Below are 134,651 nucleotides of genomic sequence, written 5' to 3' on the forward strand. Positions count from 1 at the left end.
GAATTAAATATGCCGCTGCTTGTTTATGGGATTTTTTTGTTAATAACAATTTCTAATATAAACTACACCAAAAAGAGTATCTTATTACCTACTTTCTAAGCTACTTCAAGTCTAATTATTTATTTACGGTGCTAGTGCCTTTAAATACAGAATAACATTTTTTACTGAAAAAGCATTACAAAACATATACAGTCTAAACACACTAATATTATTTAAATTTACTAATATTTTACAATCAGGTTATTGTAAAGAAAATGTAAGCTACTAACAGTTTTGAAAATAATGTGTAAAATGCTATTGTGTAAGTTTTTTTGGTGCTATTGAAAATATCTGCTACTTTTGCATATTGAATATGGAGTATGGAGTATGGACATAGGAGTTTATAAACGACTTGGTATCGAGTCAATACTATCCACATAATTGTTGCAGTTGAAAATATTTTTAATTCTTCTTACTCTAACTACACTATAGTACTAAACTCTGCAACAAAATCCCACTCTCATTCAAAATTAACAACAATATTTTAAAATTTAAATCTCAAATAAAAAGCTAGATACAAAATTTAGGCAGATCAGAAATAGATAATGTACTGACACCAAATACAGACTGAAACTGAAACCAGTCATCTGACCAAAAATCCAGATACAAAACATAAGCAGATCAGAAATAGATAATATACTGACATCAAATACAGATTGAAACTGAAACCAGTCAACTGACCAAAAATCCGGATACAAAACATAAGCAGATCAGAAATAGATAATATGCTGACATCAAATACAGACTGAAACTTAAACCAGTCAACTGACCAAAAATCCGGATACAACACATAAGCAGATCAGAAATAGATAATATGCTGACATCAAATACAGATTGAAACTGAAACCAGTCAACTGACCGAAAATCCGGATACAACACATAAGCAGATCAGAAATAGATAATATACTGACATCAAATACAGACTGAAACTTAAACCAGTCAACTGACCAAAAATCCGGATACAAAACATAAGCGGATCAGAAATAGATAATATACTGACATCAAATACAGACTGAAACTGAAACTAGTCAACTGACCAAAAATCCGGATACAAAGCATAAGCAGATCATAAATAGATAATATACTGACAACAAATACAGACTGAAACTGAAACCAGTCAACTGACCAAAAAAACACACGATGTAATATATTTATAATTATTTCAGAAAAACACTGTTTAATATTTTTATGATTACTTTATAAAATACATACTAATAATTTCTTATAATACAGTCATATTTAATACTTGGTTATAACGATTACAGCAATAGAGAGTTCACGTCTATAATGAGCAATTACAAAACAATATTTTAGTTCGGGCTTATATTCATATAATTGTTGACTGTTATAACGAGATCGATTCACTGATATACCGCGTAAATAATTTCTGAAAACATGAATGAGTCGTTGGGTCTGAAAAAATAGTAATATTATTTTTTTATGGCTCTACCTGTGTAAGATTGTCGGCTATGTGAACCATTTGCTATCCATTGGGCACAATTTAAAAATTGTCATTTGGTTTACAGTCCATTCCGTGTACGGTACGTGAACACGGTACATGTTTTGAAAATTACCCACCGAATTTGCAAACAATATTGCAAATACGTGACAATAGTATAGCTCGCCACTGTTATTCATCGTAAGCTATATAACTTACAAATATGGGGTACGGAAGAGCTCGCTAGTACTATTCATCGTAAGCGATAAAACCTACAAATATGAGATACGGAGGAGCTAGCTAGTGCTATTGATCATTCGCACCTATTTTGTAATTTCTTCCACTATAGCGATGTGGCCTACACTTATTTTAAACGAGAGATTGCAGTTTCCTACAGAATGCAAGAAATATGTTAAAACAGATTTGTTTACGTAATGTACAAACGTTGGGCCGCAACGTAGGGTTTGCATATCCAGCTTCTTTTTCAAATCCCGCTGGGTTGAGGGATAGAATTTAGAAATCCCATGGGAATAATGCCCAACATTTTTATTTTGTATCAATCATCTTTGATGCCACAAAAACCTAGTCTTCAATGACACACTATTCCCAGTAATTTTAGATTAATCATCTTTGATGCCATAAAATTATAAAAAATATATATTTAAATTTTTACGTAAAAGTATGTTAAGAATGATTTGCAAAAAATATAAAAACTACGGAAAGTCCAGTCACATTCACTGTTTCTATACTAGTTGGAGGGACTGTCAACAATAACGTGTGTGCTACTGAAGGTATCTCCCTCCGTTCTCAAAAGGGGGCATCTTGGTCATCAAAACCGATTCCAGGTCTCACTGTTGCTGAACTAAATATGATATCTCTTTTATCTTTTTCTAACATCAAGTTCAGTTTTTCTTTCATTCTCAAAGATTGACCACCGCTTATTTGCATAAAAAAAGCATTTTGTTGGGGTAAATTTAGTACTTTTTCAATCTCGCAAATTTCGATGCGAGATTGCGGGATGCGAAAATTTCGGGAAGTGGGATTGCGAGATACAGGATTGCAAACTCTAGTTGGGCGTATAAACGGACAATGAGGAAGATAAGCACTGTGGTTAGTATGATGATGGATTAACAAATAAGGAGCCTCAGCGACCAGCATAATATATGTTATAATAGTGGTACAACGAGTGAGGAAATTTCACCAACAGGAAATTCGGTGTTCTAATTTCTTTCTCACGTAAAATTTGTTTAGAAATTTAAAATCTTGACACCATTACGCAATGGTCCACTGGGTAGAGCGGCGATTGGTTAGAAAGTCGTGACGTAGCTTGAAGTCCGCGGGGAGATTTGAAGTCAATGCAAAACAAGTGGGGTCCAGTGATTTATTTATGCTATGTTGGTAATTATTATGAATTAGTACTCGTGTTCGGAGCGAAAGGGGAAAATTCCGCGAATATTTACAGTAGAATCAAATTTATTAGCGCCTAGTACATTCAAGAATATTAGGATATTATGTGTCAGGCAAAAAAATGACATTTATTCAAAATTCAAGTCTCATTTAGAAAACCATCATGGCCATGATATGATAGGAACAGTGTTGAGAATAATTTCATTCATACAAATGATCACATAGTGGTAGATACTACCATTCAGAAATTACTTTAGCCGAGTTTAGTAACACATCTAAAAATTCAGGTACTTTCCCACCTTCCTTTTTCCATCTTCGTTCCCTCCCTTGTGATGAAAGGCTTTAAATCACAGTGAAAGAAAAAACAGATAAACCATAGCTGCAAGAAAATATGCAAATTATTTATGAAAACGGACATGCTAACGACATCTGGCGGAGAAAGAATTGATCCAGCTTGCTTGCAGTAGACACCTGTAATAGTTGAAATTAAATCAAGGTTCCGGGACTTAAGCAGAGAGGTCGTAAAATCGTTTAGGACGACTGGTACTTCCCCTTTCCTAGGCCAAAAAAATAAATATTGAAGGTTGTCAACCAATAGATCTGAACAAAGAGCTATAAAATTTTGAGTAACCAATCAGTGAACGGAGAGGCGTACACCAAATACAGACAAAGGAATGAACTGTGGATCGGGCAATAAAAAAGATAATTAATGGCTTCTTCTTTCCCACAGAAATTAGAGGTGAACGCACTTTAGGGTCAACATCGACTTTCAAGGTGACAAACTCCTGGGAATGTTTACAATGACTGGGACATTTATGGGGTATCGAACCGTTGAAATCGAGTGCTTCGAAGATTTTACAAATTGTAAAGCGCACACACAAAAATGCAATGAAAAAAATTATAAACGCGATAGTATAAAAAAAGGACGGAAAAGCGAAGGAAAGTTACTGGCGGAATTTCAACTGTAGTGCAATTATTTATGATAGAAGGAGGGTGTCATGTTCGATAAAAATCGTACTAAAGAGAGGAGTGAGTGTTGGAAACAATGGAAATTAATCGTTATCAATTTAAGATGAAACGGACATATTGGTAAATCAATCTTGAATGAAAATCTCGCAAAAAAAATACACATTTTAGAAAAGTGCGGCGATCGAATGGAAGGTTAATACAGATATTTTGGACTGCTACGAAGGTCCTAGGGACGTGAAAATCGAGTATCAGAAGAAGACAGTAAAACTAAACATATAGCGATAGATTAAATTCAGGAAACGTAGGCATTTTTCATGATTATTAGGTTAGATATATATTAGAGTTACCCAATATTACGGAGGGATCGAAACAAGATAAAAGGTTGGCGGTCTCATGTATATTTTGAAGGATAAACAATCGGAATTTGAACATGATTTTTATTTACGTTAAGGTAATAAACGATTAGAAAAGCGATTAACTTTAACGTTGGTCTTATGAAGTATTTAGATTAGTCAAAAGAGATTAAAATTAATAGGTTTGAAATTAAACTAAATTTACGAGTCTAGTACCAAAATTTTAAACATAAACAGATGTCAATGCATATGTTTTATGTGAATCCTGGTATGAGAAAGATAGAAAATTGGGCGGAGATTGGGTCAGGCAATAAAAATGACAGATATCCCAGAGTCTAATTAGATATATCTCCCATAGAAGTGTGGAAAACTATATATTAATTAATAATAAATTAAGTATGAAATTTCCCAGCAGACCACACACATCGGGAAAAGTGAAGAAAAGATAAAAGGAAGGGTAAAGAACGGAGATAGGAAATGATCCATGTGGAGAAAAGCGATACAATTCGAATTTATCCGTGAAATTAATAAATACGACTTGGAAAATGAGTAATTATAAGAGTTATGAGAAATGACATAAGAATCAAGAAGAATTTGTGCAAGAAAACGTCGCGGATAAAAATAAAATTCAAAGATAAAGGAAAAACTCAAATCTGCGTCATGGAGATAGAAAGTACGGGTGGAAATGGAAAAGCTCATATAAGTAACAATAAAATTAAGTAGAATTTAAACAAATCGAAATTCAAAAATGCGTAGTAAAGATTTCGACATGGATTTAAACAATTTTCGCACGAGATGCATAAAATTGAGATCTGTATATATGTTATTGAGGACGGACCTATCGCGAATTGAGAAAAAAAAGGAACGCAAAATCATGAGATTTTAACTACATTTTTGTATGAACAGAGGACAAAGGGAGCTTGGGCGATTAACACAGACTTACCCGATTCGGACCCTATCGATTTAGAGTCGTGAGATAAAAACTAACTACCGCCCAGAGCCGGAAAGCAGAACATCTTATGGAAGCACAATCGATATTGATGGGAGGGATGTTTGGATTTACGAGTTGATAGGAGATAGAATTAAGCATCAAGAGAAATTCAGATACGTCTTTTGGAACCTGAGAGGGGTATAAAAGATGGAACACATCAGTCAGGAGACGGTCGCGCCGAGGATTTGAAAAGTTGTTACGTGGCAGTACTACGTCTATTGGTAAAATTCTAGTGAAATAATCTAAGTGTTAAATTCTGAACAAGTACCTGGACTTAGAAAGTTTTGTAAAAAGTCTTAAATTCAGTTTCTAAATTCTGAAAACCCCACCAGTGAAGTTTTGTTAAATCAGTTTAATTTGGTTAAACAGTGAAAATAAATATAATTTAAACTCAGTGCTTAAAAGTGTTAAGTGAAGTGCAGAAAGTGATTACGGAATTAAGAATTTAATTAAAATTTAAAAATAATTATTTCAGTCAAAGTGAAAACATTCAAATTAAATTTAAGAGTTTGTTATCGTTAAATTAAAGTGGATGTGCTCGTAAATTGATATTTAAAAATAGATTATAATTTTGTTTAAAATTATTAATAGTAAATACTCCATCTTAGGTTAAAAGAAACACAAAAACAAAAAAAAAGGATTCGATAATAATAAACGTTAAACCTTTGTTCTAAAATTAATAGTAAGAGGAAAAAAATTTAATTTATTAAGAAGTTAATTAAAAGTCTGCGCAATTCGAAAAAAATTTCTTATAAAAATATATAAAAAGAAATTTAGAATTAATAAATTGTTCAATTAAAATCCATCGTGCGTATAGCGACAGTGTTAAAAGTGTTTGTCGTTTTAACCGGAATTTTAATCATCAGTCTATCATTTCGAAAAAGAATTTGGAACAGCTATCATTCAAAAGCCTAAACTAGAAAGGTGTTATTAAATCAACGGGTTTTCTGGATTAGGATTTCGTTCGGAAGAAAAATTAAATATCAGCTAATTTATACGATTCAAGCGAGAATAAAATATTAAATAGGAATAAATAGTCGAAAGGATTTATTTTGAAATTAGTTGAAAAATACAATTAATTAGGTAGGATTTCTTCATCAAGGTTGTTGTGTACTACCCGACCGGAAATACCTTGACGTGGGTGAGTTTTCCTTTTATAAATAATTTTCAGGTCCCAGGAGACACAGAAGGGCTGTGAAGTGGAAGTATATCAATTGAATATTAAATTAAAACAACAAAACAAAGAATTACACATTAATATATGTATATTGTATATTTGTATATATATTTATAAAAATAAAATAATATATTGTATATAAAGAATATATATATGAGTAATGTAATTATATATATGTATTTTATTTATTAATCGAAACATCGAAATGGTAGCGATTTTTAATACCTACCCGAGGACATATCTATATTATTGAAAAAGAAAATATGTATTTATTAATATTCAAGACCATGTAGAATCATATACCTTATATTTATTTATTAATATATGTAATCTTATTTAACGTATTTTGACAATCGAGATATGTGTACATATATATATATTTATATTATTTTCACCTAACTTCTAGTAAATTTACTAAATTCGGGAAATGAAATAAATAGTTTAACTTCAATAAAGGATTTAAAAATATTTTAATTAATAGTGCACAATAAAAGTAAAGAGGCACAAATGACTTCTAAGGAATTTAAAATAAACAAATCTCACATTTAGGTTAGTGTGTCAGGAGATGTTTATATTATTTGTTTACAAAACAAAGGATCACTGGAGAATTGGGTCAACCGCATAGTTTGAAAACGACCTTGGCCATAATTAGTTAGTCACAAAGGATTTTATTAATTACCCGAAACAGCTGGAAGATGCGTGTTCTCAAATACTTATCAATCACAAACGACAATTGAGAAATCACGGGTTAGCCAGATTTATATCGAAAAATTACATGAAACATTTAAATATCATTGATTAGATAGTCGCATAGATTTTTATTAGTTACCTGAAACAGCTGGAAGCTGCGTGCTTACAAATACCTATCATTCACAATCGACAATTGAAAAATCACGGGTTAGCCAGATTTATATCGAAAATTATACGAAACATTTGAATATTATTGATTGGGTGCTCATACAGAACCCCATCAGTTGCCCGAGACATTTGAGAGTCGATTACTCTCTAATGTGGCAATCAACTACTTGAAACAATTGGAAAATCACGGGATAGGATGAACAAAAATTAATGTTGAACCCTGGAGGAAAAATTTAAAACAAATACAGTTCATCAATAGGAGGCAGTGGTCGCTCCTACAACAAGACCATTAACCAAACCAAATAGAGATGACGATTCTCTTAAATAAAAACGTCAAAACCAAACAAAAAGCCTGGAGTTCGATAGCTCTCCAAAACAAACTATCAAATAATATCTTATTTTACTAGTATTTATTAGTATCACCTTATTAGTACGTATATATTCGGTTACCAGACCTAGAGCTTCGCAGAGTTCTTGGCGCGAGATCCGAGCTCGGAATGCGAGGTAGATAGCCTCGTATTGCGAGTTATAAACCTTTCCCAAACTGTATGTATACATATATTTATTCGTATGTACTGTTTACTGGAGAATGCGGACCTGCATACAGCTTGCATTTTAGGTCTTATAGACCACTCCCGCATTTTCTTTTAAACGTGGAATGAGGATTCACGACCCGTAAGTCCACACCAACCGTGAGTATATGATTGTATATGGGACGAAACCGGTTCGCCCTAAGTAAAATTGTAGTCCAAGGAGGAGTCGGAATTTGGGGGTATCGGGACTCGAGGGGAAACTTGAAGGCAGTACATGATGACGTGGAAGGCTTTTTGGGACGCGATAACTTAGGTATCAATTAAAGAGCCGTGTCAAAGGATTGTGCGAATTTCTTGTTGACTCAAGATCATCTCGTTTACTTGCAGGAGGATTTGGAGCCAAATTATGCCAGCAAATGGGCTATTCCGAGTTCGTCAAATATGCAATTAACTAATTACATTAACCTACTAAATCAATCTTTACATGTACCTTATAGCAGCAGAATCATAAAGGAGTGGCGCCAAACTGACACAAGAGTTTACCAAAATCAAATTTACTAACAATTAACCATTTGAGTTATATTTAATTACCTGTCCAAATAAACATGTATAATATCTTTTATCAGCGTTTAACTACGATTTTGTTAGGCTGCAGGGAATCAGAATAATTACAATAGGAAAGTTAGCTCATCCAGAAAATTCATTTAAGTCTAGGTTTGCAATGGAAAGACCAATTAAATTGTGAAACTCAACACCTCGATCAGAACCAAGGGGGTTACCACAAAAATGAAGGTAATTAAAATCCTATATCATAAATCAAAAAAATTACACAACGTTTGATGGAATTTAATTACAATATAAATACGGAAATATTTGCGTTCAAGTTCGTAAATAACGTATTAATTAGTTGAGTACATATGTCTATGAAGATATATAGTACAAGAGAGCTTTAAGTAGCTTTCTGTAGATATCAAAGAAAAGGGTCCAATTTTCATGGAGGCTTATGTGTTGTAGGGGAGGAATTTTCCATCCCTGCGAACACATATGCAAAGCCTTAGAGAAAAAATTAAATATCGGTCATAGCCAAGAGAGAAGAAAATTTTATATTGTTTTAAACAAATAAAAATAAAAGAAAATGGTGAAAAGGCGAAAATATTACACCCTTGAGACTTACAACACAACCCAATTGGTAATGCCATAGCCTCACTAATATAATACGTAAGTACGAGTTAAGTTTGCTATTACTATTATTAAATTATTATCCAATGAGATGATTGCCATGGGATGTCAACATGGGTCAATAGCGACCAGAGTATTTATTATCAAGCTTGACAAATAATGAACTACATTAAATTTGTGCTAATTGTTATCCTTTTTTATTATTTACTATTCAATCATTAATTATCTAGAAAGTCACCTCCGCTGAAATATCAGGTGAGAATATTACTTACGGGTACATAGCCAAACAATATGTTTAATGGACTTAGTCAAATAGCACGTTTTAGTATGTATAATAGAATCGTTGCCCGCTCGTATACAGTTTAAAAGTACAAAAATAATAATAATATGATTCGTAAAACTAAAATCTCATTTAGGGAAGATAGGTGTGAAATACAAAATGGTCCTCTTTTCATCAACAAGATCGAACCTATAAGGCTTATCGCAACAATATTCTGTTTGAGGAGTTACAAAGTGACCACCGATATGAAATATTTCACCAAAGTGGATGGATGGACAAAGCTACATATTTTTTCTTTGTGTGTTGTTTCGAGCATTACGATCGCTCGATATTTTGAAGAGTATATTGAAACTCTAAACGTAGATCTTTTCTTCCTTGCAACATTTTCCGCGTGCCTTTCAGAGTTGGTGAATATTCTAGCTTATTGGATTTCAAATTCGAACTCCACTTGCGTCATTAAATTATTTAAAAACTTTGACTACGTAGAACTTTTAATCCCAGGAACTAATGGATATCTCCATAACGGAAACCATTTGACTATCTTTATTTACTTCGGCAATTTATTCATAATGATAATTGACTTTATTAATGAATTTAATATTAATTCACCGAAGAGACAATCGTGTTTCGAACTCGGGTATTTATTTGCTATAGGAGAATTCATTTATCCTCTAGTACTAGGTTACACGTTTATTCAAGTATGCAGTTTTTTTAAAATCATTAGTTCTTATATCAATATCCTCAACTTTTTGATTTGCGGAGCATATGGCAGGTTGGATTATTATTACGAAAACAATGATGCTTTTATGTTTTTCTTGAAGAATAAAATATTTCTATATGCAGAAATAAATACTCCTAGCATTCCCAAGCACTTGCAAATCGCAAATGTGATTCAAATGTACAACAAATTGCTGACAAATATTGAGATAACAAATCACAAATACAACATTGTTGTAAGTAACATTCATAAGCAAATTACATAATATTTTGTACGTTTTATTTAGTAAAGGTTGCAGGTATAATGTAAGGTTCCCAATTAAGAAGATTTCACGATTTTTTAGTCTCTCCAATCCTAACTAAACAAACATCACGCCGTTTCCCCTCAGGGGTAGGCAGAGAGGACGGACCGCCAAACAACTCGGTCTAGGCACACAATCCTTGCCTTATTCACATTCATTCATCGTCTCATACATACTCGTCTATTATTCTGACTCTTGGCATGGCCCGACTCGAGTATCGGATTCACTTGATCGTGCCATGTCTTCCTCGGGCGTCCCCGACTTCTGCTACCATTCGCATTTGCATCATATATCCTCCTTACACTCCTTTCTTTGCTCATTCGCTCTATATGCCCAAACCTTCTAAGCGTCCCTTTCTTAATCTTACTCATTACGCTTACATCAGCCTTGCACTCTTTGCGGATCTCCACATTCCTCACATGATCATACATGGTTTTAACACACATACGCCTCAGGGATCTCATTTCAAAAGCATTCAATCTACTTTCATCCTTTATTTGCGAGTGTCATGCCTCACTTCCATACATCAGGGTAGGTACCAGCACTCCATTGTGGACTGCTAACTAGACATTTTTTTGCTAGCGCCAACTGCGTTCAGTCCTCCATTAACAGAGTTACCTGCATTTACCTTTCTTTCAATATCTCTGTCAGCCTTCCCATCTCTCGTAAACATACTTCCTAAATACACAAACTCATCCACCTGCTCCAAGTATTCCTCATTCACAACTATATTGCACACTGTTTTCGCACTCTTTCAAACACCATTACTTTAGACTTACTTAAATTCATCATCAACTCATTCTTCATGCATACTTCGTTCATCCTAGACACGAGAGACTGCAGATCATCAATATTATTAGCAATCAGCACCGCATCATCAGCATACAACAGGCAACATACTTTCATATTACTCAAATTCGCCCCCAATCCCACCTCTTTTAATTCTTGCATACAATCATCCACGTATAGATTGAATAACCACGGTGACATTACGCAGCCTTGTTTAACACCTTTTGTGATATCAAACCACCCCGTAAAACCACCGTTCACCCTAACACATGCAACGCTTCCATCATACAGAGACGCAATTGCCTGAATCAGATTCGTATTCACTTCATACTTGGACAACACCTTCCGTAGCTTTTTCCTGTCGAATCTGTCGTATGCTTTCTGTAGATCTACAAAGGCATAGCAAAGTTTCTGGTTTTTTGACAGAAATTTCTCAGTGCGCATACGCAATGAGAAGATCTGGTCCATACACCCCCTTCCACTCATAAAAGCATCTTGCACATCCCATATTTTATCCTTTGTTTCCTTTCTTACCCTTTCAATCAAAATTCTACCATACAGCTTGCCAACTGAACTTAGCAGGCTAATAGCCCTATGATTCCCACATTCGATACGTGACCCTTTACCTTTGTATAATGGCATGATCACAGCCTTTCTCCTATCTATCTATCTATCTATATATATATCTATCTAAAGGCGTGTAACCCTCCTTTGAACATTGGTTAAAAAGATTGCAGAACATGGGAGAATTATACGGCTACCTCCTTTAAAATATTCAGCTGCAATATTGTCGAAACACCTAATCCGTATCCTTAATCATCAATCCTTAAATTAAAAATTTCCTTCTAATAGCTTGGTGAAGCTTAATGTTGAATCACTATTTTATGAATATGAAAAAATTTGCTTTCCTATCGTTTCGCTAGAATAGAATAAAAATTAAATTGTTGATTACTGTATAAAAAAATAAAAACTACTAAAAAAATATTTTTTATTAGCAGTGTATGAACGCATATAAGAAACAACTTTAAAAATATAAATTTTATGTCAAAGATTACTTGTGACAGTTTACCTTGGTTAACTTTTTATCTTCCTTGTAAAATTTTTCACAAAATAAATAAATACCACTTTTGCGCTAAAGTCGACCGTTTCTATGTTCTAAATATCTGTTTAAAAATATCACACTATTTTTTATTTTTTACAGTAGAATCTCTCAACACGGCATGTATTAAACTTAATAACGTCGGATTTCCGGAATACAAACGTGTGAATAACTAGAAAATAAAGAAACGTATAGCAGATATGTCGATCATTCAATTCATTAGTCAGACATCTGCAAATACTAAGATAACGAGGAAAACTATATTCTAATTTGGTCACCATAAATCAAATATTATTAATTTATTATCATGCCTTTATTTACAATGGTATTGGTACCATAAATTATATAGGAACGAGTAAATTTTTTACAAGTTTATCGGCATTATAATAGGGCCGACAGATTACGCTATACGCGTCATCGCTTGGCCTATTTCGGTATATCGCTAGCCATATAATTTTAATAGGAATGTATGGAATATATAGCGCGCTTATAGCATGGTCTGTCACATGTTTGTGAGGTATGAAGAGTTATTTCCAACTCCCCATAAACTAAAATTTGCCTGAAAAGGTAGGGGTTCTGTTGCAGATACAAAATGCTCTGTACTCACTTGCTTGTTTATTGATTACAAAACTATTGACTAAGTAAACAACACAAATGATAATGCAGTGTTAACTGGACTGAGGTTTGTCTCGGAGCATCGTCTCATTTTGGTCTCCTAGATGGTGGCAGTGTCAACACTCCACAGAGACATTTAGGAGTAGTACCTATTTAACAAGATAGATGCTACACTTTTAGGAACAACTACACAATATTCAATTCATATTTGGTATTTTTGGATTTATCAGACTGTGAACTAGACAATCAATGTATGACTAATTATAGAGTCTTATTTGTGGTAGTATTATCTAGCCAGATTTTATTGTATTCACTCGATATCGCCATTATAACTCATTGTTTGTGTATTCAATCTAGTAAATTATTTACAGAATAACCAAATTATTGACTTTAAACCATTTTCAGCTGCTTGCTGGAACAACACCCTGCATATTATTTCTGATTACAAATATATCCACAACGGCAGAAATGGTAAGAATTTAGAACCTGGGATATGTAATACCCTAAATATCCCTGGTTACGAATAAACTAAATGAAAACTGCAACGTAGAGAACATTAATGCACTACCATAATTGTAGGGTGAAATTGATTCCATGACGCCGACTGAGTGGGAACCCAAAGCATTTATCAACTGAGCTACCAACCAGTCATAACTTTCCTTAAAAATTTTCTCTCCCTCTCTTTTCTAAATACTGTGAACATAATTGGTTAGGTAACTTTTAGGACGGATGGTTTCAAAGAATTTGAAAAAATGATTAAATTTCAACGTTCTGTGAACGTTCTATTCAAGTTATATTATTATTTCATCATGGGCTGGTTGTTTCAAAGTACTTGGATAATAACAGATCTTGAAAAGGACATTCATATAACTTGACAATTAACTTTGAAACATAATGAATTTTTAAAGTTCTGTGAAACAACCCGTTCTTAAAGTATTTAAAAAACATTATAATAATAAATAGTTTTAACCACTTTTATTGTTTAAATGCAACCCACTTGTTTCGTAAGAAATGCTCACTTCTTCGGGGTTTATTTAAAACTGGGTCAATTATGGCGACAAGTCGGTGGCTGAGTTGACATTGCGTTTGGGTCCCAGCCAGGCGTAGGCGTTCAATTCCTCGGCTGGCTAAGTCCTCCATCACAAGACAAACAATTTTTCCGCTTATTTTGGTGGTAATAGGAGATTTTCAAATATTGTCAGGTTATTCGTAACTCGGGAATGTCTGTCTTTCTTTTTAAAAAAGATTTTTTTAAATAATTTTTAATAAATTCGTGCTATTGGAAGTGTACAATATATTGCATACAAAAATGCATAAATTTTCAATATAATACTAATGCGACAAAATGTTATGTTGCATTATTTATATTCGTATGAACTGATCATTTACTTATGTACCACTGAAATCAATAAGAGTGATTATAATAATATTACACTTTAAACATGTTTTAGGCTCTATCTAATTGTATTATTTACAAACAAGATAAGATACAGAAAAAAAACATACTGTAATAATCCTACCCTCTTACATACGTAAAAAAATGGATTCTAACTGATTTGTAACGCAGAATAGCCTCCTGGCCACGGCCGCCATTGTAGTGAATCCCACCCTCTATATACTCGTATATAAGGGGAATATTCTCTCTCTGCTGTAGTTGTTGCGATCTACGCTTTACAGTTTCTTTAAAAGCCGATCTTCGCGTTTAAGTTTCTAACTTGACGCTTCTCGCGGTACGTCAACCCTTCAATCTTATCGAATTAACATGTCACGTTGTGTTATTTTTTTTTGTTTCGACAGTGATTAATTCATTGAAGGATCTATCTTGTAGTTGTGGTAACTTTGGTTCTTTTAGATGAAGGCGTGTTACATTATGTATGGTTTTAAAATAAGACAATGACCGATTACCTTAAATTTAGTTAACTTTTCCCTACCTTGTTTGCCCGCCAAAACGTTTCTGTTTACTGCAGTCTATGAAGTGCTAGTGGGATAATTACATACAAGTACATAGAATTCTCTCTAGATAAATTCAATTCAAGATGCACAAGATTCTTGGTTAATGATTTGACTGTGGATTGTTAATTTTGTCATTTTGTGTTTTTACATTGGCTATTTTACCTTATATATTACTATTGATTTAACATTTATTAGAAGATTAGAGGCAAAAGTAGAGATGATATTTATTTAAAAATACTAGAGAATTTAGGATTCTTCAGGACTCGAGAATTTTTATGAAATGACCTAAAGCTTACAAATTCTTGGTTGTTAACATTTTTGTTACATTTTACATTGTTCACAATATCGCGGACTGTGTAGGTTTTAAATATCTGACTACTTTGTGGATACGACTGTCTAAAAATGTATGTAGTATACCAATAATAAAAATCTTATTATGGTTATCCTCTTGGGACACTATCTCAAATAATGCAAGATAATATATCAAAATAAAAATAATTTATATTAAATAAAAAATCGCTCACAGCAAAGTCATATAAACAATATTTTATGAAGTGATATAAAGTCTTGAAAAGTGTTGTAAAACACTACGTTAAACAAAATACTTTAGGTTGGGTATCCTTTTTCTTCAGCAAGTACATTAAAGATGTCCAAATATTATTATTATGTTGAATTGCCACTGTCCTGAGTTACCATGGAACCCTTGATGAAGTTTTTATATTTTTTCTAGGATGTCTACTTTTGATATCATATTATTATATTCAATCAAGAACGAATATTGTGTAAAAGATGATTAAAAGTACCTACACTCATATCAGATACAAAACTAATGGTTTTTACTTTTTACACTAATTGATTATTATGTAAACAATTTTTGCATGGGTTTTGATTAATGGATATTTATTCAAATGTCTAATAAACTAAGTACCTGTTTAAATAAATAACTTTAATGACAAAACTTATTTCATAGAAGTTTTTAACTCGTAGGAAGGATTTCCATTGGCAGTTGCAATTATCTGGTGGATATTCAGTTTCATGAACGTTTTGTTGACCGCAGCAATTTGCGAATCATTGATGGACGATATCAAAAGGGCGACGATTATAGTCTGGAAACTGCAGGTGTTTTCCGAATCACTTGGCAAGTAATTTCTTTGTTTATTTGTTTCTCTTTCTGTCTGTCTAACTATGTATCTGTCCGTTTGTTTATTTATTTGTTTTGTTTGTTTGTTTGTTTATTTATTTATTTATCTGTTTTCCTATTATTTTTTTATTTATTTACGTATTATTATGTATTTATTTAATTATACATCTGTTCATTTATTTATTTTTTCAATGTTATTAATGTGGGCTTTTGCATGATTTTTATATTTTACATGATTTAGCGCACGATACGGAAGACAAAACATTATACATAGTATACGGTTCACAAACTGTGAAACTGTGAAATCCTCAGGGATCCGTTTTGGGTCCACTTCTCTTCATCCTTTTTACAAATTTACGATGTCGCCGCTGACGATCAACAAGTTTATTTTTATTCCAAACGAAATCAACAGTCTCAAAATCCATATAGCTGAATATCTGGAAGCAATATCTCGTTGAATGTCTTCAAACAAGCAGAAACTGAATCCATCTAAGAGTAAGTTTCTCTGAGCGGCCACAATCAAACGTCTGTTTCTGTTTTAACTCGACCATTTGTTTGGAAGTTCGGTTTCCTGTTTAGGAAAACTGCTGCATCCACTTTAATATTAAGCAAGCCTTACTTTGACTAAATGACTAACTTAACTGAGTTATTATGATACCCCCCTGCCTGAAAAAAGTTTTTAAAAAGAATGGTCATTGTGATAGTGACGTCCCTTTGGAAAAATTGGGTAATTCCTTTTTTGAACAAAAAAAATATATATAAAATATATGGTTTATACCTAATTGAGCAAGTATATATTTAAGTACCTACTTACGAATCTCATGATTTCAGAGAATGTTTTGGTTTTGATTTTTAAATAAGAGTAAATTAGAACCATACTTTTTAGACGCCGGGTCTACACTGTTCACAGAACTACTAGTATAAATGTTACTATGCATAATTAAAGTTGCACAGTTTATATACCCCTCCGTCATCGGCCGGCACTACCCTGCCCCAAAGGGTATATAACGCCGTGCAGGCCTATATGGAGTCAGAGCATCCAGTCTCCTGGTTAAACTAAGCAACATAATCCTAGTGGTCATTGCCCAGTTAAACCCTCCCCAGTACCAAGTCGAGAGAACCCCCCGGGTCCTCCTTGGGAATTCAAGTAACAACTCCCTCGTGGACATTACTTGTCGGGAAAACCTCAACCCAACTAAGAGACCACGGGTCCTCTGTTGAGGTTATTACGTTAAGTGTTTAGTGAGAACGTTAGTGATCATTGTTTAAACTCTAAATGACTTTACTTTGTGACACAACTTTCCTGTTTTAAAGACTATTTTCTTACAAACACCCTGACACAGTACCCTAATTTTTTGCCTTTTCTTGCAGAATTCGAGGAACGAAAGCAACTGAGAAAGTTAATGAAGATGCTGGTTCGTCGAAAGCCCAACATAACCGCCTTCAAAATGTATTCCGTCAACTTGAATTTTGTATTCACTGTGGTGGGGGTTATAACTAATTACGTCGTGATTTTATTATTCATTAAATAAAATACAATAAAAATTCACATTATACTTTTGGATGTTCATAAGTTGGCAAACAGGGCTGTCTTTAGGAACTGTGAATTCGGAATTAGTTCGTATGAGGTAGATACTCAAATACTGATTTAAGGTGTCGAAGGCTCCTTGGCGGTATGGACCCGTGGGCTGCAACCTTGGTAGCCTGCCTTGGTATCAACAACGCTGGCCGCTAGAGGCGTTGGTTAGCCTATTTTCCTTGACATTCCTTTCTTTGGCGGCAAAATGAAATTAATTTAGTACTTGGTGGCGATGTTTTGCGCTAGGTTCTGTGTATGCAGTTTACAAATGTAATAATTACAAATAACAAAAACACTCCAAGTCCTTTTGCAGGATGCCAAAAAACGTAGACAGGTTAGTTATGATTATTGTGGGAATTTAAAATGCATAGAAAATAATAATAAATTACAATAAATAATAAATACCCTATAATATTAATTAATTATCATCTAAGCATACGTAAACGTACTGTACAGGGTTTTTCAATAAGAGGTGTTATTTTGATATTCAATCGTAAAAGATCAATGGTTTCGTTGCTTGTGTGGCACGTAGCGCCGTCTTGTTGAAGTTAAACGTTGTCCAGATCAATACTATTCAATTCCGGTCATAAAAAATCATTAATCATTTCTCGATATCGCAATCCATTCACCGTAACTGTTGCTCCAGCCTCATTTTCGAAAAAGTAAGGTCCAATGACTCCGCTGGACCATAAACCGCACCAAACATTCACACGTTGAGGATAGAGAGGCTTTTCAACAATAACTCTTATTGTTGCGGTTTTCCGAGCCCCAGATGCGACAATTTTGCTTTTTGACGAAGCCACCGAGGTGGAAATGGGCCTCATCACTCAAGATGATTTGCATTTGATTCACTCAAGTGAATTTTAAAAATTTCAATGCGTTGTTGAAGAGTTCAATCGTTCAATTTTTATTAATGACGTAGTTTTTACTTGTCAAATGTCAAAAAATGACAGCTTCAAAAGTAAAATCTACCGAAATAACGGGCTATTCAAAATAACAGCTCTTATTGGAAAACCCTATATTATCTTTCTTAACTGTTAAATACAGAGTTAATAGCTGCTTTAATATTTTTCAAAAAAAGCAATAGGGTCATATGAAGGCTAACCACTTTTTTTGATTTCTATAATTTTTTTAACTTAAGATATTTCTTCGGAAGGGTAAAAATTCGGAATGTGGGTGCTTTATACGTCAAAAGTTTAACGTGTAATGTTTAAACAATAATGAAAACCAACTGTTTTTATGATGCTTATCAAAAGAAATAAAAAAAAATTAACAAATTTTCATAACGTGGAGTTTTTAATAAAATAGCTTGATCCTATTATATGTTCAGCGTAGCAAATTTATCAGAACGTTTCCGGCAATTGCTCAGTGCTCAGTGTATAAGAATTAGCAATCAAACTCAAGTATTATCTGCGTTTCCCATGGAAGAGGTTCACCGGGTAGTCGATAGCTACCCACTTTCACGAAGGGATGGGATCTTATTGTAATTGATAGTAGTTTAATTCTGTGTCATTGATTTCGGATTCAACCCTTTCATGGCCTGAGAGCAATATCTCCCGTGAAAAGGGACAAAAATTACACCATTGTCATCCCGGAGTTTTGCATTTTGCGCGGATCAAAGGGTTTAATAACTTATAAATCAACGTTGAAATAATACAAGGGTGTTTTAAATAAATTCTTTAACATGAAATATTGCGTCGATTTTTTATCGAATATTGAAGTATATTCACAACGCATAGAATTAAAGTGCCTTAATATATTTCACATAAAATACAGAAAAATGTATGGAAGAAAATTAAGGCGTACAACTCACGCCGCTAGGAGACGCTAGTGTAGCATGATGACATCAGAATCTATGGGAAATGTCAGAAGTTCGAGGTATTATTAATATTATAGGGTATTTCTTTACGCACATGTAGGTCAGGTACCAACCTGATAATATTAATTTAACCAAATTTCACATTTTCTCAATCTGTCGATAATATGGCAATGAAATATTTTTACTGTACTGTCTGTAATATTAGTAATACGTCCAACTCCACTGATATTAAGGCGATATCAACAAATCTAGCCACTAGAGGCGGTAGTGTAACATATTGAATTTTACATTCCTTTCGATGGCGGCAAATTGAATTTATTTACTACTCGGTGGCGGTGTTTTGCGCATTATAATTTTTATTTTAATCATTTTTGATAAAATATATATTTAAAAATCCCCTAATAATTGGGTTCTGTGTGTGCAGTTGTGCAATGTGATAATTACAAACAATAAAAACACGCCGGTGAAATATAATACGACCTGGATTGAAAAAATGAATCGAATGTGGGTTTAGTAATTTTTTTGATGTATCTATATTGTTAACGTAAAATAAATAATTTATTACATACATATAAAATGGCAATTGAATATTTTTTCTGTACATTTCTGTCATGTCACCTTCCTCAGAACAACAGGTCACACCTAGTGAGGTAAATGAATGTAAAGCATCCATTCCCGTCACCTTCCTCAAAACAGTTTACACCAAGTGAACTAGGTAATGTAAAGCATACACTCCCGTCACCTTTTTAAGAACAGGTCACTCCTAGTGAGGTATGTAATGTACAGCATACAATTAAATTATTAAGAAAATTAATTGTGGTATGTTACAACTGCAAAATATTGTTATTTTCTTTTTTTTCATGGATATGTAAAGAACATGTTCCAATAGACGCCGATTTATCGGCACTTAACTGAAAAAGTTCTTCTCTTGGGATATCTACTGAATATATAATATTGTTAAAACCGGAACAGAAAGGAGTTAATGAATAATAAAATGCTCAATTTAGGCATAATAAGAATGTCAGTTGTTTGAATAAATGAAATTTTACGTATTTGTGTTGAATTTTTTCAAATGAAACACTATTATTGACTACATGTCTACAACTGATATTAACTGTTATCGTATCTTATATAATTTACTCATAGAAGACTTAAATATGTATTACAACCGTCAATGTCTACAAGTTGAATCAATATCGTATAGTTTGTTACAACAATTAAAGATAGTAATAACAAATATGACTCAAATAATACATTATTACATATTGATTAATTTTACCCGTGTTTATGAATAAAAGGGGGGTAATTGTGCGATGATATTAGCAGTCGGTTTAATTAAAATGTGTTAATTTTACTCCAACTGATGGTAATTCTTTACCTACAACTGTTACTGTATCTAATAAAGTGTAAAGTTAGATTATTTATACACCTTCATCAGAAAAGTAAAAATCTAAGCTACACTACTCGCGAAGTTGATCGAAGTTGACCGAATAAGATAGTGTGGGCACGAACTTCACTTCGCTTCGGGCAACTTCGCTTCGCTTCGCCCGACTTCCGATTGTTGTCGGTAAATGCGCCCGAGTCAAAGGACTCGAAGCGTTACTCGCGAAGTTGCACGAGTGTGTGGGCACGCACTTCGAACTTCGGCTAACTTCGTCGAGGACTTCGTCGAAGCGTCGAAGCGAGTAGTGTAGCTGACACTTTAGACAGGAAAGACCAGTTGAGTGGGAAAATATTTAAAATAGGGTTTATAATTTTTTTTTTGCTTATTAATTATATTTGATTTTATATTGACATGTTTTCTAATTTCTAAAATTTCATAATTATTTATTTACGATGCTTTATATACGGAGTGAAGTATTACTCGGCCAGGATAGGAAAGGGAAAGAATAAGGAACTCATGTAAGAAATATTATTACTGTATGCATAATATGGATTAACAAACGCTGATTTGAATTTTTATTAAAATTTATCATGCGTAAGACTAATAAATCTTCATTTAAAAACTAATAAAACCGTAAAATCTTGAACGTCCTGTAATTTCTTCTGACAGATCTTACACTGCTACCTCACCTTTACTGTAGATAATTCATTAAGATCACGCGAAGCACTCAACAATTTTTATTCATTTTAACACATTGTCACGGATAATCACGTGACGTAGAAAAGTCACTCACTTTTTTAAGTGTGATTAACTCAGGATTCGTGGTTTCAAGTCGATACTGTTTTTAGTCAGAGAGGCGAGGATTTCATCTCCTTGATTAATGAAAGTATAAAAATAAGAACAAATGCTTCTAACAACTATCAATTTATTTGGCATATAAAACCAGAGAGAGTAAAGGAAAGGAATTTACAAACGCGTGTTCTTTTGGTTGAAGGTAGCATTATCTTCTGTTCGTGTTCTTTTCTAATGAAGGTAACGAGGTTGATCAGGCTCACCTTGTCATTGCACAAAAACAAAGTCCTTCCACATTTATTGAAGTGACTACGTTACAACATAATTATTTTGAAATAACATTCAAGGGTAACTAAACGATTCTTACTTTCTATCATCACCAATCATGGCACAAATTCAAACAACAAAAGAGCCCCAACTTTTTTTGCCATGTTCAATATGTGTCGATATTAATTTATTTATGTTGTATAAAAAATAAATAAGCCAAATTTCAGTTTGGATAAAACAATGTTTAAATAAAATACTATATTATAAGGAATAAAGATACAATTATATACTTATCTGTATTATTATATATCTACTCGGTTTTTGCGATCGCTTGCCATAATGTACCAAATTTATGGAACCTAAAAATATGGGATAAACAGTGAAATCTAAGTGCATTCATTGGATTTACACCGCAGTAAGCATTTTCGTATGTTTTCTTACTAATATTTTGAGGAATAGTATTAATTAAATAATATGATAAATGTATGTATTTGACACCAATCGCTCGAAGTGCGAGAAAATTAAAGATTTAAACTGTACCGAAACATGATAAAAATAAAGTTGTTAGAAATTTACAACTATTCTTAATTATTTTAAGGTGAGATGATTGCTAAAAGTGTCAATATGGGTCATTAGCGATCAGAGTATTTGTTATCAAGCGTGATAGATAATAAACCTACTTCCAATTTGTGCAAATTGTTTATTTGTGTTTTTTATTTATTTATTTATCATTCAATAATTATCTAGAAAGGGATTCACATATTTTACATGCGGATACCTAGCCAATCAGTACGTTTTCTGGACTCAAACTGGAGTCAAATAGCACGTTTTAGTATGTACAATAGTATCATTACTCCCTCACATGCAATTGAAACCACAAAAATAATAATATGTTTCGTAAAACTATAATCTCACACCGGGGATATCGGTGTGAAATACAAAATGGTCCTCTTTTTATCAACAAGATCGAACCTATAAGGCTTATCGCAACAATATTCTGTTTGAGGAGTTACAAAGTGACCACCAATATGAAATATTTCACCAAAGTGGATGGATGGACAAAGCTACATATTTTTTGTTTGTGTGTTGTTTCGAGCATTACGATCGCTCGATATTTTGAAGAGTATATTGAAACTCTAAACATAGATCTTTTCTTCCTTGCAACACTTTCTACGTGCCTTTCAGAGTTGATAAATATTCTAGCTTATTGGATCTCAAATTCGAACTCTACTTGCGTCATTAAGTTATTTAAAAACTTTGACTACGTAGAACTTTTAATCCCAGGAACTAATGGATATCTCCATAACGGAAACCATTTGACTATCTTTATTTACTTCAGTAATTTATTCATAATGATAATTGACTGTATTAATGAATTTAATATTAATTCACCGATGAGACAATCACGTTTCGAACTCGGGTATTTATTTGCTGTAGGAGAATTCATTTATCCTCTAGTACTAGGTTACACATTTATTCAAGTATGCAGTTTTTTTAATATCATTAGTTCTTATATCAATATTCTCAACTTTTTGATTTGCGGAGCATATGGCAGGTTGGATTATTATTACGAAAACAATGATGCTTTTATGTTTTTCTTGAAGAATAAAATATTTCGATATGCAGAAATAAATACTTACTGCGTTCCCACGCACATGCAAATTGCAAATTTGATGAAAATGTACCACAAATTGCTGAAAAATATTGAGATAACAAATCACAAATACAACATTGTTGTAAGTAACATTCGTTAGCAAATAACGTTATTATTATTAAAATGTGTTTGCATTATTCAGTGAAGATTATAGGTATAATGTAAGGTTCCAATACAAGGAGGACAACCCTAATATAATTCAGTGAAGATTATAGGTATAATGTAAGGTTCCAATACAAGGAGGACAACCCTAATATTATTCAGTGAAGATTATAGGTATAATGTAAGGTTCCAATACAAGGAGGACAACCCTAATATTATTCAGTGAAGATTATAGGTATAATGTAAGGTTCCAATACAAGGAGGACAACCCTAATATTATTCAGTGAAGATTATAGGTATAATGTAAGGTTCCAATACAAGGAGGACAACCCTAATATAATTCAGTGAAGATTATAGGTATAATGTAAGGTTCCAATACAAGGAGGACAACCCTAATATTATTCAGTGAAGATTATAGGTATAATGTAAGGTTCCAATACAACGAGGACAACCCTAATATTATTCAGTGAAGATTATAGGTATAATGTAAGGTTCCAATACAAGGAGGACAACCCTAATATTATTCAGTGAAGATTATAGGTATAATGTAAGGTTCCAATACAAGGAGGACAACCCTAATATAATTCACTTTAAACCATTTTCAGCTGCTTGTTGGGACAACACCGTGCATATTGTTTCTGATTACAAATATATCCACTACGGCAGAAATGGTAAGAATTTATAAGAAGTTAACATTTCGAGCGTTAAAAGTTAACATCCCCATTAACGAACTCCTACTACAGTTATTATTAAAAAAAACACATCAAATTAAAAATGAGAGAACACATTTTTTTAAGATACCTACATCAATTTCAAATTATCCATTACCATTTAACAAATTAATAAAGATAATTTAGTGAAATTACTTGATTTTAACCGATTTATCTTACTGAAGAACCATGAGCGATTCGGTAACACCTCTGTTCTTTGTTTATTCGTAGAAAACAAACTACTTCATATATTCTCCAGTCCAAAAGCTTCAAAGGCTTGGAAATAAATTCAATTCCGTTGGTATTTTCATTTATTCCATTCCCGCCAGTCTACCTACTTACGGCCTGAAAGGTTCTAGATTTTACCAGACGCGTATGACCATTATATAAATACCACATCATGGCACCTAAGCAATCAGTCTTACAAGTGAGAACCATAAGAGCGCCCGCCGCTAACTGAACTGTCCACGCGCACCGCGCTTCGCGAATCGCTCCCTCGTCAAGCCGCAAGTACCTACGAGTATATCCGGCTTCGCCCGCGGTTCGAGTCTACCATCATCAGGCAACCAGGTCCATCGTACCTCCAGGTCTTATACTTTACACTGGAGTACCGGGAAGATCCATGGCCTTCCCCAGTATTGAACATCACCTACAAGTCCGATCTCCGCTAACACGATGTAAAGCCACCGACTCCAATGCCACGACCACTCTACCACCGTTCATCTCCGCTTCAGGTGGTGTTGCGCGTTTGGTGTGTTTCCCGACCATGTAACGGTGCCGAAGGGGTTGCATTGCAGGCATTGTAATACTGATAACAAGGATAGCATACCTACCTGACGCCTGTGCCTTAAAGATTGCAATGAGTTTGTTAAATAAGTAAGTCTAAATCGGGGAATTTATCAAACGGACCGCCCTTTTCTGCACAGAATCAAGGCTTTTTTCAGGTATTTTGGGGGCCCAAGCCAGACCAGGGGGAGTTTGAACCTCCTAAACCCCCTTCCTTATATACGCCTTTGGTATTTGGTATTAATGTGACAAAATATACTACGGAGAATATCTTATGGAGGTTTGATATTTTTTCGAAGATTGCCACTTTTGTTATCATATTATTACATTATTCTATTCAAGCAGGGAAGAATATTGTATACAAGATTTTTAAATGTCCTTACCCTTATATTAGGTACGAAACTTCTACTTTTTAAATTTAATAATTAATTATAAAATATTGGAATGGGCTTTGACATACTAATACTAAGTACCTGTGTAGATAATTAATATATATAATAAACAACATTTGCCTCATAGTATTTTTTTTACTCGTAGAGTGGATTTCCATTGGCAGTTGCGATTAGCTGGTGGGTAGTGAGTTTCATGAGCGTCTTATTGACGGCAGCTATTTGTGAATCATTGATGGACGACATCAAAAGCACCAGGATTATAGTCTGCAAACTGTTGGTGTTATCCAAATCATATGGCAAGACATTTATTTATTTATCTGTCTTTATGTTTGTTAATTTATTTATTTTTCGATTGTTTATATGTTTGTTTGATTGTTTTAATTTCTGTCTTTCGGACAGTGTGTTCATTTATTAATTTTTTCGTTTGTTTGTTTTTTTGATTTGTTTGTTTGTCTGTTCTCTTATGTGTTTGTTTTTCTGCTTATTTTTTTATGTATTAATTTATCTACTTTTTTATGCACTTATATTTTTTTATAATTTATGTATTTATGATAAGACAAATAAATATTTATTTGTTAGTTTTTTGGTTTGTTTATTTGTTTACTTGTTTGTCAGCTTTTTTATTTTATATTTATTTACTCACTTCATTATTCACCTACTTTTTATTAACTTAAGTTTTTTTATTATTTTTATTGTGTGATAGTTTATTAAGACTTATATTCTTTCTTAAATCACAAATTCAATAACTAAAATACATTATTACACAGATATGCTATAGTATTTTTGTAGATGTAGTTTAACAAATTTGCGAAATAACTTCCTTATGGAGCACCGAGTATATCAGCCTAAGATAAATGAGTATGAGCATGAGTACATAATATCTATATTGTGCCAGCAATACATTTCATACATCTGTTTTGTGCATGAAGCTAAGTTTTGTGTCAAAGGTTACACCTTTATCATAAATTTCGGAAACAGATTCGTGATTGTCATTAATTGTGTAATTGAACAAAATTTTTTTTTTACTCAAACTTGGGCTTTGAAATATTTTAAAAAGCTTTATATCATCTGCGAGCATAAGTACGTCGACTCTTTTAAAATATTACAAATATCGTTCTAAATTTTTTTATAAAACAGGTCATATGTGGGAACCTTTCGGTACACCACTGGATGCAAAAAAAAACATATGATGATACCCCATAGTTTAACACTAAGTTGCATGTTTGAAAGATAATGTCTCTTATGCGGTTTCATATAAAATAATTAAAATTAATAAATGCCACACACAATATCGTTCTAGTATCTGTCAATAGGTTTAAGCTTTCCTTTTTTGTTTTTGTTCAAATACATATTTTTTACATGATAAAAATTATTCATTGAAGACAATAAGACTTAAGACTCTAGCAAGGATTGTCATTCCCTATTTATAAAACAGTAGACCAAACGGATATAACTAACCATAGACTAATCACATTGTTAAACTTATTATCAAAGATCTTTGAAAGAGTATTAAAAAAAAAACAAATTGGAAAATACGTGGAAGAAAACAAAGTTATCTCGGATAAACAATTCAAAGAAAAGCAGGCACTAGGTAGATCGGTGCTCCGGCAAGGCGAGTGTCCTGGGTTCAAGTCCTACTCGTAGATGCGACCGTATATTGTGCTGATAAAATTTTCGTTTAAGAACCGCTAATATTGTCTTCAATAATAAAATATTACATTTTGATGTTTAAATCATTAATTTATTCAAAAAAATAATAATAAAAATGATGAGAAATATAAGGTAAACGGGTATTTCGTAATGTTTTTCTTATTCTTTCTCACCAGGGATTCCTGTTCAGAGGCGAACTAGGATATAAATCTGTTTTCGGTAGGGTCATGTTTCGAAATCATATTTTTCATTTTTATTTATAAAATACATGATAATACATTAAAACATTTATTTATATTAGATGCATTAAATCACCATACTAGGCGACTACCTGTTTCATGGTGACCAATGGAATATAGTTATGTGAGGTCTAGTGTGAACATATCAACTACATATACAAGGTGTCCGGAAACTCGTAGTACAAGCGGGAAACTGGAGAATCTACACCACATGGGGAACCCAAAAAAACATAAAGTTTTTTGATTTGAGCATTTTCAAAAAAAAAAAAAAAAAACCAAAAAAAAATATTTTTCGGCTATTTTAGGGTTAAAGTTTTTTCTGGTGTTTAGGGTTGAATAACAGATGTTTTAACCCTGCAGAGCAGAAATATTTTATGATTACACCGGGTTAAATGAAGGGTGATTTCAAAATAATGCTTCAAATCCGAGTTTCTTCATTTGTTTTACTTTCAAATAGTTTTAATTAGTTGGGTACTTTGATCTTCAGTAATAATTTATAAGAATTTGATTAAAAAAAAAAAAAAATCAACTTCAAACTCGATTTACTCGATAACGAAAGCTCAAATAAAAAAAAATATACTACAAAATCGACTCCAAATGTGATGTAGATTCACCAGTTTCGCGCTTGTACTACGAGTTTCCGGACACCCTGTATAAACGTTTTGAAAATAGGAAGGATTACAGTAGGAATTTATAACGGAAATAGAAAAAATAAAATAGAAAACAGAAAAACGAAAATAAAAAAGAAAAAAAGAAGTATAAGACATGCTATTATAAAATAGAAAATAGAAAAACGAAAAAAAATCAAATTAATAATGAAGAATAAGAATGCTATTATGCAGGATTAGATCATATACATAACTCTTTTTTCTAGTTGTGTATGTGTGCATGCATGCGCATAAGTTCGTAAATACACGTATACACACATACATACACACACACATATTCATATACATAGCCGCATACATATTCATACGCATGTAAATAGACATTTCATGTTTCGGAATCATAAAAATACACATTTTTATTTATTGTTATTAAGTTTAATTTGTAGAACTCCATTTTATTTTTTTATTTTTTATATATTCAATAATATTGTTATTGGGTTTATAAAAACAGTTTATTTTTAAACAAGTTCTGCTGTGTAATTATTATTACGCGTGACAGCTGTTTCGCCCTCTGAAGGCATTATCAAACTGTTTAAAAACTACATATTTACTTGTTTAAAAATAAACTGTTTTTATAAACCCAATAACAATATTATTGAATATATAAAAAATAAAAAAATAAAAATACACATTTCATTCCATTTCCATGGAGTTTCCCTTTGTTTTACTTCCGTTCCATTTATTCTATATCTATTTCTCATGTACCAATTTCATCTTGTTTCCCTATTTTCAAAATGATATTGTTTGTTAGCCCGAAGGCATTTCCAATATCTTGGCTAGTCAAATAAATTTGAGTATACTATGAAGCGACATAAAACCAACTGAACCACAGAACCCATTTCTTTATCAAAATTGATCAAAATACAAATTGGAAAGCGCAATACACTGCCATCAAATACTAAATAAATTCAATTTGCCGCCATTGAAAGGAATGTTATAGTCAACATGCTACACTAGCTCACTCTAGCGCAATGATACTCAACCTTTTTCTTCTGCGGGCCACATTCATAATATATGTTTGTAAAGCTACGCGGGCCGCAACACTATACTGTTCAGTGTTGCCAACGGATCTTGGCCTAATGTCGCCGTTTTTCAAACATTAAGTAGCCTAATGTAGCTGAATTTCAGTTGCAGTAATTCTAATGAACTCGCAAAAATTCTGCCCACATATTCCCCACAAATATTCCAAGTGAGCTTGATTCCCCCTTTTATTATTCGAAATCCATAGGGAGGGGGGGGGGTTTGTTAGAGAATTTCTGTAAAACATAATTCCCCACAAAAAAAATTCAAAATGAGTGCTCCCCACAAAATATTTGAAATCCATGGGGGGGGGGGTTGTTACAGAACTTCGCTGAAAAAAAAATCGGCACAGCCAAAAACATCATATGTGTTTCCCCATTTTTTCGAAATCCATGGAGGGGGGGTAGCTACGGAATTCCATTTGGATTTTAGATTTTTTCGACTTTTAGATTTTTTCGTTGGCAACACTGATACTGGTATGACAAAAAATATCATGAAACCCACCACCCCCGTTTTTTGGCAACACTGTGAATGTGACGTATATAACTTTGGAGCTGTCAAAAATGTATGTGTTGCCACGAGCAAAATTATTGGCGCGCATATTTGTCTGTCATATCTTTGTTTTTTTGGAGATAGATCTAGCGTGTGCAGTAGTAACACTCTTATACCAGATCTGCTGTTGACACGACAACGACTATCCTCTTCGGTTTCAATGTCTGTACGTCAAAGTCGTAATTAATCTCAAATTAACGTGATATAGAATGCCAGATTTTGTAAACCATGTTCCTGATATTAAATGTATTGAGGGCCGCACAAAATAGCTTGGCGGGCCGCAGGTTGAGTATGACTGACTCTAGCGGCTAGATTTGTTAAAAATACCAATATTTTATTGGAGTTGGATGTATTATTAATATTATAGGGTATTTGCTTTGACTTATGTTGGTACCTACCTGACTGAAGAAAGTTTTAAAATAGAATTGTTATTGCGATAGTAGACAAATTGTATTATTCCTTCTATTCTTATTTGAAAATTTTAAAATGTTCCATTACTACATGGTTTATAATAACACGTAGATATTTAAGTACCTACTTTCAGAGGACACTTGAATTTAAAATAAGAGAAAATTAGAAACCTACTTTTTGGACGCGAGGTCTACACTGTTCACATAACTACTAGTAAAGTTATATTATTATTATTATGAATAATTGAAGTTACACAGTACGTACCAATGCTAGTAACTAATAGGTAAACAATTAAATGTTTTGATATTTCTTGCAGAATTTGAGGAACGACTTCAACTGAAAAGGTTTTTAAAGATGGTGATTCGTCAAAAGCCCGACATAACCGCCTGCAAAATGTATTCCGTCAACTTGAATTTTGTATTCACCGTGGTGGGGATTATAACTAATTATGTCACGATTTTATTACTCACGAAATAAAATTTAAAAAATGCCACATTATGCTTTTGGATTATGAAATGGCAAAGGTGGCTGTATTTAGGATCGGTGAATTCAGAGAATAAGTTCGTCTGAGGCAGATACTCAAAATGAATTCAGTTTTCAAAAATCCACAAGACAATCCATAATCCACAACATTTAAAATTCAACAGTGTTGAACCCTCATTGTTCTATATAAAAACAATGGATAGAGTTCAGAAAAAGTTTTTGAAATATGTTTCTTATTGAATGGTGAAAACTATGTCTCCATGAACTTAAAAAAACTTGATCAACGCTCAGATGTTAAAGACAATGAGATAATTCACAATTTTATTGATAGCCCGTACCTATTACAAAATATTAATTTCAGATTTCCGTTAAGAGTTACTCGATCTCCAGACACATTTTATATTCCCAAGAGCAATGCGAATTATCTTGAAAATATATTTATAAGAAAATGCTGTAACACGTTTTATTCTTTAAAAAAATAATATTAGATCGAAAATCTCAACTTTTTCTTCTTTTTTCCTGTTTTGCTTTCAGTTTTAAAACAAAAAAATAATTCTAAACAACAAAATAACAGCAGTTTTAATAACATAACAATTGAATTACAGAATAATAGCACAATTGAGTAACAGCAGTTTGAATAACAGAATAACAGTCTAATTGAATGACCGTAGTTCGAATAACAGAAAAACATCACAATTGAATAACCGCAGTTTGAATTACAGAAAAACAGCACAATTGAATGACAGCACTTTAAATAACAGAAAATTAGCACAATTGAATAACAGCTCTGTTTGAATAATAGAAAAACAGCACAATTGAATAACAGCAGTTTGAATTGGAAAACGCAAACGCAAAAACAAAATCACTATCTCTCTTTGTTATTATTACTACCCACTGCATGTTTAAATGTAGACCTAGAAAATATTTCAAAAAAAACTTGTACATTTAACTAGTTACACTTCATGAAAAATGCTTATAGGTACATATATATTTTTTTTATTTGGTCTTATATTTTGTAATGTTGTTATTTAATTGGTCAATGAAATAAACAATTTCTAACACCTAAAATATCAATTTATAAAGACTGTTTATAACGTAAACAAATAAAATAAAATTCTATGCAGGGCCCCTCTGTGGTGTGGGCCTATGGGCTACATATGGGTAGCCTATACGGCCCTGATGGCAAATATAATAAAACATAATCTTTTGTTTAAACTTATATCAAAAACCTATAATATTGATAATACGTCCAACTCCAGTGAAAAAATAGCATTAAACAATATAGAAGTGTAGCATATGGAAATTTCTTTCAATCTTTCAAAGTAGGTACTTCAATATCTACGTGCTTATTGTAAACCATATTTAAATGTAACTTTAAAAACTTTTTAAATGAGGAATTATACAATTTGTCCACTATCTCAATAACAATTCTGTTTTAGAACTTTCTGCAGTCAGGTAGGTACAAAATAAGTCAAAGCAAATACCCTACAATATTAATAATACATCCAACTCCAATGAAATAGTGGCAATTACAACAACTCCAGCCGCTAGAGCGAGCTAGTGTAGCATGTTGACTTTAACATTCCTTTAAATGGCGGCAAATTAAATTTATTTAGTACTTGCACTGTGTTTTGCACTTTCGAAATAAATGTCCCACAAATTTGGTTCTGTATATATGCAGTTTACGGGTGTAATAATTATAAACAACAAAAACAGTGAAGTCTTTTTTCAGGATGCCAAAAAACGTTTACAGGTTCGTTATAATTATTGTGGAAATTTAATTGAATTAATAACCATATTTAATTACAATAAATAATAAATACCCTCATCAAAGCATACACAACAATATTTTATTATCTTTCTAAACCGTCAAATACCTACAGAGTTAATAGTTGCTTTAATATATTATGAGTATGTATGTATGAGCAAAAAAACAGTATGGTCGTGTGTAGGTTACCGAAAAAAAATAGATTTCTATAATTCATTAACGAAAATAAAGAATATATTTCGCACAAAATCCATTAAAATATATGGAAGAAAATCAAGTTTTACAACTATGTAACACCGCTAGGAGGCGCTAGTGTAGCATGATGCCATCAGAATCAATCAGAATGTGAGGGAAATGTCAGAAGTTGGAGGTATTATTAATATTTAATGTATTTGCTTACATAGATGTCAATAATAGGTACCCACCTGTTAATATTAAACTAACTTTAGCATTTGTTAATAACATGGCAATGAAATATTTATTCTGTATATTCCTGTCACTTATCTAGGAATCGGGGGCTAAATACAGTCTGTATTTTTCAAAACCGCGCCGGTTCGGGTACGTCACAAACCCGTATTAAACTTTTCCTTACAGTGTTAAATCGTCGTGCTCCGGTGCTATACACTCGGTAAATATTATAGATTGTAATTATTTCATTCAATACATCAATGTATTTCGGAAGAATGTCTAAAATATGTATTCTGTGTTTAGTATATTTACAGAGATATTTTAGTAATAAGAGACAGTGTCCACTCAGTTGACAGCACCGGCAAGGAAAGGTTAAACCACGAACTTACTGGTTTGTTAACTAGAAAGATACAGACTAGGCCCCCAGAATACACCTTGAAATGCAAACGATACAATTTTTTTTCCGACTTTGTGTCCTGGTTAAATCTTCCCCACAAGAAAAACTAAACCCTTCCACACACTTTTCCCAAAATGATCATCTAGTCAATCCACGTTGTGCAAGTGCATTATATAGGCATAATAAATACAAAACAATACAACAACATGTCGAATCACAAGAGATCAAATAGGAAAATAGCGAGATAGAAAATAAAGAGATCAAATAGGAGGGCTCGGCTCGGTAGAACTCCTAACAGGGCCTATAAATCCTACTGATCCCTCAGCATAAATATTTAAAAAATCTTTCGTTATCCTACATGTATTTAAAATGACTGATTTTTGCATTTTTATATAATATATACATTTTTTGATAGATCTAATACGCCTAAATTTTTAATGAGAGAGCTAGGTATATTATTCTAGGTCACCTTATTATTGCAACAATACTGGAACTAACGCAGAACAAAATTCAATAATCCATCGCTTGCACAGATTAGGCAATGAATATTCCAACATCGATCACGCTGATTGTCTATTATCATATAAAAGATGCATAAAACAAAAATTGTCGAATAATACCATACCATCATAATGTTTATGTACTTCAGATTAAAAACTACTAGTACTCGATAGGTAGAAGCTGATATCAGTGCATTATATATTATCATAGTCATCATAGGTACTATGTAAAACTTTATCGGACTGTCAAGCAGTGTCGCACATTATTATTATACACGCGATTCTCCCATTTATTACTTTTGTTTCCTTTTCATATTATAATAGTATATATTTTATTCTTTTCATTTTCTAATAGTATATACCTTTGTAAAAAATGTTATTTTATTTTTTACAAACTCTTATTGCCTTTCAGAGATTTTATAAGCACTTCATTCTTGCTTATACTACTTTATTGTATATTATTACATATAATTTCTTACTTTGACTTAATACTATACTACAGATTGCTACTTATATTTTATTTATATCTCTTTTTTCATACTTTTAACCTTACTACTTGGCACATGCCACTTACGAATGGCACATGTTGTGCCGTATATGTGAAAATAAATAAATAATGCCAGAAGCCGAAATAACAAATGGTAATATTTTTATAGTCTGAGAATGCCAAATTCTTTTTATCTCATTTCCTAAATCTGTGTATAATATCAATTAAATTTTATAGAAAATTTATTATGGTAACTACTGAAATTGTTGTTTTCTTTTGCTTTGTATGGAAATTTAAAAATTATATATTTCAATATACATCGATTTATGAACTTAACTGAAAGAAAGTTAACCTCTCCAGAGTTTTAGGGTCAAACATTACATAACCGGGCGTCCATATTTTATAAAAGTATTGATACCTCTTTTATATCATGCGAAAATACGTATTTTTTGACGTTATTTTTTTGTTATACTGGAAGCCATTCATAAAATCCTAAGAATAACCAAAATGATTAATTCACATTTCGCGCCGCTGTCGTAACAATCGGTTTAACTTTAAAAATTGTTTCTCATTTTTTATTATATGAACGAGAAAGGGTGAAGTTACATTTTCCCTAGATAAATCGAATGTGTTTTAGAACTTTAGATGATCAAATCATCCAAATATTATTATTATTATCGAGTTCTCTTAATTTTTCTACGATTTCATTAAAAAATTATATAAAAATGTGATAACATTTTTCACGTTTTATGTTAAATTTATTCCGCTAAAATCATTTTATTATTAAGAAATATTAATGTTTATTTTAAATGTGTACACAGAAAAAAATATTTTATCTTGTTTCTAAAAGATTAGATGTATAGAGCGCATTTAAAATACACATTGCAAATTAAAAATGATTTAAGATTTTCACGGCCAAAAGTTTTTTTGTTATTTGTTTTTTGGGTGCTATGCCATTTTGCTCTAACTCCTTCTTTAGCCAACGTTTCGGACAACGTTACAGTGTCCATAATCAGGGCAGATGTGTGACACATGTTTGAGGAGTTAGCGCAACACGGCATAACATCCCAAAAACAAATAACAAAAAAAACATTGCAAATTGAACAAAAGTGTTGAAAGTACTGAAGGGTTAAATTCTTCTCTTGGGGTACCTACCGAAACTTTTAGGAAAAATATAAATTGTTACTAGTCCAGTCAGTAAAGAAAAAGCATTTACCTAGCAAAAAGTCTAAGGCCACGTCCGCACAGGCAGGCGGCTTGCTTAGCGCCTAGAGCCTAGTGGCTTGCATTCTGGCTACTTGCTAGGATACACGGTGTCCGCACTGAAGGTGGTTTGCGTGGTGGGTCGCTAGGTGTCTTGGTCATTTGCTTGTCGTCTAGTTGACGAGATGTCACTTTTAAAAATAGCTCTAAAACTGCTACTTACAGAAATTCATCTTTAAAATATACCATTTCACGGCCTTATCCATCATGTTGGGTTCATGACATAAATAAGTCACGGTCAAGTCATGGGCAGTTTAATGTTCTGTATAAACAATTGCGTAATTTTGACGAAAAATTTTACCAGTCCAGCCCAGAGAATCATTTGATATACTTCTTAGTATATATAATCCAACGCCATAACCATAATTAACGTCTCATTGTAAAAAAAAATTATGACATAATTATTTTTTTTTTTTTAAGACAACTACATTTTTTATGTAGTTCATTAGCTGGATTCCACAGAGGTTCTCTTTTAAAAACAGATGCAATTAATATTTCGTCCATTTTTCTCTTCAAAAATGCCTCGCGCCTAGTGACAAAAAACCAACACGTTCGTTCACTTCGATACCCGCAAAGCGACTAGCCTAGCATAGCGACTAGCTAGACGCCAAGCGCGCAGTGCGGCCAGTCGCGAGTGTTCTAGAACGTTTGTTTTACTAAGCTACTCCCTAGGTGACTCGCTAGACTCTAGGCGCTAAGCAAGCCGCCTGCCTGTGCGGACGTGGCCTTAAGGATATTTTGATTTTATATTGTAAAGGTTGGTACCCTGAAAAAAAAATTTTTCGACTTTGGATGACCTCCGCTAAGGTCGCCATTTTATAAAAGGTGCCAAAAATTGTAATAATCACGACACAGATAAAATTTCTAACATTTTAGACTTTGTTTTTGTTCTAGTTATAGTGGCAGAAAGATAAATTTTTGTTGAAAAATCGTGAAAATCCCTAATTTGTAATTTATTTATTTTTATTTCTGGCTATTCATAACATAATGATGATAATGTTGTGAACTTATTGCCATACCAACATGAGGTAGAATAAAAATGATGCGTTATATTTTAAACTGTGGAATCCATAATAGGTCTAATCCACATAATTCCAGCTTCGCAAACAAAGATCGAAATGGCGCTTGAGCCGCTCGGAGTGTATTAGGCCGTGTGCCGTAATATGTGTACAAATTTATTTATTCATTTCAACATTATTATGTAAAATATTGTAAAGAAGAGTGAACACTTGAAGGTAAGACTTCTCAATCCATTAATGTAGCTGATGCAGTGATGCGAACCAAGCAGGGCGTTTTGAAGAGATAAGTATTTTATTAATTTTGAAATACTGGCCGTTTTCTGAGTAGGTAGTTCTAAAATTTCCGCTAGGTGGGAGGCGGTTCTCGTGTCATCGATCTATGTGGTTTATCTATGGACCAGGGTTGCCAACACATGGTGAATTCCCCAAACACGGGGAATTTCCAAGAATTTAAACCGATTTCATATTTTGTCGCGAGGACTTTAATCTTTAATGTGCTTTATGTGATTTTATTCCTGAACGAAAGAGAAAACCCGAAAAAGATTAAATGGTTTATTTTAATAGAATTTTGTCTCATTTTGGAGGTAAACAAACTTGTGGGGAATTTGAACATGTGTTTTGGGTATTTTAGAACATATGCATTGGCAATTCCGCAATGAAAATTTTACCGAAGCCGGAAGTTTTCAACTTATCAACATAGTTTTAAATATTCTAGCACTAACGAAAGAAGAACTAAGATTTTAAGTAAATAACTTCGTAAATTTTTGTCGGTTTATTACTTGAAAAACATCTGCTTTTGTCCAGGGAAGAAACTAGCTACACCTTTCCATAGCTTTTTTATCAATTATATTATCAATGGTAGGTAGTAGGTATGGTTCCATCTAAAAATAAAGTATTTTCGCTAACACTTCCAGACTCGCATGATATAAAAAATACAGAGCCAGCTGAAATATATTTTTTTGACAAATATTTGTTGCGGCGAAAAAAGGCGAAACAAAATATTGACAAGGTAATGAATGAAATCCCAACATTGACATAAGTGCAGAGACGCGTTATGTTTATACTAATAAAAGAAAAAATATGACGTTTCTGGTTCTAGATTTAAATCGAATAACGATACGCATACGAAAAAAAAAGCCACAACAAATATGTGTGAATGAATGAAATGGCTACAAATAACATCATTCATAGTTAAATGGAACGGAACGCATTAGAAAGACACAGCCACTCAACGAATATGTGTACGCGTGAAACAGATACAGTATTGTGGCAGCGTTTGTGTCAGACGGTGACATCTTGTCTAACCGACGTACTTATGTGCGATACTAAACGTAATAAATCATAAGTTTGTCCGCAGGTGGGTAGTTTATTTCTGGTCCTCGAGGACGATCGATGGTTCGATGAAACCACGCGCATTGTCTCAGCAACCTATTTTCCCTTTTGATTAATCTAAGCATCCCAAGGACTTTTTATTTATACATTATACGTAAAATGTTTCTTTGCATTATTATTAATAATATATTGATATTTGGATAGATTATTCCTTTTTTCCGACAACCGTAAAGCATTTTCCAAAAGGCAGTCCAATCAATAAATTTCCCAAACTATCAAAAGGAAACTTGAACTAGGATGTCGTCAAGCAAAAGCAAATCATCGCCGAGAGACAAATTTTGTTTATAAGTAATCGTCTACCCTAGTTTGCTGTGAGATATATTTACAGGCCCAAAAATGTATAATTTTAAAATAAAATAATGTAAAGCTTTACGCTTAATTGTGATTAATGCAACAGTAATTTTAATTATATTCTATGAATACGGAACGGAAAAAAAAAGATTAGAGTGCAATATTAAAAGCAATATACCTTATTTTTTAATACAGATTCTGAATACATGTGGGTATAACTCCTTTTCTTCCTTCGTGGTAGTCATAAATAAACCACCCACGTGGTAGGTAATATATTTTTTAAAATATTTTTATCGGTCATCCTTATGCTGGAAGTACACGTTCGCCCAATTCAACGTTCCAACGTGCTGACCCAATGGTATGGATGACTTGGCGGTTGCATGCGTTGGCCGCCAACGCTGGTCGGTCAACTCGATTATAGTCGGTTTTTGCGCACACATCAAAGAATCTTGGGGTCAAACTGCAAAGAGCGTTCACACGTTGGCTCGGCCTTCAGTTCGCAATACGTGTTCAGCGGAGACAGTGAATGATTATTTAAGTTTACGAATGACGATGATTAATAATTTAACGTGCTGTACAAATAAATTGCTGCAGCTACGACGATTTCCATACCCATCTAAATTTAACGGCCTCCATGGTCGAAGGGTAAAGCTTTCGTGCCGGCGTGCGCAAGTAAATTTTATTTGATGTATTAGTGTCATTTCAGAATTCACTTATTTAAAAATAATACAAATATAGTGCGGGTGTTTGCTGCACGTCAAGAGGGGAAGATACTTTCAGTATCACCCTGGTGTAAGACCACCGTTCAGAATCAAAACATTGCTTGGAATGGCTTTAGCCGTGTTCGGTGACTAGATCTAGTCAGGTAATCCCCCACCTTCCTCTACCACATATCCCATCGAGGATGCTGTAGTCTCATTGGCTCCAGACGGTTCGGAGCAGTTAAGACTCTCGTACGGTATTCACACAAAAAAGAAGGTAAAATGGCCAACGCAGAATCCCTATTCTTATGATACCCTCATTTTCATTTTTTATTTGTTTTATATTTCCGAAAATAGTGAGGAAAAAATTACGATAAGTAAGGCATATTTAATTTATTTTTTAATGAATCATTTTTGGTTTGCCGCCTTAACGACATGACCGTTTTTAACCTGCCAACGTTGGCCCCAACGTTAGCTAAATCGTTCACACATTTTCAAAATATTCGCACATTTCAGAACACCTTCGTAACCTTCACTGGCTCAAGTGCCCTGAAAGAATCCAGTACGAACTGTGCTGGATGGTGTTTAAATCCATCAATGAAAAGGCCCCACCCTACATCTCTGAACTATGCTTCCCGGAAAACACTGGTCTGAGGCAGTCAACGCTTAGATCAGCAACATCAGCAGCTGTAGGCAGACTGATAGAACCTATGCGCAAGCCAAATACTAAGTTTGGTGATCGCGCTTTCGGAGTATCTGGGCCGAAGGCTTGGAATAAACTCCCTCCGGAACTAAGATCCATAACAAGTCCAAGAGAATTCAGGTCAAAACTAAAAACTTACCTTTTTAAGCTGTCGTACCCTTAAATTAAATATACCAATCCTAAGAGAAAGCCCAGTTATATTCAATTTTTCAATTGAGTCCTAAATCCTGTATATAAATTTCGCCAATAAACAATTAGATAATGTTAATTAAGTGTTAATCTCAAGTGACTTACCAGGTAAGTATTGTACTGTATATTTTCTCCATAAATAGTTAAGTAATAACATAGATCACTGTAGAAATGTATTATAAGTTTGTGCAGCGCCCTTGAGGTGTTTTTGCACAAAAACGGCGCTATACAAGTCATCCAAGTATTATTATTATTATTATTATTATTGGCGAGTTGGCTTCAACGTTGGCCCAATGCATTGGGCCAACGTGGACTTGACCCATTAGATTGTCTATGTCTATGGATTTTTCAGCTCTCTTTCTGTCACTTTCTTTATTGTTTTGGTCGCGGTCGCTCTTTTCTATGCTCTTTTCTCTTTGCTTTTCCTGTTTACGAAACGTCGGAACGTCGCTATCTGCCGGTCGAATAGAAATTGGAATTGAGAAGTATGAAACATCATATTCGGATACTTCTTGACATATCTGAATATTTTAACTGAAAGCTTATCATAAACGTCTTGATTTTCAGACGCTGAAACAGAAAACAGCAACTGCCGGCATGGAGGCGATAAAAGTAGCGCCATGTTGCAATTGTTGTCAACCGTTTGGAGTAAATGGTAAATGTTTTCCCGCTAATCAAATTATTGCACTTATCTGAAATAATGTTTTACGTATTTGTAACAGTTGTCTGGAATCATTTAATTTAACGCATTGTACTGCGAATTATAGCTGACTTTTGTCAAATTGTTGCAATAACAATGGCCTAATCAAAATTTCCTCTACTGATAGTAGAATACTCTACCGGAGGCCGAATAAGAACCGATGACATCATATAATTAACAAAACATACTTCAGTAACATTCAATCCTGAATTAAGCATTATTGGTTCATTTCGGTATGAAGTTTTGCCTGTTTCGGTTAGAAGATGTGGATGAAAAGTTGTCAGCAAAAATACCTCCTTTTATCCTTTCAGATTTGTGCCGAAAGAGTGTTTGTATGATAGGCTTTCATTTCCCCCTTTAGTTTTTCAGTTAGCTTTGGCATTCCTTTTCGGTTTCTTACTGTACCACAAACATTTGTTTTCGGTTATGTAGCTTTTGAAGTAATAAAGGGCTAGTGTACCAATTATCAATTTACAATGTATGTCCCCGATCTAAATATGGGTCATGAGTGTCAAGACTAAACTTCCTGACATGCCCACATGTGAATATAGTACATATTCTGTTGTGTTTCCAGTATAAACAATGATATTAAGCACATATCCCGTAGCACAGATACACATTACAATTTTTTTATTCCCAAAACGACTGGCTTTCGATGGAATATGTTGCCTAAATGACAGTCTATCTTTGAACAGCAGCAAACTTTCGTCAAAGCATATATTCCTGTAAGGGTAAATGAATTCTCCAAAAATTTTTTGAAAATAATCAACGACGTAAGTAATTTTGAACATCTTGTCCCCCACCTGCTTGCTGAGTATTATCACAAAAGTGAAGCATACAAATAATTATTTGGAATCTATTTCGAGACATTGTACCTATCTGAATGTATTGGTGAATATAGTAAGATATCTGAAGACCATTGATCTTGTATCTTATTCCTTGAATAGCAGGCCATCAAATGGCGCGATGCCAAAAAAAAGTAGAGTTCTTCATTTGTCATATTTGGTCCATTGTTACCTAGGATACCCCTGATGGAAGAAGTTACCAGAAGAAAAATATGCATATTTTGTTAATCTCACTGTAATTTCGACACTTCAAATCATAATGTACACCATTAGATACATAACAAATTAAATTTTCGTCTTTATGTCCATGTTTAAGAGAACGGTTGCGCGGCTTTTTTTCACACAACACTTAAATTTAGATTTAATGGCAAAATACTTAAGGGCTCACATCCCTGCATGCTGATAACTGAGTAAATTTGAAAAATTATTATAAGTTATGTCGGGAAAACAATTATTTATTGTTAATTTCACATTTTTTATTAATTTTCATCAAAAAAAAAACATTATTTTTTACAGGTATATCTAATTATTTAAAAAAAAAAAATCCCTCCGTTAGATTATAACTACTACATTATTTTACAAAATTCTTTTTTATTCTTGCAGTTCGATAATTTTTGGTGAAGTTATGATGCCGACAATGGTTTTCATTAGTAGTCCATTTATACCTGTAAAAAATAAGGTCAAAATTTAAAAATAATTATTCTGAAATCAATAATTTATTTATTTTTTCACAATACAACCTTCATAATAATTATTCAAATTTACTCGGTTTTCAGCGCAGGGGTATGTGACCCCGTAACCAAACTAAATAACTATTTTTAAACAATAATCTAGTACTGAAATGTGCTACTTTATTTATCTGTGTTTAAAATTATAAAATACGGGCCATTAACTCTTAGGATCCGACCAACTACAATAACAGTTCAGTGAAATGACAACTACATTCAGGTGTAATGCAATGTGCAGTGTGTAAAGCTAGGTTTTAGGATATTTATTACAGGGAACTCTATTAACCCTAAGGGCCCGTTTCCACTCCCGTTTTCAAATCGGAGGCGGGTCCCGTTTTAAAATCGAATACCCTATAGCCCTGTTCACACCTCCGTTTTTAAAAACGGATCCGTTTTAAAATCGGATCCTACTCTACGAAAAAAAATAATTATCGAATCAACCAAAACATTTTATTTACTTAATCTTCAGTTTAGGAGTAAATATAAAAAAAAAAATAAAAAAAAAGACGATCGTGCGCCATGGACGACGATGAAGCTCTTCCTGTCGTGTGGTACTTATGCAACCCCAGTGGAGCATCCGATGCGTGCACAAACACACATTACTCGTGGTGGTCCTACTGCAAATAATATACGATCAGAATTCGCCGACTATTTCGTTTCTCCAATAGGATCTGTATCTTGGCAAGAAGCAGCTACACACACAAAATAAAAATAAACAATTTTTAATAAAAGTCGGTACTTAACCAAATCTTTTCTTTGTTTTTCTTCCAATTTCTCAAAATCCGGCATGAACAAACAGCAAACTTCTCGCCAAGCCGATAATTTCAATAAATTATTTTTATACCTTCTGTCGTTTTATCCCACAGCACAACTCTTTCTTCGACCAGTGGGATTACATTTTCGGGATTTATTTCCATATCAATTTTTTATAGTTTTAATTTATTTACTTAACAAAATAACCCAATACAAGAATAATACTTGTGACTGGGAGCAGGCGGGGTGTGGCGGGGACTCTGCCGGAACGACTAGGCGACAAGAGTGAACAGCTCCATACAAAACTACGAGCGAGCTAGTTCCGACGCGCTGCGCTGGCGATCCATCTGACAAAAAATGCCGGATCGGTTTTCAAATCGTGTCGGACAAGTGTGAACAGCTCCATACATCCACTACAGCCGCTAGGGCATCCGATTTTAAAACGGGACCCGCCCCCGATTTTAAAACGGAAGTGGGAACGGGCCCTTAGGATCCGACCAACTACAATAACAGTTCAGTTAAATGACGACTACCTTCAGGTGCACTGCAATGTCCAGTGTATAGAGCTAGGTGTTAGAAGTTTTGAACGCATTTCAATACTGTCCATGAAAATTCCTATGTAAACCGTTTACATTATAGATATATTATATTTGGCTTTGAGATAATTACAAAATATTACCCGGCTTCTAGAGGCTTCAAATCGATTTTTCACGATTTTTTAGACAACTTTGGCAATTATGTGCGAGTTAATGATATTAAAAAAAAAATAATAATAACTTTGCTCTTGTTACTATGTAAATATAAATTATTTAAGAAACCATTTTGATGGGCTTAAATTTAAATTACAAATGACCTGTTTATTTTGGAACACAAATTTGTTGCACCTAAATATAAAATTTCAACCCAAAAAAACACTTTTTTTAAAATGTTTATTTTTTAAATTTTGTATTTCATTAAGTTGCCTCTAAAATCATGAAAAATTGAACCCTATATTTTATAATTTAAAACACAAATAAAGTAACTTATATCCATACTGGATTTTGCTACAAACCCCTAAGAAAATAATTATTCAGTTCGTTCAAGTTTTTTCACTTCAAATACAAATTTAAGTTTTGTAATAAAAAGGCTAGATGGCAGGTAATATGGCATACATTTAATAAAATCCTTTGATTCGAAGCTTTGAGATGAAGCTTTTGAGGGAAAATTTATTAATGTGCTGTTTTTTTTTTTTCCCACTTAGGTTACCCGATGAAAGGCAGACTGCCATATCTATTACAGTGTGGACATTCTGTCTGTGAGAAGTGTATCTTCACGACAATCAAAAGCTCCCACGGTGTCAAATGTCATCAGTGTCAAAGCAAGACAAACCTCTCCAAAGAGGAAATGATCTCGGTCAACTCATTCCCAGAAAACTTCAAGATGTTTATCCCGCTCAATTTCTACATTCTTGGAACTCTGATTTACAACAACTCAAGGGCGGAACCCATCAAGGTATTGTCATCTTAATAATCAAAGCATAATGTTACCAGATTACTACAACTAGTTTCAGCTCCCAAGATAATATCATGAGCTAAGGGAGCTTTGGAACCTTATATCAATGATGCAACTAGTTTATGGGGCTGACAGATTACGCTATATACATCATTTGTTGGATATGCTATTTCAGCATATCGCTTGCCATACAATCGCAATGGGAATGTATGGCGAGCGATGTTTGTCCGGTCGGTGGCTGGGTTGACATCGCGTTTGGGTCCCACTCAGGCGTATTGTTTTCAATTCTTCGGCTAGCTAAGTCCTCCATCACAACACAATCAACATTTTCCGCTTACTGTGGCGGTAGTAGGAGATTTTCAAATATCGTCAGGATATTCGTAACCCGAGAATGATTGTCTTTCTGGCGCTAGTAAAAACCTACAAATGATTTGTAATAAATTTCTAATATGCTATTTGTTTCCTTTACAGCAAACTGGTTTTATTTTACCTGCGGGTCACAGCATGCAACAATTGCAAAGATATAAAGGCCACCAACACCAGCCTGTGCAATCTACTCCCTACAATTCTCCCTTCACACAGGGAGATTGTCAAAGGAAATTTCCACCAAAAAAGGGTCAGTACCATTTTATTAGGTAGTACAGGGCACCTTGAATGTACCTCTATGGAAAAGAAAAATGTTATCGCCAATACTTTTGTTTTACGATTTTTTTTTAAATAAGGAAATTGCCGCGCCGCACCCTGTACTATTCATTTATTTAGGAAAAGAGTGCTCATTAATATAAGAAAACTTTACTTAAAGTGATAACAAAATGTTAAAAAAAGTATTATAAATTAAATGTTTAAACGATGGAAGAATTAAATATACAGAGACATAAATAAGAACTTTAAAAATTACGTAAATATTAAAATTAAGTGTGTTATATTAATATGCATTATGTATATAAAAAAAAAGTTCCGAAATACAAGTAATTCAAAATAGAGCCGTACGTAATATATATAATCTGCCATGGGATACACATGTCAAAGATATATACTCACAGACACAAATACTTCCTTTTACAGTCCTGCCAAAGTATAACATCACAACTGCCATTCTACAAATAATTCAACACTCCTCACACACCAACACTAAACCAGTCTTTAATTCTGACATACACCAGCACAAAACACCATCACAAAATCAAATACATTTATCATCATCTACTTACACGACCAAATTTGGAATTAACTCCTTACAATACATTGCACATAAACAATATAACGCATTACCTAGTAATTTAAAACTTCCGGCAACTAACAAAAAATCATTGACAAAAGCTCTTAAAAGATATTTCCTTAGCAGTGTCATTAATGACTAACACAATCTTTCTCTGGTACTCCATAATAACATCTGAGTTAATTTATTTTAATGTATCTATTTTAATGTATTTTATTTATTTGCCTTGTCCTTTCTAATGTTGTGTTTCCCGAAATGAGTTTTATAAACTCATTGGGAATACATAATACATTATTACTTTGTTATCATTTTGTAATGTATTATCTTGTAATAAAAAAATTTAAAAAATGTATAGTAACATAGTAATCTTATATTTCACAATATATATATATACAGGGTGTATCGGCAAGTACCCGATAAACTTTAACCAGCTATTCCTCAGCACATTTGGAGTAAAAAATGTTATGGGCGCTTTACTGTCCGGTAACATTTTTTTTCCATTAAAAACAAAAAATAAATTAAAAATCCACACTCCGTCACTGTCATTTGCATTGTTTCTCGTGTTCAACAGCTGTTATTAGCAAGTGTGTCAAAAAGTGTCCTCGCTCTTTCGTACACACTAAATAATAATAGTTAAAAATGAGACGAATGGTGCCGTGCCATTTTGTTGTGATTGTAAAAGCGCGCCAACGTAGGTACGTACATACATTATTCAACGAAACTCGAACAAAATATTGTCAGATGGGTTTTCAAACTTTGACAAAGGATAAAACATTGGTGACATGTAGTGAAAATATGAATGGTAAATTTTTTATTAAAAAAAATGTTACCGGACAGCAAAGTGCCCATAACATTTTTCACTCCAAATGTGCTAAGGAATAGCGGAATAGCTGGTTAAAGTCTGTCGGGTACGTGCCGATACACCCTGTATAGTAAATCGTAGTTTATTAAATAAATGTAAGATACACAATTATTATAAATTAATAATTGTGTATCTTACATTTCAACAAAGTATGAGTTACATAAGAATTTTAGAAAATATAATTGGCCACTATGCAATGAATTCGGCTGGGTGTTTTAAAAATGTTTAGTTTTTTCTTGAAAATTTCTTAATATATTTCTGTTAGGTCCGTAGGAAGATCATTGAATAATTTTATACCTTTATATATAAAATGATGTTTGGCTGCTGTTAAACGTAACCATGGTTACTGTTAGTCCTCCTGTGGTGTGATTTTTAACACTAGTATTTATTTCTGAGCATATTATATTGTTACTGAGTTCTTTATGGTCTGGAGTAAAGCTATATTGAAATATTACTTTGACTATCTACTCTATACATTTTTATTCCTTACTAGCTGTACCCCGCCACGCATTGCTGTGGCTCAGTCTGTCTGTGCAGGTAGAGAAACAATAGCGCGTGTTGCTTTTATGGCCGAATTACACCTGAGTTTTATAACGAAAAAACGTCAAGTCAAAAACTCCTAGAATTCTATATTTTGATTTTTTTTCCTTTCACCGATTGACTCAGCCGAGCACTCGGTAGGTGTTTGTTTGTTTGTTTGTTTTTTTTTTTTTACTTTTTTTACCTTAAGAAATTTCAAAGATTTAAGATTTTGAACAAACGAAAATTAACATTTTTATTTATAATAGAGAAATAGATAAGGGGTCGCTGGCTGTAGGTACAAGGTACACCACAATCTATACATCTGCCCTGATGATGGACACTGTAACGCTGTCCGAAACATTTGCTAAAGAAGGAGGAAGCGCAATATCACATAATAACCCAAAAAATTTAAATTATTACAATAATGTATTTATTTTTAGATTATCACAAATTTCTGAAGTCTCTTTCGTTTTGCCCTGAACACCCGGACAAGAATTGTGAACTGTATTGCTCCGATTGTTGCAAGGCCATTTGCACCCAGTGTCTGGTCAAAACATGTGGGAAACATGCATTCTCTCTAGTCACTGAGTTGGTATGTCTTAATTGTTTTATGTAAATAATGTTTTAAAGTATTTTCTCATAATCACCAATAGTTGAACTTTCACTCCGGTGTGATGAAAGCATCAAGTACATAAATCGAAACCAAAGCAGTAACTGTGTTTGTTATTATATTTATATTTTTTAATTTTTCAGAACGAACAGTTTATAAATGATATCAAGGTTCACAAGAAGACCACCAATGATGTCATGCTCCGTATGAAAAAAACCGCAGGGGTTAGTTTAATTTTCTACTTCTGTATTTATTAACTTCTTCACTTGCTACATAATATGAATAAAAGGTGCCCTCAGCGCTATGCGCACATAGTATGTGCATTAATTTCCTTAGAAAATGTATGAACGTCATAAAAAGTGCCACTTACAACTGTTATCCTGTAAACACCAGGAACTCAGTGAAAAGGAATTTAAAGACCCGTATAAGAAGCTTTTTTCTAGTATCTCGGAAACCTTATTAGAGATTTTCACTGCATGTTTTGTTTTCAGGAATTGGAAAAGAAGCGATCACTGACATCTCTCGGATCTGTGGACACCAAGTCTACGGAAACCATGCTCGCCGAACACTTTGATCGCTTCCACGGCGTCCTGCAGAGAATGGAGAACTCCCTGGTGGCAGAAATCAAGTCCAACAAAAACTACCTGAGCGATCTGATTAAAGGACTACACGATTCCGCCAAGGACCTATCCGATTTTATCAGCGCTGTGGATTATTTCACTGAGCCGGAAAAACAAAAGGAGGTAATGTTGTTTATCATAGTCAAATTTGACCAATTTGGCTTAGTTGGCATTGCGTTTGGTCCCACCCAGGCATTATGAGTTCATTCCTCGGCTGGCTAAGTCCTCCATCACAACACAAGGAAAATTTTCTGCTTACTGTGATGGTAGTAGGAGTTTTTCAAATATCGGCTGGTTATTTGTTACCTGAGAATGTTTTTTTTTCTTTAAAAAAATAAGTTATTGTGGTTTTATTCCTGGTTACATGGAAGGGTTCTGCAGTGCAATGTAATCTAGAATATGAGAGTGTGCTGTATATTGTACAAAACTCTCTCAGTAATCAGATTATCCGGCAACTACTATAATCCGCCTTTGTATTCAGTAGTACATTGTCCTGTGCCTATACTCGAATGCCATGCTTGTACACCGACGCATACACACTCAGACACCAAGACCGCCGTATCATATCTTTCAGTTAGTCGAAGGTGTATTCTAGCAACTGTCGCATGTATTTCTGTTTGTTTCGTTCTGCCCCATTTTTTGTTTGATGAAGGACAGAGAATTTGAACAATTCTTCAAATTAAAAGTTAATTTTCAAGTTCTGTGAATGTGCTTTTCAGGTTCTGTTATTATTTCAGTTCTGTCAAGTAACTGGCCTATAATAATAATAAATAATAACAGAACTTGAATAGGACTTTCATGGAACCCGAAAATGAACGTTGAAATTTTATGAATTGTTCAAATTCTATGAAACAACCCATCCTAAGTTTATGAAGTGAGTCTTATGGCGAGCGTAAAAACATGACGCCTCAAGTTGTAACAATTGATTTTAACCTAGCAAAAAAAATGTTAAGAACAAGGATGCAATCTTAAATGAAAGATTCATTTTTATATAAAAAATAATTTATTAATATAAAATACAGCATGAGAACCCTTAATGATCTTTTAATTAAAAATAATAATGGACTCAAGTCGTGCCTAACCTCGAAGATATCGAGCCATAATCGGCAGAACAGCGTAAGCGACGTTTTTTGTCAAATTACGATTTTTAACGAAAGCCGTTCAATTTTACCTAATACGTATGCTACAAAAATATAACAGTTCTATCTTACGCCTGACGCTTTTTTGGTACCTGTGCCTTTTAGCGTATGAACTTCCTTACAAATCTTGTAGACGAGCAAAACAGCGCAACCGACGTCATTTGATAGCGTAAGCGACAATATGGTCGGTTACGTTCTTACGCCGAACGGTAGAGAATGTTCCAGTTTTGTCAGTTAGCGTCCATCGGATGACCGGTAAATCTGTTTAATTTAACGTTACGTATTTAAATATTAGCATAATTAGTTATATAATATTAATATAATTACTGTTACCTACTACGCACTGTGCGTTTAAGGGGTAAAATGTCATTGTGTTATGAAGTAAACTAATACAAAATACTTTTCTTGTGCAGATGGCTCCACAAACTCCAACGCGTAAGATGGTAGAAATAGCATTACAGTCTATAGCCAATACCTCTTCAGGTTCACCGATTATTCTGCCAAAGATAGATAGTGATTCAAGAAAGTCACCTACATTACCGAAACCTTTGACTACTGTTCGTCTAGTAGATTACACTGATAGCGAAAGTGATTCGATGGACATTCTGGAACCCCCCGATAATAATTTAAGAACAATTTTATGTATTGACGAGGAGCCCCATAATCAGAAAATGGATGTTTGTGATGGGAACACTTCAGCAACAGCACATTTAAGTCCAATTGTTCATTTCTCCGATACTGAATTATGTTTAGATTTCGAACCATCTGAAGAGTCTTGGAAGCCTGATTCAGATGATGCAGAAATGAGCGATGAAAGCTTACTTATTGGGAGTGTTAGTGATCCACATTTATCTGTTGGATATGCTGGGTTAAGGAAATCAAAATTAGTCCCAAAGAGAGTGCGAAGGAGAGGAGAAAAATGTAATGGACAGCACAAAAGTGTTAAATAAAATCCGTGTCTAAATAAAAAATGTGGCAACAATTGTGCCATTCAATTCAGTGAAGAAGATCGCCTTAACATACATGCATTTTATTGGGGCATGGCCAGCAACCAGCGGCAGAGGGACTGGCTTCTTTTGTGTATAAACAAACAGCCAATCAAAAGAAAAAGGGCTAAAAATGATAGCAGAAGAAACACATCATATAAAAATTTCATAAATTGGAACAAGAAAAGAGTTCAAGTCTGTCAGCAATTTATTTTGACAACTCTTGACATCGGGAAAATGACTATCAGGCATGCATGCAATAATATTTTAGAAAATAATTTTTCTAAAACCGATATGAGAGGAAAGCACGAACCATCCAATAAAACGGACCAAGAAAAAAAGGACATGGTAATAAAGTTTACTACACAATTGCCCGCTGTTCCATCTCACTACTGTCGAAATAAATCTTCGAAAAGATATCTTCCTGCCGATTTGCGTAATGTGAAAACTGTGTATAAAATATACATTGAAAATGTTAATTCATTAGATGAATCTGGGCATAGTAACATTGTGAGTCTGAATATTTTAAGAAAAATATTTAATACGAATTTCAACTTGGGTTTTCATTTACCTAAAAAGGACAAGTGTTCTTTATGTGAGAAAGTGAAAAATTTGTCCGGTGACGAGAAGCTTCAGCAAACTGAAATGGATATTTACAAAAGTCACCTCAGCGAAAAGGAAAAATGCAAAGAGATCTTCATTAATGATCAGGCTAAAAGCAAAAATGATAATGATATTTTGTGCGCAAGTTTTGACCTCGAGAAGGTGCTAACCACTCCCCATGGAGAAAGCGTAAATTTGTATTATAGTCGAAAATACGGAGATCAAGTATAGGGATCTTAAAGGTCTCTGCGAGAAAGGTATTATTCCTGAGAGGATGAGGCATGAATTTTTGGAACTGCCACATGGATCCACAGTGGAAGATACCTTACCCTAATCCGACCAGGAAGACATGTGAATAGTTTTGAAAAATGTGGCTCAAACCAACAAACTTTTTCAAAAATTGCCGATATAAGTGCTATTATTAAAAAAATATATACCTACGATGTATCTATTATGTTTATTATTTGTTAAAATATTTTTGTTTTATTTTTATAGTTTTTAGAAAATAATATTTTTTCTTAATTTTCCCTGTAAAGTACAAGCAAGATAATTAAAAAAATATTACTTAAAAAATATATATGTTTTTTATTAGTAGTTACTTATGGCCTATTGCATGATAAAATTTTTTTAAAAATCTACTCCAAATAGCGTAAGCGACATTTCAGAGGGAAAAAAATCTGTTAGGGTTACAGGCAAAACAGCGTTACCGCCACTATCTCGACAACTGGAGGCATTTAAATAAAAAGTATTTTCATTTCATACAGGCAGTAACCAAAGATTATTAATCTTGATTAACCTAAATCCTTTTTGGAATCAATTAAGAGAGTTAATTAAAAAAAACCTTCTCCTGTATAATTTGCAAATTGTCGCTTACGCTGTTCTGCCGATTATGGCTCGATATGTTAGAAGGACGGTCATATTTTACTTGAAAAATAAACATGGTGGTTTGATGCTCAGTTAAGAAAAGAATGTAGGTAGAAAGACAATTAAATCTTGAAATTGCGATTCATTACTTAATGAATAAATAGGGCGCCAGTTCCATCTAAAGTAGACGAAACAAAAATTATACTAAAGATTGAAATAAAAACCAATTTAAAATAAAGAAAGCTAAAGAATTAATACGGGAATGCATGTTGAAAAACCTCCATTCCCACGGAGCTCTTTCCTGCGTACGTCCGCTGCCAAGCGCTGTCACCAGAAAACTGCTGATTCATCTATCCCAGAGGTTCCCAAACTTTTTTCCCCGTAGACTACTTGTCAATTTTTTTTTTCCGTAGACCCCCTGCCTGCCGAATATTGTGATAATCGTTTATTTTGTTCGTAAAAAGATTCCCTTCCCTTGCCTGTCCAACAACTGGGTGGCGGAATAGTTCCTCTGTCTTTACACTGTGCAGACAGGGGCGCCCTTGTGAGGTATTACACCAAATGAAAATGAAGCAGGATAAGCAACGGGAATTTCTTTCTGTAGCTAGCACTACAGAACTGCCCCTTGAGTTCTTTGTCAGTTCTTATTCCTGTCATTTCTTCTTGTCACATGATTTTTGATTCTTCTACGTTCCATTTCCATAGTCAAAATGTCCTCAAACTTAGTTTTTAAGTCTGTGTGAAGTACATTTAAATGTTGATAAACGTTACCCTGGACGTTTTTCAAAAACAAGTTGGGGGTCTAGGAAAATTCGCGGCTTCCGATGTGCAATGTTATGCTTCAATAAATTAATTCTGACGAGAAAAAGAACTTATATCTCTGTTTATATACCTCAATAAACAACTTTACGAAATACAAAAATACAAATATCAAATAAGTAATTTCTCAGTCTATTATTAGTATTACGTAAACTGTGTTATTTGTGTTAGGTGTATTGTGTCATTTACGGAACTCCTAAATGTTGACTCGAGGTAAATGGGGGTCGGCTCGTATCCGTACCCCCATTTGAATCTTGTGGACTCCTAAATTTTTTTCTCGCTGACATGTGCCCCTAGCAAGCCGATATCGACCCCTGGGGGTCCATATAGACCACTTTGGGAACCTCTGATCTAACCTGTTCAAGCCAGCCAAGCTCTGAACAGCTATCTCAGTATTGCCAAATATGAGGCGTCTGCCTAAGACTAACAAATTAACGGCATACTTGATTAATCCGTTACAAAGTTTAAGGCGATGCCATACGTAGTAATGCAAAATCATGTGTTTTTGGTTTGAAAATTTTGTCATCTAGAAATGTTTCAGATGCTTTAATTAAATATAGTAGAGTATTTTTTAGATAAGTCTTTTTATAAGCCCAGAAAAAAATAATGTATAAGGCCTATGAAACCTGCTTTAAAGTTCAAAATCTCCTACTTACGAACGCATCATGTTATGTTCGGTTATGATTTTATTGTATAATGTGGCAAATTAAGTTCTTTATAAAATGATCGGAAAACATTTAAATATTTATGCCTGAACATCCACAAAATAAAATAAAAGGCATTTTTTGGCTGTGTTTTTTTCTTGCATAAATCAAAACAGGCGGATGGTGTTAAGCGGGAATTTAAACCTTATCGCCATCTACGTAAGGGTTGTTATTGATAGCGGCTCAATTTAAAATATTACACAATGCATTGCCTTAAACTGAAAATTTTTATGAAATATCGATGACTGTGTTTGTTTTTACGAAACACCCCTTTTGAGCATATTTTGTATTTAAGCAGCGCTATAATCATCCGTTTTCTTCACTAATTGAATACTTGCCCGGTTTTTGGGGTGAAGGTTTAGTAAAAGTATTGTACATAAATAAAGCTTTCAGCGAATATAATCTAATCTTGCCGCCATACTGTATAAATATGATAAGTGTTTAGCATGGTTGACAACATTATCTTTATCGGAGATTGCATTTTGTTCAAACAACATAAAAATATTGATTTCATTCTCCTTTGGAATTGAGAGGTATTTCCATGGATTTATCTAAAGTAGACCTTCTATAGTAACCGCAATCGTTTGTCATTATGGTTACCACTTTTGGGTTTTTGTTAAATATTATTTGTTAATTTATAGGTAAATCTTCATAAAGTAGCAGAAGAATTGGAGAGAACAGCCAACTTGCCCTGGTTCTTGGAAGAGGATATTAAAAGCTTAAAGCCGACAATAAAGTCAGTACGATACATATACTTTTATACTTGTACATATTTATGATGATTTTTATTATTGTGTGTCTAATAAACAAATTTTATGCAGATTAAAAATTGATGAAGACGTATTCAAAGTTGTGGAAAAACACTGCCAAATTGAAAGCAGCAATTCAAGTCTCAAACTTTTGTCCACTTCCGAGCTTCCCACATACGTAGAGTTGCCTCCTGTCCCTGACGATACTTGCGAAACTGCGTCGGTCAAGTCTTCAGGTAATAATCATCAACTTATCATCCGTGAGGAAAACTTACCTACTACTTCTGTCCCCACAATCATGCGACAAGACAAGACTTGCATTGATCACCTTCGACTGCTTCCATCTTCGGCATCCTATAATCCCTCTTCATCGATTTTCACTAATTGCCCAAACCATCTAGGTTTCCCTTTCTTAATCTTATAATATACAAATGTTAACCACCACTAATGTATTGGTATTATATTGGAATATTGATATTATTCCTAATGATATAATAATTATTAAATTCATTTAATAATTATTAAGTCATGCTAGGGATGCCCCTGTGTCATGGTGGGTTAAGTTTACAGACTGAAATTGTTCATAATAATGAAATGATTATAATACAATTAAGATTTATATGATAGGTGGTTAGAGCATGGAATGTTTGTACGGTGACCAAATATGTCATCAAAATGACAATTCAACACACCTCCAAAAAGTCGTATAACGTCATGAAAAATGATGAAACAAAAACTAGGTTAAATAGGTTACATAGGTAACTATTAACCACTCAGAACATTAGAACGTCAAAAGACGTAAATATGATAATAGCGGTCAAGACATTAGAACGTCTTTTCACGCAAATGCGCGAGATTTTACAAAAATCGATTTATTTCCATCACTAGTATATGGATTGCCATGATTTAAAAAACAGAGTATCGATAATGAATAACGCTACGCGTCTGTATTCAAGAATATCTATGGAACGTAGAGTTGCATTATCTAAGCCGATTGAATCTGTCATCTTGTTCGTTCATAATTTATTGCGTTTCTAAATAATTTATTAAAAATATTTTAGTTTGAACGGTTAATATTTTGAGGTGACTAATAGTTTCTAATTATATTTCTTCAATATATAAAGTGTTATTTCTTTATGATACTCAGAAAAAAGTACATTTTTCTAAGCTTTGAAATAATTGTAAGCGATTTTTACATTTTTTTGACGTTTTCATAAAATGTATATTTAGAAACGCAAATATTTACGTATTACAACACAATGCAATAGTTGATTTCATAATCTTTCCAAAACATTTTTTAGAATGAGGCTACATTTCCCAAAACGTGAGTTATGAAGCTTTTAGCAAAACTCGTAAATAACACAAAAATTATCACGTTTTGACAGTTCTCAAAGGAACACATAGTAGATAAAAGTCTTTGTCTGAGAGATTAAACCTAGTTTTTGTTTCATCATTTTTAATTACTCTATATCACTTTTTAAAGGTGTGTTCAATTTTCGTTTTGATGAAATATCATGGAACAATAAATTGGGATAACCGTTGCATGTTTTAGTTGGTTTGGTTTAAGTTTTATTAGTGACTACAAGAATTTTGCTGCCTAAGTTCGTTTTGATATTACAAAAATAATAGTTAGCATGATCAGCCAAGGTTTTTGTTTTTTTTTATTAATTCCATTCATTAATTCCCAATTAATTATTTTTTTCATAATTTATTCCTAATTAATTGATTGCCAAATAATGAATTAACAAGTCGAAACAAAAATGAAATGACAAGCAATAATTAGTCGCTTGAAATATCCATACACATTGAAAATATCTCCCGAGTAAAAATAAATGCCGCCGACGGGAATTGAACCCGCGCCTTCTGATGTTCCGGTCGGGTGCTCTGAGACCACTGAGCTACGTCGGCTTATTTCCAACACGCCAAATAATTCAATACGAAGACATTTCTCTGAAATTTGATGACATTACAGCAATAATGTACGACATATATGTTAAAATAATTTGATTTACATAAAATTTTTATCTATATATATTTTTTTTTTGGAATCTACGAATTAAACGCAAAAACAATTAATAATCATTACTGAAATTTTGTATGCGGCGAACGGGATAATTGTGATTTCATCTAGAAGATGATAAATAATGCATTGATTTTGGATAACGGGTACAAGTAAAGAAAATAAGTATAATATTTCAGGATTGTCATTGGGATCATGAATTGGGATTTGGCACAATTATTAGCGCGGTTGACTCCAGTCGCTGGGATGAAGGTTCAATCCTCAATCAAACGAAAAAAATCTTTGAAATGTTTTTTTTTTACTATTTAATGTCCAACTGAAAAGTGATTGCTTTATACGGCAATATAAATATGTAATGTTTTTACAATATTCCAGGCAGTTCTAAAAGTAGCCGGAGCACCTCCTCCTTCCCGATGGGTGCCAGGGCTTTCAAGGATCTCGGTGATCTCAATTTTGGTTTTAAGACCAAATCTGATAAAGGTTAGTACTCGTAATTTACCTTCAATTGTCAATATTTTGAACAAAGTGCAAAGTTTATTAAAATTCAGACATATAACAACAAATGCACATTTATGAAAAATACTAATTTCGATTTTCTGTGCGTAAATTGAAATACAGTCGAACTTGGTTACACTTGGTTATGTACAAACTGATTAAATGTAAACTGTCCATTTCCCGAAAATGAATAAATTAATAAATGCTCCTCTATTTCCTCTTCAAAACAATTAACGCATTATAACTATCATCACTTGGTTCAAGGATTCCAAGAAAAAAAACACTAACTTGTCTATCTTATTATCACTACCTTGTGCGTACTGTACCTACCTTAACTACTCATAACTAGCTTGCGGGATTGTTTTGGGCTGTAAAATTTTACTTGACACAGACCGTGATGCACAAATCAAACAGTTTGAAAATGGTCTTGAAAGCCAAAACAGCTGTAAAAATAATAAAAACCAAAAAATACTTGCAGAACTTATTAAGGCTTGCACTACGTCGTGTAATATTTTAAATTGAGCCGCTATCAATAACAACCCTTACGTAGATGGCGATAAGGTTTAAATTCCCGCTTAACACCATCCGCCTGTTTTGATTTATGCAAGAAAAAAACACGGCCAGCCTTTTATTTTATTTTGTGGATGTTCAGGCATAAATATTTAAATGTTTTCCGATCATTTTATAAAGAACTTAATTTGCCACATTATACAATAAAATCATAACTGAAAATGCGTTCGTAAGTAGGAGATTTTGAACTTTAAAGCAGGTTTCATAGGCCTTATGCATTATTTTTTTCTGGGCTTATAAAAAGACTTATCTAAAAAATACTCGATTATTTCAAAGGCCAAGATGTATTCTACTCGCAGTATTTAATTAAAGCATCTGAAACATTTCTAGGTGACCAAATTTTCAAACCAAAAACACATGATTTTGCATTACTACGGATGGCATCGCCTTAATTATGTTACTAAATTTGATTTTAATTAAATATAAAAACAATAAAAATGTATTTTTGTTTAAATTTTTGATTGATTTTGCAATTTTTCAAGCTTATTAACAGTATTCAATCTTCCCGGGTCTGCGCTAGCATTATTAATAAAAGGCATTTAGGAATATCAAAAATTCTTTTTTTTTTATTATTACATTTGTAATGTCTATTTTAAGTAGTTTTTAAATAAAATAATATTATAGAGCTTAAATATAAATTATATAAAACAGAACTGTAAGTATAATATACTTTAAAAAGATTTTAAGGGAACCTACTTAACAAGAAGCAGCAAGGTCTGCTGTTAAGCTGTTTCACCGTTGATATCCGAATTGATTCTGTTTAACAGCTTAACTGTCCTCCCCACCGACATGAACATTAGCAAGTTAGACCTGCACGCTGGGAGATAAAACAGTCTACGTGAAATATGAAATTGTCAGGAATAGATAGAGCTGCCCATAAGGGCGACAGGAACTAACCAAGTTGCGCAGGCGTGTCTCTGTCAGTAATTTATCAATAAATGAATCTGACAGAATACAGGGCATTGTAATACATATCACCATTTAGTGTGCGAAAATAAAATCTACTTACGAATTATTACTTCTTTTTACAATGTCACGCATATTGCTGGCTACCACAGACATATGAATATATAGACTAGAAATTAAAAGTGAGGGGTAAAATCAACTGTTGAAGAACGAAGGGGGTAAAGCTGACTGTGATTCGTCAATAAATCAATCTGACAGTATATAGGCATCTCGCATTATAATATCACCATTTAGTTCTTAAAAGTAAAATCTGCTTTTGAATGAATAGACATTTTTACATGGGAGCGCAAATTACTCGCCACGTTATGAACAAATTTGCGAAGTCCAAATTCGGCAAAAAAAAATTTCTTCTATTTTCAGAGTCGAATATTTTATTTACGTATTTAGTTAAGACACTTTTATAAGTGTTCATAATTTACTTCCCAGTAACAACGATGCGCACACTTGAGAATCGCTACATTCGACCAATGTTGGCTCGATGTGATAGTATATGTTTCTACAACTGATTCATATTATACGACGTGAATAAGCTTAAAATGATGCTTACATATGGAATGTAATACGACAATTGGGTTTATTCTCTTTTTCACATCTATTTTTACAAGTTTTTATAGCAAAGCCACTATTTTGCCGTGTTATTTCATAAAATGCCTCGACCATAGCTCGACGCTAGTTCGAACAAGAATGATGACGTCACATTCTCAAGATTCACGGGAAGCCATACGCGAGCCCAGCCGGCTCCAATGGAACCGGTATGGGGAGTGGGGAATAATACGCTTTTAATCACTTAGGGCAGGTCTACTAATATTCATATGTCTATGCTGGCTACCAAAAAAAATCTTAACTACATATCCTAAATCAGGTAAACAAAAGTTTGAGCCTTTTCCAAAATTTTATATTTTGTTACTATTTAGACATTTTTACAAATGTGTTATAATTTACCGACCGCACTTAATTTTAGCGATTCTATTCCAGGCGATTCTTTTAAGAATGAACATTCAGATCCTGCATAGAAAAGTTCCATAATGGACTGCGCTGCAAACCGTTGCCTTACTTTAGTGAACTTTACTTTTCTGTGCAGGGTCTGATTATTTTAATGTCGTAGATCATTCGGAGCATTTTCGAAGTCTCGTGGTGCCAAAAATATGGTCACATGGTTTGTCTCCAGCTCTTCGAAATGATACCCGGATTTCGTATTCGGCAAGTCATCTCTTCTGCCAGTGGATATAAACTATTTTCATAGATGTTTTAATTGCATTGTACCTTTCCAGTACAAACTGCTTCCAACACAATTGATGAACCGCAAGCTGACAAAAAACATGACAAATTCATCAAGCCGCTCATCGTAGGTTTGTAGATTTTTTTTAAATAATTTTTTAACCAACTGTGAAGAAACCTTTTGATTTGTATAATTTTTACATCATCAATTACATATTACAGGCGTGCAATACTCTTGTTAACCTTTCCTTATCTGTGGTGTGTATTTACTACACTTTGCTTCTAATTACTTTAATAACTCTATAAATATAATAAATTCTGGGTTCAGATTTTAGGTATTCCTCTGCTATACATTTTTGCACTGAATTAAAAAATATTATTTTACATAGTTTTCAAATTCAATTAAAAATCAGAGTGTTTTGTTAAAAATCGGTAACAAATACTCCAATACAATCAACCATGTGACAATGCTACGCGAAGAGTGTGCGAGGAAATGACACGCTATTGATGTCCCGCTTTAGTTCGCTATGCATGGAACATGAGAAATCCACACGTCCGCAGTTGTATTTCGACCATCGATACTTATGAACGCATAGCTGTGTGTGAGTCCAGCGTCCATCCAGCACCTGCAGCCAGTCGGTCGCGGGCCGTCGTTAGATAACGACTCCTCGCACGTTTGTTTAGCATCTGCCGATGGTTTTTTCATGTTTTCAGCAATTAAATTACAATTTTTATCACTTTTGATATAAAATAAATAAACACAAGCGATTAACTATGAATATTCATATTTTTCCAATATTAAATCGCTTATTTTGCGCACCGGAACGCGTGGATTTTTTTAGCACAGTAAAGGAAAGGTTAATCACTGTTTAAACCATGCAATTTTAGTTATTTATTAAAATAACAATTGCTCTTGATTTTTGAAAATTATGTGAATTTTGACAGGATATTTTATCAGTCTGAAAAGGGTTAAAAATGTTGTATTTTTAGGGTTGACTGAAAAGGTAGTGGTGACACATATCGACAGCCCACACGATTTCTACATTCAGAGGGCCGTCATGTTACCAAAGATTAAAGAAATGTCAGACACATACAACCGCATGAAAAGTTCACTGGTTGAACCGAGTGAGGCAGATATGTTTCCAGGTAATTATTCCATAAATAAATCTTATGTATTTGTAGAGGGGTACATACTCTAAATATTGCCCTGGTGAAAAACCTCCATTCCGAATTGAAACGTTGCTTGAATTGGCTTTAGCCATGTTTGGTGACAATATCTGAAGAGCCATCTACTTCTCCATCTCCTTACCCTTTTTACCCCTTTCAGCCTCAACATTGGGAATTGGTAATGCTACAATCCCATCGGCTCTGGGCAAGTGGGACTCTTGTGCCTTGTTCATGTTTTAATAAGATAGAATTATTTTTAAATGTAAGTAAACTTGTTGCTGAAGAGAGCAACAAACTGGCAGCTACAACTTTATTCACTTAGGGAAGCACTCAGCTTAGTGTGACTAAGGCCCAGTTGTTTCGCAAAAATTCACGTGTGACAAAATCATCAAATTCAGCACCATTTAATTTCTTTGACATTTGGAAGGTTCCCGTTAAAGTGCATTTCACCTTTCTATCAAATTGTAATAAGCTGACAAGTTTAACAACATGATAGTTGTTCTCTTCTGCTGATCACAATTTGTTCAAAAGCTGAAATGCCCAGAATTTGCATTTAACAGGGACAAAACAAAAACAAAAAAAACCGCTTAAATAAAGCGCCATTTGATAAAAAAGTTACATTTGAATTTCTGTGAAACATTCCAACAGGGACAAAAAAAAAGCACTTAAATAATGTGCCATTTGATGAAAATGTTACATTTTATGAAAATGTTGCGTTTGATGAAAATGTTACATTTGATGAAAGTGTTATGTGTGATAAAAATGTTACATTTGATGAAAATGTTACATTTGATGAAAATGTCTGTTTGATGAAAATGTTACATTTGAATTTCTGTGAAACATTCCAACCTTAAACAACAATCCTTCCATCCCCCTTTATGGGGCTGAGAGATTATGCTAAATTCTTGTGGCTTGGCCTATTTCAGCATATCGCTCGCCGTACAAACCCAATGGGAATTTATGGCGAGCGGTATGCTGAAATAGGCCAAGCCACGAGAATATAGCGTGGCTTTATTCTATTTAATTTACTCTTCTTTCTTCATCCATCCGCTGTACCCATTCAAACTCTCCAAACATCACTTTCCTACTCTTTAGTTTATCATTTGATTAATCCCATGTATGTTTTTTTAGGGACAATATACATACTGTACGATAGTCAACAACGCAGATGGGATAGAGTGAACATGATTCGAAATGATTCTAGTTCGGATAAAAAGAACGGCGAATATAATGTGAAGTTTGTGGACTTTGGCAACACGGCCATTGTCAACATTAAAAGGTTTACTATTTATTATTAATTTTATTATAAGTTTTAGTACCATAATAGCTTAGCAGTCTAAGCTAGTTCAACAAGCTTTAGAATCCAGTGACATTAAAGTGATTTAAAAAAAGGAACGAAAATCGGCTTTTTGTGAGCAGCTTTTTTTCTTAATTGATATATATATATAATATATAAAGTTATTTCATTTTAAGACATGCAAATCTAGAAGACCCTTTCGAAGAGAATTACACAGAATTGCACAAAATTATTGTGAAAATGCAGAAACAAGTAAATAAAATGCATAATCATTTACTTGACAATAATAAAACAAATATTTAGATGTGCGTAAAGCTGAATATATCTGCGTAAGTGCCTAAGTTCGAAGCCTACAGATACAGAACAAATATGTCACCCGAATGCGTTCCTTTCCGAGTCCAACAAAGTTATCGCGGCGCATAAAAATAACGAATTTTGGCCCTTAGATATTATTTATTTATGTTGTATAAAATATACCATAGGTTTTTAGCTTGTGAGTTGTGGTGAGATGCTCATTCGTACAAGCGGTTTTTTTTTATTATGGTGTATTGGCACACCGTTCAAACTGTAGTAATGTCATAATCAAGAAGGTCTTGTTTGCCATAATTATTCTTTGGGGATTAACTGCACATCCGCACATTGGAGAAAACAGCTACTGTTAGAAACTGAATGAATTTTATAAATTTGTCTATTACACATTACTCCTTTTGTTAATTTGCTTGTCTTTTGTAGGTTGCGCATTGCACCAAAGGAGCCTTTCTTCCCGGTGTATTGCCACAGGTGCACTCTTATTGGATGCCAACCCAAAACAGAGGAATGGACGGATGAAGCAAATCTACTTATGTACAGAATCATTGAAAAGTGAGCCCCATTTTTACTGTATAAAAATGCATTCTTTGGGAGTTCACTGCCCATTAGTCATTCTTGCCCATGAATACTAGGCTGATGCATTCTAATCCCTAAGATCGCGTGAAACGTAGCTTCCTACCTAATAAACAATTATACTTGGCTTTTATAGTATACTATATACACAGTGTCCGGAAACTCGTAGTACAAGTGGGAAACTGGTGAATCTACATCACATTTGGAGTCGATTTTGTAGTATAATTTTTTTTGATTTGAGCTTTCGTTTTCGAGTAAATCGAGTCAGAAGTTGATTTTTTTTTGATCAAATTCTTATGAATTATTACTGAAGATCAAAGTACCCAACTAATTAAAACTATTTAAAAGTAAAACAAATAAAGAAACCCGGATTTAAAGCATTATTTTGAAATCACCCTCCATTTAATCCGGTGTAATCATAAAATATTTCTGCTCTGCAGGGTTAAAACATCTGTTTGTTCTAAAATGCATACCTAACTCTGACATGTTCGCAAAATATAGCTTTCTCTAGTGTGCTGGGTTCAACTCACATATAAAGGAAAGAGACACACGATAAGCAGATGTTCTATTTCTGTTAAATTGTAAGTAGGTCTTAGTTTTTGTTTATGGGACGCCGCAGGTGGCCGTATTTTATGTGAATGTTTACACTGTTTACATTGCATTTTGCTTTAAGAAGTTTTCTCGTTAATTTAAAGATAAAAGCGAATTGTGGTCGAAATTTGTGTATTTTAATATGCGTTATTATTGTTTTGATAGTGATACTTTAAGATTATTGGAAAGTTGTTGTGAGTGTTTGAAAACAGTTGTACGTTTTTAATGTTTTGATTTTGAAACTTATCATCGAGCCTTCAACGAGGTAAAAATTAACTCCGACATGATTAAAATAGTGCGATAATCAATTATCAGACGGACCCAACTGTGCTTGGAAGTTAACGGTGAACATTTAAAATAATTTATGTGACATGTTTGTGTGTTTGAATTGGAGATCGGAACATCTCTACATATTGTGAGTACCTACTTAATTAATTTCTATCCGTTGCGTCGGCGTCTCAGATCGAATGACGAAAAAATTTTAACCCTGAAATAGCCGAAAAATATTTTTTTTTGGTTTTTTTTTTTTTTTTGATGAAAATGCTCAAATCAAAAAACTTTATGTTTATTTGGGTTCCCGATGTGGTGTAGATTCTCCAGTTTCCCGCTTGTACTACGAGTTTCCGGACACCGTGTATAATATGTTTATTTGTATGGTGCCGTTTTTGTGAAAAATCACCTCTGGTACAGCACCCACTTAATGTATTTTTAAGACGCCATATTGAATACAGCATTGTGTAAGTAGTCAGGATTGTAAGTTCGTTTCGGACTTGTTATTTTATTGCCAGCCTTTTCGGTTGATTTATTTACTGGACATTAACTAGTTCAGTCCCATGCATTTTCGGCACTACATTGCCAACGCTGGCTAAACATCACGAGATACATCAAAATAATGTATTACGCAATTGTATATCTTTAAAAGGCCTACAGAAAAGACCCTGGTGGTATATATCTATCTCCTAAGGATAAACACCGGGTACACGTCAGCTATTACTTAGGACGGGTTGTTTCGGAGAATTTGAACAATTCATCAAATTTCAACGTTCATTTTCGGGTTCTGTGAAAGTCCTATTCAAGTTCTGTTATTATATCAGTGTAGGCTAGTTGCTTGACAAAACTGAAATAAAAACAGAACTTGAAAAAATCTTTCACAGAACTTGAAAATGAACGTTGAAATTTGATGAATTGTTCAGATTCTCCGAAACAACCCGTCCTTAATATTGAGTGCTGGGCGAAGGCGGGTAATGTTCGGTTAAAACAATAGGTATTAAAAAAATAGCAACTAATATCTGAGTGTTACTAGAAAGGGCAAAAGGAATATTAAGAGACACAATCGCTCCGCGATATATGGGGGACCCTGGAGTCTGGGTCTATTCTAATATCTCTGTACAGGTATTTCCATTTTTACTTACAATTCTAGAAATTCGCTAGCGCAGACCCATTAAAAATCTAGGAATACAGTAAAACTCGCTTAAGAAGTTCCCACTTAAGAAGTTTTCACGCTTAAGAAGTTTTGATTTTTGGTCCCTTCAAAATTCCATACAAAAAACACGATTTTTTCCCACATAAGAAGTTTTAGAGCTAAAACTGCTTCCCGCTTAAGAGGTTTTAGAAATCCGGCGGTAAAATCAACACAAACGAAATATTGTATCGCAAAATATCTAAAATGAACCTTTTTCCAAGTCATAAATTGAAAGACGTTGACTGAAACCCATACCTAGTACCTGAGACCATAAAACCCTTTGTCGGCCGCCGGGCCGTAAGCCGTAACCTGCCGTAACCAATAAACATCCAATAAATAAACCAAATACCCCGTCTCCTAATCCCCTAACTAGGTAAAATAGCAATGGAACGAATAAACAATGCGGAATTATGTAACAAATATGCAAGCGTCTTTAAGGCCGAAATAACATGAAAGATTATATTAAACTCAACCTTAACCCCTCCGAAAATCGCCATGTAAGCACTTTAACTGTCTTTAACGAAATGACATTTTACGAAAACTTTTTGTTATTACCGCTTCACAATTAAAGCTCTATAAATGAAACATTTCTGAACGTAGCCGAATAGTAAAAACTGTTTTAGAAAAGTTACAAAATAAGCTTTCAAATTATTATATTACAAATAAATATTAGCATTTTTAAATATTAAAATTTAGAACGCAAACATTAAAAATAGGTTAAAAATGACTCACGTCATGTTTTTAGGTGAAAATGGTACTAAAATCACAGATTATGTAAACAAAAATATTTATTCTATTGTATATATGTGTAATAAACACTTTTATCACCTCATTTTTTTATCATTTCATATAAAAATATTTTATAAAAATTTAATATGTGAAGCGCGCGGCGCTACCGGCAGACATTTTGCGCGGGTAAAAATGTTGTGTCAATTATGCGACTGTCAGCAGATTCCTGTTTTGTATTTCCATAGACAACTTGGTAGTGATGTGTAGCTTGATCTATAATCGACCTTTTAGTTTTTGTTTGAGGGATGTAACTAAAATAATAACGGAGTAAGAACGATTTCTATGGAGAGACACGCGTTGACGTGTAAACACGCTTATTGTACTTGACTGCTATCGTTATTTTATCGTGTATATCTGCTTACGTTGCTGACCGGTTAATGACAACGTGGGCTAGATCTACATTTGCATACATTTGACGCCTCCTTCAATAATCTTCTCTTTGACAATGAACATAGAGATGTTTCGTAATATTATTGTATAAAATTTTTATTCCATCGAATTTGTAAAACACGAAAAACTTTTGATAATCTATCGGATCACGGTTAATACGGAATATTTCACCTTTAAATACATAACAACATGATTATATGGCGGGGGAGATGGTAAAATATGCATTATAATTACGTTTTTTTCATTCAAACATCGAAAATTGCCGTGCATCATATTTCATCTGACATTTGTCGTAAATTAAGTTTGAAGGTTAGGAAATACATATGCATAAATTTGAAATGTAGATTGAAACGAAACTTCGCAAATGATTTTTCTAGTTTTTGGATGCGTTCACAGATTATAAATAATTCCAGCGTCAAACAGCTTGTATGATATAACTTTCTGATTCAAGCATCAAGCCATTAATTTATGTGCAAAATCGTAGCTATTCGATGTCTGCTAGTTAGGTAGGACCATAAATGAACCTACAGGTACATAATATTGAGCTGCGCATATTATTTTCATAAGGAATTTCTAGAAAAGGATTAAAATATCTTTAAAAATATACGATAGTCGACTGTGCCTGGCGAAAATACATCATAACAATAGTCTCTCAAATCTCAAATGCCATTGGAGCAAGCAGCAAGCGTGCAAAAAATTTAAAGTCCGCCAACTAATAAGCAGTTTGCCGCGTAGACTTTGTGAGATTTTTCTGTGCAGTGCCATGGCAGGGTTGCAGTACGCAAACGGTTCTGAGGCAAAGAACCCGCTATCATTAGTTTGCGGTTAACAAAATTACTTGCGGTGTCCTTTTATCAAACCGCTTGGTAAAATTAACCACAACAAGTCTTTCTTTCTCCCTCAGTTCATATAGTAAACGAAAGCGTAAAAAAGAGACGGCGTATATCCACAGCTCTGTCTTCAACTGTCAAGTTAAGAGTTAGTAATCACTAACAAGTAAATATGTATAATCCATTGCCTTTACACCAATTTAAAATAAGATCAACAGTATGAACCTTTTGGAATGCTGCAACTTTTACTATCCGAATTCGAGTGGCTTTTTCGAGGGATGTACTTTAACAGTTTTAAAATTGTGTTTACTTTGTCCATGGGATGGTTTTGTTTTGATTTGTAATGTTTAGTCAAAATTTTACAACAAAAGAATTCAATAATAGAGTTAAGCAATCTACTATAGATAAATACTTCGAAAAAAAAAAAAAATTTATATGTAGGTATGTAAATAAACTTTTTATAATCAACTATGTTCTACCATTTTTCATTTATTTCACATTCCCACCTTTTTCTAAATACAAATGTAATACTAATTACCATGATAACTAGAAGATGTATATATATATATTTTTTTTTTTGACCGCTTGGATCATATGAGCTTGTTTTCACGACAATTTAACGTAGGTAGACATAGGAATGACGTATGCCCCGGACTAGAGTTATTAAATGGCTAAAATTGAATCCCACTTAAGAAGTTTTCACACTTAAGAAGTTTTTTTTCCCCGGTCCCTTGGAAAACTTCTTAAGAGAGTTTCACTGTATTCTAAAATTACAGGATTGATAATTGCATGTTAGCGCAGCGTCTCGATAAATCATGAAATCTGACTTTTCTTTTAACTCTAAGAGATTTATACAAAAGAAATATAGAATTAAAATAATTTTCTGTTAAAATAATATTATATTATAGGTAGGTAGTACTTTATTGCTGTCTGAATTCTTGAAATATCAGTTCCTGAAAATGACAATTAAATTTAAAACAAATCCGAGTTCATTGAAGCAGAGTTGCAATTACAGACACATAATCGAAGTTAGTATTTTAATTAGAAAACTATATCTAAATATTAAGTCGCCGAAGTATCGCTGATAATTGACAATAATAATTTTTTTTTTGGGAATAACTTAGTAAGTAAAACCTCAAATTTTAATATTTAATCATTGAAGAAAATATTAACAATTCTTAAACAAAAAACCTAAATAGAAAAATCGGAAAAAGATATGGTCACATCTAGGACTCGAACCCAGGACCCTTGCCTTGCCGGGGCACCGCTCTACCACTGAGCTAATGGAACTTTATCTCCTTCGGTCATATTTAACTGTATCATACTTCGAATAAGAACTACTAACATTGTCTTCATTTTACGCACCGGTAGAGAGGTGCCCCGTCAAGGCAAGGGTCCTGGGTTCGAGTCCTAGATGTGACCGTATCTTTTTCTGTTTCAGATTTTCGTTTAGGAATCGCTAATTTTGCCTTCAATAATTAAACAATAATAATTATTAGTATTGAATTGACGAAAAGCAATATCGCTACAGTACATATTATAATTCAGATAACCTGTAATGTTTGATTTGCATTTACTTGTAGGTCCCATGGAGAGTGCCTGATGAATGTGATTCGCATTCAGAATGAAGTGTTGGAGGTTGACATTGTGTCGTGCGCCGTGTCTCTGAACGAGTACACCACTTCGGTGACTGAAGCCCTGATATTCCTGGACCACGCCTGCTATGGGGATCCCAAAAATCATGTAGGATTTTCATATCTCTATGACGTATTCATAAAAATAATTATCTATAGTATTTTTTATCGATCAATCGGATTCTGTGGTCCAACTTTATCCCCACAGTTCACAGGCGGGACTCTTATTAGGGATTCTGTGGTCCAACTTTATCCCCACATTTCACAGGCGGGACTCTTATTAGGGATTCTGTGGTCCAACTTTATCCCCACAGTTCACAGGTGGGACTCTTATTAGGGATTCTGTGGTCCAACTTTATCCCCACAGTTCACAGACGGGACTCTTATTAGGGATTCTGTGGTCCAACTCTATCCCCAAAATTCACAGGCGGGTCTCTTATAGACTTATTCATAATTATTATATTTTTATTTGGATACTTTGTATATTGGGCTGGTTTTGTGAAAAATTAAGTACACTGTATTTAATTCAAGGGCACTGAACTAATACTAATTCCTAGGGCAGGAGTGGGCAAACTGCCAGACCTTTAGGTGCAGCATTCATGTTAAAGCCAGTCTTGTGTTCAGAATGCACAGATAAAATTCCAGTTGTGTTACTCCCGCCCTAGGGATCCACACAAAAAACCTCGGTAGCAGTTACAAAAAGTGGTAGGACACACGGTCTTTTTCTCTTCTTTACTGGCAGTTGCAAGATGGATCTCGTGTGTGTGTTATCGTGAAACATTTTAAAATTAAATTAATATGTAAAATACAAAATAAAGCCATGGGTATTCTAATGCAAAATATAAGCATCTGATCTTATTATTTTAGTACTGCATATTATTAGTAAAGGATAGGGTTTTAGTAAACAGATTGAAAAAAGCGTTACGCATTTAAGATTTATATTGAAAAGTACTGCGTTCTTAATTTAAACTGTCTGGCTTAAAGAAGGGGCTAGCTTAGTTCTTGAATTGTGTGATACCATTTAAAGCATGGTTGACGAACAGCTTGTCACAGCAGATCATCTCAGCTTGATTTCCACAAATATTCCTCTTGATAGATTGAGAATGGCCCTGTGAAAGTTGTCTTATCACATGTACATATCAGGTGTACATACATGTTTATATTTATGAACATCTATATCAGCTTTATGTCGACTTGACATCTTGTATTACTCCTTTCAACAGGTTAACAGAAGCAATCCACTCGCAGGTCATAAGCAATACTTCCACCATCAGAATATTGGCGACAACGAGGAGGTGCTCGTTACTCAAATTACAAATCCAGCTTCGTTTTTCGTCAGAAAGGTATATTTTATTATTATATTTCTGAAGATTTTCAGTTTAAAAAAATGTTCTGGCCATATTGCATCTCAAATTGTGGGATATTTAATGAGTTCAAAGGTGTAAGGAAGTCCTAATGTGGGTTCTAAATAATAACTACATACGTAAAACTCTCTTAAGGATTTTCAAGGGACTGGAATAAAACACCTTTTCTAAGAAGAACTTGTTACATGGGTTGTTTCAAAGTAGTACATTTTTTTTAAATTTTAGTTTCAAAAGACTGATAGAACAAAACACACCTTTGTTGCAGAACCTTAAGTTTTACTGTATCTGCTATGTTAGGTTAGTGACTCTATTTTTTAGAAAGGATTTCATTAAGCAGGAAAACGTTATCACTGATAAAACTACCATTTTTGGTGGGTAAACTCAACTGCAGCAGTTGTCATATTATGATTATAATTGTTAATTTTTTTTTTAGAGGCACCTATTGGAATATTTTGAACAGTTGACCAGTGATTTGGATCTGGCATATAAACTATCTGACACTACTGGAGAAATCTACATGCCCAAATTAGGTAATTTAAATATATATTTTCCTTAACACTTGTGTACTGAAACACGGGTTCACAAACAAGTGTTTTATGATGTATCTCATCTGCTTACTTTTTACACCACATACTCTTATTTAGGTAATCCTAGAAAAAACTATTCAGTTATTGATCTACATTTAATCGCGTTGCTATTTTTTTTAGAAATTAATTAATTTACAACAAATACTGGAAATATACGCTTTCTCCTTTCCCACTTCGGCTTGGTTACATCGCCTGGCGTTTCCCCGTTCCTATCCCTACCATCCACCGTCTACCGAGTACTGCACGTGGTGAGATTCCGTGAGCTACGAACTCCACTGTAAAAGTTGCATTTTAATAGAAAGGGCTGTGTCGTAACATTTGAGTCACGTTCGCTTTCCTACTATAACTTTCTACCTTTTGCATTAGTTAAATGATTGACCAATAGCCAACAAACGAAAAGCCCTCTGGGCATTAAATAAATAAATATTATTTTAAATCAGTAAATTGTGAAATAACACAAATTATGTAATCTTTACTTGCGCACTTTAACCCCTCCGACTTTTCGCGAACTTGAAGCTAAGATGTCTTTACCGAAATGTCAATTTCACGAAAACGTTGTGTTATTACCGCCTCACAATCAAAGCTCTATAAATGAAACATTACTGAACGGAGCCGAATAGTAAAAACTGTTTTAGAAAGGTTACAAAATAGGCTTTCAAATTGTTGTATCATAAATAAATATTAACATTTGTAAATATTTAAATTTAGAATGGAAACATGAAAAAATTGTAAAAATGACTCACCTGTAATGTTTTATGTAAAAACGATACTAAAATCACGGATAATGTAAAAAAAAAACACTTATTTCATCGTACAAATGTACAATAAACAATTCTGTCACTTCACTTTTTGACCATTTCATACAAAATATATTTTTAAAAAAATAATCAAACTTGCGAGGCGGGTCGGCACGTCAAACGGCTTTCTTGGCGTCGTTTTACGATTTGGCGGGTAAAATTTGCTTCCACTGAGTAGGTCTTTTTACGGGTTTCTATGGATAACTTTGAATAGAGATGTGAAGCTTCATTCAATACGAATATTCTACTTTTTGTTTTAGGGATGTCACTAGAAGAATAACGGAGTTATGACGATTTTTGTGGAAACACACGCGTTGACGTGTAAACACGCTTATTGTACTTGACTGCTATCGTTATTTTATCGTGTATATCTGCTTACGTTGCTGACCGGTTAAGCTTACTATTCGAGAGGCCATCAAACTTAGAAAATAGATGAATTATTCAAATTCTGTAAAAAAAAAAACTGTCTCTTAATATTTCTGATTTGCAATTGTGTAACGCATGTTTGAAATTATATTTTTATAAGTTCACAATTGCAATATTATCACCAACTATGTACTGATAAAAATAAAGGCTATTTGACAGTTTAGTCATTCAGATTTATGAGATCCCGTTGATTTGAAATTAACGAGGTTCTACTTTATTACCCATGTTGTGATTTGTTAGATTACTTTCAGGTAGATCAACTTATTAATTTGATTACTTTCAGGTAGATTAACTTATTAATCTGATTACTTTCAGGTAGATTAACTTATTAACTTGATTACTTTCAGGTAGATTAACTTATTAATTTGATTACTTTCAGGTAGATTAACCACTCAGAACATTAGAACGTCAAAAGACGTAAATATGATAATAGCGGTCAAGACATTAGAACGTCTTTTCACGTAAACGCGCGAGATTTTACAAAAATCGATTTATTTCCATCACTAGTATACGGATTGCCATGATTTAAAAAACAGAGTATCGATAATGAATAACGCTACGCGTCTGTATTCAAGAATATCTATGGAATGTAGAGGTGCATTATCTAAGTCGATTGGATCTGTCATCTTGTTCGTTCATAATTTATTGCGTTTCTAAATAATTTATTATAAATATTTTAGTTTGGACGGTTAATATTTTGAGGTGACTAATAGTTTTTAATTATATTTCTTCAATATATAAAGTGTTATTTCTTTATGATACTCAGAAAAAAGTACATTTTTCACAGCTTTGAAATAATGGTCAGCGATTTTTACATATTTTTGACGTTTTCATAAAATGTATATTTAGAAACGCAAATATTTACGTATAACAAAACAATACGATAGTGAATTTCATAATCTTTCCAAAACATTTTTTAGAATGAGGCTACGTTTCCCAAAACGTGAGTTATGAAGCTTTTAACAAAACTCGTGAATAACACAAAAATTTTCACATTTTGACAGTTCGCAAAGGAACACAAAGTAAATAAAAGTCTTTTTCTGAGAGGTTAACTGAGTCGTGTAATTTCTATACCCGCTATATCAACTTTCATTGATTTGGAGAAAACCGCAAAAAACTGTCACATCTCTAGCGTACATAAGTAAATGCATTACAATTTTTTATATAATGAATTGGAGTAATAAAATTTCGAAAAGCATTTATTTTTCTATATATGTCTAGCAATAATTAAGTAATTTCGATAAATAAAATGGATATAGCGGATTTTGATACTCACTTCGTGATTTTGAAAGTCAACTGAGCCGACATGGCGGGTTTAGAAACTCACGCGTAGATCATTTTGACACACGAGCGTGGCGTCAGAGCGGCGGCCATATTGTATTTTGGCAAAATAACTGCTTGTGATTCGTTGAATCCGATATAGCGGGTTTTGATAGTAACTTTCTGTATGATATAGCGGATTTGGTTTCTCACTCGCAGTTTAAACATGGTTTTTGGTCGCGATAAGGAGGGTTTTGAAACTCAATTTTAGGCTCCTCTTGTTGCTCGCAAAAATGTGAACAAGATGTCATACTCAGATCATTTTGTCAAAAAATCGGATATAGCGGGTATAGAAATTATAGGATTCAACTTATTAATTTGAATACTTTCAGGTATGTGTGTTGCGTGCCATCTGGATAACATGTGGTGGAGGGCGAGAGTTACTGACGTGAGTGAAAAGAAGAACGTGGAGGTGATGCTGGTGGATTGTGGCCGTAAAATCTATGTTCCCTCCTCTAGTATCCGAATGCTTCAGCCTAAATTCACCAGAATTGATGAGTTGGTAAGTTTCACTGCATCTTATTTTATAGTGTTTTCTTCTCTTCTTCCTGGTAGTCCGCTGCTGAACCAGACTCTTCCACTCCTCGCCGTCCTGCGCTGCTTGAAGATACAATGGAGAGCCAATGTACTGCACTGTCATTCCATTCATTCTTTATCAGACTTCAGTTTTCAGTGATTCAATGTAATTTATTTATTTTATGTAAATATCATGTATTTTATAAATAAATATGAAACACTAGTGGACCACACAATGCTTCGCTATTGCTTAAGTCTTTCTCAGGCGTCTCCGACTTCTTCCACCATAAACTACGGTATACCACAATGTTACCGTATATAAGATGCTCTCTGTCTCACTTACATTCTCCATTTGAGTTTAGTATTCACGGTGAAGCATAACCCGATTGGCCAAATATTTGGATCAACCACCTACAATGCTTGTATTCTTTATTCTATGATTTCATCGCTAATGTGGAGGAGGTCCATCAATGTGTTTTCAATTCTTAACCACTCGGAACATTAGAACGTCAAAAGACGTAAATATGATAATAGCGGTCAAGACATTAGTACGTCTTTTCACGTAAACGCGCGAGATTTTACAAAAATCGATTTATTTCCATCACTAGTATACGGATTGCCATGATTTAAAAAACAGAGTATCGATAATGAATAACGCTACGCGTCTGCATTCAAGAATATCTATGGAATGTAGAGGTGTATTATCTGAGTCGATTGAATCTGTCATCTTGTCCGTTCATAATTTATTGCGTTTTTAAATAATTTATTAAAAATATTTTAGTTTGGACGGTTAATATTTTGAGATGACTAATAGTTTTTAATTATATTTCTTCAATATATAAAGTGTTATTTCTTTATGATACTCAGAAAAAAGTACATTTTTCACAGCTTTGAAATAATGGTCAGCGATTTTTACATATTTTTGACGTTTTCAGAAAATGTATATTTAGACACGCAAATATTTACGTATAACAAAACAATACGATAGTGAATTTCATAATCTTTCCAAAACATTTTTTAGAATGAGGCTACGTTTCCCAAAACGTGAGTTATGAAGCTTTTAACAAAACTCGTGAATAACACAAAAATTTTCGCGTTTTGACAGTTCGCAAAGGAACACAAAGTAAATAAAAGTCCTTTTCTGAGAGGTTAATGTGTCCCCAATATTGGAGAACCGACTGCAGTCTATTGCACCTCTTGTTGCCCCACTAACCTTTTGTTGAAATGCCAATTTACATTCCATTGTGTATTAAATTTAGAAAGTATCATTTGGATTATTTTGTACGATCCTTTTGTTTTTGTCAATTTCAGGTTACCCGATGCGTATTAGGGGACATAAAGCCCTTTGGTAAAAATTGGATGCCCGAAGCAACTGCTTTTATGAAATCATTTTTGAAAAATGATCCCGTTGGTAGAATAAAACATTGTGCATTAAAGCATTCTGACGTCCATGTGAAATATAGACGGAACATACCATTAAATAAAGTTCTATTGTATGTTACCACTGAAGATGGCACTGAGGTCTGTTTGAACGATGAACTGGTCAAAAATGACTTGGCAGTCAGGTAACTATACAATACTTAGAATCTTATAATGTCAAAGACATAATTATAACAAGACAAAAACAGGAATTAATTAACAATTTCATTCAAATTTTCTACTCAATATTCTTTTTGTGTGGTTTTAATTAAATTATTAATATATTATGTGTGTAAATTGCAGAGATGCGCAAAATGGGTACCCAGAACCATTTGAAATGCAAAATGGAAATGGGTCAAAACTTTTCCATTTGAAAATGCAAAATGCAAAATGATTTTTAGAAAAGCATTTCAAATGCAAAATGCAAAATACCTATTTTCAAAATGCATTGAAAATGCAAAATGGTTTATCAGGTCAAACAATTAAAATAATTATAGAATATTCAAACAATTTTGTCATTTAATAATGGACATCTATGTAGAACAAACATATTACATGATGGTAAATCCAAAAACACCACGACTACAGATTATGAAACCACAAAAAATTTGCGCGGGACTAATGTTGCCAACGTAAAGACATAGAAACTGCTATCTAACATTACAGCGTTATTATTATTATTTTTATTACAGCGTCATGGCCCCATGTTCCGTATTTGAATCAGTATTTTTTGTAATGGTATCACTCAATTGCCAGGGCTCCTACCAGGGAGCAACTTGACAAATGTAAATTATCTCTCATAGCGAGGTTGAGGACCGACTGATATTTGGGGCTTATGAAAAAAAGATGAATGGAGATAGTAGGAAGAATGTTGCAAAAAAGAATTTAAAATGGAAAATGCATTGAGAAAAGCATTTAAAATGCAAAATGGAAAATACCCATTTTGCATTTCCATTTGAAATGGATTTATTTGATATAAAGCACATCTCTGGTAAATTGACATGTATGTTCTTTTTCAGTACCCAGGCACCAGTACAAATTCTGACCAAGCAAGTGAACATTGTAAAACCTCATGTTCCTAATACGAAGACTGATAATGTTGTAGAAGTGACTCCGAGTGGACCCCTGAAGTTGGAGGTTCAAATCCTATCGGCGCTCACTCCCTCCGATGTTTATATTTCTATTAATTCTGAAGAAGTAGGTCTCCGCAACTTATACAAAGAAATGCAAATTTTCTATGCTGATTCCCAGCCAGATGATAGCATTGTTTGGAAACAGGGCGACAAATGCGCCGTGTTGCCAATCAACGAGAAGTGGAGTCGGGGTATTGTGGAATCTGTGGACGAGAACTCCAAGACAGTCAAAGTGTTCCTGAAAGACTATGCACGCTTGACTGAGACTACTCAAGACAGCTTGAGACCGCTGGGGCAAAACTTTATGAAAGTACGAGATGGCGCCCTGAAGTGCCACCTGAGTGGAATCCTTCCCGCATCAGGAGATAAGTGGCCCATGTTAACCTGTGAAACCTTGCAAGACATCTGCAAGCAGTACCATAAATTCTATATAACAAAAGATGGTGAAATAAGTAATAAAAGCTTGCCGATAGAACTGTGGGTGTACCATACAATTCCGGGAGGGGCACTCACTCCCACCATGAAGGAATGGAGGAAGGTCAACAGCAGGATTCTAGAGGAAGGTCTGGCCGTCCCAGACAGAATATTCAAACCAAAACCTCCCAGCACTTCAAGTGCCATTCCTCAGCCGGTGGAAGTTGTAAGCCTGGATACCACCCCTTACACCTTAAACCTGGGTGAAGAGAATAGCACTCCCATTAGACACGAGGACTGGCTTCCAGCTGAACCGCTCAAGTCCAAAGAGTTTATGGCCATGGGAACATATGTGGAAGAAGATCTCACCATATACCTGTACGACATGGAACAGAGTACTGCCACTATGGAGCTCCTGAGTAGAACCCTCACATCTCATTTCACCGATTCCAAACCCAAACCACACGACATGTTTTGGGTTCCTGGTCAAATATGCATCACAAAATATGATTTAGATCAAAGATATTACCGGGCAAAAGTTTTGTCCATTTCAGAACACCATAACAAAGCCGAGGTATTGTTTGTGGATTACGGAAACAAGCAAGATTGTCCCATCTCCTCCCTCAGGAAGGATGTAGTTTGTCACCACATTCCCATCCAGACACAGGTGTGCAAGCTGTACAATGTCAAACCTGTCGAAGGCGACGTCTGGGAAACCAAAATTGGAGATTTTGTCCATCAAAATGTTGTGGAGAAAGAATGCCAAGTAACCGTCATGGGAGAGGCAGTAAACGGAGTAATACCTATAGCACTGAAGCTCGGGCGGCTGCACGACCTGAGCGAACTATTGCTCTCCTTCAAATATGCAGTTCCACATGACATTACCCAAACACTCACCCAACCAAAGACAGAAGACGTCGCTGATCCAGATGTCATTGAAGTAGAAGCCACTGAAGATCTACCCGATTTCCTGCAATTTGGAGATGAGAAACTGAATTGGAATCAAATGATTGAACAACAAAAGTCATCTGAACCTCACTAGACTTTATATATTATGCTGATCCGCACAACACCGGTGATACAGATATGATCTAGCAATTGTGTTGGAGATGTGTAAATGAAAAGAATGGAACAATTCATTCATTTAAGCGAGGTCAACTCAATCTCAACAGACTTTGTATATGCTGAACTGCACAACCACCTCCACCAAAGCCTGTAGATGTCGGTTATCCAGTACAATATTAATGTAAATTTTACACATCCCACACAATTGCAAGATCACATTCAATTTAATTTAATTAAGGTCCACCCAATCATCAATAGACAGTACCAAAATGTTCCTGAATGAAATGTTGGATATGATTGCAGCGGTAGCGATAGGAACCAAATTATTCAATTACAAGAATACATAATATTGTATTCATTTGAAAGCTCCTGCTTTGGATGGACCTTTTCACAATGTTCTTTCTCATTTTGTTAACTGTGCAGTTCTTTAAATGGAATCAAATCTCAAGCACCCAGCTATATATTCCATATAATGAATAATTATTAATATATACTTTCTTATAATATTGTGTTGGTTTTTTAATGTTTAAGAAGGGAAAGTAAATCCTATTTGAAGACGAGGAGTCATGTAGAACCATATGGTTAATTTTCAAATTCTTAAAATATGTTTTCTCTGATATGTTCATTCCTATTGTTATAAAATATGTCTATGTAAGTTTAATACCACATGCGAGCCAATAATTTCATATATATGTATTAAATATGTTTTTTTGGCGCTTTCAGTGGAAAGCAAGCCGCATTCACCAATAGACTGCTTATAATCAGTTAAACTCAATACTGCGAATGAACAAACTCCAGCACAGAAGCAAGCAAGAGCGGGTATATCATATCCCTAGATAGTTTTTGTTGTCCCTCCTGAACATTAAACCGACAATATATTTATGTTGGAGCCACGATGCTAACCGGGGTGAATCATTCCCCTTTATGATTTTAATTCAACAGCAGGTAGCTACAATATTATTATGGTTCCATAGATTTCTTCTGATTTTAATGTTTACGCCAAATTCACCCAAGTTAATTGGGTTTTTTTATACCCATTCACTTATTTGATGAAACAGAAAAGTTTCAGGTAAACTATTTCATGATTTATTGTTTGTATTATTAGGTATTACAACTTTATTATAACCTTAATTGTTTAATAAAGTATAATATAAATATTGTTTCTGGCTTTTAAGTTTCAATAAACATTTTTTAATTGAGTCTTATGAATGTTTTTTTTTATGTCTGTTAAAAACATGATTCTGCAAAGTTTCTCCAAAGTGGTGAGAAACTGCAGATAATTTTGAAAACACATACTTGTTTTGGTTTACCTCGGTGAGGAAAGATTACAGAGCACTAACATTATGACTCTGTTGAGTCACACAGATTTGTATATTTGGACGAGTATACAATAATCTCACGTTTCAAGCATACTCTAGGTTAGGTTAGGTTTATTTATTTAGTCAGGTAATTCACAAAAGTGCTGTGATGGTTGACGGAACACTGGAAGATGAAACCTTGTCTAGGAAGGAACTCACTTACCAATCATGAAAATAATTAAACACATAAAATATCCTCATAAGGAAAAGGTAGTAAAGAGACCTATGAACTGATATAAAGTTCAAATGCTTTGGACACATGGTGAGGTAGGGAGGATCTAGTCACGGAAGACTGGAACTTTTCTCTTGGCAGGAAGCGAGAAGCAGTAAAATGTGAAGTGGGTAGCGGAAAGCATAAAATGACCGGAAGCTGGAAAAGAGAAGCAAGAAGGAGCGGGAAGCAACAACAAACAAAAACTATAAGCGAGAATACTACTACCCAGCCTATATTCCAATAGTTACAGTTAGGTTACCATGTATACCGGTCGTTTAACCTCCAACCTCCTTCGCATTCTCATAGCAAATGTTTCAAGTTCTAACAAAGCAGTGCCCCCTGGTGTACCGGTCTCACCAGGACAGGAGTCAAACAGACAGGACAAAGTGTGAAATATTGTTTGAGTATGGCTTTAGCTATGTTGAGTAGCCAGTAGCGTGTTTTTCCCGTATCAACTATAAAGCAAAAAAAACTCTGGAATTATAAAATTCATTTCTGCCTGGAATTTCTAAGGCCACACAATTTTTCAGTTCGCATTATCATTTCGATCATGATTTATAGAGTTTTGAAATATCCATTCATCAATTGAACTATCATCAAACAATAAGAAGACAAACAGCAGTGGTTGTGTAATGTATTTTTCAATTGTTCAATAAGAAAAAAAGAGTTAAAATCTGGAGCGGATGGCAAAACTAGTAATAAAAAACATTCAATTGTTAAAAATATTTATTAGTGAAAATGGTTTTAAACATTTAAGAAGTTAAGTGGTGTATCTATCGTTGCGTGCTCTTTGCTATCTGCTCCTTGAGAACGAGGATACTGGTCCTTTGCTCCGGGGGCAGCATTGCGATCTGCTCATCGGATAGCTGCAGGACTTGCATGATCAAGGCGGCCTGGAAATTACAAAAATATTATGAATAAGTCTTATTTTTCTAAAAGAAATGTAAGTATGAACATGATTACAATCGACCAAACATAAAACTGTAAGTTTTCGTGCGGCTGCTTACACAAAAATAATAGTTCATTATGCACCACTTTGCATACAAATCATTTCAAAAGTTTGTCATACAAGATGGCTGCCAGGCAATTTCCCCTCACCCTAGATTTGGCTTCAATGCTGCTCATACACAATCGCACTAATGCTCTGTCCAGGGTTTTTTAAATCCATGGGTAGAGACACATTAATAAATTCCTGTTTTACTATAGTAAACAGTTTCTTTTATTTTTCAATAGAGAGGCATTAGTAGATTCCTGTTTTACCATAGTAACTATTATTCATTTGTGATAAACATTTTTTTCTCTTCAAATTTTCGTACTCAACAGCTTGTGTCGAAGCGTCCTTCTGTTTTATTATTATAAAAGTGGAAAATGTGATTGACATACCAATCCTTGACTTCATTTACTAACAGAAGCTAGAGCGTTTGCGGAAATCGGTCCAACGAGACAATAAAAATGTAAGAGGAAAGTTGTTGGGTTAATAATAATAATGTTTGGTCCAGTTTTTCCCTCCCCACTACGTTCAGCCTTATGAAATTCCTCAAATTAGGGATGCAATAGTACTACTGGCTCTTAGCATTGGAACTATTGTGTAATACATACACTCATTAAGTGTAGTATCAAAACCTTCCCACACAAATGTCCTGACACAGAGAAATTTCTTCCCCGAGAAAAATCACAGAATATTATAGTTATAGGATTTGTGACGCTGAAAAAAAGCTTTTATCAAAACAAAACTTTTGCCTCAGGATCTTTGTCTTTCGAATTACGATCAGAAATTTACCTTTCTAATGAACACTGTTAGTAACTTGAAAGATTACAACGTCTGTTAAAAATAAATACACGACAAAATTAATAAAAAATTATTTTGGTATGTAGCAACTTTATCGTTCGTCTGAACCGTTCCCAGTTCTAAAGTTCATTAAACCAAGGTACACCGAAATGGTTATTTTAGGAGAACAAGAAACAAATCTAAACATCTGGTTTCACAGTTTATAGATATTTATACAGGACTTCTATGTTTTAGAATATTCTAGCTGCATCGATAGATTGATGCTCTGAGGCGAAGAGAGTAAACTGTTATCATAAAAAATGTTAACAAAAAAAAAGTATTGTAAAGTGCCCTCGATGATTTATAGTACCTACATATTTATTAGGCTGGAAATAGTGCGAGGCGTACGTTGGTCGCATACTCTCAGTTACGCGACAATGCCATTGTGCTGTGTCGAAGTCGCCTGAGTAGTCATCTTCAATTATTTGTGATGTTTTTATTAATATCATATTCATTATACTGAAAATATTTCCTCGCACACACTTCAAGACGACATTTTAGCTTGGCATCTCGATCTTTGTATAGTTACTAGATAAGTCCTAAAGAGGATGGCGAAGATGTACTATTAATAACCCGCTTGGTTCAGTGTTAACTAACTATCACGCCGTTTCTCCACAAGGGTAGGCAGAGAGGACGGACCGCCAAACAACTCAGTCTTGGCACACACTCCTTGCCTCATTCACATTCATACATCGTCTCATACATACTCTTCTATTATTCTGACTCTTGACATGGCCCGACTCGAGTATCTGATTCACTCGGTCGTGCCATGTTTTCCTCGGGCATCCCCGACTTCTGCTATCATTCACATTTGCATCGTATATTCTCCTTACACTCCTTTCTTCGCTCATTCGTTCTACATGCCCAAACCATCTAAGCGTCCTTTTCTTGATCTTACTCATTACGCTTACATCAGCCTTCCACTCTTTGCGGATCACACAATCATGGTTTTACCGCACATACACTTCAAGGATCTCATTTCAACAGAATTCAATTTACTTTCATCCTTTCTTTGCCAGTTCCATGCCTCACTTCCATACATCAGGGTAGGTACCAGCACTCCATTGTGGACTGCTAACTTCGCTTCTTTGGACAATTTTTTGTTAGCGCCAACTGCGTTCAGTCCTCCATTAATGCAGTTACCTGCATTTACTCTTCTTTCAATATCTCTGTCAGCCTTCCCATCTCTCGTAAACATACTTCCTAAATACACAAACTCATCCACCTGCTCCAAGTATTCCTCATTCACAACTATATTGCACACTGTTTTCGTACTCTCTCTTTCAAACACCATTACTTTAAACTTACTTACATTCATCATTAACTCATTCTTCATGCATACTTCGTTCATCCTAGACACGAGAGACTGTAGATCATCCATACTATTAGCAATCAGCACCGCATCATCAGCATACAACAGGCAACATACTTTCATATTACTCAAATTCGCCCCCAGTCCCACCTCTTTTAATTCTTGCATACAATCATCCACGTATAGATTGAATAACCACGGTGACATTACGCAGCCTTGTTTAACACCTTTTGTGATATCAAACCACCCCGTAAAACCACCGTTTACCCTAACACATGCAACGCTTCCCTCATAAAGAGACGCAATTGCCTGAGTCAGATTCGTATTCACTCCATACTTGGACAACACCTTCCATAGCTTTTTCCTGTCGACTCGGTAGTATGCTTTTTGTAGATCTACAAAGGCACAGAAAAGTTTCTGGTTTTTTGCCAGAAACTTCTCGGTGAGCATACGCAATGAGAAGATCTGGTCCATGCACCCACTTCCACTCATAAAAGCATTGTTCAATGTTCGTGTACACATATAGCACCATCAGTTCACACGGTCAGCGCCGTGTACTGAACGCAGTGACCTTTCTCAATACAAATAGTGAACATGCCGACCGACAGACGTAACACTGATGAGCTGGCCCGATACTCAGCTGTCAGCGTTACACTACAGCTCTTCATTCACCTATATGTTACCGTATGCAACTAACGTACATGTCGCACTATTCCCAGCCTGAAACATGTAAGTGTATATTTTGAAAGGAGGATCTATTGTTAAAAGAAACATTTGGATATTTACCTTCTCCTGATCGGAAGCACCGGTAGGGATTCCAGTAATGGGAGGACGCTGAAGATTTGGCTGAGGGGCCACTGGGACGGGAACTGAAATTATATTATTACAAACATAAATATATATACAGAAACACATACAAAACATAGTGAAGTAGCCAAGAAGAAGATATTGTATGTTGGTTAGCAGTCGGTGGCGAAAATATCTATTTATTATTTTTCATGGTCTCCATAAAACGGATATGCACACGGAGGAAAGAAGCGAATAGAGGTGGTCATACAAACATCTCCTAAACACAAACTTCGGGGGTGGGAGTCTGGGGTACAGGAAGAGAAATTTCAAATTGACACTCGTCCATCGCGGTACACTTGCCAAGTGTTGGTCAAATTAAACCGTTCGCACTCCCAGCGGCATCTTGCCTGTATTAGTCAAGTCACAGATATACTGTAATTAATGGTGGACAAGAGAGTTACAGGCTTCTTGTCCATCCATTGTAAAGCCATTACACTATTGCTGTACAGGCAAGATGTTACACCTCTCGCCATTTTCCTCACTCCCTTCCATGGCGCAGGCAGATTCTTACAGTTGGCCTGAACTGTGCCTACACATTTTGTTCCCTCTTCTTTCAGCCTGAGGAAAAGAGCTGGATATGAGTGCCAGTTGTCCAGGTAGAGAGTGTGTCCATTATTCTCATATCCAGTAAGAAGCTGGAGCAGAATTGCTTCACTAGACGGAAGGTTCTAATCTCCTTCTTTGCTCCCAGTATAAATGCTGAAGTTGAAACAATACCCGAGTTAAACTCACTAACTTAATCACTTGTATCCTCCACAAGGTCGTCGAAAGTATAGTCTTGGATATCTGATTCATCAGACTATCCTTGATTTCATTCAAATTCAATCGTCTTCCAGCCATGTTTGCGACGCATACAAGTAAAATGAATCACAGACAGCGGAGCGGGTATTACCCATAGGTTGAAAAAAAAAAAAGAAATTTTAATATCAATTTTTTCAAAATTATTTCAAGAAACATCCTTTGGTTATGATCTAGAATAAAAAAACCTCTATCTTAAACTAACATAGTACTAAAAAAAGATGTCAATGCATAATACTTTTTATGTAAACATAAACAAGCCTTAAATTATGGTTTTTTGGAGGGAAGGCCTTCTAAGATATCCACCTTAAATTATGGTGGCTTGGAGGGAAGGCCTTCTAAGATAGCCACCTTAATTATGGTGGCTTGGAGGGAAGGTCTTCTAAGATAGCCACCTTAAATTATGGTGGCTTGGAGGGAAGGTCTTCTAAGATAGCCACCTTAAATTATGGTGGCTTGGAGGGAAGGCCTTCTAAGATAGCCACCTTAAATTATGGTGGCTTGGAGGGAAGGCCTTCTAAGATAGCCACCTTAAATTATGGTGGCTTGGAGGGAAGGTCTTCTAAGATAGCCACCTTAAATTATGGTGGCTTGGAGGGAAGGTCTTCTAAGATAGCCACCTTAAATTATGGTGGCTTGGAGGGAAGGTCTTCCAAGATAGCCACCTTAAATTATGGTGGCTTGGAGGGAAGGCCTTCTAAGATAGCCACCTTAAATTATGGTGGCTTGGAGGGAAGGCCTTCTAAGATAGCCACCTTAAATTATGGTGGCTTGGAGGGAAGGCCTTCTAAGATAGCCACCTTAAATTATGGCAGCTCCATAGACATATAAATATTAGTAGACCTGCCCTAAGTGATTAAAAGCGTATTATCCCCACTCCCCATACCGGTTCCATTGGAGCCGGCTGTGCTCGCGTATGGCCTCAAGTGAAATTTGAAAACGTGACGTCATCATTCTTGTGCGAACTATGGTCGAGGCATCATCGGTTCATTTTACGAAATAACACTGCAAAATGTTGACTTGTGCTATGAAAACTTGTAAAAATAGATGTGAAAAAGAGAAAAAACCCAATTGTCGTATTACATTCCATATATAAGCATTATTTTACTTTATTTTAAGCATATTCACATCGTATAATATAGATCAGTTGTAGAAACATAATATACTATCACATCGAGAAACGTCTGGACGCGAAACACAAAGCTGGTTGATTGCTGGGAAGTAAATTATGAACATTTATAAAAGTGTCTTAACTAAATACTTAAACGAAATATTCGACTCTGAAAATAGAACCGAATTTTTTTGCCGAATTTGGACTTCGCAAATTTGTTCATAACGTGGCGAGTAATTTGCGCTCCCATGTAAAAATGTCTATTCATTCAAAAGCAGATTTTACTTTTAAGAAGTAAATGGTGATATTATAATGCGAGATGCCTATTTACTGTCAGATTGATTTATTGACGAATCACAGTCAGCTTCACCCCTTTCGTTCTTCTACAGTTGATTTTACCCCTCGTCATTATTTTCTCGTCTATTAATTTCTATGTCTGTGGGCAGCTCGGATGGAATGGGTTAAAAAAATGTTTACCTAAAAATAATTTTCGGCAGAATGAATAAATAGTTTTGTTAAAACAAAGATATTGCATGATATGTTATTTAAGTTGGACAAACCTGGCGGCTTTGTTTGGCGAGGGTCTAAAGGTCTTTGGCGAGGATCCGTTGGGAAGGGGACTCCCATGGTCTGGCGAGGATCGCGATTGAAACTGAAAATATTAAATACTTATTAGAAACATAACACATACAAAAATACTTCCAACTGTAAAAGATTCACGTGGAGCACCTGATAATCTCTACAAGTGTGATTCTACTATTCCGATTTGAAAGAAAATGTCCCCAATTAATTGAGTTAATTTTAATTAACCTTTGTACTCCTAGGCCGCAGAGACTCTACTCAAGAAATAATCTCGATACTTGTTTGTTTGTCGTGATTAATTTTTCGGTTATTATGCCGTGTTGCGTTTCTTCCTTCTTTAGCCAAAGTTTTGGACAGTGTTACAGTGTCTCCATCATCAGGACAGATATGTAGATTGTGGAGAAGTATTCGTTTATGTATTTACAAGTAATAGTGTGCTGTGCGAACTAATCCTCTCTTGGCTGGAATTAATAATGTTTTATCAACTTTGCCAGAAGGGAAAATTTGATTTTACTTCCGTCACAGGGAGACGTCTGCAACTCTCGTATAAGAGTGGTGTAGGATGCAACGGTAAAGACGTACTGTTCTGACTAAATGATTCTGTCTTCTCGATGCGTTTTTGAAATTGTATGTATAAAAATACTGCCAAATATTGCTTTTTAAACATTATGAAAACCAAAATCTGGTGCTAATACATACAAACAATGTTACTTTTGGGATTCTAATGATTGATACAATATGTATTTGTTAATGTTTTGGGGAAATGGTGTAATACATGTAAATTGAGGATAATGAACAGGAAAAGTGGATTTGGAGTTAATAATACGTACTATGCATTGTGATTTCAGAAATAAAATTAAAGCAAATTACAAAAATATAACCTTGCTAAAATGTTAACTCAGTGTTTGAACAAACTTACTTTTCAATATTCTCCATTGGAACGCTATTAGAAATATAATTACTTCAATTATTTAGTTGTGATTTCTGTGATGAGTGAAATTAACTCCTTTCTTACAATATGTTGCAAGGAAAAATTAAATGGTCTGAATTTTATTGGAACAAGGGAGATTCAATAAAATTCCAAAACTGATTACACTCGTATACATATTTCATTAGGAGCTATACTTTCCTAGACTTTCCTTTCACACACAGATTTAACCTCTGGAACATCGGAGTAGGAAATCCTCAAAATACCCCCAAACTCTGGGGCGAGAATTTACAGAACTGCACAAAAATTATCTTGATGACTTTTGGACAAATATCGGAATAAAAACTACGATTTATGTTTTTCGCATTTTTTTTCTGTTTACCAGATAATGGATTGTATTATTCATATATATTTCATGTATATATCGTAAGACGTTTCCCCAGAATACACCTACCTATAGATACACCTTTATCTAAAATAAAATAAATTTTAAAAATCTCCCGTTTGCGAGACAGCTGTCCAAAAAAAAAATTTACATATATGAATATACAGGGTGTCTAGGGGTATAAGTAGGGTTGCCAGATGTCGTCATGATGATGGACAATAGAATGTCTGGTTTTTTTTAAATATGCGACATATATACCTCACGAGATAATTTACAGAGCAAAAGCCATGGGCGATTCTGGCGGGTGGTAGCAAGACTTGCTCAAATCTGTTGAAAATGGTACAATATGTGTACAGTGTTCCCGTCTCCAATGCCTTCGTAGAAAGAGTTTTTAGTGTAAAGGGTAATGTATGGACTGACGAAAGAAATCGACTAGGTGTGAATACCGTAAAAAGCGAATGATGTGTTTTCTTCAATTTAAATGTCAATTGCACTGAATTTAAAGATACAATTTCAGGCAATGAATGATTATTAAGTCACTTATCAAAAACATGGTCATCAAAGTGAATAATTTTTCTTACTCGTTTGTGGGCGGAGGGAGACTCCTCATGTCCTGGTCCATGCTGAGCGGAGGTGGGGCTCGGGGAGGGATCCTCGGCTCCAGAGAACGGAGGTCCACATCTTGCACCCCAACTCCTTGGTAAAGATTACAATTAGAAGATAAAACAAACAACTATTATGAAATTTTTATGGTAGGTCGTCCGCAGAACTAGAACCATTGATTCTTTCAGCAATGGTACAGTTAAACGCATGCCAATATTTGCACACTATTGACATCTTCCGCATGAGAATGGCTCGATTTTAGGAATCGTTTATATGCTTGCAGATTGACTGGAGCGTTTGTATTTCTTCCAGGTTCCAGGTTCACAAATTCTTTTTCTTAAGACCCACTATATTTATGTACAGGTCGCTCAACGAGAAATGACGTGACCAACACGAACATACGATTGTGTATATTGGTGCATATGTACCCTTCTATGTGTGTCCTTGCGAAGATTAACCGAGAAACACCATTTTGTCTTGCTTATGCCTACTATGCACATATTTGTTATTCACTAGAAAGGGATACATATAAGGTATACTTTGATGAAAATTGAATACCTATTCAAAAAAATTTACAAGGTGTTCTTTTCTGAAGTCAAATAGCAAAATTGAAACATGGTGTAAAAAAAATGCACCTGTTACTTCTGTGTTCAATTCAACTCTGGTTGCTGTACCTATAACATGCTGTATGTTTCAGGAGATGGGAACAAAAGAAATATAATATATAATTACCTTGAAATGACTGCGGAACAGGCTGCGGCAATGGGGGTGGTACGGAGGTGGGGGTGGCCATGTTGGGTGGGGGTTGATTGATGCCGACTCCCCCCATGGCCACCGCGCCTGCTCCCCCGATGGTGAGCGGACCCGTCAGCGTGCTCGGGGGCTTGTCCCCCCCTTGCAGGATGGTGGAGGGAACTGGCGTTATGGGGTGCAGCATGGTCTAGAATGGGAGAGTATTTATTAACTTATTATTTCAACAGATGCGTGGCGGTTGATGGGGACCCTTTGATCTCTCCAGCCGGACTCTCTAGACCAAACGCCTTGAACCGCAGTGGGAGGGATGGATTCACAAGTCACTCCTGGACACATTGACCCCCAGATTCCTACCCACCCCTCATACCTATTTCCTTCCCAGAACTCTCTAGAGTTAATATAAAAAATAAATAAATTAGTATTGATTTCATTTTAACATAAAGTTTAAGGTTAGACTCATGGAATTCAATACTTCATTTTTGTGAAAGCACCATAAAACAATTTTGAATTCCTTAATTATTTTTTAGAATTGTACATTTATCGGATAAGAGCAGTAGGTGGAAGAAACACGCACTTTTAGGAAATTAAAAATAAAACTTGAAGAAAAAATTAAATATTCCATTTTTTCTTGTAATGTCAAATTCAAAAGTTGAGCATAACCTCACATTTGAATCTACTACAATAATTATGTTCTAAAATTGGTCTTACCTCGGTGGTGCAAAGTAGTACAAATTTTCATTTTACAATGTTCTACACTTTCTAGACAAACTGTATATATTATTATTATTAACTGTTTTAAAGTGCATTCATAATAATAATTATTGAATATACGCAATTATTCAGGTGTTATTATTATTAAACTTTTGCATGCCGCAGGGATAGGCACAATCATGAAGTAGCCATTCTGGGGAAAATTTTACATTGGCACATAAAGAGTTTAAAATGACTTAATTACTTCACAATATTATTACACATCTATTACATTAAATTTTCACATCTAAGCTCAACGTTTTGCTTACTCGAGACTAGAGAAAAGCCAAAAATTTGTAAAGGTTACCGTCAGTTTCAAGTAGTCATTGACTCTTTGATGGCATTGGGTAAAAAAATATGCCTCCCATCACATAAAATGTGATTATTTTTTATGCTAAAAGAATTACATAGCAACATTGCATTTTAAAAAGTACATAAAATGATTTACGAAAATTTAAAATTAATAAATTACCACAGCTGTAGCGGGATCGATAATCCTCATCACAACTTGAGCTTGGAGCAGTGCATAGGCCAGTTGAGGGTTTTGGAGAAGCATGTGCCTTGCTTCACTCGGATTATTCTGGAAAGCATATATGATTCATTATAATCCAATCGTCACCATCACACAAAATATGACTACCAGAGTCGTAAAATACTTTGCAAAAGAAGAAAACTACTCATTTATAAATGAAAATAAGACAGGGGCTCGATTCTTCAATGCAGGCCGCTCGCAATCACCGTCGAGCCTTGGTAGTCAGTCCGGTAGTCATTGTATCTCCGTTCATAACACCCCCATCCCGTTCTTCATCTCTAGATGTCGAAACTAAGGCGAGTACAGTTTACAGTTTGTTTTTGACATTTCAAACTATCACCATAGAAATGGCAAAAACATGAACAATATAATCATCTCTTCAACCCTTCACCAAAGTAAATTTTTTCTCATTAAACCCTCAAGCGAAACAGAACAGAAACCGTTGATAATTTTTTCCTGCAATTTTTAAAATATTTTATTTAGCCAAGTGTTATAGAGCACGAGACAATTATAATATTTTATAGGTTCCAAAGACTGTCATGGGCTGGAAAGTAGAAAGTGCCCTAGAGGAACCGATCCAGAGGCAGACCGAGGAGGAGGGATTGGAGGATTGGACTGAGGTCTGGAGGTAAATGACGAAAGATTGCTGCCAGTGGCAACATTTGAGAGGGAGGCCAAATCCCACCTTCGGATGATGATGATCATCGCACAACACACTTAATAATACAGGTTATTTAAAAGTTACCTTAATGCACAATTTCATTTGCTTCATGAGTTCAAACATTTGCTCCGGGGGGAGAGACGCTACGGCCTTACTGATAGCTTCCGGAGCTTTTTCAGGTTCCACTGCTTCTCCATAGGGATTTTCAATCTAAAATACAAAGAGATTAATTGAGTTTTGTTATTTTTCATGGTTCAATTAATTTAGAAGGCATATTTAACTCCTTTCAAGTTAAGACTTTAAAGTAAAAAATTATTCCATTCAGAATTCGACCCAATGTGCGAGCGATGAAAGTAGCCTAATGCTGTAGAAATGATATCACTGAGGTGTATGTGTAGTAAATTTACATGTTATATAGTTACTTCTACTATATGGTTTTCCAATAAGAGGTGTTATTTTGAATAGCCCGCTATTTCGGTAGATGTTACTTTTGAAGCTGTCATTTTTTGACATTTGACAAGTAGAAACTACGCCATTAATAAAAATGGAACGATACACGCTTCAACAACGCATTGAAATTATTAAAATTCACATGGTGAAAATTTGGCAGAGACGGTTCGTAAAACTCGAACATTTTTGGGTCGTCGTGAAGCACCTTGTCGGACCGCAATACAGAAATTGGTGGAAAAATTCGAGCTGTTAGGACAACTTAGTGATGTGAAGAATAAAACCCGTGCACGTCGCTCAAGAACGTCTTCTTTGAAGAAAACCCAGGTTTGTTCATTCCTCGTCGTTTGTGTCTTAAGGCTTATAAAGTTCAATTAACACAAGAACTCAAGGCGGCCGATCATCAACAACACCTCTAAAATAAAATAACACCTCTTATTGGAAAACCCTGTACATACTTGTTAATGTATATTTTTTACCATTTCTCTTTTACTGTACCTTTCTTCATCTGTATATACTGGTGTATAACCGTTTCATTAAGACTATTAAAAACAAATAAAATCATGATTGACAAGCGTCACAAATGTGAAGATCCAGAAAGTGAACCAAATACTGGAATTGAGTCAAGACCAAAGTTGCTTATTGTGGTAATTATGTTAACCACTCAGAACATTAGAACGTCAAAAGACGTAAATATGATAATAGCGGTCAAGACATTAGAACGTCTTTTCACGTAAACGTGCGAGATTTTACAAAAATCGATTTATTTCCATCACTAGTATAAGGATTGCCATGATTTAAAAAACAGAGTATCGATAATGAATAACGCTACGCGTCTGTATTCAAGAATATCTATGGAACGTAGAGGTGCATTATCTAAGCCGATTGGATCTGTCATCTTGTTTGTTCATAATTTATTACGTTTCTAAATAATTTATTAAAAATATTTTAGTTTGGACGGTTAATATTTTGAGGTGACTAATAGTTTTTAATTATATTTCTTCAATATATTAAGTGTTATTTCTTTATGATACTCAGAAAAAAGTACATTTTTCATGGCTTTGAAATAATGGTCAGCGATTTTTACATATTTTTGACGTTTTCATAAAATGTATATTTAGAAACGCAAATATTTACGTATAACAACACAATACGATAGTGAATTTCATAATCTTTCCAAAACATTTTTTAGAATGAGGCTACGTTTCCCAAAACGTGAGTTATGAAGCTTTTAGCAAAACTCGTAAATAACACAAAAATTTTCACGTTTTCACAGTTCTCAAAGGAACACAGAGTAAATAAAAGTCTTTGTCTGAGAGGTTATAATAAAGTTTTGTTTAAATAATTTGTGTGTAGCGGAGTAAAGAAATTTTACTCCTTCTGTCTCACAACATACTCCAATTGGGGATGCCAGGGTCTCGCTGTCTCCATACTGATGGGAGCAGTTGGGACTCTTGTACAGTATTCACATTTAAAAAAATGTGATTATTTATTTATGTTAGTTAAAAAATAATTTATCTCAGTTGTTATGTGTCATAACTTATAGTATCATTATTTCAGTTTTCCAAAGGAGAGAAAAATTAAAGTAAAATGGATTGACTGGTTTCCTACTTGACATAATTTCATTTGTTCATCTCACTTTGACCAAAATGATTTTAAACCAGCAACAAAAATTCGCAGACTTATTGCATGGGCTGTTCCTAAATTCAAACTACCACTTATGTATAATTCTGCGTGATATCTATTTATTTTTTTACAAAGAATATTTTTTGAATTTTAGGTTACATGAGAAGAATAAATATTTTTTCTCCACCGTTGCACAAGTTTCTGCTGTTTTAACCAATATTGTTTTTGTTATTTACAGCTCTCAAGTGAACCCACAATCTCTACTTCGCTCAATACAACTGCAGCGCAAACACCAACAATTGAAGATTCGCATGGGGAAAAAAAGTTGCAGCTATCTATTGAATTTTTAAAAAATTAAAATGGATCTCAAAAATTACACATAAAACGTTAAGCAACCTAAAGGCGATATAAGAAGAAATTTAAATCAATGAAAGATGTCATAAATGCATTAAAAAAATAAATCTGATAAATGCAGATCAACAATAGCTGTTAGAGAGCTCCGAAAGTGGAGTCAGAGACCTGATGACTCGGTGTAATATAAGGCTAACATCAGGATGTACCGTTAAAACAAAATATACTACCTGACTAAAAACTTTTGCAAACCCTTCACTTCTGTTCTATTCTAGTTTAAAGCCTATGAATGTGTCAGACAAAATTTTGAGAAATGCTTCTGATTTCGAAAAACACTGCGTCAACCGCAGACAACGCCGGGTACTTCAGCTAGTTCATGAAACTACCTCCTCGACACGCTGAGCACAAGGACCTACTTCAATGTCACCATTCACAAACAAATTATGTAGTAAACTCGCCAATTCCTTGTCTACATAGTTTAGCAAATAAATATTCCAATTATTCTTAGTTCAAAACATACTTTTTTATGTCAAGATATTATGTTTTATTCAATCCGACTGTAAACCACTGTAATATAAGAAATATTTTTTGCAACCATTGTTTATAACTACATATAACCCTGATATACAAAATTTCAATCTACCCAATGTAAAAGCCCCATGACTTTTTATCAAATGAAAGATAAACTTAAATAATTCAATTAAAATGTCGATTTTTACACCATTAAAATATAATAATATTTGGCTAATTTATATAGCGCCGTTTCGTGAGAAATCACCTCAAGGGCGCTGGACCATTGTGTCTTGTAATCCCTACCCATCATCATTTGAAAGTATTGCTAATGATGAACGCTGTCGGAATTTGTAGGTACAGGAATCTGTTCTAGTATTAGTGTCAATGTAATTGGCATGTTTCATGTGTAGGTTTGCAAAGGAGCGGACACTTTAGCAGAAGCGAAGGCGTGCAATGGTAATGTAGTTAACAAAATCGGCGACATACGGTTCCAAAGTAAAAATACTTGACAGCATATGTACTTGTATTATATTATCTTTGGTCATGACTAGAGACACCAATTCATGGCATTAAGGATATTTTCACGAATTAAAGCGATAAATGGTGTTTTTCCTGTGAATAGTGTTGACGCAGAAAGATTTTTATGCGCTATAATCTTGTACAGATAGTAATCTTTGTAACGTCAAAGAATTGTGCAAGTTTGGATTGCCACGGTAGTGCCTGATTATTGTTTTGTTGAGAGTTTTTCGGGTGGCTGCCCTGCGATCGGTTTGACGGGCGAACAAAAATTACGCGGGTAGGGAGATTGGGAACAATACGCGGGAGGACGATTCCGCGGTGCGCGTGGCGTTAGGCGAGAAAAAATGGAGATCGAAATTATTAGAAAAAGATCGCGCGAATACCTTGAACTTATCCTTTGGAGACTTTCCGTTTAAATTTACAAAACACATAACCAACGTTTCGACTCCTGTGTGAGATCGGCCTGTGCTTGTTCGAGTGTTGTGGCTTGAAGAGATGAAAATATACAATCGGTTATTTGGATTAAAAAATGGTTTTATTTGTGAAGCGTAATTCCTTGGAGACTACACTGGATTACCAAGCATGCTGTCGAGGTGACACAAAGATGAATCATCATTGTTCCGTTAAACGTTCAATGGATGCTGTTTAATTGAGGATGGCCTCGCGCACTCCATCAGACGAATCTCTACCCGACGCAACCTGCTCACCGCTGGCGGACTCTCAAAACACCTTCAGACGTGACAACATGATCAAGGTTCTTCAATGCTTTTACACATTATGTCTTCTTGCCTTAGCCCCATAATAGCCCTGGTGATTGACAAGAGTCCATGCTCATCAGACGCTCATCAGACGCTCATCAGACGTGACATCAGACGTGACATTGGCGCTCCAACGTAAATAAAGTTTAAAACAACTTTAGGTGCTCGTATTTAAGCCTATGGCAAGGGGATACTCTCTATCGTATCAAATTTAAGATTAAAAATTGTAATTTAATAATTTTTAATGTATAAATTCTCTAATAATATGCTTAATGTTTATATATAATGTGCATTACGAAGTACTTATATGTGTGCATTGCGTGGTTGCGTTGTGGCTTCGTTCGCTTTACATTGATGTTTTGTTCGGTAGACGGTGTACAATTTTGACGTGAACTAGCTTCGTTCGCTTATTTGCTCGAAATATATTTTTTTAAATTAACTACTGAATGATATTCGGGCACTGTTGTTTTAATCCACTGGTAACACGGACCTGTCAGTTGATATTGTTTTGAACATAGTGACAGCGATAATGTTTATTATTGTCGATCATTTGATATGTCATTACATTTGTAAATGCGAGCTATACACTTATATAGAATTTGAACACATTTGTTACGACTTGCGGTAACGTGTTAGTGTACCAGATTTTTTTTTAAATTTAAGAGTTAATGTTTTTTAAATAATTTTTGACAAATTTCTCAAAAAAATTTTTTTTTTTCCTTTTAATTAAAATGGCGATTCCTAACATCAATAGTTGTACGAGGGAGGAGTTGATGATACTTTTAGAAGATAGAAAAATTGTTCCAGAAGCAACCCTAACAGCAATGAGACAACAGGCACGTAATTTTAATCTATCATTAAAAGAAGGGGGCTCCGAATCAATAGACAAATCCTTGGATCCTCAAGTAAATAATATAACAAATAACTACTATTATTCAGCAAGAAAGGAAGATGAAGTCTATTCATGGCAGTTACGTTTTGACGGGACGTCAGACGTCAGGGATTTTTTGTACAGGGTCGAGGAACTGAGTAGAGCCAGGAAAACTAAGACAGAAAATTTGGTTTTGGGTTTTGGTGAACTTCTTGAAGGAAAGGCGGCCAACTGGTTTCGTGCATTAGATAAAGAGAATTTAAATTGGAGTACATTGAGAAATAAGCTTATAGATCGTTATGAACGCGAAGACAGCCAGGTAGAAGCAACGCGAGCAATTTACACTATGCGACAGGAACCTAACGACACTGTTGCTGATTTCGTGGACAATTTGAGAATAGCGAATTCCAAATTACTAGAATCCCTATCTGATCAGCAGTTGGTGCGTCTGGCAAGGCATAGTCTTTTAGACAAATATGCAAGTGTATTAGCCTCCAGCGACACATCCGATCTAGAGTCCCTAGTTTCAGCTTGCACAAAAATAGAGATGTACACTTCAAAGCAACCCTCACATAGTCAACCTCGGCGAGCTGTTCATTTTGAAGGACCGACTTCTTCTTCTTCTCGAAATAATTCTTCCCAGAACAATAGATCTTTTTATTGCAATTTTTGTAAATTACAGGGCCACTCTTGGAATAACTGCAGGAAAAGACAAAATCAAAATCAACGTCGGTTTTCAAAAAACTAAAGGGCGGTTTTCACCATCTTACGTACGAGGATGAGGGGAACCGTACTTTGTTTTCATCTTTAGAGTGTTCTAAGACACGTGCAATGCAGGCATTCACGCCTCTGGAACATGCTAAGGATGACATCAGACCACATATTAATATTAACATTGCAAATAGGATCTTTTCATGTTTATTGGATAGCGGCGCTTCGGTTAGTTGTTTTGGGGGGAATATTTATAATTTTTTTACTAGTTTAGGATTTGAATTAAGATATTTAAATTCTTTTGTTACCACTGCAGACGGTAAACACCAAGATGTAATAGGCACGATGCGAATACCTGTTACCTTTAATGAAAAAATTAAAGATATTTTATTCTTTGTAATTCCGTCACTTTCACCTACGATTATTTTGGGGGTCGACTTTTGGAGACAGTTCCAAGTAGCTCCGCAACTGTTTCCAGAAGTAAACATCACAAGTAATGATTTTGAGAGGGGCATTAATGAAATTAGAAAAATTACTGCAGCTTCATTTCTCTCTCCAAAAGATAATTGGAAGTTAAAAGAAATCATCAAAAAATTTGAAACAATTTCATTTGAAAAATGTGGGTTAGGACTCACCCATCTTGTGCAACATCATATAGAAACCACGGGACTACCGATAAAGCAACGTTACTATCCTTTGTCTCCAGCGCGTCAACGCTTATTAGAAGCTGAATTAAAGGAAATGTTAGCTTTAGGTGTTGTTCGCCCTTCACGATCGGCTTGGTCTAGTCCAGTGCTTCTAGTAACAAAAAAAGATGGTTCCGCAAGATTCTGTCTTGACAGTCGAAAAATCAACGCAATTATGAGGCGAGATTCATATCCACTACCATACGTGTCACGCATTTTGGACAAGCTTCGTGGCGCGCGTTTTATTTCGTCTGTGGACCTCTCGAAAGCTTTTTGGCAGATTGCTCTAGATGAGTCCTCAGCTCCTATCACAGCATTTGTTGTACCTGGTTATGGTCTTTACGAGTTTACGCGTATGCCCTTTGGCCTAAAAAATGCACCCAGCGAATTACAACGTCTAATTGATAAGCTATTTGGCCCTGAATTTGATGAAAATGTGTTTGGATATGTAGACGACTTAATATTAATATCGGTTGATTTTGAATCTCACTTAAAACTACTACGAAAGGTTTTCGAACGATTAAAAGAAGCTGGTCTAACAATAAATTTAAAAAAGAGTGAGTTTTGCAAGAAAGAACTAAAATACTTAGGTTACGTGGTAGATTCAGAAGGACTACGGACAGATCCGGTTAAAGTTGATTGTATCAAACAATATCCAATCCCGAAAAACTCAAAGCAAATTAAAGCTTTCATTGGATTGTGCGGTTATTACCGCAGGTTTATTAAAGACTTTTCCACCGTAGCAGCACCGTTAACTAAACTTACTGGCTCAAGAAAAGGAGTAAGTAATTTTAAATGGTCTCAAGAAGCAGAGGACGCATTCAACAAATTAAAAGAAGCCCTTACAACAGCTCCCGTAATGAATTGTCCAGACTTCCTTTCATTATACATTGCGATGCCAGCGCAGTCGGAATCGGTGGAGTTTTAACGCAGAACTTTAACGGTGAGGAACACCCAGTGTCTTACTTTTCGCGTTGCTTAAATGTTCATGAAAAAAATTATGGTGTCACAGAGCGCGAGATTCTTGCAGTTTTGGACTCGGTTAATCACTTCAGACCATATATAGAGGGGACTCATTTCACTGTGATTACGGATCACTCAAGTTTGCAATGGTTGGTGTCTCTTTCGAACCCTACCGGTCGGTTAGCTAGATGGTCTACGCGATTGTCGCAATTTTCTTTTGATGTCATACATAGAAAAGGCAAATTACATACGGTACCTGACGCACTATCCCGTATGGAAGTCTCATTATTGTCGACAGGGGATGCGCCTGCTCCAGTTCCCACAAGTACTGATACGTGGTACAATAATTTGTTCTCTAATTGTCTTAATGCACCTCAAAGATTTATTAATTTCAGAATTCTGGGTAACGAACTATTTAGACACTGTAAGACCCGTTTCGCCCTTTGCGAAGATACGGCGTGGAAATTAGTAGTACCTGCAGAGAAACGTATAGATATCTTGAGGAAAGAACACGAATCAGACCTTTCATGTCATCCGGGAATATTTAGGACTTACAAAAAGGTTCATCTACATTATTATTGGCCTGGAATGTATAAGGATGTGAAAAACTTCGTAAATCGGTGCAAAACATGCAAAGCTCATAAGATTAATACAGCTGCACCGGCGGGGATTTCTGTTAATCCAAAAATAGTCAACAGACCAATGAAAATGTTGTCCATTGACCTTGTCGGTCCACTGCCAAGAAGTTATTCCGGATTCACATATATTTTGTCAGTCGTAGACGTGTTTTCAAAATACACATGGATTTTCCCACTTAGGAACGCTACAACAAAAAGCATTGTTAAAAATGTAGAGCAGTACATTTTTCTCATTCATGGGGTCCCACAAACATTTGTTTGCGACAATGGCAAACAATATATATCTAATGAATTTAAAAAATTACTCTCTGACTATAATGTTCCGGCACCTTTCTATAATGCTTACTACACGCCACAAAATAACGTCGTAGAACGTTATAACCAAACGATAGGTACTACACTGTCTATTTTGACCGAGTCCGACCAACGTAATTGGTCTAGGTTTCTGCCACAAATACAGTCAGCACTTAACAATACGGTTAACTTCGCGACAGGTTACACACCTTTTTTTTTAATGCACGGGCGTGAACAAATAATTGATGGCAATTTTCATAAAAATTTGATCTCTAGCGGTGCGGATTCGAATTTAGAGGAATCAAGAGATAGTTTTGCTAAGAAATTAGAGGACTTGGCTCCGATTTACAATAAAGTTTCGGAGGCCTTGTTGCAGGCTTATAGGAAAAATGCTCAACATTATAATTTACGTAGGAAGTCGGTAAATTATGAAGTTGGAGATGTGGTGTGGAGGAAAAATTTTGTCCAATCGAGTGGACCCAATTTCTTTTCGCACAAATTGGCTCCGAGGTTTGTGCGAAACGTTATCAAAAACAAAGTTTCTAATTTAGTGTATACCCTTGCAGACATGCAAGGCAAGGTAGTAGGAAATTTTCATGTTAAGGACATAGTTCGTTTAGATTAAGTTTAGTTTAGTATATCATAGGAAGCCAATGAAATAGTGTAAAGGACTACCAACCCTTCATGCTGCTTCATTCCCTTCTTTATGTGTTTGTTCCGGTCACGTGTTCTGGAGTTTGGTACCTTCAGGACTTGTGCTTGGAATAAACGCAACATTCTAGTGTACTGATGATAGATTTCATTTTTTTATCCTCGTTGGACTAGAATAGGAACAACTTCACAAAAGATGTTTCTCTGATCCTAGTGATCAGTGGCGCCCATTAATTTAGTTTAGGTCTTAATTCTTTATTATCATTTAAACTTTACTGAGATTTATTCTTATTTACGTTTTGAGTAATTTTCATTTTAAATGAGACGATTCGTCTTCTTACTGTTGTGAGCTTAGTAGTGCGACGCACACGCACACACACACATTGGTACGTTCCGTCAGCATAATGGACATAAGTTTAGTTGTCATTATTCTTTGGTCTGAACCCTTCTTTCACAAGTTCATTGGAGTTTTCTTATACTTTTGTCAAGTATCGAAGTTTTATTAGTATCCAAAGAGTCTCCAGGGGACTTGGAAAGAAGGATTCTTATTTTTTTTGTGTGTGAAAGAATTGAGCAATTTTTCATACACAAGATTATGTAATTTCTATTTTAGTTGTTCAATGTACTAGTTTTATGATTAAATATATTTAGTTTAATATATATATTTTTAAGTCTTAGTTTCTTAAGGAAATTCTCAAATTGTGTTGTTTCAAACAAAGGGAAGTACATACTGCTTTGGCGTACTTACCTATTAAATAATTCCGTCTGGATATTATCGTTTTACCTCTGCTACGTAAGAGTGTGTCTTTGTACAGTTTTGTTAGTCATAAGTACAATTTGGTTAGTTATAAGTAATATATGCATAAGTATCTCATTGCTAGTACCAGTGTTATGCTGTAAATTTTGTAGTACAAGTGTCGATCTCTTGAATTGTGCTCGTACACCTCGTAACCTGTGTCAATTATCTAAAGCACATAGTTGAACACCAATTATATTTTGTTTGTCCAAGAAATTTCGACTCTTTGCTTACATGGTAAGTGAAATTTTTGTTAGAATGCCATCTAGGTTACTTCCTTAGTCATATTTCTTGAGCAAGCAATGTTCATTCGAAGAGAATATGCTAGGTATTTTTTATATGTAAACCCTGATTCAACCACGATAGACAGGTTTATCTTCTGATTGTAAAACCTCATCTAAAATTCTTGGCATTAAGTTATGTAAATCCTGCACTGAACATTTTTAAATCAATGTTGTAATTGATTTTGTGAAGATCCCTTAGAGATTTAGTGGATTTTTATTTTGTTAAGTTCTATTGTTTCAAGTTTTTATCTTAGAATGGTAATTTTGATTTATATAAACATAGGGAGAGAAAGAGAGTTTAGGTAGTTACTTTATTTATTTTCTGTTAAAAATATATATGTGTTTTTGTTTTCTTCTTCAAAGAATAAAGTGGGAGCTTCAGTTCTCCATACTCACTGGTGTCTCAGAGAGATTATCTCTCGATAAGTGAGTAAGTGTTTGCGAATCTCATATTAGAGATATAAAAGTGAAGGTACAATCCTCATGTAAATATTAATAATAATAACGGTTGTGCAACACCAATCTGCGAATTGGTTTTCTCTTTTCGTTTTCTTGGTTTATAACTTGTTTAGTTTTATGGTTTTCTGTAAAAGCTTATTTATTTCTACTAGCTTTGTCTTTTATGTACATGTCCGGGAAAGAAAGGTATTTGCGTGATTTTTTTTGTTTTGGTAATTTTACTTCACTTCGCGGCGTAAAATTTCCGGGGGTTGCGGGGAATTGTAACGTCAAAGAATTGTGCAAGTTTGGATTGCCACGGTAGTGCCTGATTATTGTTTTGTTGAGAGTTTTTCGGGTGGCTGCCCTGCGATCGGTTTGACGGGCGAACAAAAATTACGCGGGTAGGGAGATTGGGAACAATACGCGGGAGGACGATTCCGCGGTGCGCGTGGCGTTAGGCGAGAAAAAATGGAGATCGAAATTATTAGAAAAAGATCGCGCGAATACCTTGAACTTATCCTTTGGAGACTTTCCGTTTAAATTTACAAAACACATAACCAACGTTTCGACTCCTGTGTGAGATCGGCCTGTGCTTGTTCGAGTGTTGTGGCTTGAAGAGATGAAAATATACAATCGGTTATTTGGATTAAAAAATGGTTTTATTTGTGAAGCGTAATTCCTTGGAGACTACACTGGATTACCAAGCATGCTGTCGAGGTGACACAAAGATGAATCATCATTGTTCCGTTAAACGTTCAATGGATGCTGTTTAATTGAGGATGGCCTCGCGCACTCCATCAGACGAATCTCTACCCGACGCAACCTGCTCACCGCTGGCGGACTCTCAAAACACCTTCAGACGTGACAACATGATCAAGGTTCTTCAATGCTTTTACACATTATGTCTTCTTGCCTTAGCCCCATAATAGCCCTGGTGATTGACAAGAGTCCATGCTCATCAGACGCTCATCAGACGCTCATCAGACGTGACATCAGACGTGACATTGGCGCTCCAACGTAAATAAAGTTTAAAACAACTTTAGGTGCTCGTATTTAAGCCTATGGCAAGGGGATACTCTCTATCGTATCAAATTTAAGATTAAAAATTGTAATTTAATAATTTTTAATGTATAAATTCTCTAATAATATGCTTAATGTTTATATATAATGTGCATTACGAAGTACTTATATGTGTGCATTGCGTGGTTGCGTTGTGGCTTCGTTCGCTTTACATTGATGTTTTGTTCGGTAGACGGTGTACAATTTTGACGTGAACTAGCTTCGTTCGCTTATTTGCTCGAAATATATTTTTTTAAATTAACTACTGAATGATATTCGGGCACTGTTGTTTTAATCCACTGGTAACACGGACCTGTCAGTTGATATTGTTTTGAACATAGTGACAGCGATAATGTTTATTATTGTCGATCATTTGATATGTCATTACATTTGTAAATGCGAGCTATACACTTATATAGAATTTGAACACATTTGTTACGACTTGCGGTAACGTGTTAGTGTACCAGATTTTTTTTTAAATTTAAGAGTTAATGTTTTTTAAATAATTTTTGACAAATTTCTCAAAAAAATTTTTTTTTTTCCTTTTAATTAAAATGGCGATTCCTAACATCAATAGTTGTACGAGGGAGGAGTTGATGATACTTTTAGAAGATAGAAAAATTGTTCCAGAAGCAACCCTAACAGCAATGAGACAACAGGCACGTAATTTTAATCTATCATTAAAAGAAGGGGGCTCCGAATCAATAGACAAATCCTTGGATCCTCAAGTAAATAATATAACAAATAACTACTATTATTCAGCAAGAAAGGAAGATGAAGTCTATTCATGGCAGTTACGTTTTGACGGGACGTCAGACGTCAGGGATTTTTTGTACAGGGTCGAGGAACTGAGTAGAGCCAGGAAAACTAAGACAGAAAATTTGGTTTTGGGTTTTGGTGAACTTCTTGAAGGAAAGGCGGCCAACTGGTTTCGTGCATTAGATAAAGAGAATTTAAATTGGAGTACATTGAGAAATAAGCTTATAGATCGTTATGAACGCGAAGACAGCCAGGTAGAAGCAACGCGAGCAATTTACACTATGCGACAGGAACCTAACGACACTGTTGCTGATTTCGTGGACAATTTGAGAATAGCGAATTCCAAATTACTAGAATCCCTATCTGATCAGCAGTTGGTGCGTCTGGCAAGGCATAGTCTTTTAGACAAATATGCAAGTGTATTAGCCTCCAGCGACACATCCGATCTAGAGTCCCTAGTTTCAGCTTGCACAAAAATAGAGATGTACACTTCAAAGCAACCCTCACATAGTCAACCTCGGCGAGCTGTTCATTTTGAAGGACCGACTTCTTCTTCTTCTCGAAATAATTCTTCCCAGAACAATAGATCTTTTTATTGCAATTTTTGTAAATTACAGGGCCACTCTTGGAATAACTGCAGGAAAAGACAAAATCAAAATCAACGTCGGTTTTCAAAAAACTAAAGGGCGGTTTTCACCATCTTACGTACGAGGATGAGGGGAACCGTACTTTGTTTTCATCTTTAGAGTGTTCTAAGACACGTGCAATGCAGGCATTCACGCCTCTGGAACATGCTAAGGATGACATCAGACCACATATTAATATTAACATTGCAAATAGGATCTTTTCATGTTTATTGGATAGCGGCGCTTCGGTTAGTTGTTTTGGGGGGAATATTTATAATTTTTTTACTAGTTTAGGATTTGAATTAAGATATTTAAATTCTTTTGTTACCACTGCAGACGGTAAACACCAAGATGTAATAGGCACGATGCGAATACCTGTTACCTTTAATGAAAAAATTAAAGATATTTTATTCTTTGTAATTCCGTCACTTTCACCTACGATTATTTTGGGGGTCGACTTTTGGAGACAGTTCCAAGTAGCTCCGCAACTGTTTCCAGAAGTAAACATCACAAGTAATGATTTTGAGAGGGGCATTAATGAAATTAGAAAAATTACTGCAGCTTCATTTCTCTCTCCAAAAGATAATTGGAAGTTAAAAGAAATCATCAAAAAATTTGAAACAATTTCATTTGAAAAATGTGGGTTAGGACTCACCCATCTTGTGCAACATCATATAGAAACCACGGGACTACCGATAAAGCAACGTTACTATCCTTTGTCTCCAGCGCGTCAACGCTTATTAGAAGCTGAATTAAAGGAAATGTTAGCTTTAGGTGTTGTTCGCCCTTCACGATCGGCTTGGTCTAGTCCAGTGCTTCTAGTAACAAAAAAAGATGGTTCCGCAAGATTCTGTCTTGACAGTCGAAAAATCAACGCAATTATGAGGCGAGATTCATATCCACTACCATACGTGTCACGCATTTTGGACAAGCTTCGTGGCGCGCGTTTTATTTCGTCTGTGGACCTCTCGAAAGCTTTTTGGCAGATTGCTCTAGATGAGTCCTCAGCTCCTATCACAGCATTTGTTGTACCTGGTTATGGTCTTTACGAGTTTACGCGTATGCCCTTTGGCCTAAAAAATGCACCCAGCGAATTACAACGTCTAATTGATAAGCTATTTGGCCCTGAATTTGATGAAAATGTGTTTGGATATGTAGACGACTTAATATTAATATCGGTTGATTTTGAATCTCACTTAAAACTACTACGAAAGGTTTTCGAACGATTAAAAGAAGCTGGTCTAACAATAAATTTAAAAAAGAGTGAGTTTTGCAAGAAAGAACTAAAATACTTAGGTTACGTGGTAGATTCAGAAGGACTACGGACAGATCCGGTTAAAGTTGATTGTATCAAACAATATCCAATCCCGAAAAACTCAAAGCAAATTAAAGCTTTCATTGGATTGTGCGGTTATTACCGCAGGTTTATTAAAGACTTTTCCACCGTAGCAGCACCGTTAACTAAACTTACTGGCTCAAGAAAAGGAGTAAGTAATTTTAAATGGTCTCAAGAAGCAGAGGACGCATTCAACAAATTAAAAGAAGCCCTTACAACAGCTCCCGTAATGAATTGTCCAGACTTCCTTTCATTATACATTGCGATGCCAGCGCAGTCGGAATCGGTGGAGTTTTAACGCAGAACTTTAACGGTGAGGAACACCCAGTGTCTTACTTTTCGCGTTGCTTAAACGTTCATGAAAAAAATTATGGTGTCACAGAGCGCGAGATTCTTGCAGTTTTGGACTCGGTTAATCACTTCAGACCATATATAGAGGGGACTCATTTCACTGTGATTACGGATCACTCAAGTTTGCAATGGTTGGTGTCTCTTTCGAACCCTACCGGTCGGTTAGCTAGATGGTCTACGCGATTGTCGCAATTTTCTTTTGATGTCATACATAGAAAAGGCAAATTACATACGGTACCTGACGCACTATCCCGTATGGAAGTCTCATTATTGTCGACAGGGGATGCGCCTGCTCCAGTTCCCACAAGTACTGATACGTGGTACAATAATTTGTTCTCTAATTGTCTTAATGCACCTCAAAGATTTATTAATTTCAGAATTCTGGGTAACGAACTATTTAGACACTGTAAGACCCGTTTCGCCCTTTGCGAAGATACGGCGTGGAAATTAGTAGTACCTGCAGAGAAACGTATAGATATCTTGAGGAAAGAACACGAATCAGACCTTTCATGTCATCCGGGAATATTTAGGACTTACAAAAAGGTTCATCTACATTATTATTGGCCTGGAATGTATAAGGATGTGAAAAACTTCGTAAATCGGTGCAAAACATGCAAAGCTCATAAGATTAATACAGCTGCACCGGCGGGGATTTCTGTTAATCCAAAAATAGTCAACAGACCAATGAAAATGTTGTCCATTGACCTTGTCGGTCCACTGCCAAGAAGTTATTCCGGATTCACATATATTTTGTCAGTCGTAGACGTGTTTTCAAAATACACATGGATTTTCCCACTTAGGAACGCTACAACAAAAAGCATTGTTAAAAATGTAGAGCAGTACATTTTTCTCATTCATGGGGTCCCACAAACATTTGTTTGCGACAATGGCAAACAATATATATCTAATGAATTTAAAAAATTACTCTCTGACTATAATGTTCCGGCACCTTTCTATAATGCTTACTACACGCCACAAAATAACGTCGTAGAACGTTATAACCAAACGATAGGTACTACACTGTCTATTTTGACCGAGTCCGACCAACGTAATTGGTCTAGGTTTCTGCCACAAATACAGTCAGCACTTAACAATACGGTTAACTTCGCGACAGGTTACACACCTTTTTTTTTAATGCACGGGCGTGAACAAATAATTGATGGCAATTTTCATAAAAATTTGATCTCTAGCGGTGCGGATTCGAATTTAGAGGAATCAAGAGATAGTTTTGCTAAGAAATTAGAGGACTTGGCTCCGATTTACAATAAAGTTTCGGAGGCCTTGTTGCAGGCTTATAGGAAAAATGCTCAACATTATAATTTACGTAGGAAGTCGGTAAATTATGAAGTTGGAGATGTGGTGTGGAGGAAAAATTTTGTCCAATCGAGTGGACCCAATTTCTTTTCGCACAAATTGGCTCCGAGGTTTGTGCGAAACGTTATCAAAAACAAAGTTTCTAATTTAGTGTATACCCTTGCAGACATGCAAGGCAAGGTAGTAGGAAATTTTCATGTTAAGGACATAGTTCGTTTAGATTAAGTTTAGTTTAGTATATCATAGGAAGCCAATGAAATAGTGTAAAGGACTACCAACCCTTCATGCTGCTTCATTCCCTTCTTTATGTGTTTGTTCCGGTCACGTGTTCTGGAGTTTGGTACCTTCAGGACTTGTGCTTGGAATAAACGCAACATTCTAGTGTACTGATGATAGATTTCATTTTTTTATCCTCGTTGGACTAGAATAGGAACAACTTCACAAAAGATGTTTCTCTGATCCTAGTGATCAGTGGCGCCCATTAATTTAGTTTAGGTCTTAATTCTTTATTATCATTTAAACTTTACTGAGATTTATTCTTATTTACGTTTTGAGTAATTTTCATTTTAAATGAGACGATTCGTCTTCTTACTGTTGTGAGCTTAGTAGTGCGACGCACACGCACACACACACATTGGTACGTTCCGTCAGCATAATGGACATAAGTTTAGTTGTCATTATTCTTTGGTCTGAACCCTTCTTTCACAAGTTCATTGGAGTTTTCTTATACTTTTGTCAAGTATCGAAGTTTTATTAGTATCCAAAGAGTCTCCAGGGGACTTGGAAAGAAGGATTCTTATTTTTTTTGTGTGTGAAAGAATTGAGCAATTTTTCATACACAAGATTATGTAATTTCTATTTTAGTTGTTCAATGTACTAGTTTTATGATTAAATATATTTAGTTTAATATATATATTTTTAAGTCTTAGTTTCTTAAGGAAATTCTCAAATTGTGTTGTTTCAAACAAAGGGAAGTACATACTGCTTTGGCGTACTTACCTATTAAATAATTCCGTCTGGATATTATCGTTTTACCTCTGCTACGTAAGAGTGTGTCTTTGTACAGTTTTGTTAGTCATAAGTACAATTTGGTTAGTTATAAGTAATATATGCATAAGTATCTCATTGCTAGTACCAGTGTTATGCTGTAAATTTTGTAGTACAAGTGTCGATCTCTTGAATTGTGCTCGTACACCTCGTAACCTGTGTCAATTATCTAAAGCACATAGTTGAACACCAATTATATTTTGTTTGTCCAAGAAATTTCGACTCTTTGCTTACATGGTAAGTGAAATTTTTGTTAGAATGCCATCTAGGTTACTTCCTTAGTCATATTTCTTGAGCAAGCAATGTTCATTCGAAGAGAATATGCTAGGTATTTTTTATATGTAAACCCTGATTCAACCACGATAGACAGGTTTATCTTCTGATTGTAAAACCTCATCTAAAATTCTTGGCATTAAGTTATGTAAATCCTGCACTGAACATTTTTAAATCAATGTTGTAATTGATTTTGTGAAGATCCCTTAGAGATTTAGTGGATTTTTATTTTGTTAAGTTCTATTGTTTCAAGTTTTTATCTTAGAATGGTAATTTTGATTTATATAAACATAGGGAGAGAAAGAGAGTTTAGGTAGTTACTTTATTTATTTTCTGTTAAAAATATATATGTGTTTTTGTTTTCTTCTTCAAAGAATAAAGTGGGAGCTTCAGTTCTCCATACTCACTGGTGTCTCAGAGAGATTATCTCTCGATAAGTGAGTAAGTGTTTGCGAATCTCATATTAGAGATATAAAAGTGAAGGTACAATCCTCATGTAAATATTAATAATAATAACGGTTGTGCAACACCAATCTGCGAATTGGTTTTCTCTTTTCGTTTTCTTGGTTTATAACTTGTTTAGTTTTATGGTTTTCTGTAAAAGCTTATTTATTTCTACTAGCTTTGTCTTTTATGTACATGTCCGGGAAAGAAAGGTATTTGCGTGATTTTTTTTGTTTTGGTAATTTTACTTCACTTCGCGGCGTAAAATTTCCGGGGGTTGCGGGGAATTGTAACGTCAAAGAATTGTGCAAGTTTGGATTGCCACGGTAGTGCCTGATTATTGTTTTGTTGAGAGTTTTTCGGGTGGCTGCCCTGCGATCGGTTTGACGGGCGAACAAAAATTACGCGGGTAGGGAGATAGGGAACAATACGCGGGAGGACGATTCCGCGGTGCGCGTGGCGTTAGGCGAGAAAAAATGGAGATCGAAATTATTAGAAAAAGATCGCGCGAATACCTTGAACTTATCCTTTGGAGACTTTCCGTTTAAATTTACAAAACACATAACCAACGTTTCGACTCCTGTGTGAGATCGGCCTGTGCTTGTTCGAGTGTTGTGGCTTGAAGAGATGAAAATATACAATCGGTTATTTGGATTAAAAAATGGTTTTATTTGTGAAGCGTAATTCCTTGGAGACTACACTGGATTACCAAGCATGCTGTCGAGGTGACACAAAGATGAATCATCATTGTTCCGTTAAACGTTCAATGGATGCTGTTTAATTGAGGATGGCCTCGCGCACTCCATCAGACGAATCTCTACCCGACGCAACCTGCTCACCGCTGGCGGACTCTCAAAACACCTTCAGACGTGACAACATGATCAAGGTTCTTCAATGCTTTTACACATTATGTCTTCTTGCCTTAGCCCCATAATAGCCCTGGTGATTGACAAGAGTCCATGCTCATCAGACGCTCATCAGACGCTCATCAGACGCTCATCAGACGTGACATCAGACGTGACATCTTGTACTTGACAGATCGTAGAACGAACATGACACACTCTACTGTAGAAACATGTGCCATGTTGAGTTTCAATCAATAATACAATAAACATGTTTCAAGTGATTTTGCTAATTTAATTGTTTTTCCCCTCTTGCCGACTTCCATTCCTTGACGTTATCCTATTTAGCTATAAACGCTATGAAACTGCGAAATTAAAGCTATTTTTTCAATAATTAATGCTACATTTCTTAAAAATTAAAGATATGAATGGGTGTCTCTAGTCATGACCCATGACCCAACTCCATTATTCAACTCATGACATGTCAAGAGTCAGAAACACAGAAAAGTATGCATGACATAATGCATGAATGTGATTGAAGCAAGGAGTGTGTGCCAAGACAGAGATGTGTGGCGGCCTTTCCTTTCCTTTTACTTTGGTTAGTTAGAAAAAATAAAATGTATTGCTTGTGAGTATTTACCAGAGGTCCCTGCATCAGAGCTTGCATCTCCATCCTGGACTTCTCTGTACAGGCGTTATCAACTCTTAGAGATCGACCGCCAATTTCATAGCTATTCAAGTTCCTCATTGCGCTCAGGGCGGTCTCCTGGTCCTTGTATTCGCAGAAGCCGTATCCCTTCGGCTTCCCTGACTCGCGGTCAAACACCAGCTTGAAGGACAACACCGGCCCAACTTCGCTGAAGATGTCTTTAAGCCTCTCCTCAGTTGCATCGTACGGGATATTACCAACTGAAATTTTTAAATATGTTATCAGTATTAGATTGATTTATTTACGCCCTTAGGGCTTTTATGTAAGTCTTAATAAATTACATTAGTACATTAAAATTAATATAATAATAGTTTAATTCCCAGCTACATGCATGGGATATGCAATTCAATTTATATAGCAAACAATAGAATAGAAAAAATAAGATAGGAACAAAAACAATCAATGCAATACTAATGGTACAACAAATACAAAGAAAAAAGAAGAGGAAAAGTATTGATACCTGCCGACAGTAAATAACAAAGACAAACATTTAAAGAAAAAGTAAGGCATATGGTAAAAATAAACATAAAAAGTAAGTTACAGATTATTTTTATTTTAATGAAACAAAATGTTATCATTTTAAGGAAAAATAAAAATATAGACAGAACCAAATTTATTTCCAAGCTTATGAAGCTTTTGGACAAGGGAATGAGTGAAATAGTTGGTTTTTCGAAGAATAAACAAAGAACAACTCTGGAAGTCTTGTGTCACAATATGAAATATCTGTGTAGTAATTGTTTTACTTTGAATAAAAATTAAATTATAATGCAGCCCGACGTAAATCGTTGTTTCTTGTAGTAATTAAGTTGAAACGAAGTGTAATTATCATAATCTGTCCCAATTAAAAGTGCGGTGATTAGGGAAATATTTACCCATGTTTATGTTGGCTTCATATTTTACAATCTAAAAAACATTAAAACTTAACCTAAAAGAAGGCTAATATTTGCATCACCAAGCAAGAGGCATTACTTACAATTTTGTACTAAAATAAGTATTTAGAATAACAAGAATATTCTGAGCAACATGTACACTGTAAATAGTTCTTTATAAAACAAATGAAAGAAAACTTGAACTACAAAATGTGTACTGTGATGAAACAAATTATATTTTCTACAACGTACCGAATACAGATCTCATGGACTTATCCATGATACTCTGGTCATCATTTTCTTTGTTTTTATCCATTTTGTCGATATAAAATTACCACTTTTCCGTAAAACTAGATATTAGAGCGACCTCAGGAAACGTCAAGAAGCAAGAAGCGTCCGCGCCGGCACCAAATTTAACCAATTTGAACGGGTGCGCCTGTTCTCACATTGCTGGAGGATTGGGGGCGGAGCTACGAAATCCGAACTTCACTTCATATCTGCCCGGCAAATTTAAACCTGTGACAATGAGAACTTGGCTTTCTTGGTTGGTTGTTATTTCTCCATAAGACTGCATAACAATTACATCGAAGAAGGCACTTTGTCATAAAAATACAAGTAGTGCATTCAAGTTTAAATGATCTTAAGAGTTACTAGTGAAGTAGGCCTATCGTAAAGGAATATCAGGATGGGTCACGGATTAAACACAAATTTCTTCTACTTTGTGATTTTATTCGGAAAACCTAGAATATATAAGATTAAATAACAATTGTGAGGTCAGGCTTCTGGCAGAAAGCTTAAATAATACAAACATAAGCTTCAAATATCAATACAAACTACCAGAGCTAGGTAAGTTGGAGGTTAGTAATAAAAAGTACAATAACCTATCCTAGTAATGGTTTCGTAACCAGGAAGTAGAAGGTTAGGTTAGGTTAGGTTAAAAAAAAATGTCCGTAGGGTTGATTATGTCTTGTAAATGTTTACTAATAACGACCTCCATGTTTCGTTTCTTTCAACTCAAAATCTCCCTCATACTTGAGAGATTTTCGAACGTCAAACCACAGTCAAACTTCAAGACTTCAAACAAATTATTCAAAATCAAGTTGATTTTTGCCAGCCTTCGTGTACACTCGGCAAACTTCGTAGTTCCGAGCCGCTTTGAGCCTTCGTGTTCACTCGGCAAACTTCGTAGCTCCGCCCCCAATCCTCCAGCAATGTGAGAACAGGCGCACCCAGATTGCGCAGAGAAGAGGAGAATCATTAATTTCTCCAGCGAGTCAGATTTTGGGAGCGGAGCAGACTACTTGTGACTTGCGGAACCATCGGCGACCAGTACCACAACATGGCGGGTTGGAAGAAACTTTCACGTAAATCATCATTTAACTTTAGATAGTTTTACGGGTTATCTTTATCCTTTTAAATCTTTTTATTTCTAGAAGAAATAAATGGCGCCCTTTATATAATTAACCTCTTAACTTTTATGATGACTTTCATTTATAAAATTCAACATGCAGATGCTCTTCGAGTCCTGCACACGGCCCTGAGAATCCTTTAGTTTAAAAATAGAGTCTCCTCTGCTATTTCATGTATTTAATTAACCTTATATTGTGCTAGCCTCCATTCTGAATAAACGATTATTTGTTAAACTCATCCTTCTTTAATTTACAGTTGATTGAATATGTTTTTATTTCAGAATACACGCAATCAATATTTTATTAGTGTTGCTTTGGGCATAACTAAATAACAAATCATAATCATACTTCTCTCTTTAAAATCGTTACAATGGCGCCTGCAACGTGTGTATATCGGTTGAATTTTTTTTGTAAATTTTTCATTTTGAATGTCATCTTTTTCACCCTAGTAGGTAGAATTTTTTTTTAGACACGTGTGGTCAATATCATTTTGGTCGTGTTTAAAGTTTTTTTCAACGTTGTGGTTTGGTTCACCGAGGATTTCGTAAGTTCACACTTTTTTCTTCTTCTTAGTTTAAAATTTATTTTATTTTGGTTCCCGCTTTCAAATCTGAACTCATCTTGTGTGCCTCTTGCTATATCTTGAGTATTTACTCATTATTTACCACGTTTTATACGTAGCTTTTTAAAATCCTAACGAGATAATGGTTATTGTGTGCTAATTTGTTTTATTTTGTCCTAACAGAGTATTTAGGTACATATTTCATCGTTCACGAATGGCGCTAGAAATGATCATGATGCGGACAGTAGTTCTTCGCATCTCATTTTAAAAAAAAAAAATACGGAGTAAGTTATTTATTTAACCTCTACTATAACTTTAACATCATGCGATTGTTAATTTTTCTTTGAATTTCAGTGAATGAAACTATATTATAGGTTCCTTAATTTCTGTAATTGTATTATTTCGAAATATTATAGCAACCTTATTGATCCGTAATTTCCTTTCAATAATAACCTTTTTTTCACCTTATAAAGTTAATATTACGTTTTAAGTCATGTGGATGATTGTTACATAAAAGTGTTCAACTCTTAGTAAACCTGATTATTGTGTTCTTAAATTATAAAAACATAGTTACAAAGATTTATGATTTTTAAATTTGGAATTTTATTGTCACTTTCAATATACTTTAACATAATATATTTTTTCTAATTCCTGTATTTTAAAATTAAAATGTTGCATTTGTTTTTACTCAATAATGAAATACACAAAACATGCTTTTCAGAGTAAATGCTGTTTCAACATTGGATAAATGCTTCAGGACTAGGAGCGAGACGTCACACCTGCCTGATCTGCGTTTTCCTTTGCTGTCGGCAAATTGCTTTTTGAAGGTTTTCTTTTATAATTTATTTAGTTTTTTAACTTTTAATATACAAGATAGGACCATTAATATTCAATGCTCATATTTTGTTTATTATGGGAAATGGGTTTTCAACGAACAGGGAATGTTTTAAATCTTTTTTTCAACGAGCTCAGTTGGAACTAAATTTTTTATAGGTTAATTTTTATTTGTCGGCAATTGTTTTCAAGTAATTCTGAATTTCCATTCTTTCAATTCATACAAGGTTCTGTTTTTAATTAATTATTAAACAAAACATAATTTTCACGTACGACCATATTTTTTAGTTTTTGTATGCTTGTCCAGGAAAATAGTTTTTACAGGTTAATAGTCATTGTGTTGAGGCGTATAATACAATTTTTATGACCTTAATTAATTTAAAATATCAAATCTATAAGTTCTACAGGAATTTCCATTATAAACATTCATTAAACAAGATATTTTACAGAAGGTTTTACCCTTTTTTTACCTTTTTCTTTGTAATTTGGGTTTTGGATTTTTTTTATATTCAATATTGTTTATACGATATACTTTGCAATCGTTTTAATCTTTACATTTAGCTTAAAGGTTATTGCCGTGTAATTTGTTCTTATTCAATAGATACTATTTGAAAAGAATTTATTTCAATAACTTCCACATGACTATAATTATCATAAATTTCGTTTTAACGTTATCCGTAAATATCGTTTTAAATGTAGAAAATTACTACAAATTTGATCATTATAAGAAACAATAATTTCTTTGATATTATTCTTATAATTGGCACAGAGTACCTTATTCTCAGGCACTATTAAGGACATTATCTTGTCACCTTTTTTCAAACGTATCATGCTATTACGCATGAGGTCACTTGCAACACATGGTTGTTGGGTGCAAAATTTTCATGTCATTGTTGCATGAAAAGTTTCTTTTATCTTTAAATTCACTTTATGTTTTGGTGGACGACATTTCTATTTGCCGCCATGAATGGGAACTGTCCATCCTCCATTTGTGTTTGTTTTGTGATGTCATGTTAATGTCATGTACTGTCATGTTTTGTCAATCTAGTGGAAACAGTTACAAGTTGTTACAACCGCTGAGAACTGTTATTATCCCACATATACACGAGTCTTGTGATAGGCTTTGTTTTGCATGCATTGTTGATATGCGATAGTACGATATTGTACTTTCAGGTTTGATTCCTGTCCTTTTTATCATTAGTCCATGGGGACCCTGTCACTGAAGAGTTTTGAGGTTACGGGGAGGCCATGTACTATTTGATATTGTTTTTGATACTATTTGATATTGTTTTTGATACTATTTGGATAGTGTGAAATCTTGGTAGAAGTTTTATTTACGTTCATATGCGCGTACTAAATACGAACGTCACGTTGTATTTTTTTAATATTGATTAGGTTTACCTTCTCTTTATGAGGATCTGAGGTACAAAACCATCAATACTAAATTAATCAGACTTTCTGAGTAATTTTCTGATTACCAAAAAGTAATTTTGTTTTTCGTATTAACTGTTAACCTTCGGGAATCTGTTTTAACAAGTTGGCGAAATAAACGGTACTGAGTTTTTGTATTAATTTTGCATCGCAAATTAATAATCTTGTACCTGAGTAAATTAATGTTTTTGTTGAATGTTATATGTTGTGCGTTCATTTAACTCCTTCTGCAAATATCCTTACAATTCTGATATTTGCATAATGAATTAGTTTGTTGTTTTATGGGGGTTTTTTTTTTTTCGCATTGAATTTTTTTTGGATATCTACACAAATATCTGAAATTCTTATAATAGTTTATTCTATTTGAACTTTTAACGCAAGTACTAGTAATATTTTATTAAATTCTTCCGAATTTTTACAGAGCTGACATCTATCGGATGTTTTTAAAAGTTGTTATTTAATATCGATTTATTTATTTTTCAATTGGTTTGGTCTTAGATCTATTGATTGGGTTTGGGTCCTTGATATCAATATGCTTGCAGGATAATTCACTAGATGGTGTTAATTCTAACAAAACATTTTAATAAATAAACTTTCTTTTGAATTTCATTTTAAATAAATATTTTCTTAAAAATATTGTTTCTCCAGGTTTACATTCTGTTACTAGAATTTTTGTCATTTTGCTACATTATAGTAAAAGGGCTGCTGTGTTTTCCTTTTGAAAGGCTTTTCCGTTTTCAACATTTTATGAAAAAAAAATTTTCTGTATAATCCTGTTTTTGTTGGTTAACCCGTTAGGTAGATAATTATTTAGGGAAAAGAAATTGACTCGCTCACCCTGAAGAAGCGGAACTGGCTGCTCAAAAATATCTGCTTAATAATAATGGAGTATTGTACAAACACATACAGAGTATGGAAGCGCTACACAGAGTGTATGACTGGAAAGAAGTGGTACCTAAAGAGTCTAGGAAAGATATAATAACACAATATCATGTACCTCCTTCGTGTGCTCATTTTGGTATTATGAAGACTTTGAATAGAATTAGTCAGAAATATTACTGGCCGAAGATGGCGGCCGACGTAAAATCATTCATTAGCAAATGTCACACTTGCTTGGGTCATAAGAGTACGAATCAGTTACCACCAGGTCTAATGGGTGATCCCAAATTGGTTCAACGTCCTTGGCAAATGATTGCCACAGATTTATTAGGTCCTTTCCCCAGCTCCTACAAAAAAGGCTATACATATTTGTTAGTAATCTCTGACTTCTTTACAAAATACTCTAAACTTTTCCCATTAAGAAAAGCTACTGGAAAGAATATTGTTGAGATCATGGAAAATGAGATATTTTACAAGTTTGGGGTGCCTGATACAATAATTCTGGATAATGGTCCCCAATATATTTCAAAAGACATGAAAGCGTTAGTTAGCAAGTTTCATATAAGACACCTCTTTTACAACTGTAGATACCATCCGCAAAATAATCCGGTTGAAAGGATTAACAGAGTGTTAGTGTCTGCTATTAGCTCGTACGTCGGTGGTGATCATCGGAGATGGGCAGATTGTCTACATGAAATTGAACTAGCTATTAACACGGCAGTACATGAGGTAACCGGATATACTCCCTTTTTCTTGAACTTTGGTAGGGAAATTATTATTTCAGGAAACGACTACAAGTCTTCAGACTTCAACCCCGAAGATATCAGATTTGCCGCACGGGATTCTTGGGCTTCGGATTTGGACGAATTGAACGATATTTTTTCACAGGTTCGTACGTCTCTAAGGCAGTCGTATGAAAAGAACAAAACTCAGTATAATCTACGTCGTAGGGACATACAATATGAAATTGGTGACATCGTTTGGCGCCGATCGTTCGTTCTTTCAGACGCTAGTAAGTATTTTTCAGCGAAATTAGCTCCCAAGTTTATTCGCAGCAAAATCATTAAGAAATTGTCTCCAGTTGCTTACATTTTAGCTGATTTAAATGGAAAACCTGTGGGAACCTTTCACATTAAGGATATAATCAAACATGAAATCTCAGATTAACGTCGGGTAGGTCAGGAGGGTATTTTAATTATTTTATATACTTTTGTTTCCATTATGCGCAATAGTGGAAGCGATTAAAAGATTCCATTTAACGTGAGAGCATGACTAAAACTTATGTTCTCACATTGAATGCAATTTTATATTTGTTTATGATGTTATTTTGTTTGTCCGTGTCCAGGTATTACTAATATATGTATTTTGCTATTTTTATACTTGTTCAGTGTGCAAGGGTGACCTACCCTTACCCTTGCGCATTGAATGTGTGCATATGAATGTACATAATACTAAATTTTGTAAATTTATATATTCAAGTCATCAAATATTAAGTTTGGATGTGTATGAGTACATTGTACATCCGTTTGGGATTTTGATGATTTTCATATGTACTTTTATAATATTCATTTTGAAATGGTTATGTAATTAACTGTTTTCAAGATGCGCTTGCTAGTCCGGAATGGTGGGCGTATCTTCAAGATAGTTTATAGTAGAATACGGTTGGGTTTTGTGTTTCGTTGTCTTGTTCTGTTTCTTTGTCTTGTTCTGTTTCATTATGCTATTATTAATAAGTTTTTTATGCCCTTTGGGGATGTTACATACTATAAGCTGGAGATATTGCATTTTCAATTGCATGTGGTACAATACTGTGCCTATATTTTTATCAAATTATTAATGTTAATTTGGGTTATCCCATTCATTAATCTATAGTATCAAATGAGTATGTATATTCCTTGCAGGATCTGCTGGATATTAGTTACAATTTTCTTATAATAGAAAATGATTTATAGTTAGTACTATTTATTATGTTGCTTTGAGTTAGAAGGCAAACCGAAGAGTTCATTAAGAATCTTTGGCATTGGGTTACTATTTTCATCACATGATAGCAATCAGATGCTTAGAATATCTATTTAGTAACTTTAGGAAGTTATGAAACCCTGCCAACGGTTTTCTATGTAATTTCTTTTGGTAGTGCTTATTTTATCCATTTGGGTTTTTTTTTCTTTTTGGATTCACATTTTATGTTGTTTTTTATCTTTACAAATTAGAATAAAAATAAATATAAATTAATTAAATAGAGAGATTTGAAATCCTCAACACAAAAAAATGCATGTGGCATATGCCAACGTCGGTTTACTTTTAATTTTATTTTAAAGATAATAAAGCTTCCTTCTTCGGGTTGCGGGGGCCATTCTTGAGCTCGGAATGACCTCAACAAGTCGAACTAGCATTCGATAATTCAATCAATACCTTGTTCTTGATCGAATCATGGAATGTTAATTGGTTCTTTATTCTTAGAGATTTACAAAATAGAATAAGAATAATTCAATCTTACTGCTAATTTCATCATCGGATTACATTTTAACTGAAAATTTAAATTTTGATTTATACTATACTACAATGGGGTATTACAGAATTTGTTTATTCACAAGCTAATTTATGTCTCAAATTTTATCAATATCAAAAACAAAACTTATTTTCACTCAGATCTATAGGAAAGATAATAATGTTCATCTTCATATAGAAATCTTAATATCTATTTCACAGTTAACAGCTTAAATTTTTAAACTTTGAAATAACTTGTTAGTAAAATTATAATAAAATTTATTTATAAAGATATTTAAAATATCATTCTATTTTAGAGGAGTGACATCTAGGTGGGCTGTTTTGAAACTTCAATTTATAACTTTATAACTAAACAATCAGTTCTAACTTAAATTTTTTTCTAATTTTCATCAGTAAACCATTTTATAGTATAGCTTAGTCTTCGCAACATCAAGAATTAACATCAACGTTAAATCGCAATCATCACTACAAATTCAAGACCTTAACATATACTGCCCGGTGGAATTCATTGCTGCTTTTGGCCAAAACAATTACAATCTACATGGAAGGAAGAACTTCATATTCATATGGACATCTTTATACAAAATGGACCTGTCATCTGCACTGGACAATATCAAGAAGACTATCAAAATTGAACTTCAACTTTCTTCTTCTACATTGATCTTCGGCTTTCATCTGTACACTCTTTGGATGCTCATCCCAGCAGTTTCAAAATTCATCATGGCCAGATTAGGAGGAGGAGTTTCGCCTTCATACAATCACCAAACAAACCTCTAAGCTGATAATCACCACTTCTGCCTTCAAGACCTGGACCCTGTACGTGACCTTCATATTGGATACAAATTACCTGGTTTCAAGGATACATTCTGAAATCAATTCTTCCAGAGCATATCACCTATTGGCATGATCAGCAAGCTTCCTGTCTTGAGATGTGTAAAGGCGCCAGGAGGGCCTCAAATTTCCTTGGAAATTTTTTTTGGAGGGAAGGGAGTAATGTAACGATTTGAAACTACTCGCCCCGTTGTCAAGCGCTTGGAAGAACTAATTAACTCAAGAAGCGTGCAACTGTGAACACAGCCACGTTGGGCGCCAAATGTACCGAGATTTATTGGTGTGTAATTTCTGAAAAGTGTGTAAACATAAAACTCATGTGTTGCACAATATTAAATAAGGGAATCAGAAATCAAAGAATTGCGTGAATGCTGAGAACAAAATTTATTGAGTTTAATTATCAAAATACTCATCTATTAAATTACATTAATATCAAGTTAAATAGCAAGAGACTCTACGTTCATTATTAAGATCAGGGCATGTTCAGATCGTTAAACAAAATCTGACTAGTGATGCGAAGATACAATACTAAAATGTTAATCTGCGGGTAGTAAAAATTAAAAGGATAAGTTTCACATCTCAAATATTAAACTTGCTTGATTATATAGGGCGCCAGTTCTCCCCAATCATCTAGTGAAGAACAAATTTATAAAATTAAAGTAAACCATTTTGTGAAATTTAATTAGCATGATGACAATCGCTCACGTTTTTAACGGCGCAAATCTCTCTGGAATCTGTTCCGTGACGTACGTCCTGACAGTTGTCCGAATTCCCTAGAACTGGCTTGCAATCTCAGATGTCTATGATTAAGTACCCGGCCGTGGCTGTGTTCACAGTTGCACGCTTCTTGAGTTAATTAGTTCTTCCAAGCGCTTGACAACTATTTGATATTGTTTTGATACTATTTGATATTGTTTTTGATACTATTTGATATTGTTTTTGATACTATTTGATAGTGTGAAATCTTGGTAGAAGTTTTATTTACGTTCATATGCGCGTACTAAATACGAACGTCACGTTGTATTTTTTTTATATTGATTAGGTTTACCTTCTCTTTATGAGGATCTGAGGTACAAAACCATCAATACTAAATTAATCAGACTTTCTGAGTAATTTTCTGATTACCAAAAAGTAATTTTGTTTTTCGTATTAACTGTTAACCTTCGGGGATGTGTTGTAACAAGTTGGCGAAATAAACGGTACTGAGTTTTTTGTATTAATTTTGCATCGCAAATTAATAATCTTGTACCTGAGTAAATTAATGTTTTTTGTTGAATGTTATATGTTGTGCGTTCATTTAACTCCTTCTGCAAATATCCTTACAATTCTGATATTTGCATAATGAATTAGTTTGTTGTTTTATGGGGGGTTTTTTTTTTTTTTTCGCATTGAATTTTGTTTTGGATATCTACACAAATATCTTAAATTCTTAAAATAGTTTATTCTATTTGAACTTTTGTTTGGTTTTAAAACACAAGTACTAGTAATATTTTATTAAATTCTTCCGAATTTTTACAGAGCTGACATCTATCGGATGTTTTTAAAAGTTGTTATTTAATATCGATTTATTTATTTTTCAATTGGTTTTAGTCTTAGATCTATTGATTGGGTTTGGGTCCTTGATATCAATATGCTTGCAGGATAATTCACTAGATGGTGTTAATTCTAACAAAACATTTTAATAAATAAACTTTCTTTTGAATTTCATTTTAAATAATTATTTTCTTAAAAATATTTTCTTAAAAATATTGTTTCTCCAGGTTTACATTCTGTTACTAGAATTTTTGTCATTTTGCTACATTATAGTAAAAGGGCTGCTGTGTTTTCCTTTTGAAAGGCTTTTCGGTTTTCAACATTTTATGAAAAATTTTTTCTGTATAATCCTGTTTTTTGTTGGTTAACCCGTTAGGTAGATAATTATTTAGGGAAAAGAAATTGACTCGCTCACCCTGAAGAAGCGGAACTGGCTGCTCAAAAATATCTGCTAACAAGACAAGATTTTTATATTTTCACCATCATCTTTGGAAGTCTTCATGGTTTGGGACTGCTGCTGCTGCTTACAGAAGAATTTCAAGCTAATATTCCCTGTTTTCATCGTAGATGGTCTACTAGTTTAACTGCTTCAATTTGGAGGATGGAAATCTCAACATTTGTAATTATACACATCTATTGAAGCAAAACTATGACGCCTGAGGGTTCCTCTACACCACCAACACCAGGAAGAAATCTAATGCAGTCATGTGCTTCGGAGCCAGGTGGTCCGTTCTTTTCTTTGGTGGAGGGGTAATGTAACGGAGAAAACTACAAACCCCGGACTGAGATCGATTCTTCAAGATATCGATCGATGAGACATCTTTATTGCTACCCGTGAGCTGCGCAGTAGATTGCGCAGAGAAGAGGAGAATCATTAATTTCTCCAGCGAGTCAGATTTTGGGAGCGGAGCAGACTACTTGTGACTTGCGGAACCATCGGCGACCAGTACCACAACATGGCGGGTTGGAAGAAACTTTCACGTAAATCATCATTTAACTTTAGATAGTTTTACGGGTTATCTTTATCCTTTTAAATCTTTTTATTTCTAGAAGAAATAAATGGCGCCCTTTATATAATTAACCTCTTAACTTTTATGATGACTTTCATTTATAAAATTCAACATGCAGATGCTCTTCGAGTCCTGCACACGGCCCTGAGAATCCTTTAGTTTAAAAATAGAGTCTCCTCTGCTATTTCATGTATTTAATTAACCTTATATTGTGCTAGCCTCCATTCTGAATAAACGATTATTTGTTAAACTCATCCTTCTTTAATTTACAGTTGATTGAATATGTTTTTATTTCAGAATACACGCAATCAATATTTTATTAGTGTTGCTTTGGGCATAACTAAATAACAAATCATAATCATACTTCTCTCTTTAAAATCGTTACAACTTGACGGACGTAAATATTTTTCAAAGCGAGCTTAGAGCAAAATTCTGGACCTTATATGTCAACAATCCAAGAATAAAAACCGTATGGTGATGATCTGGTTTGTAAGATCTCACAAACCTTCAGGAAAATTCAAATCCCTATATAAAAATGGTTGATTGCAAAATGTAATCTCTAAAGAACAATATTTCGCAGCCAGCTCTCAATAGAGTAAAATTTTGGATGCAGATTCACACATTGCAATTGAAACTGTCCCTTGCAACAATAATTACCAAGTCGCAAAACATTGGTACGAAAAAATCGACCAAAACCTGGACTAGCAGTGCCATCTCTCGTCAAACAACATCATCCAAAATAAATCCTGCTGCTTAAAAGGTAAATGAATGTCATTAACTGTAACAGAGTTGAATCTATACAAAGACGACAAGAGATGTCGGTAATTTATAAAATTAAATATCATCCTAACTACAAAACGTCTACATAGGCCAGTGCAATTAGCGCCAAAAAGGGGGTCGCGATCGAAGTAATTCCGGTAGTCCCAATTTTTTTATATGTTATATAAACTGATCCCCTGATGTAAAATCTGAGTTTCCGACCTTGGCGCACCTGTGCTCGCGCCGCCATTTTGAAAAAACTGGCCGAAATCGGGCCAAAATCTAGTTTTTCCCAAATATCTCATTTCCAATGCAAATTTCGGCTAAAGTATCTGAACAAGTATAATAGAACATAAAATAACCTACAACTTTTGTTTAAACAAAAATCTTCTATCTCTAATAGGTACCGAGGTAGAAAGTCGTAAAAATGCGTATATTTTTGAAAAAACGAGTTTTTTGCGCGACTAGGTTTGGTTTTTTATAAATACCTCGTTTCCAGTACAAATTTATGAAAAATTTATTGATAATAATTTTGTAGAAAATAAAATTTCGTTAAAGAAATAGGTATATAATTTATATTTTTTATCTCTATTACGTATCCAAACTCTAATCCACCAAAACCAGGCCAAAAATTGAAACATAGGTTAGGTGTTTTAAACATGGCATTCCTTGATTTTATTTATCTTTAACAATTATTGTTCTAAGAACATATACGTTGACAACAATCGTCATGCCTGTGTCAGACCTAGCTATAAATATAGTAGATAGATTATTTCAGCATATCGGTCGCCATACATTCCCAATGGGAAGACCACTAAAATAGGCCAAGCCACTACATTTGTGCTCGCAGCTTGGTCTGACATGCCTATCAACGTAATCACAATATACATTTAAGTTTATTAATACAATTAAGATGATAAGGTACATAAAAAAGATAAAAAATTGGTATTTTCGTAAAATTAACATTTATTGACATTCTTTTCTTTATTAGTTAAGTTGTCAGCATAACAAAAAATAAAATTAATGGTAGATCAGTTTAGACAGAAGTACGAGCCCTTGACTATAGTTTCGTACTTCTGGCCCTGAATAGCTTCTTTATCTGTCTTATCACCCAAATTTGTCTCGACTGGGTATCATATTCATATCATCATATTCCTCGTCATCGTCATCAACGAAGGCTTCTACAGCATTCTCGCAGGAGTTGCCATTGCAATGAATGCAGAGTAGGGAACATTTCAAACCCGACTTTCTGCAGGTGCACTTTCCAGCGCAACCTTTTTTGCATTGACATGATATGAAGTTCAGCAAGGCCTGAGGTGCAGCTTCCTTCAACATTGTTACTGGAGTAAGTAACCCAACAGCATCCTTTTTCCAACCCCATTCAGTCGGATCCTTATCGTGACCAAGCCAAGTCTGCACTTGCAAGTATGTTCTTGAAGCGTGTTGCTGGACTGCATCTTTGGTGGGTGGTCCCACCCACCATCCCTCCCATTTCATGAAACGTTCCACATCCGTCCAAAGTGTCTATATTAAAATCTGCATTATCAAATACGAATTGCACAAAAGCATTATCTTGAATAGGAATTTCCGGATGCAGAATGGCAGACTGTTCAAGTCGAGTTGCCTCTTTGTAAGAACATGAAAATCCGAGGGCTGAAAGCGCATCAATGAGTTTTTTTGAGCCAAATTTTTTGTACATATATGCACCTACACTAGTTAGGAGTGATGAAACGAAAGATCGTGGCCGTGCTGCTGAAATCAGGGCGTGCGATAAGGCAACACATTTCCTTTTCCATCCTTCTGCCTTTCCATGTTTTTTTTGCCTATCACTCTCTCATAAAACTCTGATACTGTATGTGGAATCACCGAGTTCACATCTTGAAGAAAGTCATCTGATGGGCTGTAATTTTCCAATGTGTACACTTGTGATCGAATATCTTCTCTAATAATATCTGCAGCAGCTCTTACAATCCGACGACGTTCCTCCACGGGGTTGGAGCTCCTGTCTTGATACCAATGGTTAGTAATTATTTTGTAGCCAGTGTTTTTGAAGCACACTACTGGTGTATTTTCCCCCTCTCAACAAAGAAGATGTCGTCACCGTAGTGGCTCTCAAGTCTCGCTCTGACAGTTTTTATACAAGGCTGAAAGACTCCCTTTATTTTACCCATTAACACCTCGACTCCGGTGGTGGGTCTGGTTTGACCCAGTGTTTTTAAAAAAAAAGATTTTGCCGCAAATATCTCGTTTAGGCTAATTTCCTTTTGTCTATTCTTTCATCAAATATTTACCCATATTTCGACTCAAAAATGATTAAAATCGGACACGTTTTAAAAAAGTTATAAGAATAATTGTGTTTAAAAACACGCAAAAACTCATTTCTTCTCAGTTGAATTCGAGCAGCCGACAAAACAGCATATCTCTCGCTCTGTCCTTCCGTCTTTGTCTCTCAAAGTCCCGCGCAGATGTTGTCAACCATTCGGGCACATTTCTAGTATTGTGATTTTTGTTTGTGACTTTGTTTTAATTTTTTTTTTCGTAGTGTACGAACGCAATTGCAAAGCAAAATTATTTATCTGATAATGAGATCAAAAAGCTACTTAACAGTTCGAACAGTGAGATCAGTGATGATGGCGACTTGGAATTCGAAACATTAGATCCAGAATTTGAAAGTGATCCGGAAGAAATATTACTAGAGGAAATATCTGAAAGTGGAAATGGAAGTGATAATGAAGTTAGTGTAGGAAATTCGAATGAATCCGTTGCAGATCAACATTTATACGTGTCGAATTTCGGATTCCAATGGAATTCTGCGCAACCAGCCAGCTTACGTACCAGAAGCCATAACATTATTTCTTCTACCCCTGGATTGAAAAACGGTAGCCAGAACATAGTATCCATCAGAGATGCTTTTGATTTGTTTATTTCAAATGAAATGGTGGAGGAAATTATTGAAAATACGAATAAATTCTGTCAGCTCAATCCGAAAAATTCCAGCTTTCCTAACATTACGAAGACAGAAATGTATGCATTTTTTGGAGTTCTTTTGGCTTCAGGAAGAAATCACGGCCGAAAGTTAGAACTAAGCGAACTTTGGACTACCGAGGATTTATTCCGGCAGCATTTTTTCCCCTCCGCTTTATCTAGAGATCGCTTCCGCTATATTTTTAGCAATATACGTTTCGATGACATTTATTGAATGATATAATATATCGATGAATTATTTTTGTGAATTTTAGCATTTTTAATATATTTTAACTAATAAAAAACTGTTAAACTTTTTATAATTGGTAGTGCTATATAATTATTTTGCCGCTGAATTTGTAATAATAAATCCATTTGGTGTTTTGTGTATGTATATAAATTTTATTAATCGTCGAATCATTTTTGTATTTTCGTATTTAGAATATTGCTTTTATTCCTTTTTTTTAAATGAAAATTGTTAATTTAAATTTGTTATATTGAAAAATAAAAGTTTTAGTATATTTTAATGTGTGTCATTCAATGGTTTTAATTGTGACAAATAAATGTGTGAGGAAGTAAATACTCAACTTGAATTTGAATGCCATTATATAATATTTTCTAATATTTGCATAAGCAATCATCGTTTAATATGGCTATAAATTGAATTTATTTTCTCTTTACACATCTTTCTATTAGAGGTACAGCCACAAGGAAATTATCAAATACGTGATTTATTTCTGGTATTTTAAATAATACACGATATTCTTGTAAATGCACACCATCGAAAATTTTAATAATTATAGAAATAAAAATGTTTGTTTCCGCTGACGAACGCTTCCTGTCCCCCTCTCCCGCGCTGCCCTCCTCATTCCCCTGACCATCGCCCGGCACCCGCATCGGCCGTCGGGGCCGTCTTCGATTCAGTCGTTGATTAGCTGTTGCGCGGGATGTCCGCGCCGCTGTATATCGACGAACCGCAAAATTTACGGAACACTAATTTCTAAAACTTTCATGTTCATACAAGAAACACAGGGGATATGTTATGAGTTAATGAGGAACTACAATAATATCATATAAAAGTAAGAATATGAACGAAAAATGCATAAAAAGCCTTTTAATTTCATCATTTCAGCCGGGTCAATCTGGACCCACCACCGCCGCATGTGTTTCATTTTCAACCTCCGGGTATTACGTGTTAACTGTTCCTGTGTAAACTGACATTCGTCTGAATTGTTGGAAAGAAAATTATAAATGTCTTCCATGGCTCTATCAACATCTTCATTAGAGGGCGGGCCAGGTTTCATTTCAGAAGGAGGTGCGCGGAATAACTTTTTCTAACAAGACGCATGATATCTTGCATCTTGCGCCACCAAGTCAGAGCCTTCAGGCACTAGAGCAATTCGTTCAATCACTTTCTGGGCCCACTCATCACCCCGTTCTCTAGCTGCTCTGGTAATCGTCTTATCTACATACAGCTGCTCTACATTATGCACAGGATTACGTCTTGACGCAGGTGACAACTTATTCAGCATTTGAAGATATTCTTCAGTAATTTTTTCACCACAAATAAAACACTTAATAAATGTTAATTTTACGAAAATACAAATTTTTTATCTTTTTTATGTACTGTTCCGTAACGCCAATTGCTTTTGACAGGCCGTGTACTAACCAATCGTATCGTCAGAATTTGAACTGTATAGTTTAAATTTCGCACATGTCAGCTGGATCCACGGAGGCCGTGGGCCGAGCAGTCGCACAAAAACCGTTCGTCCCGTCATAACAACATTGCCGGTTCCTTATCGAAATAATTATCTTACGTATTTTTTATCGCAATTTAATCTAAAATAACGAGTGCTACCAACCACGCTAAACGTTCCAGTGCTGACAGATGATGCTCACTATGCAGATTTCACCATCTCCTCCCGGTAAGTTGATTGTGAATTAACGTTATGCATTGTGTTCTCGCATCGCCTGTCACAAGCTATATAATTAATTTATACTTTATCTGTGTGGAATAGCCCTGTAAAGGGCGGCTATTCCAACCCCTGTTCGTTTTTCGAACATTTTTGGTGCCGAAACTAGGGAACTTTAAGATTATAATCTATCTATGCCAAAACGGATAGTGCTGTGGAATGTTTCTTAAATATTGAATAATAATCAATTCGAACAGTAATTAGGTAGGTACCTAGCGCTTGAGTATTTACGACCTACCGCGCATATAATTATAATAGATTAAATTATTATCATTTATTTTGTTTCGTTTTTGGGTACGTTTCCAATCGTGTTTATTCAACATGGCCCCAGCCATTCAAATATTGCGCCGGAAACGGACATTAGCGAATAATAGGTTAGTCAAGACACATGAAATAGCAAAAAGCGCTTTGCACGATGCAACTAAGTGCAACTTACTGTTAGCGCATTATACTACTCTGGAAAAGATAGTTCTTGAATTTGAAACGTCTCACGCGGAAATATTAGCTTTAGATGACACAAACGAAATTGATGAAGATAAAATTCGCGAAACCTTTGACGAGATGTATTATCAAATTGTGGAAATTTACCAGGAGTTAACCAGTCAGTCTCTCGATTGTAAAACCGCGAATGCGTGCACAAACGTTAAATTACCAAAAATAAACATTCCAATATTTTCTGGAAATGTCAAGCAATGGCCCGAATTTTACGACATGTTTAACGCTCTCATTCATGAAAACAAATCTTTATCCAACATCGAACGCATGCAGTATTTGTTCTCATGTTTATCTGGAGAAGCTTTAGGGTTAATTCGGACATTTCCAGTACAAGGAGCTCACTACGTTGAAGCATATCAAAGATTAATCGCGCGCTATCGTAACGCGCGTGAACTCGCATTTACGTGTTGGCGGGAAATGCTAAATTTAAATTTTCCGTCTACCGATCCTTTTGAATTTCGTCGCGTGTTCGATGTATTTAATGAGGATTTAACAATTTTAAAACAATTGGATCTCCCAATAGATAATTGGGACTTCGTGCTTTGTTATTTAATTCTGTCGAAATTAGATTCACCTACAAGATGCGCATTCGAACAACTGCAGTCTCCTACCGACCTGCCTTCATATTTGAAACTCAAAGAGTTTCTTTATAACAAATGCGAAGCTCTTGTACGAGACTTACATTTTTCGACTCGCGATAGCAGTACTATTGACAAACCTCTTGCACGGAACTTTAATCAGGCTGCCAAAAAACGCACTTCAGCGCTTCTTTGCGATCTTAAGAAAGGACAGCCTAAAACAAATAGGTCCTCGAACTCCACCACTTACCTGAAATGCTCCTGTTGCGGGGAAGACCACTCCATTTCCAAGTGCAAGGTATTTGCCCTCAAGTCAGTTCAGGATCGCCTACAGTTTGTTCAATCACACCGTTGGTGTTTCAATTGTCTTCATTCTTCTCATTATCTTAAAGATTGTAAATCTTTGTTTACATGTCAAAAATGTCAGCAAAAACATCATACTTTGCTCCATCGAGACGAAAACGCTTCTTTGGAAGATCAGTATCAACACTCCACGACGTCTACGGACCAGGAGCCTTCTTCCGACTCTAAAATTCAGGTCCTGACCAACTTAGGAGACAAGTCCATAGTACTATTGTCAACCGCCAATGTTGGCATTCGCGATTCGTCCGGCCGTTTCCAAACCTTTCGCGCATTGATCGATTCGGGCAGTCAAGCTCACTTCATCACCGATCGTGCTGCGGAGCTTGTAGGCATCCCTCGTCAAGCCAGTTCTCAGAGAGTTAGCGGCTTAGGCCAATCTTCCGCAACCACGTCAGGAATCATTCAATTAGAGATCGGTGTTAAGGGACGGGTTCTCTTCAACATCAAGGCACTTACGCTGCCTAGTATCTGTGGCAACATGCCAACTGTTCGTCTAGATAAGTCATCGTGGCATCAGTTGAGAGACTTGCCTCTTGCCGATCCTGACTGTCACAAACCGGGACCGATTGATCTTCTTTTGGGTGCTGAGGTTTTCTCTTCTCTTCTGAGACCTGGTAATTTGAATGGTGGTCCACGTCAGCCATCAGCTTTCAATTCTGCATTTGGTTGGCTTCTTCTAGGTTCAGTTGGTTCGAACACTGCTCATGAAACGAATTCTTTCATCGTTACTAACGAAGACCGGCTCCACGAAGAGGTCCAGCCACTGTGGGAGTTAGACACCATTCCCCAGTCTTCACACCTCACTCCTGAGGAACAACTTTGTGAACAAATGTACTACACTGACCACTCACGGGACACTTCGGGAAGATACATCGTATCCTTGCCTTTCCGAGAAAGGGGAAGGGATATCTCTTTTCCAGGGTCGCGTGAGATCGCTTTACGTAGATTCCATTCCCTCGAGCGCAAACTCATAGCAAATCCAACCTTACGTGAACAATATTCTGCTTTCATGACTGATTATTTACACAGTGGTCCCATGACTCGTGTTCCTGGAAAAGATTTGCACAAGGGAAAGTATCACATACCTCATCATTGCAATCTTCGTCCAAGCAGCGCTAGCACTAAGTTAAGAGTGGTTTTCGACGCCTCAGCGACGGATGTGAACGGATCCTCGTTAAATGATACCTTGCTTATCGGTCCAAAGCTTCAAAAGAACCTGCTGGAGCTTTTGCTAAAATTTCGTATACCATCGGTGGTGTTTACTGTTGATGTACGACAAATGTATCGCCAAATATTGGTTCAAGAACCAGATCGTGCTTTCCAAAGAATATTTTGGCGTTTTCATTCGTCGGAACCCACCCAAGAGTACCAACTAAACACTGTAACCTATGGTATCTCCTCCGCCCCATTTTTAGCCTGTCGTACTGTCAAACAGTTGACCAAATATGAAGGTTATGATTTACTGCTAGCGCGTCGTGTGCTAACTTCGGATATTTACATAGATGACATCGTCACCGGTTGTAACAGCTTGGAACAAGCTCAACAAACGAAAACCGAAGTTATCGAGCTGTTCAAACGAGGTCAATTCGAATTGCTGAAGTGGGCTAGTAACAAACCAGAATTACTCGCCGATCTGCCTCCGGAATACTGCTTCAATGACTTGGTGTCCATGGATGTTGATAACTCTCACATTCTCAAGGTATTGGGATTAAAGTGGGAGCCACGACATGATACATTTTCATTCGAAGTCTTTTGCCTCGATCGCGAGTTTACTAAACGCACTATCCTCAGTGAAGTCGCTCGGGTTTTTGACCCTCTCGTTTTTCTATGCCCTTTGACGTTTTTCGCCAAATCTCTAGTACCAAAGTTGTGGGTTTTAAAGGTTGGGTGGGATGACACCCCCTCTGTTGACATTGTTCGTCAATGGGATCGTTATACTAAACAATTACCGCTCTTGAAGTCGTTCAAAATCCCTCGATGGGTGTCATTCCCTCACATGGAGTCATGTCAACTTCATGGCTTCTCAGATAGTTCGGAATTTGGATATGGCGCGGTAGTTTACTTGCGAATCATGGATGTTGACGATAAAGTCCAAATATATTTGGTTTGCGCCAAGTCTCGAGTCACCCCCACAAAAAAGATTTCATTGCCTCGCCTTGAACTGTGTGCGGCAGTTCTTCTAGCAGATCTATTAAAATTCGTCAAAGATTTATACGTACCATTACTTCCGATCTCCAATACCTTTGCGTGGTCGGATTCAACCATCGTGCTCGCCTGGTTACGTTCTCTTTCGTGTCGCTGGAAGACTTTCGTGGCTAACCGTGTCAGTCACATTCAAGATGCTCTCGACAGGACTTCCTGGCATCACGTGTCATCTGGAGATAATCCAGCGGATGTCGCTTCTTGTGGTCAATCCCCAGCCGATCTGATCGATCACACGTTATGGTGGGCGGGGCCTTCGTGGCGGATCCAGTCATTCGATTCTTGGCCGTCTTTCGATGGCAATGTCGACGAAATTGAACTTCACTCTGAGGAACGAGTTCGATCGTTATTTGTCCAACAGGACGAAAATCTGGTGGACCTATTACTAATTAAATTTTCTTCGATTCAGAAGATCCAACGCATTTTCGGTTACTGTCTTAGATTCATCTACAACCTACAGAATAAAGAATCTCGTCGTTTGTATCTTTCATTAAACCGTGCCGAAATTCACACTTCACTTTTGACAGTAGTTAAACGCACTCAACATGTACATTTTAATGATGATATCACGCGCTTGAAAGAGGGCAACCTTATGTCGAAACAAATGCGGAAGCTTAATCCCTTCATTGACGACCACGGTGTGCTCAGGGTGGGTGGCAGGTTATCTCGATCTGGGCTCGAATTCGAGTATAAACATCCTGCCCTACTTCCTCGCGAATCTAAGCTTACTTCTCTTGTGATAGACGCTCTACATCGCTCTACATTAACCAAATTATGTCCATTGCCTAGTCAATGTGACTAATCATCTTCGCTTCCGCGGCGCATTCTTTCTTATCATTTTCATTATTATTATTAATATATATTTTTTTTTCTTTTTCTTCTCTCTTTTCAATATTTCTTCGTTCACGCAACGTTCCACAGCATTGCCCGTTTTGTTTCTAAATTTTCTTTAAAATACACGTTGTTGTATTTTGGTGGGCGGAATGTTCCGTAACGCCAATTGCTTTTGACAGGCCGTGTACTAACCAATCGTATCGTCAGAATTTGAACTGTATAGTTTAAATTTCGCACATGTCAGCTGGATCCACGGAGGCCGTGGGCCGAGCAGTCGCACAAAAACCGTTCGTCCCGTCATAACAACATTGCCGGTTCCTTATCGAAATAATTATCTTACGTATTTTTTATCGCAATTTAATCTAAAATAACGAGTGCTACCAACCACGCTAAACGTTCCAGTGCTGACAGATGATGCTCACTATGCAGATTTCACCATCTCCTCCCGGTAAGTTGATTGTGAATTAACGTTATGCATTGTGTTCTCGCATCGCCTGTCACAAGCTATATAATTAATTTATACTTTATCTGTGTGGAATAGCCCTGTAAAGGGCGGCTATTCCAACCCCTGTTCGTTTTTCGAACATGTACCTTATCATCTTAATTGTATTAATAATCTTAAATGTATGTTGTATGTTGATAGGCATGTCAGACCAAGCTGCGAGCACAAATGTAGTGGCTTGGCCTATTTTAGTGGTCTTCCCATTGGGAATGTATGGCGACCGATATGCTGAAATAGTCTATCTACTATATGTATAGCTAGGTCTGACACAGGCATGACGATTGTTGTCAACGTATATGTTCATATAACAATAATTGTTAAAGAAAAATAAAATCAAGGAATGCCAAGTTTAAAACACCTAACCTCTTTTCAATTTTTGGCCTGGTTTTGGTGGATTAGAGTTTGGATACGTAATAGAGATAAAAAATATAAATTATATGCCTATTTCTTTAACGAAATTTTATTTTCTACAAAATTATTATCAATAAATTTTTCATAAAATTGTACTGGAAACGAGGTATTTATAAAAAACCAAACCTAGTCGCGCAAAAAACTTGTTTTTTCAAAAATATTCGCACCTTTACGACTTTCTACCTCGGTACCTATTAGAGATAGAAGAATTTTGTTTAAACAAAAGTTGTAGGTTATTTTATGTTCTATTATACTTGTTCAGATATTTTAGCCGAAATTTGCATTAGAAATGAGATATTTGGGAAAAACTAGATTTTGGCCCGATTTCGGCCAGTTTTTTCAAAATGGCGGCACGAGCACAGGTGCGCCAAGGTCGGAAACTCAGATTTTACATCAGGAGATCAGTTTATATAACATATAAAAAAATTGGGACTACCGGAATTACTTCGATCGCGAATCGCTAATAAGGAAGTTGAGTCCATTTTTTTTATTTTTTTTTATCAATGTTCGCATTCAAACTTAAATACTGGTATTTTTTTTTTTTTTTTTAAAGTTTGTTTTCATAGTTAAATTAATTCTCAAAGTTTAAATTTTATTAAGCCCGCCAAAACGAGCGGAATCCGAGCGGTAACAGGCGGGGTGTAGTGTGACGTCATTAGAACTGTGAAAACCACGTCGCTTAAGCATTATGTATGGAAAAAAATTTAATTCTTCAACAAGGAATTCCAGTAATTTTTTTACCAATGTTAACCGTCTATTATAATTGATGTTATTAAAAAAAAAAAGAAAATTGATTAAGATTTCATAGTTAAATTAATATTTTAAGTTAGAATATTTGCTTTTCACGCCCGATACGGTACTTATACGGTATCGCCGTCGTTACTTGTTGACGTTCCCCGCGCGAATTCAGGACCACCGCGCAGAAAAGTAAAGACCAAAAGTAAAATAACGGTTTACAGCCCAGTTCACTGTGAGACTTTTCTGAGCGGCCGGCGGCCTGAAGTGTATCACATGCCATGTGACATGTATAATAATAAAAACATCTAAGTTATGCAATAAACAACATATTATTATAAAGCACTATACGAATATGTATCTTTAGAAATCCATTTCATATAATAATAATAACAAATACGTACATATATTTGACAAACCCAAATAAACCTTTGGCCTATACACCTCTCTCATCTAAATCGATCATCTCTCATGTAATAGAAAGAGATGCACCATAGGTGTTCCGTTGTACGTACAAGTCACGACACATGTGACGACAGAATTCTTTCGACCAATCGTGGAGCGTATACAGTATATTGCTATTGAATGCTTTTTCAAGAACGTTTAACTAATTCTAAGAATAATAATATAGAAATATATTTATATATTTAGAATCGATATTTTTTGATCTACATGAACATATTTTTTATAAGTCAAAATATTTTTCACTCAACTTCCTTATTGCACTGGCCTAACAGCGCTTCTCCACCGTAAAAGTGTAAATTTATAAAAATAATATATTTATCAACTCAATTTATGACTGGATAGGATAGGACTTGGATCAGTTTTACATGGCAACATATTTTCTTTACGGATTTTCATAACATGATTACATATTCATAAAAATAATTATTACTGTAATAATTAGTGCCAGGAATTCAATGAATATTATTGCTTCATCCTACCGTATCTACAGTCTCTCGTGTCTAGGATGAACGAAGTATGCATGAAGAATGAGTTAATGATGAATGTAAGTAAGTCTAAAGTAATGGTGTTTGAAAGAGAGATTACGAAAACAGTGTGCAATATAGCTGTGAATGAGGAATACTTGGAACAGGTGGATGAGTTTGTGTATTTAGGAAGTATGTTTACGAGAGATGGGAAGGCTGACAGAGATATTGAAAGAAGGGTAAATGCAGGTAATTCCGTTAAGGGGATGTTACCGTAAGCGCAGCATAATTGCGGTTTTTGACGCAGTTTTTTGTAAATTTCTATATTGTTTATAAGAAAATAATATTATGTTTTGAACAGATAATTTATTCTTCTAAACAATGAGAAAACAAAACGCTTTAAAATGTTTAAAACAATTGCGTAAAAAAAATATTTACAGAACCTCTATAAATAGCTTTAAGTTCGATTATATCCTTTAATTCTAAATGCAGAAGAATTTTAAATAAATACATTATCACCACGTCAATGTTGTCTAAACGATGAGAAAATAAAAGTATTTTGAAAAGCATTAAAACAATGCTTAAATAAATAAAAACAGTTTTTTAATACTAAGATATTGTTCCTTGTATCACTGCATTATATAAATCACAACGCAAGTTATTTATCTTCAGTAACCGAGGTGAGTTCGACGTGAGAGCACGTTTCATTTTACAAAAAATAAATACGTAAATGTGTAGGCACATGAGAAAAGAGATCACACTAAAGGCTAGTCGTTATGTTATTATGTATCATTTCTAGCCCAAGTTGACTTTTTTACTATAAATCTCGTTTTATGCAACACTTGGCCATCTGGCTGACTACCAGCGGCACAGAATATTAGAGAGTGCCCCTTCACTAGAATCGTATTCCTAGTTTTATTTATTCACGCCCTACTGTGCTTTTACATAAATTTCTAATTATACAGTTATATTAGTTGTAACAATAATTTATCTAATAAATTATGGTAAAATAAAATGAGTTTTTTATTAAGGAGT

At 34.8% G+C, this 134,651-nt stretch overlaps 2 protein-coding genes and 1 long non-coding RNA gene across 3 annotated transcripts; 2 read left to right on the forward strand and 1 right to left on the reverse strand.

Moving 5' to 3' along the window:
• Nucleotides 1–39,871: 39,871 nt before the first annotated feature.
• On the forward strand, nt 39,872–78,226 carry qin (tudor domain-containing protein qin). The gene is made up of 20 exons (XM_089639746.1): nt 39,872–39,951; nt 40,034–40,121; nt 43,733–43,983; nt 44,455–44,599; nt 47,027–47,178; nt 47,340–47,420; nt 47,688–47,939; nt 53,573–53,667; nt 53,753–53,916; nt 56,076–56,180; nt 59,003–59,080; nt 59,940–60,095; nt 61,248–61,395; nt 62,146–62,274; nt 67,941–68,100; nt 69,215–69,334; nt 69,789–69,885; nt 72,818–72,987; nt 74,313–74,566; nt 75,440–78,226. Exons 2-20 carry the CDS (start codon nt 40,064–40,066, stop codon nt 77,007–77,009), a joined length of 4,185 nt encoding a protein of 1,394 aa, XP_089495872.1. The 5' UTR covers nt 39,872–39,951; nt 40,034–40,063; the 3' UTR covers nt 77,010–78,226.
• Nucleotides 78,227–79,337: 1,111 nt separating this feature from the next.
• On the reverse strand, nt 79,338–110,297 carry CstF64 (cleavage stimulation factor subunit 2 CstF64). Its single transcript, XM_089639361.1, has 9 exons — nt 110,127–110,297; nt 108,937–109,205; nt 89,781–89,906; nt 88,976–89,083; nt 87,733–87,940; nt 86,979–87,093; nt 85,063–85,154; nt 82,531–82,613; nt 79,338–79,497 (listed from the first exon to the last, which is right to left on the reverse strand). The coding sequence occupies exons 1-9, from the start codon at nt 110,188–110,190 to the stop codon at nt 79,378–79,380; spliced, it is 1,185 nt and encodes a 394-aa protein (XP_089495487.1). The 5' UTR covers nt 110,191–110,297; the 3' UTR covers nt 79,338–79,377.
• Nucleotides 110,298–111,114: 817 nt separating this feature from the next.
• On the forward strand, nt 111,115–121,121 carry LOC149418194 (uncharacterized). Its single transcript, XR_016303158.1, has 2 exons — nt 111,115–114,621; nt 119,919–121,121. It is a non-coding gene; the product is annotated as an uncharacterized LOC149418194 (long non-coding RNA).
• The last annotated feature ends 13,530 nt before the right edge of the window (nt 121,122–134,651 follow it).

The sequence above is a fragment of the Hesperophylax consimilis genome, chromosome 14, assembly GCF_061612785.1.
Source record: "Hesperophylax consimilis isolate HC1 chromosome 14, BYU_Hcon_1.0, whole genome shotgun sequence".
In the NCBI taxonomy this organism is placed as follows: domain Eukaryota; kingdom Metazoa; phylum Arthropoda; class Insecta; order Trichoptera; family Limnephilidae; genus Hesperophylax; species Hesperophylax consimilis.

Bases quoted from the DNA above. Each gene is read 5' to 3' on its own strand.
- CstF64 (XM_089639361.1), bottom strand. From the start codon at position 110,190: ATGGATAAAAACAAAGAAAATGATGACCAGAGTATCATGGATAAGTCC. The intron at 87,094-87,732 runs GTAATTATATAT...ATCTTTACCAAG, and splicing joins TGTTCCGCAGTCATTTCAAG to GAGTTGGGGTGCAAGATGTG. The intron at 85,155-86,978 runs GTAAGAAAAATT...TAATATTTTCAG, and splicing joins CTCCCTCCGCCCACAAACGA to TTTCAATCGCGATCCTCGCC.
- qin (XM_089639746.1), top strand. From the start codon at position 40,064: ATGGAGGCGATAAAAGTAGCGCCATGTTGCAATTGTTGTCAACCGTTT. The intron at 40,122-43,732 runs GTAAATGTTTTC...TTTCCCACTTAG, and splicing joins TCAACCGTTTGGAGTAAATG to GTTACCCGATGAAAGGCAGA. The intron at 56,181-59,002 runs GTTAGTACTCGT...GTACCTTTCCAG, and splicing joins TAAGACCAAATCTGATAAAG to TACAAACTGCTTCCAACACA.